The sequence below is a fragment of the Arachis ipaensis genome, chromosome B2 (genome assembly GCF_059453495.1).
Source record: "Arachis ipaensis isolate K30076 ecotype BB chromosome B2, ASM5945349v1, whole genome shotgun sequence".
Lineage (NCBI taxonomy): Eukaryota > Viridiplantae > Streptophyta > Magnoliopsida > Fabales > Fabaceae > Arachis > Arachis ipaensis.
In genome coordinates this window covers 17,010,163-17,154,341 of record NC_142437.1, presented here as the reverse complement: position 1 = coordinate 17,154,341, position 144,179 = coordinate 17,010,163, and the positions used below count along the sequence as shown (strand labels likewise).

The 144,179-nt window shown below is 35.4% G+C and overlaps 8 protein-coding genes, 4 long non-coding RNA genes, 2 other non-coding genes and 1 pseudogene across 22 annotated transcripts; 9 read left to right on the top strand and 6 right to left on the bottom strand.

Annotated features, from left to right (window-relative positions):
• Window positions 1-5,882: 5,882 nt before the first annotated feature.
• LOC148573152 (small nucleolar RNA R71) lies at window positions 5,883-5,990 on the bottom strand. Its single transcript, XR_015905540.1, has one exon. It is a non-coding gene; the product is annotated as a small nucleolar RNA R71 (small nucleolar RNA).
• Window positions 5,991-15,023: 9,033 nt separating this feature from the next.
• LOC148573151 (uncharacterized) lies at window positions 15,024-15,725 on the top strand. Its single transcript, XM_088504407.1, has one exon. The coding sequence runs from the start codon at window positions 15,024-15,026 to the stop codon at window positions 15,723-15,725; it is 702 nt and encodes a 233-aa protein (XP_088360533.1).
• Window positions 15,726-23,126: 7,401 nt separating this feature from the next.
• Window positions 23,127-25,461, top strand: LOC107625061 (uncharacterized). The gene is made up of 3 exons (XR_015904851.1): window positions 23,127-23,442; window positions 23,547-23,616; window positions 25,095-25,461. It is a non-coding gene; the product is annotated as an uncharacterized LOC107625061 (long non-coding RNA).
• Window positions 25,462-39,778: 14,317 nt separating this feature from the next.
• LOC107625308 (uncharacterized) lies at window positions 39,779-42,146 on the top strand. Its single transcript, XR_015904794.1, has 3 exons — window positions 39,779-40,124; window positions 40,229-40,298; window positions 41,777-42,146. It is a non-coding gene; the product is annotated as an uncharacterized LOC107625308 (long non-coding RNA).
• A 13,730-nt stretch (window positions 42,147-55,876) lies between these two features.
• On the top strand, window positions 55,877-58,551 carry LOC148573150 (uncharacterized). Its single transcript, XR_015904783.1, has 3 exons — window positions 55,877-56,228; window positions 56,332-56,401; window positions 57,867-58,551. It is a non-coding gene; the product is annotated as an uncharacterized LOC148573150 (long non-coding RNA).
• Window positions 57,238-57,937, bottom strand: LOC107628234 (uncharacterized). Its single transcript, XM_016331001.3, has 3 exons — window positions 57,854-57,937; window positions 57,623-57,769; window positions 57,238-57,549 (listed from the first exon to the last, which is right to left on the bottom strand). The coding sequence occupies exons 1-3, from the start codon at window positions 57,926-57,928 to the stop codon at window positions 57,403-57,405; spliced, it is 369 nt and encodes a 122-aa protein (XP_016186487.1). The 5' UTR covers window positions 57,929-57,937; the 3' UTR covers window positions 57,238-57,402.
• A 6,280-nt stretch (window positions 58,552-64,831) lies between the features above and the next one.
• LOC148573149 (uncharacterized) lies at window positions 64,832-67,117 on the top strand. The gene is made up of 3 exons (XR_015904739.1): window positions 64,832-65,121; window positions 65,227-65,296; window positions 66,775-67,117. It is a non-coding gene; the product is annotated as an uncharacterized LOC148573149 (long non-coding RNA).
• Window positions 67,118-72,257: 5,140 nt separating this feature from the next.
• LOC107625065 (Alpha-L RNA-binding motif/Ribosomal protein S4 family protein) lies at window positions 72,258-75,229 on the top strand. Its single transcript, XM_016327614.3, has 5 exons — window positions 72,258-72,470; window positions 73,639-73,783; window positions 73,886-73,993; window positions 74,433-74,507; window positions 74,775-75,229. Exons 2-5 carry the CDS (start codon window positions 73,650-73,652, stop codon window positions 75,004-75,006), a joined length of 549 nt encoding a protein of 182 aa, XP_016183100.1. The 5' UTR covers window positions 72,258-72,470; window positions 73,639-73,649; the 3' UTR covers window positions 75,007-75,229.
• Window positions 75,230-75,806: 577 nt separating this feature from the next.
• Window positions 75,807-80,145, bottom strand: LOC107625064 (1-aminocyclopropane-1-carboxylate oxidase homolog 1). Its single transcript, XM_016327613.3, has 3 exons — window positions 79,500-80,145; window positions 77,233-77,554; window positions 75,807-76,263 (listed from the first exon to the last, which is right to left on the bottom strand). The coding sequence occupies exons 1-3, from the start codon at window positions 80,033-80,035 to the stop codon at window positions 76,012-76,014; spliced, it is 1,110 nt and encodes a 369-aa protein (XP_016183099.1). The 5' UTR covers window positions 80,036-80,145; the 3' UTR covers window positions 75,807-76,011.
• A 5,593-nt stretch (window positions 80,146-85,738) lies between these two features.
• On the bottom strand, window positions 85,739-93,116 carry LOC107625062 (Pentatricopeptide repeat (PPR) superfamily protein). Of its 9 annotated transcripts, none has more exons than XM_088505430.1 (4): window positions 92,641-93,109; window positions 91,343-91,728; window positions 89,947-90,186; window positions 85,739-88,111 (listed from the first exon to the last, which is right to left on the bottom strand). In XM_088505430.1, exon 4 carries the CDS (start codon window positions 87,917-87,919, stop codon window positions 85,946-85,948), a length of 1,974 nt encoding a protein of 657 aa, XP_088361556.1. In that variant the 5' UTR covers window positions 87,920-88,111; window positions 89,947-90,186; window positions 91,343-91,728; window positions 92,641-93,109; the 3' UTR covers window positions 85,739-85,945. The 9 variants fall into 9 exon arrangements, with proteins under 9 accessions (XP_088361556.1, XP_016183091.1, XP_088361559.1 ...); XM_016327605.3 differs by having other exon boundaries at window positions 91,343-91,658; window positions 92,645-93,086; XM_088505433.1 differs by having other exon boundaries at window positions 91,343-91,540; window positions 92,645-93,086.
• A 4,849-nt stretch (window positions 93,117-97,965) lies between these two features.
• On the bottom strand, window positions 97,966-98,652 carry LOC148573148 (uncharacterized). Its single transcript, XM_088505690.1, has one exon. It carries the CDS (start codon window positions 98,650-98,652, stop codon window positions 97,966-97,968), a length of 687 nt encoding a protein of 228 aa, XP_088361816.1.
• A 2,197-nt stretch (window positions 98,653-100,849) lies between these two features.
• Window positions 100,850-106,709, bottom strand: LOC107626976 (F-box/LRR-repeat protein 13-like). Its single transcript, XM_088505689.1, has 2 exons — window positions 106,661-106,709; window positions 100,850-101,439 (listed from the first exon to the last, which is right to left on the bottom strand). The coding sequence occupies exons 1-2, from the start codon at window positions 106,707-106,709 to the stop codon at window positions 100,850-100,852; spliced, it is 639 nt and encodes a 212-aa protein (XP_088361815.1).
• Window positions 106,710-107,056: 347 nt separating this feature from the next.
• On the top strand, window positions 107,057-107,984 carry LOC148573147 (uncharacterized). The gene is made up of 2 exons (XM_088505688.1): window positions 107,057-107,141; window positions 107,242-107,984. The coding sequence occupies exons 1-2, from the start codon at window positions 107,057-107,059 to the stop codon at window positions 107,982-107,984; spliced, it is 828 nt and encodes a 275-aa protein (XP_088361814.1).
• Window positions 107,985-125,123: 17,139 nt separating this feature from the next.
• On the top strand, window positions 125,124-132,643 carry LOC148573146 (uncharacterized; annotated as a pseudogene).
• Window positions 132,644-139,326: 6,683 nt separating this feature from the next.
• Window positions 139,327-139,434, top strand: LOC148573145 (small nucleolar RNA R71). The gene has a single exon (XR_015906408.1). It is a non-coding gene; the product is annotated as a small nucleolar RNA R71 (small nucleolar RNA).
• Window positions 139,435-144,179: the final 4,745 nt, after the last annotated feature.

Genomic DNA, 144,179 nt, shown 5'->3' with positions numbered 1-144,179 from the left:
TGGCCTGTGATAAACCCATATTTTATTATATATTTTATGCTTAGTTTGAGTGATTTATTCAATTCTTCACCCAATTATTCATATTAATTGCATGGTTTTACTTTTCCTTCCTTATTATGTGATGTATGTAAAAAACATGTTTCCTATGCTTTAAAATTAATTATTTTAATTACCTTTATTTCCATTCGATGCCGTGATTAGTGTGTTGAGTAGTTTCAGATCTTCTAAGGCAGGAATGACTCAAAGGATGGAAAGAAAACATACAAAAATGGAAGGAAAGCACAAAATGGAGTTTTTGGAAAAATTGGCATCCACGCGATCGCATGGACGACGCGGCCGCATGCCAAGCGCGAAGAAGCAGCGACGCGGCCGCATGACTGACGCGACCGCGTGACAAGGAAAACTCCGAATGACGCGACCGCGTGACCCACGCGGACGCGTGACAGAGGCCACGCACCAGAAATTGCAAAAAACACTCATAGCGATTTCTGAGGCCCTTTTTGGCCCAAATCCAAGTCCAGAAGGCATAGACCAGAGGTTATGAAGTGGAGGAATGCATCCATTCAAAGGGAGTCGCCACTTTTAGTTAGTCTTCATGATTTAGATTTAGTTTAGAGAGAGGTTCTCTCCTCTCTCTCCTCTCTTTAGGATTAGGATTTAGAATTAGAATTTTATTCGCTTTCAGGATTATCTCTTTATCAGGTTCAATATTCCCTTTTATTTACTTTTGCAATTTGATTTATGAATTCTTCCATGTTATAGATTACTCTTTTGAATTAATGTTATTTGAGGTATTTCAGTTTAATATTGCTTTATTTTATTTACATTATTGTTATTCCCATCTGAAGAAATTTTTATTCCAGTAGATTTACTTTTCTCCTTTTGGTCTTGGTTAAGAAATCAGTAACTCAGGAGTTATCAAACTCAAATATGATTGATAATTGTTATCTTTGTTAATTAAATTGAACTTCAATAATCTCAATCTTTTCTTAGGAAATAAATAGGATTCGAAGATCAAACCAATTAATCCCTTGACCTTCCTTTATCATAGTAAAGGTTAACAAAGTGGAATTAAGATTCAATTCTCATCATCATTGATAAGGATAACTAGGATAGGACCTCCAATTTCTCATACCTTGCCAAAAGTTTATTTACAGTCATTTATTTATTTTACTTGCCATTTAAATTGCTTGTTCTTCATTTACTTTATTTTCTAATTAAACCACTCGCTCCTCATTCTCAAAACCCCGATTTACAATCTCCATTACCAATAATAAGAACATACTTTCCTGCAGTTCCTTGAGAAGACGACCCGAGATTTGAATACTTTGGTTATCAATTTATTTAGGGGTTTGTTACTTGTGACAACCAAAACGTTTGTAAGACATGTTGATTGCTTGGTTTAGTAACTATACTTACAACGAGAGTTTATTATGACCTCTAAACCATCAATCTTCGGCTCTTTCAAAATGGCGCCGTTGCCGGGGAACTGCAATCGTGTGCCTTATTATTGGTTATTGTAAATATTTTTCTTTTACTTGTTTATTTGTCTTTATTTTCCCCTTTTTATTTTTATTAGCTACTATGAATTCTCACCCCTTTCGCTTTGAGTTTGGTTCTAATGTTATTGAAAGGAATGGAAGTTATAACAGGAACATGCATCAAGGTCAGAACAATCAAAGATGGATGGAGCCAAGAGGATCTGATCAACCCTTTAGACAACAACACCCTCCAAGATATCATGGACAAGGACCATTCTACAATGCATACCAAGCCAATAGACATGGTGGACAGCCTTGTAATCACCAACAAGCCCTACCATGTGCTTATAGACCATCCTCTCAACATAACTTCGAACCACCACACTCACAAGCTCCTTTTCACCATTCACCACCGTATGATCCTCATCTACCCCAATTCCAGTCCAATTACTCCCAAACATCACCACTTCCCCATGTACCATATCCAAATCTATCACCCCGAGAATCAGAGGTTCGCCTCAAGGAAACAGTAGATCAACTTCGAACAACCTTTTATCAACTGGAGCAAGCAGTAAGTCTATTATCTTCTAGACGTTCGAACATTCAAGGACCTCCCACAGCCCCATGTGGACAATCTAACGAAGAGCGTAGCATGAAGGAGATACTAGAAACTCCAGTGGACAAGACAGAGCATGGCTTCGTCTTGGAACAAGTAGAGGAAGCTGTCATTATTAAAGAAGAAGAGTTGGTTGAAGACTTAGGAGACGCTGAACTTCCATGGGAATCCAGAGTTGTGAAAAATTTTTTCAAGGACGTTACAATTGATGCTACGGAGGACAGTGCCCAACCCCCATGTAATGAACTTGCATCCGCAAGTGAATTCTCTGAGATCGAAGAATCTTTCCCGAGTGAATACGAAGATGATACGGAGGTAGATTTCTCTCAACCTCCAGTCTATGACTTAAGTGATGAGGAAGATATAGATGGCTTTGATCAGGACATGGATACATGATGAGCGGATAATTTATACGCTTTTTGGCATTGTTTTTAGTATGTTTTTAGTATATTTTAATTAGTTTTTATTATGTTTTTATTAGTTTTAAATAAAAATCACTCTTCTGGACTTTACTATGAGTTTGTGTGTTTTTCTGTGATTTCAGGTATTTTCTAGGTGAAATTGAGGGACCTGAGCAAAAATCTGATTCAGAGGCTGAAAAAGGACTGCAGATGCTGTTGGATTCTGACCTCTCTGCACTCAAAGTGGATTTTCTGGAGTTGCAGAAGCCCAATTGGCGCGCTCTTAATTGCGTTGGAAAGTAGACATCCTGGGCTTTCCAGCAATATATAATAGTCCATACTTTTCCCGAGATTTGATGGCCCAAACAGGCATTCCAAGTCAGCTCAAGAATTCTAGCGTTTAACTCCAAAACTGGCACAAAAGCTGGAGTTAAACGCCCAAACTGGCACAAAAGCTGGCGTTTAACTCCAGGAAAAGTCTCTACACATGAAAGCTTCAATGCTCAGCCCAAGCACACACCAAGTGGACCCGGAAGAAGATTTCTGCATTAATTACTGATTTCTGTAACCCTAGGCTACTAGTTTTCTATAAATAGGACCTTTTGCTATTGTATTTTGACAGACACACACAACTTTCATATACTTTCATAGATCTTTTCACATTTGGGGGCTGGCCTCACGGCCATGCCTGAACCTTGTTCTTATGTATTTTCAACGGTGGAGTTTCTACACACCATAGATTAAGGTGTGGAGCTCTGCTGTTCTTCATGAATTAATACGAAGTACTATTGTTTTTCTATTCAACTCAAGTCTATTTCTTCTCCAAGATATTCATTTGTCTTCAACTTGATGAATGTGATGATCCGTGACACTCATCATCATTCTCACCTATGAACATGTGCCTAACAACCACCTCTGTTCTACTAGCAATGGCTTGAATGCGTATCTCTTGGGTTTCTAATCTCAGATTGGAACCTTCGTGGTATAGGCTAGAATTATTGGCGGCCATTTCTGAGATCCGGAAAGTCTAAACCTTGTCTGTGGTATTCCGAGTAGGATCTGGGTAGGGATGACTGTGACGAGCTTCAAACTCGCGATTGTGGGGCGTGTGACAGACGCAAAAGGATCAATGGATCCTATTCCAACATGATCGAGAACCGACAGCTGATTAGCCGATGTTGTGACAGAGCATCAGGACCATTTTCACTGAGAGGACGAGATGTAGCCATTGACAACGGTGATGCCCAACATAAAGCTTGCCATGAAAAGGAGTATGAATGATTGGAAGAAGGCAATAGGAAAGCAGAGGTTCAAGGGGAACAAAGCATCCTCATACGCTTATCTGAAATCCACCAATGAATTACATAAGTATCTCTATCTTTATTTTATGTTTTATTCATCTTTTAATTATCAATCCTCCATCACCAATAGAATCTGCCTGACTGAGATTTACAAGATGACCATAGCTTGCTTCAAGCCGACAATCTCCGTGGGATCGACCCTTACTCACGTAAGGTTTATTACTTGGACGACCCAGTGCACTTGCTGGTTAGTTATGCGGAATTGTGACAAAGTGTGATTCACATTTTAGAGCTCCAAGTCCTTTGGCGCCATTGTTGATGATCACAATTTCGTGCGCCATAAAAACCAAAAATATTTTATGTTTCTTGTTTGAGTCTATTGTCTAATTTTAAGTTTGGTGTCAATTGCATGTTTCTGTTCTTCTTGCATTTTTCGAATTCATGCATGTTCTTCATTAATCTTCAAGTTGTTCTTGATGATTTCATTGCTCTGATCTTTAAATTCTCTTGTTTTGTGTGTTTTGTTGTTTCTTACATGCATTTTTAAATTGTTATAGTCCTTAGTATACAAACTTCTATGTTTGGTGTCTTGCATTCATTGTTTATTTGATCTTAGTTGCATTTTTTACTGATTCCCATCATCAAAAATGCAAAAATATTCGTTAAAACTATGTCTTTTCAAGTCAATAATACAGAGAATTGAAGATTCAGAACATTCAGCAGAGGAATCAAACAGAAAAAGCTGGGCATTTAAAACGCCCAGTGAAGAAGGAAAACTGGCGTTTAACGCCCAAAAAGGTAGAGTTTTGGGCGTTAAACGCCAGGATGACACTAGAGGGAAGATTTTGTTTTTAATTCACATTTTTTTCAAGTTTTCATAATTTTTCAAAATCAAATCTTTTTCAAATCATATCTTTTCAATCATATCTCTTTCAAAATCAATTTCTTTCCATTTTATATTTATTTTTACTATTTTCAAAAATCCTTGCTATAATTAAAGATTTACTTCAAAATTTTCAAGTTGTTACTTGCCTATTAAGAAATGATCAAACTTTAAATTTTAAAATCATATCTTTTAATTTCTTGATAGTCAAGTAATCAACTTTAATTTTAAAAATTTTTCTTTTTCTAAATTGATTTTCAATCATATCTTTTCAAACATATCTTTTCAATCACATCTTTTTCAAAATTAATTTTTTCAATCATATCTTTTTCTAATTTCAAAATCTTTTTCAAAAATCACTTTATTTCTTTCCCAATCTTAGTTTTCGAAAATCTCAATCAAATTTTCAAATTTCTTTTTAATTATTTCAAAATCTTTTACTTTAATTTTCGAAAATTCTTCCTCTCTTCTCACATCCTTCTATTTAAGGGACTAACACTCCTCCTCAAGGTGCAATTCGAACCCTATTTCTTTAATAAGTTCGAATTCTCTCATCTCTACCCCCCTTCTTCTATTCTTCTTTTCCTCCGACACCTCAAAGAATCTCTATACTGTGATATAGAGGATTCCATACTTTCTTGTTCTCTTTTCTTTCATATGAGCAGGAGCAAAGATAAAAGCATTCTTGTTGAAGCTGATCCTGAACCTGAAAGGACCTTGAAGAGAAAGCTAAGAGAAGCTAAAGAACAATTCTCTTTAGAGAGCCTAACAGAACTCTTCAAAGAAGAAGAAACCATGGCAGCCGAAAACAACAACAATGCCAACAATGCAAGGAAGGTGCTTGGTGACTTTACTGCACCTACTCCTGATTTCTATGGGAGAAGCATCTCAATCCCTGCCATTGGAGCAAACAACTTTAAGCTTAAGCCTCAATTAGTTTCTCTAATGCAACAGAATTGCAAGTTTCATGGACTTCCATTGGAAGATCCTCATCAGTTCTTAGCTGAGTTCTTGCAAATCTGTGACACTGTCAAGACCAATGGGGTTGACCCTGAAGTCTACAGACTTATGCTTTTTTCTTTTGCTGTAAGAGACAGAGCTAGGACATGGTTGCATTCACAACCTAAAGAAAGCCTGAAATCTTGGGAAAAGCTAGTCAACGCCTTCTTGGAAAAGTTCTTTCCACCTCAAAAATTGAGCAAGCTTAGAGTGAAAGTCCAAACCTTTAGACAGAAGGATGGTGAGTCCCTCTATGAAGCTTGAGAGAGATACAAGCAATTGATCAGAAGGTGCCCTTCTGACATGCTTTCAGAATGGAGCATCATAGGAATCTTCTATGATGGTCTGTCTGAACTATCCAAGATGTCATTGGATAGCTCTGCTGGAGGATCTCTTCATCTGAAGAAGACACCTACAGAAGCTCAAGAACTCATTGAAATGGTTGCAAATAACCAATTCATGTACACCTCTGAAAGGAATCCTGTGAATAATGGGTCAACTCAGAAGAAAGAAGTTCTTGAGATTGATACTCTGAATGCCATAAAATATTAACCCAACAAGTTAATATGATTTCTCAGAGTCTGTCTGGAATGCAAGCAGCAACAGGAAGTACTAAGGAAGCTTCCTCTGAAGAAGAAGCTTATGACCCTGAAAACCCAGCAATGGAAGAGGTGAATTACATGGGAGAATCCTATGGAAACACCTATAATCTTTCATGGAGAAATCATCCAAATCTCTCATGGAAGGATCAACAGAGACCTCAATAAGGTTTCAACAACAACAATGGTGGAAGAAACAGGTTTAACAATAGCAAGCCTTTTCCATCATCTTATCAGCAGCAGACAAAGAATTCTAAGCAAAATCCCTCTGACTTAACAACCATTGTCTCTGATCTAATCAAAACCACTCAAAGTTTCATGACTGAAACAAGGTCCTCCATCAGAAATTTGGAGGCACAATTGGGTCAGCTGAGTAAGAAAATTACTGAACTCCCTCCTAGCGCTCTCCCAAGCAATACAGAAGAGAATCCAAAAAGAGAGTGCAAGGCCATAACCCCATCTCACATGGCTGAACATGGAGAGGAGGAAGAGGCAGTGATTCCCACTGAGGAAGACCTCAATGGACGCCCACTAACCTCCATGGAGTTCCCTAATGAGGAACCATGGGAATCTGAGGCTCATTCTGAGACCATAGAGATTCCATTGAATTTACTTCTGCCTTTCATAAGCTCTGATGAGTATTCTTCCTCTGAAGAGGATGAAGATATTACTGAAGAGCAAGTTGCTAAGTACCTTGGAGCAATCATGAAGCTAAATGCCAGGTTGTTTGGTAATGAGACTTGGGAGAATGAACCTCCATTGCTCATCAAAAAACTGGATGACTTGACTAGGCAGAGATTACCTCAAAAGAGACAGGACACTGGAAAGATCTCAATCCCTTGTACCATAGGCACCATGACCTTTGAAGAGGCTCTGTGTGACCTAGGGTCAAGCATAAACCTTATGCCTCTCTCTGTAATGGAGAAGCTAGGGATCATTGAGGTACAAGCTGCAAGAATCTCACTAGAGATGGCAGACAATTTAAAGAAACAGGCTTATGGACTTGTAGAGGATGTCTTGGTAAAGGTTGAAGACCATTACATCCCTGATGATTTCATAGTCCTAGAAACTGGGAAGTGTATGGATGAATCCATCATCCTTGGCAGACCCTTCCTAGCCACAGCAAAGGCTGTGATTGATGTTGACAGAGGAGAATTGATCACTCAAGTGAATGAAGACTCCCTTATGTTTAAAGCTCAAGGATATCCCTCTGTAACCATGGAGAGGAAGCATGAAGAGCTTCTCTCAATACAGAGACAAACCGAGCCCCCACAGTCAAACTCTAAGTTTGGTGTTAGGAGGCCACAACCAAACTTTAATTTTGGTGTTGAACCCCCACATTCAAACTCTAAGTTTGGTGTTGGGAGGTTCCAACATTGCTCTGAACATCTGTGAGGCTCCATGAGAGCCACTGTCAAGCTATTGACATTAAAGAAGCGCTTGTTGGGAGGCAACCCAATTTTTACTTATCTATGTTAAATTTCTATTTTCTATTGTTATTTTATGTTTTCTGTAGGTTGATGATCATGTGAAGTCACAAAAATAATTGAAAAAGCAAAAACAAAGTGAAAAACAGAATGAAAAATAGAACACCCTGGAGGAGACAGTTACTGGCGTTTAAACGCCAGTAAAGGTAGCAGAATGGGCGTTTAACGCCCAGTCTGGCACCATTCTGGGTGTTTAACGCCAGAAAAGGGCACCAGACTGGCGTTTAACGCCAGAAATGGGCAGCAGCCTGGCGTTTAACGCCAGGATTGGCAGAAAAGGGCGTTTTACACGCCACTTGGTGCAGGGATGAGATATCCTTGACACCTCAGGATCTGTGGACCCTACAGGACCCCTACCTACCCCACCACTCTCTCTCTTCTTCACTCATTCTCTTCACCACTCACATCCATCCTTCATAAAACCCCACCTACCTCACCATCCAAATTCAAACCACTTTCTCTCCCAAACCCACCCTCTATAGCCGAACCATACACCCCCCTCTCACCCCTATATAAACCCATCTTCACTCCTTCATTTTCACACAACCTAAACAACACTTCTCCCCCCTTAGCCGAATCACAAAGCCCACTCCATCTCCTCTATTTCTTCTTCTTCTACTCTCTTCTTTCTTATTTTGCTCGAGGACGAGCAACCTTCTAAGTTTGGTGTGGTAAAAGCTAAAGCTTTTTGTTTTTCCATAACCATTTATGGCACCAAAGGTCGGAGAAACCTCTAGAAAGAGGAAAGGGAAGGCAAAAGCTTCCACCTCCGAGTCATGGGAGATGGAGAAATTCCTCTCAAGGGTGCATCAAGATTACTTCTATGAAGTTGTGGCCAAGAAGAAAGTGATCCCCGAGGTCCCTTTCAAACTCAAAAAGAATGAGTATCCAGAGATCCGACATGAGATCCGAAGAAGAGGTTGGGAAGTTCTCACCAACCCTATTCAACAAGTCGGAATCTTAATGGTTCAAGAGTTCTATGCCAATGCATGGATCACCAAGAACCATGATCAAAGTGTGAACCCGGACCCTAAGAATTGGCTTACAATGGTCCGAGGGAAATACTTGGATTTTAGTCCGGAAAATGTAAGGTTGCATTCAACTTGCCCATGATGAAAGGAGATGCACACCCCTACACTAGAAGAGTCAACTTTGATCAAAGGTTGGACCAAGTCCTCATGGACATATGTGAAGAGGGCGCTCAATGGAAGAGATATTCAAGAAGGAAGCCGGTTCAACTAAGAAGGCATGACCTCAAACCCGTGGCTAGGGGATGGTTGGAGTTCATCTAACGCTCAATCATTCCCACTAGCAACCGATCCGAAGCTACTATAGACCGGGCTATCATGATACATAGCATCATGATTGGAGAGGAAGTGGAAGTTCATGAGGTTATATCCCAAGAACTCTACATGTTTCCTATGCTTTAAAATTAATTATTTTAATTACCTTTATTTCTATTCGATTCCGTGATTAGTGTGTTGAGTAGTTTCAGATCTTCTAAGGCAGGAATGACTCAAAGGATGGAAAGGAAACATACAAAAATGGAAGGAAAGCACAAAACGGAGTTTTTGGAAAAATTGGCATCCACGCGATCGCATGGACGACGCGGCCGCATGCCAAGCGCGAAGAAGCAGCGATGCGGCCGCATGACTGACACGACCACGTGACAAGGAAAACTCCGAATGACGCGACCGCGTGACCCACGCGGACGCGTGACAGAGGCCACGCACCAGAAATTACAGAAAACGCTCATAGCAATTTCTGAGGCCCTTTTTGGCCCAAATCCAAGTCCAGAAGGCATAGACCAGAGGTTATGAAGTGGAGGAATGCATCCATTCAAAGGGAGTCTCCGCTTTTAGTTAATCTTCATGATTTAGATTTAGTTTAGAGAGAGGTTCTCTCCTCTCTCTCCTCTCTTTAGGATTAGGATTTAGAATTAGGATTTTATTCGCTTTCAGGATTATCTCTTTATCAGGTTCAATATTCCCTTTTATTTACTTTTGCAATTTGATTTATGAATTCTTCCATGTTACAGATTACTCTTTTGAATTAATGTTATTTGAGGTATTTCAGTTTAATCTTGCTTTATTTTATTTACATTATTGTTATTCCCATCTGAAGACATTTTTATTCCAGTAGATTTACTTTTCTCCTTTTGGTCTTGGTTAAGAAATCAGTAACTCAGGAGTTATCAAACTCAAACATGATTGATAATTGTTATCTTTGTTAATTAAATTGAACTTCAATAATCCCAATCTTTTCTTAGGAAATAAATAGGATTCGAAGATCAAACCAATTAATCCCTTGACCTTCCTTTATCTTAGTAAAGGTTAACAAAGTGGAATTAAGATTCAATTCTCATCATCATTGATAAGGATAACTAGGATAGGACCTCCAATTTCTCATACCTTGCCAAAAGTTTATTTAATGTCATTTATTTATTTTACTTGCCATTTAAATTGCTTGTTCTTCATTTACTTTATTTGCTAATTAAACCACTCGCTCCTCATTCTCAAAACCCCGATTTACAATCTCCATAACCAATAATAAGAACATACCTCCCTGCAGTTCCTTGAGAAGATGACCCGAGGTTTGAATACTTCGGTTATCAATTTATTTAGGGGTTTGTTACTTGTGACAACCAAAACGTTTGTAAGACAGGTTGATTGCTTGGTTTAGTAACTATACTTATAACGAGAGTTTATTATGACCTCTAAACCATCAATCTTCGGCTCTTTCAGCCTGCCACTATAGACGGTTTAGTAAGACCCGTGTTATTTTGTGTTGAATTATTTTCCCTTGTCATATATTTACTATTACCTTGTCTTTGAACCATTTACCTATACTATTCATCTATTGTTTGTCGTTTCCTTTTTGCGTTGAGCATTACTAGTTGAATGGTTAAACGATGAAATGGTATGCCGGGACTGATCACCCTGGAAACCACCAAAGAAAAGAACGTCACCATGCGCGGTTACTAAAATAATAAAAGCCACGATCTGGCTTCACCAATTACCAGCAAAACGGTAAGCAAATGTAAACAAATAGCCGACTACGACCAGAACGGTAAAGAGGATATAAAGTAAAAGGATTACCGACGAAGCGAGAAAAGAAGAAGTTCGTTACATGCCGACCAAACGGTAAACGTATTTGTTAAAACTACGAAAGTTCTAAATCCACAAAAGTTTACAGTCTACAAAGCTAAAAGATATAAGTTACTTCTTCGGCATGTCAACAATCTTGCCATCCCTAATAGTTTTGAAAACGCCAACAGCCAAGGTATCAAAATCGGGAGCCAGTAGCTTCACTTGAGCCTTGAGGGCCTCCTCGGTCATCAGGATGGCACTCTTGCCTTGCTTCACGATGTCTTTATACTTCTTCTTAAACTCAGCAGCTTCACCCTGAGCCTTGGCCGACGAGAGTGCCTCATCGCGTTCCTTCTCCAGCACAGCCACCCGACCTTAAGCAGTATTAAGCTGACTTTCCAGGGTAAGCTCTCGCTCAGTAAGACGTGCCACCGAAGCGTCAGCCGCCTGGACCTTTTCCTTAGCAGTTCTGACTTCCTCCTCAGCAACCTTGACTTTCTCCTCGGCCGTCTTGGCAGCAACGAGTTGCTCCCGAAGCAGCTTCACCTCATCCCTGTACCTGGCATTAGCTTTGACAGAGGAGTCAAGCTTCACTTTCAAGGACCGCGTTCCCGCCAGAGCGGATTCCACCTTTCTCGCTATCGAGGCTCCTCGAAGCAAAGTGCGGTACATCCATCTCGCTTGTGAAGCAAGATCCCCACCATAGAAGAAGTCCTCCGTGCCGGGAAGCAGCTGGGAATCAATAAAGTTTTCGGCATCAAAGTTCTTCTCCATAACGGTGAGAACCCCCTCCGGACTGGAAGATGGCCTTTTCTTCCTTGGATTGTCAACCAGCACCTCAATTTCAGGACTAGAATACGACTTCCTTTTCCTCGGATTGTCACCCTCCTCCTCAGCCCCCGGATCCCCCTCTGGTCGGGGTCCCGAACCAGCCCCCGCCTCCTGCTGAGGACCCGAAGCGGCGCTGGTTCTGGGCCCCTCCCCTGGGTAGGCTGGGACTGGACATCAGGCTCAATGATGTCGTCAGCCGGCACTTCCTGGGCAGGGGTAGCGGAATCGTCATCACTGCATCAGCCAAGAAAGTGTTGAACAAAGCATCAAGTCCTGTTACCTCGGCTGACACTGACACTGCAACAAGATACGAAAACATGGTAGTCGTCAAATCGGCAGATAAATAAAAACAAGGGTAAACACAGAAAATCACCAGACGGCTACTCACATATATAATTCCTAGCCATGTCCCGATCACCCATAAGGAGATGGGGGTTAACAAGATTCTTCCCAAAAACAGCCAACAATACGTCGGCAACCCTCTTATTCTCCGGAGATAATCCTTTATACGTTATTTTGGTAAAGGCATTGGCCCCGCCCCAAAACTCCAATAAGTCGGTATGCGACGATCCCCTTCTAACGTCAACCAAAAGGGGTGCCGACCTTCCGCCGGATGAACTTTAAAATACTTATCCTTAAAACCATGATAAGAATCTTCAAATACGCCGAAGATTCTCCGGCCTTGGGCCGCCCGGAAGGACATGAAGCCCTTTTTAGCTTTCCCCTCTTTCGAAGGATTTGTTAGAGTGAAAAGAAAAAGAAATACTTCAACGGAGACCGGCAGCTCAAGATACTCGCACACCATCTTGAAACAGCGGATTGAGGCCCAACTGTTCGGATGCAATTGGGACGGCGCCACATCACAACGATTAAGTAGCGCCATTTGAAAAGGGAAGAAGGGAAGGCGAACTCCTAGGCGAGTGAACATGGCCTTATACAACCACATCCAATCAGGGACCTGGGGAGCATATAGATTCAGTTGGAATATTCGTTCGTTGTCGGTAGGAACGAAAGCCGCATAATTAGACTCCTTGTCAATTCCTTCACAAAGGTAATAGGCCCGTTGAAACTCGTCAAGTTCCTCTAGGGACATTTGATTAGGGGTTTCCTTCACATCTGAAGTCACCCATGCATAGCGGTCATAGGGCGCCGGTCTCACGACCCTCATGATGGGACGCTAGGCCATACCTACAGTGGGGACACCACCCAATATCAGTCTAAGAGGCCGGGAAGCCGATACTACTACCATAAAACAATAACTCCCCTATTCAACTACTACAATAAAACAGGGTATAAATCGACAGCTAAGACCAAGGCCAGGAAAACAAAATCCTAAAATGGTAACCCCCTACAGTATCTACCTAATGTTAAAATGCCAACAAACATGCAATTCATATCAAGAGTACAATGCACATGCAAAGGCCAGAATTACTAACAACAAAGATAAACAACGCTATATCAAAACCAGGGAAAGAAACAAGATAGTGATGATGATCGAAGGGAATCGAAGAATTGAGAAAGGTCTGGGCAAAGCAGAGGCTCGCAACAAAGATGTTTGAAAGAAAGGGAAGAAAGCAAATGAGACACAATGGCAGTGCAACAAAACTAAGGCAAAACCAAATGGAAAATTGAAAAAGAAACCAACTCTGGAAAGCGCGAAGGGTAGGGGCAGAATAGTCTTTTCCTGCGGGTTTTGAATCATCCATTAAGAGCATTAAATGCTCGGTGCGAAGAACGAGACGACGAAAAAAGCTCCCCAGTAGCGAACAAGCCCACACGCACGCAGAAGGCGCGTCCTTACCACGAACAACCAACTAGGCAACTACACGCGAAGGAGAAAGCAGAACACGCCACCAACGGCACTCACGACCATAGCTGGCGCGTTGGGGGCACTGTTACGGCCCAGCCCAGCTGGCACTTTGGCTGACCCGTCTAGTCTGTGACCCAGACACGCACCCCTGCTACCAGCTGCATGACAGCTGTGGGGAAGGAAACTTCCAGGAAGGAGGCCTCCCTGTATGGGGCCTGCCCTACTGACAGGATATATAAGGGGAGGGTCCTACCCCTCCCCCAAGGTACTTCATCATATCACTTACTCCCATACCACCTGCACATTTTCTGACTTGAGCGTCGGAGTGTCCTTGCAGGTGGCACCCCCTCACCTTACAAAGAGCCCGGGAAGTCGGCTGCCCCCGCCTTTCACGCCCCAGACCCAGATTGAGGCTAGCACCCATCTTTACACCCAGCAAACACCTTCGAACCGTCCGGTAACCGACCAACCGAACAATTTCAATTTAAAAAAACAAATAAAATGATAAAATTGGTTTAATAATCCAATTCCCTAATAAGCTTGATGAGTTTATACTTTAGACTGTTCCCCCTCGCGCATCCCCAAGAATCTATGCATAGATTTCACATTCATTTATCATTCAAATCACTCAATGGGGGCTATCCATACCCGAGAATTTATACGTGCCCGATCACCCTTACAACGTAGGGTCAACAGAGTATCGAGTTTCAACTTGGAATACGTGGTGGCAAGCTACGGTTCTTACCCAGGGAAACTCGTATCTCAGATATTATCATTCATAAGTCATTTCATTTTCATAATCATTATATAATCATTTATCAAAGCCATGGCATCATACCTCATTTAACATTCTCATTTCCTTCATATAACTCATCAATTTACCTCTTACTTCATTCCCAAGTTACCCCAAATTCCTATCTTCTACTATTTACTAAGCCTACTAGTAGAATCTAGGGTTAATAGGGCAAAAATAGGGGTTTAAGGTTTCAAATTCATGTTTGGAATAGAAAAACACAGGTGCTGTAAAACAGGGTGTGTGCGTTGTGTGCGCACAACTTAAAAAAAAAAGCAAAACGTGTGCGTGCGTGCACACACATCACTTGGTGTGCATGCGCCCCACCTGTGCTAACGCCACCAACAGAAGGCCTAACCTTGTGGGTGCGTGCGCATAAGGGCGTGCGTACGCACAGGTATATTTTTGCTTCTGTTGGGTGCGCGCGCACAGCTGTGTGCGTGGGCACACATCAGAAAATCTGGTTCTGCTCCAACATTCAAAATTTTAGTTTTTCGCACCAAATTTTCGGCGTCCATATGGTATCAGAGTAGTTCGTTCCTATAGAGCCTGAGGGACGAACTGACTATGCTTCTAGGCATACTCTGGGTGTCTATACATGTTATTTAGGGTATCTAACTGATATATGTGGCATGAATGCTCATGAGCATGCATCTGAGACTTTGAAATACTAGACTTGAGATATTGAGGCTGATCACCTTGATATCACTTGTTTGGTATGAACAGGAACCAAATGGCGTCTCGTGGGTGCGATTGTGAGTGCAATCGAGGTCGAGGACGGAGGGTTAATGAGGTAACCATACCGGTAGATAGTTTGACCGATATCGTGACCGCAATGATGAGTGTTGTTGCTGCCATTGGTGTTGTTGCTGCTGCGACCATCCGAGTGATGGATGGGATGGAACCACAAGCTGGAACTGGCAACGATGGTGATAATAAATATGAAGGTAGATATAATGTTCCGAATACAGGGGTACCAGTGGGTTATCCGGAGCATGTTAACACGGGTCAGGCAATGGGAGAAAGCTCAAGGAGGACTGAGGTAGCAAGGAATAATCGTCGGGAACCCTTCACAAAGAAAAAGGGACATATTACACCTAGGAGCCAAAATTTCAAAAGAAAATCATTTGTCGCTTTACATTCCCAGCGCCGGAACAATGACCAAAGGAATGGCAACCGTCCGGATCCGAATTCAGAAGGGCAAACTAGTACCCAACCGGATGACTTAAGGTACCCAAGATGCAAGAAGTACCATCCAAGCAGACCATGCAGGGCCGGATTAGGCGTATGTTACAAGTGCGGAAAGCCAGGGCATATAGCTCGAGATTGTCCACACAGGAAACGCCGGGATGCAGCTGAATCTGATTCTCAGACCCGAGGTAACCATGAACTAGCAGTTGAGTTTTTAGCTACCTTGCATATCATTAATATGTAATATCCATTGGTGAAGCAGTTGAGTTTTTGAATTCTCATGAACACCGTTTGTGTTACTCGTTTATCCCTTTGAACATAACATTTCTTGGAGAAAATCAACTTGTATTGGATTTTGCGTCGCGCATAATTCTTAGATGCAATTATTAGAGTGTCAATCCTTTAAGGCAAGACTATTGAAACATGAAAATGAACCAGCGACATTACTAGGAAATTTAAAACCTTAATCCTTGCCGATCGTATCGCTCGTGACTAAATAGATGCAATGAGGTGCACCATGTGACTGAAATACCAGAATATGATGGAAGCCTTCGAGCCATGGAAAGAAGATTGATCCCTCTGCCAATACTCGTATCGCTTAGGCCTAATGAACCATTTAGGGAATGAATACAATGTATTATTGGAGGACTTAAGATGCGTGCTGATGCAACACCGTGAGGTTATGGTAGATGCCCTAAGCAAAAAGTTTCTAAGAGATTCTTGGACGATAAATCCAAAAGGAGAAAATGTTAGATGAGTTAAAGTTCTAAGTTGAAAGAGTGAGAGTGCGGTTGGAAGTGTCAGTCTAAATCTATTGCTATGTTACAACGTGGCATCGATGAAGTAAGGGACGCGTAACGAGACAATAAGGAGCCGCCAAAGATGTCAAAGTCTGGTAAACAAAAGGGAATTAAGAAGAGATTTATATGTCCAATACCGAAATAAAGATCGTAGAGTCAAGGGCTGAGGGAGCACAAAAATGGTGATAAGGAGCTACTAAGAGTATTGAAGCTTGTTGAATCAAGAAGATACCAAGAGAGAGTTGTGTGTCGAAATCGGAAGTTGAAATGAGAAGCCGTTGTCCGAAGCTTACAAAGAGAAGATTTTCGAAGTTACCTTGAGATTTCTAAAACGTATCACGAACCCAAAAGATATTTTGAGCAGCCAGAAGTGAAGAACGAAATGATAATCTATGTGATTACATGTTCGACGCATGAGAAAGAAAAGAAAGACCACTAGAAGCCGTGCAAAATGCTACAACCATCGAAAGGTCTACATTAAAGGTAAAAGAGAATAGCCATCGATTTCATAATAGGTTGCCGAGGTCTAGGACAAAGGGTGATATTGTTAGGGAATCGTGGACCAAGTGACCAAGTCCATTTTGCCTATCGGAGCAAACTACTTAGTGGGGATATCAACGAGACAATACATCAGGGAGAAGGTGAGACTTCACAGTACGCTAAACACCTTTGAATTAATCGAAAACTGGAGCATCGAACATCTTAGTTCCTGAATTTGATAGCCGAGACAACGAAGAAAAAGTTACACAAATAAATGAGTTAAAGCTCATTTTCTTCTCTAAGAACACAACAAAAGTAGCGCCAGACGCAGGGAGAAGAAGAAAAGGGTACGAAACCCTTATTTCAATTTTTAAACGCCGTAACTTCTCCGTTCGAACTCCGATCGCTGCATCGTTTGCGGCCACGCGTCCAGCGCGTCAAGCTCTACATTTCTGTTAGATCAATTTTACCAGTAAGCTCCAATTCCATCTTAGATTTTCTACCCCCTTTTCTATTCTTGAAATTGAACCCTTATAGTGAAACTTTGCCAATTTGGTGTTCTTGGTTCATTTTAGCTTGCGGAGCTTATTGGGTTTGAGTTGCTATGCGTATGGGTGCGGTAAGGATCACCTAAACCCAAATCTAATTTTGGTTTTATTATGTAGAATCTGAAATTTAAGTGTACATGTGTATTAGGTGTGAATTAAGTTTATATATAAGCATTGGAATTGAAAAGTAAGCATTTGGAAGCTTGGTGGTGATCAAAGCTGAGATTGTGGCTAGTTTCTTTGAGTTTGAGGGGATGTGTTGTGACTTGGATGGCTACCTTGGATTAAATATAGTGATCGGCCAAGGTATGGTTTAGGTTTCGCGCGTTTAATATGTAAGGTTGTGTGAAAACTTAGGCTAGAGAACTATAGGATAAGTTGAAAAGGGTTTTATGCATTAAATGGTTAGTTTTGTGATGTTAATGGTAGATTGATGATTAGGCTTGTTTTGGAATTAATGGTCATGAGATGAATAGAGTTAATGAGAATGTGTTATTGGAACTAATAATGGTGAATTGATGATGTTGTTGGTATATGTCCATGAGATTTTGTGGTTATGACTTGTTGATTTGGTTAATGATGATTTATGGGTTGTTATTAAAGAATTAAAAAAGTAAATTAATGAAATTTTAAAGTTGTAGCTTTTAGTTGAAATGGTAAATATTGGGATTATTGTATGAATTTTATGGAATGGTATGAGCAATGATATGCTAGTGGTTCGTGATAATGAAATGAGGCTTGATATGTTGTAAATGTGCAGGTTTTGTGGGTAGGAAATGTGAATTTGGTAAAAATGGGGTTTGGTATATTTTGGTAAAAAGTGGTTTTGATGAACTTTGGAAGTCTATAGCTTGCTCCTCAAAGGCAAAGAACACCGCCAGAAAGAAAAAAAAAACAAATTGGCTATAAAGTAATTCTAATAGAGAAATAAAAAACCTATGCTTTTGATACCGTGTTAGAATCAAGAGATTAATCTAAAGAGGATGTTTTTGTGTATTATTCGGTGTTTTGCCAAAGATACAATGTACAATGATATATATATAGGTGCTAAAAGAATCAAAGCAGTAAAAGTGTAATATCCTATAATAAATATACAGATGTGCGAAATAAATATAAATGATGTTAATGGATCTTAATTGATCCTAATTATACTCTAACAACGTGCAATCCACACTCCACAGCCATGGAAGCAGAACACTTATTAACTAATGTACTCAACTACTCATTAAGTTAGCAATGACTATGAATTCGGATCTTTAATATTCAGTCTTTGGCTATGGCTATATATATAGGGTAGACGTATGTATCTCGTTTCGTCTCATCTCATCTCATCTCATCTGGAAGTTTTCAATTGAAATTTGATTGATTTTTTTTCTAAAGTAAAAAAATATTCATTAAAATAGCAAAATGAATACAATAAGTTGTTCGGTCCTATCTTGGACACCAAAAGCCAGATTTAGAGTTTGGGATTTTCCAAAATATCCTTATGACTAAAGAAAGAGATTAATAAAACAATTGAGGAGAAAAAAGAAAATAGAAAAGAGAAGAGAGAAGGGAGAAGTCATGCTAAGTCCTCGTTCTTGTCTAGAACTCCTGTAACAACTCCATAGCTTGTTCAAAAATTTTTTGAGGAGAAATAATTTTGCTCACAAAGATCTTCAAGATTCTGTCTCTCCAGTTCATCTAGCACAAAACTGCCACGAGCACCGAATTCTTCATCTCCTGTGTCGTTTGGTTCGACTGATTTACTACATGCGACCACCACTTTTCGAACGGCTGAGTTCTCAATGCTTGGCCCAAATGGCTAACCGGTAAAAGCTGCCATGCTTGGTTTGCGAGATGGCACTGGATTAAGCAGTGAGTGACTGATTCTCCATCTTTCTCACACCTAGGGCAGACATTGGGGATGCTCTGGAACCTTTCATTCAGTCTTCCCCTCACAGCAAGTCTATTATGACAAGCCTTCTAAATGAACATTTTTATTTTTGGGATGCCTCGTAAGTTTCAGAAGGTTTTCCATATCTTCTTTTCTCTGCATGCTTCAGGTATTGTTCCATAGGTGAGTGAAAAAAGTGGTACGCAATTTTGTAACCCGTGGATACTGAGTATGTCCTTGATTTTACGCTGGACCAAGTTAGTCTATCATTCATTTCTTCAATTTCTGTCTGTAATATTCTAGTTGTAATATCTGGAACAAAGTTTGTTGTTATTGTATGTTCATCCCATTGTCTGTTGTTGTTAATGAGTTGGTTAACCCATTCTAGTTGAGCATTAAAGATCTGATTTTGCATTGTAGCAATAGGAAATGAGTTTTTTATCCAAGGGTCTTCAAGAATTCGCACTGAGTTCCCCAACTAATTTTTCATAGCAGTTCTTTCTCCAAAACCTTCCTCCCTTCAAGTAGAATCCTCCGTGTCCAAGATGGATTGTGACCAGTCTCAACTGTCAAGAAAGTAGAATACCTGAAATATCTTTCTTTGTAAAGTTTATTGACTAGTGAATCTGATTTAGTGGCTATTCTTCATCTTTGTTTAGCTAGCATGGTCAGATTGAAAGCTTTTAGATTCTTGATTCTCAAGCCTCCTTGAGTTTTCTCTCAACTGATAGTATCCCATTTAATCTATCACTCTTTTCTTTCCAAATTTTTTTGCCCCACCAGAAGTTTATTATCTTCTTTTGTACTTTCTCTAATAAGAAATCAAGTAATCTAAAACAACTCAAAGTATAAAGTAGAACAGTTATTACTACTGCCTTGACAAATACTTCTTTTCTGTTTACTGACAGAAATTGAAATTTGATTGATTGCTAAATAAAATCTTAAATTTGATATTTAAGTTGTTAAAAATATGATTTCATTTTAATGTTTTGATGAGATTTGATTGTTTTGTCTTTGAAATTTTGTTTACTAAATCAATTTTGATTATTTGAGTGTACTTTTAAAGATTTTGAGATTGATAGGGCAAATCTTTAAAAAAATTAAAATTAAATATAAAATATATTTAAAATTTACATAATCTTTCTACAAAGCGGTTACATAATATTTCTTTTCTTGATAATTGACATAATCATATCATTGACGCATGTTCACAAGGACGTATTCAACCTTCTCTTGATCCTTTTCACTATATTAAATTGACTATGGTCTAAGAATCTAAGAAACTTGGCATAAAAAATTCCTAATAAAAAAAATAAAAATTTAGTTTCCATCTTTTTATACTATACAGTATAGCGATAATAAAGCTTAAATGTAAAATAAAAACAAAATTTTAAATATTTTTTTATAAAATAAAGGTTAAATAATTTATTTGAAACTATTTTATTAATAAATATTTTAAACTTTATCTCTTTCTAATTGCAAATAATAAAAAAATAAGAACATTTATCAATTTATACCAAGTATTAAATTATAAAGAAGGAGTATATAAAACGAATCTAATAAAATTTAGATGACAAAAAATAAATGTAAAAGTTATATTTTGAAAGAAACAAAAATAAAGTTTCTTTATCTCTTAAATATGGATTGAGTACGTTTTGGATACATTTAGATAAATATTTAACAAAAGTAAAGTTTTGTTTTGCACAAAAATATGTTTTGGAAAAAATTTGCTTTATAATTTTTAAAATTAATGAATATTAATTTAAAAGTAGAAAAAAATTGAGTATAAATTATATTGTTAAAATATGCTTATATTGTTATTTCTTATAAACTTCTTTTTATACCCAAATCCGGCCTATTTGAAAGTCCGACAAGTTCACGAGCCTATTTAAAAAGCCTATTTGAAAAGTCTATTCGTAAATATAACTCAAAACTATAAATTTAAAAAATTTAAATTGATATTAAATACATTTTAGAATTTATAATTCAAATTTTGTAAAGCATAATTCATTTATATATCAATCGTTAGTCACATATTATAATCATACTTATAATTTATAATCAAAAATAATTTTTTTAAATAAAATAAAATTACAATCTTAACTAATATTGACTATTAAGTATTTTGATTTTATTTTATATGAATAAATAGTTGAATGTCAAAACTAAAAATACTTTATTTTTACTAAAAATATTATCACAAACAATACCTATAAATTTCGTAAATTTTTTCCTTTAAAACCTATGATCTCGCAATTTGTCTATGTCTCCGCATTCAGTGTCGGTCTTCCACGCTTGCTCTAACAACAAAGTACAACAAAGTAATATAAGAGAAGTAACTCCTCTTTCCTTTGTAATTTGTACCGTAACTGTTCAACGTTGACAACATTATTACCGTTTTTTCAAAGACAATGAATTTTATTAGAAAAATTAGTATTTTTTTTTTGAAATAAAATAAAAAATTATTAATAGACAATGAATTTTATTAGAGAAATTAGTATTTTTTTTTTGAAATAAAATAAAAAAATTATTAATTTTTAATCATATCATCGTCTCCAAAAATGTATATAGATCTCTAAACAGTATATAGGAGTACACATAAATATTCAAAGAATAAGCATGGCTTCTTCAATGATTTTTTTTAAGGAAAAGTATAGGGTACCAACATATTATCTGCCAACTTATTGTCAACAATAATTAATTATTATATTTTAAATACATATATAAAGAGATACATCTAGAAAATATATCTATAAAGACACTTCTATTAAACACAACCATAAAAAAGATATTTTTATTAGACACATCCACGAAGACACTTCCATGAAACACAGTTATAAATAAGAGTTGGCAGAAGTTGGCAGATATGCTGTTGGTAACGTAGCGGAACCGTATTTTTAATTATAAATTTAAAAAAACAAGCCATATTTAACAATGGCAACCATTATCATCGTCTCTAAAAATACACAAATACACAGGAATAAGCCATATTTAATAAGGATATTTTTAATTATATATTAAAAAAATAACTATGTTTCAAAAATAAAATACGACTTATTTCTGTCTACTCTTGTGTACTCTGGAGATGATGATAATGGTTACCATTGTTAACTTTTCAAACTCAATCTGATATATTTGAAGTGAAGTTTACCAGAGTAAGGCGAACTTGTCTAACCAAATGCAAAAAGAAAATCATATTTCAAAAATTAAAATTTAAAAATCGTATTTAAAAAAATAATAATTTTTTTTATTTTATTTTAATGAAGAAACCAAAAACTAATGGGTCCACAATGGACTACAAGTAAAAAGATATTTTGGATTATGCAAATAGAAAAGTAAAACAACAATTGGAAACCGAAAAAAAAAAAACAAAGGTAAAGTAAGTTTATACGAGAGTTTCACTCTTCATGTAAGAGACATCTCTCCTAGGAATGGTAAAAATTCCCAGCGGAGCGGGAATAGTTTGTACCTAATCTCTTTTAATATTGACTACATTTTTACAATTTTTTTTGTTTAATTATTTTGTTAGTATCTATAGTTTTGCAAAATTTTTAATTAGGTTTCTATACTTATTTTCTTTTTAATTGGGTTCTTGTACCAAATTTTTTTTTAATTAAATCCCTCTTAACAGTAATTGACTTAATTTTATAGGGATTCAATTAAAACAAATTAGTACAAAAATTTATATAAAAAATGTAAAAATTTAATTAAAAAAATAATATAAAAACTCAACTAAAAAAAATACAGAATCATAATTAAAAATTTTGATATGAAACAATAGAGTAATTAAATATTTTTTTTTTCAAAGACAATGAATTTCAGTAGAGAAACTACTTGCTCCACAATAAACTCCAAACAAAAGGGTACTTTGGACTATGGCAATAGAAAAGTAGAACAACAATTGAAGAATGAAGAAAAGCAAAGGTAAAGTAAGTTCATATGAGAGTTTCACGCTTCATGTAAGAGACATCTCTCCTCAGTCATGCGGCAAGCTTCTTCAGCTATTTCCACCGGTAATCGTCGATGATTCTCAAAGACAGCAGCATTCCTTGCTCTCCAGATGCACCAGACAAGGTTCGCAGCAAGCTCCTTCTTCCTTCGAGATTCAAAGACTCCATTAAAAATAACCACCATCTCCATGGCTCCATAGCTTGATTCAGTAGCGGAAGTCCTACAAGATCCCATGCTTCAACCACGCTTTCACATCCCCACAGGCAATGGTGTACCGATTCCTCCATAGCATCACAAATCAGACAGGTAGGGTTTATGTTTTGAAATCTTGAATTAAGATTTTCCTTGATCGGGATCCCTTCATGTAAAGTCTTTCACAAAATATTCTTAACTTTGGGGGTATTTTTCAGGTTCCAAAACTGGAACACTACTTCATATCCCGAAGCCACCGAATATTCTCCAGATTTCTCCTTTTACCAGGTAATTTTATCTTCACCTTGTTGTATAGGAGTTTCTAGTATTGCTCCGGAAGTCCCCAGAGTTGAATCCAAACAGGGACAAGAGAGAATTCCTCTTCTATGATCTGTTATGTGCTCTGTTATGCCCAAATAGAACCTTAATTTTCTTATGTGTGATTAAACGTTGATACTAAGAATGAACTAATTAACATTCTGGAGCCCTAATTTTTTTCTGGTTTGCTTGTCATTTGAGCCTAATTAAAAGATAGGGTATGGGTGGAGGAAGGCCTTAGTTTGCTTCTGTTATGCTTGCAATTTAGGTTCACTGATCTATCTTCATTAAGCACAATGTATAAGTGCCATGCATATGATAGCTTGCAGTTCTTGATTTTTCATTTGATCATTTTCGGATCTTGAACATACCACGTTTCAAATGCCTAACAGCTTGTAATATGTTCACTGTGTAAAACGATTTGTGCATTTTTATAGGCTATTTTTCTTAAAATTGCTTGTATATTTGGTGTTGCAAGATTTGCCATTATAGGTAGAAGATGATGATAGGTGTAATCCATTATATAGAACAAGCAATTGAAGGAGTTCTATTAGAACCTTAGATTTTATTGTTGTAGGCAAAATCATTATAAAAAAAAATAATGTCCATTGGAAAATAATATAATTTACCATCGGCTACTGTTGAGGGGTAGTCATTGAAGTTTTTCCTGATTTGGACCGTGAAAAATTGTTGGTCCAGACTACAGCGTATGATGGTTGTATAAACTCAGTTACATCATAAAATTTCATTCTTTTTTTCAAATTTCCCGGTTAATTAAGTCTGTTGTAGCATGCAATGTTGTTACGTTTAACAATTAAGGATGGTTTACAGTGGAAATTAACCATGTGTCTATATCTATCTTGAATGATTTGAAATAAATTGAAACAAATTAGTTAAAAGAACAAATATGAATTCTTCTACTGTTTTATTTAACTCACAGAATCAGTTAAGTTGTACATCTTTCAGAGAATTTAATTCATAACAAATGTTTCAAAACAATGCAAACCATCAAACTGTGGTGCCACACTTGGTTTCCTGCTGGCCTTGGTTTGTTCTTCCACTACTCTTGTTGTAGATATTGTTTCTTGATTAGATGCTGAAATCTCTCTTGCAAGTTTCTGCGTTCATAGAAACCTTATGTTACTTTTTGGAATTATATAACACTTTATATGAACAAAAATAAATACATATCTTTTTCTTTTACCTTGTTCATAACAAATGTTTCAAAACAATGCAAACCATCAAACTGTGGTGCCACACTTGGTTCTCTAATGGCCTTGGTTTGTTCTTCCACCACTCTTGTTGTAGATATTGTTTCCTGATTAGATGCTGAAATTCTTCTTGCATGTTCCTGCGTTCATAGAAACTTTGATGTTACTTTTTGGAATTATATAACATTTTATATGAATATAAATAATAGATATCTTTTTCTTACCTTCGCATTATAGAAGAAGAATCCAACTCCGGCAGCTACAGCAGGGAGAGATGCATAAATCTTTCGCATGGCCATTGGTGTAACGATAGATTGATAGGAGAGAATTAAGAGCCTTGTGATGACTATATATATATATATATATGAGTCCAGAGAAAATATTAAGAAGATCAGATACTTTGTTAATGATGGGAATTTGGGAAGCAAACAGTGGTTTATAAAGGGACGGAACGGGTAAAAAAAAGAGAAAGCATAGTGTTTTATCTTATCTTATTTTAATTTAATCCATGGGGTAAGGAATTAAATTTAAAAGTGCTGAAAGATTTGTTCCATTTTATGCATATTGTGATACATTAGTAATATACGTTATTTTTATTTTTTAAGTTTAAATTTTCTAAATTTAAAAGTATTGTTTTTAATCAACTTTTTTTTTTAAATTAATGATGCGTACGAAATAGAGTAAAAACTCTTATCTTTCTTGAAATATATCTAAGAAATTTTTAAATAGTTATTATTTTTATAAATCCATTCTGTAGATCAAATTTTAAATTATGATTTTTAAAAATAATTTAGATAGAATTTAAAATGCTATATATTTAATCAAATTATTCATAGATAATATTTTTTATCTGATAGTGATAAAAATATTTTATTCTTATACTCTTAAATATAATTTAATGATAGTATAAATCTTTTTGTTGCTGATTTGAAGATAAAATTAATTTTAGTCCAATAAAATCAAAGTCAAAATTAAGTTAAAATGAAAAAATAATTTGTATCAAAGCAATTAATTTATCCATATCTATTTAACTTTTTCTTTATTTTATCTATCAGTATTTTAAAGTGAATCCGAAATCTCTTTTTAAAGGGTAAACATGATTAAGGTTAACTAAAAAAAATCCAACTTGACTTTTGATTAACTAGAAATTTGAATTAAGTTAATAACCCAAGATAACTTTAGACAATAAAAGCAACTATTAAAAAATTATAAAATTAATAAACAGATCATAAAAATAAAAATCGTTCTAAAAAATATTTATTTTTTATGTAAAAACTGATTTTTCATTTAAAAATTAGTTTTCTATTTAAAAATAGTTTTTACCTTTAAAATGGGTTTTTTACCCTTTAAAACCAAATTTTCCCTTTAAAATTAATTTTATACAAAATTAATTTTAATTTATAAATTACTTTTTGGATAATTTAAAAGGGGAAAAAACTAGAAAACCAATTAATAATTTTCTAGAGAGTTAATAATCAAAATAATCCTTAAAAGATACTTCGCTCGATTTTCATTTTCATCTCCGAAAGAATAAATTAATCAAATTCGTTCTCGAAAAAAAAACCGACCTAATTATGTTTGTCCTTCCATTATTTTTCTTACTGATGGCGTTAACAAAAAATTGACGTGGCATGTTAAGTTACATTTTAACACATAAAACAACATCGTTTTTTTTTTTTGGGCTATCCCAACAAAGGTCTAAATCCGACCCACCAAAACTTTAGAAACCCCACCCATTAGCCATCTTTCTTCCTTGATGATTCTCTTGCTCAACACTGAAACTCCATAGCCACCAACTCTTGCTTGGATAACCATAGATGTCGTTCTTCCTTAAAACTCCATAACTACTGTAGTACCATCCCGCTGACCTTCATCACCACAGCGCTCAATATTCCATTCTGATGCTTGCTCTTCCCATCGCCGGATACTGTGCCGCACTCCGCACCATCTATTCAGATGCTTACTCTTCCCATCGCAGGTGGCTAGGCGGTTTCTTCAGTTCTCCTAGAGATCTGCAACTCTCTCACCAAGTTCCGCTAATTTCTTTCCCTTGTCTTCAAGAACGGCTTATACCACTAGCACTTGTTCTGCATCCTTGACAGCATCTCCGAAGCCTCATATGCCTTTGATACTGTCGACGACCACGATAAGGTCGATATACTTTACCACACCACGCTCAAAGAATATATAAGAAATTCTTCTCTGCCTGAAGCTTTGGAATTTCACCATAGGATAAGGTCTGATGGGTTAAGCATGATGCATATAAGATGTTTGATAGAATGTCTCATAGAAAATTTTACCATAGAAGAAGATGACGGAAGGATTAACGGAAGAGATGACGAAAGGGCTATATATGCGACCAGATTTATTATCTTTCAGGGACGAATTTGATTAGGTTTAATTACTCTGTTGGTCCCTATAGTTTCGTGAAATTTTCAATTAGGTCCCTATACTTTTTTCTTTTTAATTGGGTGCCTGCACTAATTTTTTTTTTTCAATTAAGTCCCTATTAGTATTAGTAGTAATTGGCTTAATTTTATAGGGACCCAACTAAAAAAAAAAAAGAATTGGTATAGGGACCTAAATAAAAGAAAAAAAAAAGTGTAGGGACCCAATTAAAAAAAAAGTTAGTGCAAGGATTCAATTAAAAGGAAAAAAAGTATAGGGACCTAATTGAAAATTTCGCGAAACTATAGGGACCAACAGAGTAATTAAACCATTTGATTATTTTATTCTTTCGAGGACGAAAATAGATATCGATGTATTTTTCAAGAACGATTTTGACTATTAACTCTTTTCTAAAAGATAAATCTAAATCATGTGCCCACCTAAGAAGCAATAATAGTTTAGTTCATAAACCTCAAAAACTAAGCACTAGATACAACATCCCTTTAGAAATGCACTCAATTCAAACGGATACTTTTGGCTCCAAAAATGTTAAATCCTAAAACGTTTAAAAAATAACTTTCTCACTTTATTGTCACAAGTACAAAATATGTCTACTATTTTTATAAAATAAAAGGTACCTATATTAAAAATTCAACCTGTAATGAAGGAAGAATGATTTTCAAAGTCACTTTGACAAAATGTAAACAAAGCAAGCGTGGAAGTATGGAACATTAAGAAATAGCAGAATGTTGAATTGCTACAAAACTTCTCATATCTATTTTTCTTATATTTATTCTTTTTTCTTTGTAAAGTTCTCTCTTCTACCTCAAACGAGTATTTAAAATGTATTTAGTTTATACTTTGAATTTATTTTACACTAGATTTAATTATAAATATCAGATAGTTTCAATATTTATTATATTCTAGAACTAGAATGTCAAAAATTATAAAGTGTTTTTAATTTGAACACAATACTAACATCTTTTTAAATTCATTTATTAGTAATTTTTAGGCTTGAAAATATTGTAAAAAAAAACTATCTAAAATTATTAGGTTAGTGTTTTGATTTAGTTTGGTCTCTCTTAAGTCTTCATAATGTTTATAAAAATAGTATATATAAATTTTTTAGACTCGTGTCTGACTCAATCTGAATTATTCTTAGACTTAAAAAAGTGTATGTTAAGAATATTTAAAATTCTTAGTTTTAATTTTTAAGTATTGAATCTGAATCAAGTTTAGTTGTAAAAAAGTGAGGTTGTAGAAGGTTTAGAGAGGGGAGGGGGATTGAATCTATGACTTTCTTTTACTTTAATGAAATAACCCTTTTAAAATAAACTTTCAGTCTGAATCTGTTTGAACTCAACAGCGAAAAATTTATGAGATAATTTATTTTTGTCTCATGAATATCAGAAAACAGAATAGAGCAGGGAAGAGAGAAGTTGACACCATCATGTATCATGGTTCAGTTGCCTTGTGCAATGCAACCCGCATCTAGTCTCCACCACAACAGTGGCGGAATTTCCACTATAGTTAAAGTATTACATACACCAATTCTACAGGATTGACACAATCATTTCTCTCTCAAGTTCTAACCTAACTTGACTTGGTTATTCTAATACCCAACTATTTACTCTTAGTGCTCACCCAACTAAGAAAGGGGTACCTCACTGGTACAAAATACAAGACACAAAATCAACCTAAAGAAATCTGAAATCTCTTTAGGCTTTTCACTCATGTGTATCTCTCTACCTCTTTTCACTCTTAGACTTTTTCAATGACTCTCTCATTCAGCCTTTTACCTCAAGAAATTACAGAAAGATAAACATTAAAAAGAAAATTACAATCTGTAAAACATGAAGGAGATTGATGCTTCAACAGCTTCTTTGTTATGTGATAAACCAGATTTGCTTGCCTCTGATTGAGTTCCTCATTCGGGCAAAATGCTCCTTTGACTAGGAAGCACTGTCCAAGTTGATGAACTTCTTCAGAGAACTCTTCTTAGAACATAAACCTCAAAAACACTGGTTATCTCTCCTTCGCTTCTGAATGATGAAAAATCTTCTTTTGTATCTCCTTGCATGTTGCTGAGTTGCTCTCTCCTAGGTCAACCCTCGAGCTGTGTGCTTCACCAACTCACCTTTTTCACTTTCTTCTATTTTTCCTCAAATTAGGAACTATGGTTCTGACCTTCTTTCTTGACCGAAAGCCTCATGACAGCAAGAAAGAAAATGTTTTCAATGATAAACCCAGATTTTAGCCATTGAAACACTACTTGATCCCCAAGACACACTTTTGACCGTAGATACACAGCAGTGTTGAACAGAGATCATCTTTTCTATGTATCCCATTTTGGACTGGCAGAGAGTTGGAAAGAGGAGAAGAAAGCAATATGCATGCAAGAGGAAATATGTTACCTTTGACCTCTGCCTTAGCTTGATTTGGTTTGATTTGGTTGATTAGACCTCAACCTTTCTTGCTTAACCTTCTCTTTTTTTCTTCTTTGGTGACTAGCTTAGGAACTAAGCTCTCTCTCACTTCTCTGATTTATGACCAAGAGGGAAAAAGGTGAACGTTACTTTTGGTGAAAACAAATTGGAGGGATTTGCCTGATATCGGGCTTGGATCAGTTCTTTTCATTCAGCCCATTGAACCTTTGCTTTGATTTCTTTGGGCTTCCTTTGTTTGTACAGCCCATCAACATTGGTTTTATTTTCATCTTATTGGGCTGCTGCAACAATGAGTTTTGGCCTGCATCACTCAACCAAAATAATCAAAACTAATTGGGTAATTAGCCCAATAATCTAATATTTGTCATCATCATTTATGTTAGTTAATTTCTTAACTCAATAAAAAATTTAATGCAATAATATCTAATAATTCTTGTATCAAAGATAATCTAAATCATCTTAACTTGTTAGTATTGTGTCAATTAATATAATAAATTCTAATAAGTTTTCTATAATTTAATTAATTAACTTATCAGAACAATTTTTTTTTAAATACTTTTGTATTTCTTACGTATTAGTTAAGAATTTATTTGGTTTATAATATGAAAAATTCTACAATGTTAAAGGAAGATTCTTTCATCACCTACTGAACTTATGTATCAAGTTGAGAAGTTCTATATGTGTATCATGCTATATAAAAGTCATCTGAATCTTGCTCAATAACTCTCAATAGTTGCAAAAAGTACTAATATTAAATAATTTTTAATATTGTTGTCATATTTTTTTGGTATCTAGCCCGTGGTTTAGGATAGACAATTGTTGGACGTGGGCTTATGATAAGCTACGTAAAAAGTAAAAAAATACCAGAGTGAGCGGAGAAATAAAATTTTCATGAGGTATATAAAAAGATCTAAGGTAAAAAGAAAAAAGGCTTACATTCACTTAGCACCAATATGGTTGATATTCACCATACAACTAAGGTCCATTCTGTCCAATGTACGTGACATCCATTTTGAGGTGTTTAAATATTTTAGTGTGCTATACGCAAGGTAAAGAAAATCGAGATTTTACGTAAAATCGAAAAAGCAAATTAAGTATGTAAAACGTAAAATTTTAACAAGATTTAAATCGTAAAATCGTTACCCCTAGTAAAAATTTCATAAAATTGATTGACTCATTTAAAATTGTAATATCGGTAGATTTTAAGAATTAAATCGAGATTCTAGCTACTATGACTATACGTATATAGTTGAATGGAATAAGCAATGATATTGGTAGTCTTCTAATTAGCCTCCTTCGCGCATCACTTCCCCTGATTCTCTCTCTCTCTCTCTCGGATGCGTCTTCTCCTTTAGCAGGACGAAACCAATCGGCGACAACAACCCCGACAATCTATTCCTATAAAGTTTATTTTGGCCTCTTATTAGTGATTGAATAGTTCATGCTTATGCCTGTTGATCAAAATTCCGAGCTCCAGATCTTATGTTGTAAATAACTGTTATATTTTGTTAGGAGATATTGCTGATTGCTATAGATATATAATAACATGAATATTTTTCATTAACTGATTAGTTGCATAACTGCATATTTTTTGCTATAGATTTTTATTAGTCTCTCAACTTTTGATCTCTTCTGACAACAGATGCAGGCATTATATAGAATTGGGAAAGATGAGTGTCCTTCTATGCCTGATTCTCTTTCAAAGGGTGCCAGAGAAAGGCTTATGATTCGGTAGGAATTTTATGTGATTGCTAATATTTATCATGGGTGACATGGCTAGTCTCAATAGGATAATGTATATATGGGTTGAATGGTAGACTTTTTTTAGTGTGAAATGCTGATTGACGGTGTAGCTGTTTTTTAATGCAACATGTATGCTTATGCCTCAATCTTCATGGTGATGAGGAGGAGGATCAAAAGCATGATGATATTGATTCCATGGATGAAGATGATGAAGCTACTCAAGAAGATTCTGTTGAACGGTAGTGGAGAATAGGGTGTAACAGATAAGTCTTGTGATTTTGTCTCCTAAATATTTAATTAGATGTTGTTAGGTATATATAAAAATTAGTGTCAATGGTGAGAACAAAGAAAAAAAACTACTAAGTCTACAAAGTTCTATTTAGTATTTGGAAGTGGTTTTGTAGCTGAGGATGCAGTTGCAAAAATGAAGAAGAGGAGATCGATGGAGTTCTTAGATGGAAATGAAAGAAATACATTATTTGTTATGTTAAATAAAATATTTTTCATTTTTTTCTCACTCAATTTTCTTGTTCTTCTCCTATTTTCACTTCTGATTTTCAATATAACGATTAATCAAAATATCAAGGAATACGCTCTAATAATGATAGGATTTGAGGAAAAAAATTGTTTGAGTGTGATGATTGAATCCAATTGTCTTAGTAAACTTGTAATCTACAACTAATTTTGATGTTTGAACGATTAACATAAACCATTGTAATAAATACCTCTAGTTAAATTTGCTAGTTTGTATTTGACAATTTCAATCACATTTGCATCAAGAATATTATTGTATCGGTTAATAGATTTCTCGTAATCCCTATTAGTGGAAATTTCTTATGATTTTGCACCTGAATAAGTTTAACGTACGCCTCACAAATATAAATAAGACTAAAATACGCCTTACAAATATAAGTAAGGGGATTTAAGAAAAAAAACCCTTTGTGCCTTGAAAGATTATTTATCATACTAGTTCAAATCTTGAATATATGAAAATATAAAAATAGAATGCAAACAAATAAAAAATAAATTTTTTTTAAAAATAAATTAATTGTATAAAATAAAATATAATTCACAAGACATAATATTTATATGACATTGTTGCTGAAATAATAAATAAAAATGACATTACTTCATCATAAAAATATGAGTTTTTTTAAACTAAGATATATATATATATAGTGCATAGAAATACAGAAAAATTGTAAAAGCCACAAAGCAAAAAATATCTATTTAAGAAGTCATTGAAAAATAACTAAAGAAGTACATCCACTAAACCTAACAAATAAATACTCAATAACCAAAGTATTGTAATTTATCTAGATTACTACTATTATCTTTACATCTCATGGTTTGTGTGCATATTTTAAAACTCATTGGCCGACGCTATAATTCATGAATTCTTCTGGTTGATCAAACTCCTGAGTAAATGCACAGCAGTTATCATGCGAATATCGTGATCCTCATGCTGCAACTTATTTATTATAAATTAGTACAAAAAATAGGGATTAAATATTAAAGATTTGTTTTGGCTGCTCACCTTATTATTATCCGTTGGTTTAAACTCAAAAGTCATATCCATCCACTTCATTACTCAAGTTTCAACCTGAACTACATTGAGGTATATCTTCTGGCCTTTTAATTTTGTAGTCATGAAATTGTTTATTATGCTCTTGAATGCCATCATCCTTGTAAAAGTTCGACTTGATGATTTGCTCCAGTACGTTTGCCTGATTTCAATTAACTAGTTAAAGATTAAAAACAAAATATCAGCAAATAAGCTTAAAAATAAAAAATTTGGCCTTACTAGTGTATTGATAACACGTACATGATAGTGAATTCTGTCATCATTAAAATGGGTGTCCAAGTGATAGATTGTGCGATCGTCAACCAAGATTACCATTAGATACTAGTGGTCACCCTCTTGAATAGGAACATATATCTAGACCATAAAATTTGCCCGTGAGTTATGTATGTTGATAAGGAAAAACTATATTCAACAAAGGATATCCTAAAAAAATCTTACAAACTTTAAATCAGCAGTAAGTTGCATAAATTTATAAATATAGTGTTGCTGTTGCATCTTCTGCTTTAAATGTATCTTGCTGAAGACATCCACCTAAAAACATTAATGCATTCATATAACTGTCAGTACATGATAAAGCATGATTCTTTATCAGCATTACATTTATAACTTATAATCAGTAAAATTATCTTGTTAGGTGTTATAGAACATACCACAAATTTCGGTGGAAGTTGTCATGTTGTCTTGAAACTTATATCAGATTGCTCATCAGTGCATCTCAATGCCACTAATTCAAGAATCTAAACCATAATTCAAATATATTACTAGATTGTGCGAAAAATCAAATGTAAATTAATTAATAGATGATTTGTGTACATTATTAGTAATGGGTCTGTCAGGTACGAAATGATCAAAGTTTGATCTAGTAGCTCTGATTGTGTCTATTACCACAAGTTCTTCACTGTATCAATTAAAAACCAAAACACATTAGATAGGTCCTCATTGATCGACAACACGGATAATATCAAATTAACTTACGATGAATCTAGTGAGGCTGAAAATGCATATGCACATGCCTTTTCTGATCTTCCAAAAGACGCATGGTTGGAGTTGGCATAAATTTACACTTCATTGACTACAAGGTTTAACACAAAAGTATTAGCAATACTCATTGTAGACTAGATGGTTAATTAGCACTACTCATAACAAACTAGATAATTAAAGATTGGTGCCTAAGAGGTAATTACGTTGGTAATGGAAAAGAAATAAACAGGTCTTCTATAGTCTTTTGTGGGTTGTCTCAGTGCATAAGACGCCTTGGATTTATTGAATGATTTGGGCTCAATCTTTGGCTTTCTAACTTCGCCTGGGAGAGTGAACGGTAATTTTTTCTGTGTCCCCATAATAGTCTTACCCTAAGAAAAAAATAGGTCAATAAACACTTATTATCATATTAGGAATATACTAATAAATATGATGTATGAATTTTACTGCACATACATATACCTTTGATATATTTTTCTTTTTCGTTGCAGCTCTTACAGTTGGGGATACTGGTTTGTCCATATTGATTTTGATGTTGAGTGCATCATCGTGAGTGAAAGACCTCTTATCCAGCTCAATAATATCATCTTCATCATCCGATATAGCAGTATGAATATCAATATCCAAATTCTTAGCCTTTAATTTATTTGGGAATGGACGTGTCTTTTGCGAAGAAAATTTGGTTGGAGTCTCGAAATCATTGTTTAGATTCAGTTGTGTCATCATTGTCTCAATGCGGCTTACAGATTTAAGTATTTTATCAATTTTTTCGTCCCAAGCCATGTTTGCAACTCTCATTTACTGCAAAAATTTTAGGTAAAATAACTACTCTATATAAATGTAAAAATACAAAAAGAGTGATGGTTGTTCTGATAAGATTGTCAATGAAAAAAAAAACAAAAATTTCTCTAATCACAACTAATAGGAAAAAAATGTTTATAATATATAAAATGTATTACATAATATAAATTGCATTACTATTTGCCAACTTAAATTACCTACATGCTAAGAAAGACCTCTTCCACTTTAATAGACAATTCTTCACTTTTATTTAGATCCTTGTTTTGAATAACATCGTCATTGATAACTAGGTTATCCTGTAGAAAGAAAACATAAAAGATAAATTACTCATAATAAATTCTACTAAAAAATAAAAACCCATTACGTCTTACCTTAGCATTGGGAACTATAGTTCCAATTTGATCAACTAGATCAATTGTGATAAGATCACAGTCTGTAGCCAGTGACATATTCTGTGTATTACATGCATCATTGGACACTAAATCTTCATTAAGAGGAATATCCATGATTGTTATCAATTGAAGAATAAAAAATAAGTAAATTTAGTTGAATGGCAAATATTTAAAATAATTTGCTAAAGTATAAAAAATTAGTCGGTGTGAGCACATATATATACACCTAATAAAGATAGTTAAATTTCAATTCTTATTTTTTTAAATTTTTAAACTAAGTGAATAATTCTAAAAATTTTCATGTTATCTTATCTTTTAGTTAAAATCAAATACAAATTGAATTTTATCTTGATTTTTATTTTAAAATTTAACAAAGCGAGTTTTATTAATTTATATGATTATATCTTATCTATAATTAATTTTTAAGTCAATAAATACTCAAATAATAATAATAATAATAATAATAATAATAATAATAATAATAATAATAATAATAATAATAATAATATTGGACGGATCAGCAATAGTTAAATAAAAACAGGAACAAACGATTCTATTAATATTATCATGAAAAACATGAAGAATCTAGTTGAATAGTACTGTACGTGTTCAAGCACTTACCAATCGATTGAAACAATAATTGAGAATACTTCAATCGATTACATTAACAAAACAATCAATTGAATCAATAATTGAGTATACTTCAATCGATTTTACTAACAAAACAATCGATTGAATGGATACACAAGAGGATTGCAAGCATTCTTCAATTGATTGGTTTCCTAATTCAATCAATTGAATGCATATCAATTGATTTTAAGAACAACTGAAACAATTTCAAACCCTGAAACAGATTTTCTTCATTCTTTGACACATTTTCTTCATGGTCCATGCTTTGAGATTATGCCCCTTAGGTTTATGATGCCTAGATTAGTGTATAGAAGATCAATTGCTTCTCCTTGACGATTGATAGCTTCAGTTTGCCTGTCTTGACGCTGCCTCATCTCAGCAAATTGTCCCTCAATGTATAATCTTATGCTTCGCAATTCATCCATCAAATCTCGCATTGTTGGCGAAGGAGGCGGTGGTGGTGAGAATTCCTGGGGTTGTGCTTGCACCTCAGAGTCTTGTGGTTGTCCTTAGACCTAAGGTTCTTGGGCATCTGGATCTCTTCCCATCTGTCTTAGAGTGTTGTCATCAATCTTGGCTACATTACTCAAGACGATACTTTTCTCTTCACTCAAGTCAATTCCAAGCCATTTGAAAATCTTGGTCCATTGGCAAGCATATCCTAAACCAACACTTGATTTTCCTCTCTTCATTTCAAGCATATGATAAACCATAAAATAAGGCCAGTTTATCTCCTTTCTCGTCACCATAGCCCAAAGCACTAGAATATCTTTATTAAACAAGATTCCATGATTATGTTTTCTTGGAATCAACATGTATGAAAATAAATACATCAATATACGCTGCTCATTACCCAAACCACTGCAACTTATATTACCTCTAGCATTCATATGTGGATCCTCATACTGCAGACTCTACAAACCAACCAATCTATTATATTTACCCCATTCCTCATCTGCAGCAATACATCCAGTAAATTTTGTCCCGTGATAAACTAAATTTCATTGTTCATCTAATTGTTCTAAAGTAACTCTATAATGTCGTGACCCTAAATCAAACTCAATCAGCAGCATTACTTCCTCACCCTTTTCATCAGTTTCAGGAACAACATAATTTAAAGTACTATAAACAGTCCTAACTAAGTGGGGATAATAATCATCCTTATTTTGTACAAAATCAGTCAAGTACTATGTTTGCAAAGCATTCCAGACCAAATTATAGTGTCTATCATGAATGAAATACCTGGGAGGAACAATTGCCCTTGACTCGAACTTCTCCACATAGTTGTTCAATGCCCTCGGAGATGGCAGCCACCTTGCCATGTAATGGGATGAGTGCAGAACTTTCACCCTCAACCCTAGCTCTTTTGCCGTTTTTAGTTCTGGTCATTTTGTGGATATTGGTTCAGTGGGTTTTGTAGGGATTTGGATGAGGATTAATAATATGTATTTATTTTGGAGTGGATGTTGGTGAGATTGGAGAAGAAGAAGAGAGAAATTTTCTGGATTTAGAGAGAGAAGAGAGGTTATGCAGAAATGGTGTTGTTATGTTTAAAAAGGGGAGGGAGGCTGAATACGCATGGTTACCAGGCTTAATATAGAGCGCATTTCAAAATTCAATCGATTAAATGCAGAAAAAAAACTTATTTACGTCATATTTCAATCGATTGAATGCTCATACCAATTGATTGAATTGGAATATACCATTAGTCACGTACAAACTTCAATCGATTGTATTATCATACCAATCGATTAAACTTTCATATATCATTCTAATAGCGTAAGTCAATCGATTGGGTAACATAACCAATCGATTGAATTAACTAAAGTCAGATTGATTTTTGGGCAAACCATACCGCCTTGCAACTTTCAATCGATTGTTTTGTGGTAACCTAAATTCCAATCGATTGATTTTCTAAGAAACACGATTTCACAACCTTCTACGGATGTAACGAATCAAAGATAAAATTTTAATCGATTGGGATTGCTAAAAAGTTATTACGATCAATGGAAGATCTAATTCGTTATTGTTTTTGTTTTGGAGACCACTTCGATAAAGACATTAAAAATGTCTTTCTTTAAAAACGTTTACATGTGTCATGATATTATTGGACATCTTTATTAAATCGGTCAATAATTTAGTTTTTAATAAACCAGAACAAAATTGATTTATTATAGCAACAATAATAAACTCAATTGTACGCACTATAATTATTAGACCTGATTTGATCCGACAGATTTACACAATCTAAACCGAATCATGTTTAAATTTTTTTATAAAAAGACAAATATATCCCTGATTTTTGTTTTTAAAAAAAAAAAAAACAAAAAAACCATGATCCAGCGGGTTATGTAAATTGGTCGGTTTGACCGGATCTGATAACAATTGGGTTTATTGTTATTATTATAAAAAATCAGTTTTATTCTAGTTTGTTAAGAAATTAAAAAATAATCGGTTCATTAATACGCCCAATAATAATGTGACACATAAGTATCTTTGCAAAAAGACGTTTTATGCATCTTTATGGGAGAATCCTCCTTTTGTTTTTGACTATTAATAAATATAATAGATGAATGATAAATAATAATTTATAAAATAAAAAATAAATTTTATAATTAAATAATATATGAGGAATTAATTTATAATTAAAATAAGATAAAAATTATTTAGCAGTTATTAAAAAACTTAACAAATTTATTTTATTATGGAACCATTTAATTGTCTAAATGTTTTGGGACCATCGAATTCTTTGTCCTGTGACCTCGCAATTTTTCATGTCTCTGAATTCCGCATCTTCCACGCTTGCTCCAACGACAAAGTAACATAAGAGAAGCAACTCCTCTTTCCTTTATAGTTTGTATCGTAATTCCCTTCAATGTTGACAACATTTTTACAGTTTTTTTTAATTATTCTGTTGGTCTCTATAGTTTTGCAAAATTTTTTAATTAGGTCCCTATACTTATTTTTTTTAATTGGGTTCCTATACCAATTTTTTTTTAATTAGGTCCTTCGTAACAGTAATTGGCTTAATTTTATAGGGATCCAATTAAAAAAAAATTAGTGCAGAGACCTAAATAAAAAAAAGTGTACTTTGGAGATGATGATAATGGTTACTATTGTAAACTTTTTTAACTCAATCTGATATATTTAAAGTGAAATTCACCGGAGTAAGACAAACTCTATAATTTTTATAGAATTCGCTCGGTACGGCAAACTTGTCCAACCAAATGCAAAAAGAAAATTATATTTAAAAAATTAAAATTTAAAAATCGTATTTAAAAAAATAATAATTTTTTTATTTTATTTTAATGAAAAAACCAAAAACTAGTTGGTCCACAATGGACTACAAGCAAAAGGTATTTTGGACTATGTAAATAGAAAAGTAAAACAACAATTGGAAATCGAAGAAAAGCAAAGGTAAAGTAAGTTCAAATGAGAGTTTCACCTTTCATGTAAGAGACACTTCTCTTCGGATGGCAAAAATTTCCAGCGGGACAGGAATAGTTTGTACCTAATCCCCTTTAATGTGGACAACATTTTTACAGTTTTTTTTGTTTAATTATTCTGTTGGTCTATATAGTTTTGTAAAATTTTTAATTAAGTTTCTATACTTATTTTCTTTTTAATTAGGTCTATATACTAATTTTTTTTAATTAAGTCCCTCTTAACAGTAATTTACTTAATTTTATAGGGATCCAATTAAAAAAAATTAGTACAAAGACTTAAATAAAAAATATATAAAAACTCAATTAAAAAAAATAATGTAAAAACTCAACTAAAAAAAAGTAGAATAACATAATTAAAAATTTTGATATGAAACAATAGAGTAATTAAATTTTTTTTTTTCAAAGACAATGAATTTCATCAGAGAAACTACTTGCTCCACAATAAACTCCAAGCAAAAGGGTACTTTGGACTATGGCAATAGAAAAGTAGAACAACAATTGAAGAATGAAGAAAAGCAAAGGTAAAGTAAGTTCATATGAGAGTTTCACGCTTCATGTAAGAGACATCTCTCCTCAGTCATGCGGCAAGCTTCTTCAGCTATTTCCACCGGTAATCGTCGATGATTCTCAAAGACAGCAGCATTCCTTGCTCTCCAGATGCACCAGACAAGGTTCGCAGCAAGCTCCTTCTTCCTTCGAGATTCAAAGACTCCATTAAAAATAACCACCATCTCCATGGCTCCATAGCTTGATTCAGTAGCGGAAGTCCTACAAGATCCCATGCTTCAACCACGCTTTCACATCCCCACAGGCAATGGTGTACCGATTCCTCCATAGCATCACAAATCAGACAGGTAGGGTTTATGTTTTGAAATCTTGAATTAAGATTTTCCTTGATCGGGATCCCTTCATGTAAAGTCTTTCACAAAATATTCTTAACTTTGGGGGTATTTTTCAGGTTCCAAAACTGGAACACTACTTCATATCCCGAAGCCACCGAATATTCTCCAGATTTCTCCTTTTACCAGGTAATTTTATCTTCACCTTGTTGTATAGGAGTTTCTAGTATTGCTCCGGAAGTCCCCAGAGTTGAATCCAAACAGGGACAAGAGAGAATTCCTCTTCTATGATCTGTTATGTGCTCTGTTATGCCCAAATAGAACCTTAATTTTCTTATGTGTGATTAAACGTTGATACTAAGAATGAACTAATTAACATTCTGGAGCCCTAATTTTTTTCTGGTTTGCTTGTCATTTGAGCCTAATTAAAAGATAGGGTATGGGTGGAGGAAGGCCTTAGTTTGCTTCTGTTATGCTTGCAATTTAGGTTCACTGATCTATCTTCATTAAGCACAATGTATAAGTGCCATGCATATGATAGCTTGCAGTTCTTGATTTTTCATTTGATCATTTTCGGATCTTGAACATACCACGTTTCAAATGCCTAACAGCTTGTAATATGTTCACTGTGTAAAACGATTTGTGCATTTTTATAGGCTATTTTTCTTAAAATTGCTTGTATATTTGGTGTTGCAAGATTTGCCATTATAGGTAGAAGATGATGATAGGTGTAATCCATTATATAGAACAAGCAATTGAAGGAGTTCTATTAGAACCTTAGATTTTATTGTTGTAGGCAAAATCATTATAAAAAAAAATAATGTCCATTGGAAAATAATATAATTTACCATCGGCTACTGTTGAGGGGTAGTCATTGAAGTTTTTCCTGATTTGGACCGTGAAAAATTGTTGGTCCAGACTACAGCGTATGATGGTTGTATAAACTCAGTTACATCATAAAATTTCATTCTTTTTTTCAAATTTCCCGGTTAATTAAGTCTGTTGTAGCATGCAATGTTGTTACGTTTAACAATTAAGGATGGTTTACAGTGGAAATTAACCATGTGTCTATATCTATCTTGAATGATTTGAAATAAATTGAAACAAATTAGTTAAAAGAACAAATATGAATTCTTCTACTGTTTTATTTAACTCACAGAATCAGTTAAGTTGTACATCTTTCAGAGAATTTAATTCATAACAAATGTTTCAAAACAATGCAAACCATCAAACTGTGGTGCCACACTTGGTTTCCTACTGGCCTTGGTTTGTTCTTCCACTACTCTTGTTGTAGATATTGTTTCTTGATTAGATGCTGAAATCTCTCTTGCAAGTTTCTGCGTTCATAGAAACCTTATGTTACTTTTTGGAATTATATAACACTTTATATGAACAAAAATAAATACATATCTTTTTCTTTTACCTTGTTCATAACAAATGTTTCAAAACAATGCAAACCATCAAACTGTGGTGCCACACTTGGTTCTCTAATGGCCTTGGTTTGTTCTTCCACCACTCTTGTTGTAGATATTGTTTCCTGATTAGATGCTGAAATTCTTCTTGCATGTTCCTGCGTTCATAGAAACTTTGATGTTACTTTTTGGAATTATATAACATTTTATATGAATATAAATAATAGATATCTTTTTCTTACCTTCGCATTATAGAAGAAGAATCCAACTCCGGCAGCTACAGCAGGGAGAGATGCATAAATCTTTCGCATGGCCATTGGTGTAACGATAGATTGATAGGAAAGAATAAGAGCCTTGTGATCACTATATATATATATATGAGTCCAGAGAAAATATAAAGAAGATCAGATACTTTGTTAATGATGGGAATTTGGGAAGCAAACAATGGTTTATAAAGGGACGGAACGGGTAAAAAAAAGAGAAAGCATAGTGTTTTATCTTATCTTATTTTAATTTAATCCATGGGGTAAGGAATTAAATTTAAAAGTGCTGAAAGATTTGTTCCGTTTTATGCATATTGTGATACATTAGTAATAATGTAATATACGTTATTTTTATTTTTCAAGTTTAAATTTTCTAAATTTAAAAGTATCGTTTTTAATCAACTTTTTTTTTTTTAAATTAATGATGCGTACGAAATAGAGTAAAAACTCTTATCTTTCTTGAAATATATCTAAGAAATTTTTAAATAGTTATTATTTTATAAATCCATTCTGTAGATCAAATTTTAAATTATGATTTTTAAAAATAGTTTAGATAGAATTTAAAATGCTATATATTTAATCAAAATATTCATAGATAATATTTTTTATCTGATAGTGATAAAAATATTTTATTCTTATACTCTTAAATATAATTTAATGATAGTATAAATCTTTTTGTTGCTGATTTGAAGATAAAATTAATTTTGGTCCAATAAAATCAAAGTCAAAATTAAGTTAAAATGAAAAAATAATTTGTTTCAAATCTAATCGAAAGCAATTAATTTATCCATATCTATTTAACTTTTTCTTAATTTTATCTATCAGTATTTTAAAGTGAATCCGAAATCTCTTTTTAAAGGGTAAACATGATTAAGGTTAACTAAAAAAAATAAAACTTGACTTTTGATTAACTAGAAATTTGAATTAAGTTAATAACTCAAGATAACTTTAAATAATAAAAGTAATTATTAAAAAATTATAAAATTAATAAACAGATCATAAAAATAAAAATCGATCTAAAAAATATTTATTTTTTATGTAAAAACTAATTTTTTATTTAAAAATTAGTTTTCTGTTTAAAAATAGTTTTTTTCCTTTAAAATGGGTTTTTTAAGCTGCATACAATGTAAAAAAATAATAGAGTGAGCGGAGAAATAAAATTTTCGTGAGGTATATAAAAAGATCTAGGGTAAAAAAAAAAAAGGCTTACATTAACTTAACACCAATATGGTTGATATTCACCATACAACTAAGGTTCATTCTGTGTGACATCCATTTTGAGGTGTTTAAATATTTTAGTGTGCTATACGCAAGGTAAAGAAAATCGAGATTTTACGTAAAATTGAAAAAGCAAATTAAGTACGTAAAACGTAAAATTTTAACAAGATTTAAATCGTAAAATCGTTACCCTTAATAAAAATTTCATAAAATCGATCGACTCATTTAAAATCGTAATATCGGAAGATTTTAAGAATTAAATCGAGATTCTAGCTACTATAATTATACATATATAGTTGAATGGAATTAGGGGTGGAAACAGGTCAGGTCAGGCCAGACTTTGCTCTTAACAGGTCTGGCCTGTCATGTAGTCAATTGGCCTGAGTCTGGCCTTGGCTTTTTTTTTAAGTACTAAGCCTAGCCTGTTATTCAACCTGCCCTGACTTGAAGCCTGCTAAAAGGCCTGATAATTTTTTTTTTACAAAAATAAAAATACTATTTTAAAAAATTATTTTTTAATAAACATATTTATATTTAATATGTCATATTTAATATTTATAAAAAATTTTAAAGTATTTAAAATGTACAAAATTATTTATAATTAAATATAATAAATTTAAAATATCTCATAATTTTATTAATAATAAAAAAATTTATTTATATATGTAATTATGTATTAACAGGTCCAGGCAAGCCTGAGAAGCCAATAAGGCTAATTAGTGAGCCTGAACCTGGCCTATTAACATAATAAGGTTTTTATAAAAGTCTGAACCTGTGCCTATTTTATAACAGGCCAGACCAAGCACAGGCCAGGCTACAGGCCCTGGCAGGCCGCCTAGCCTTTTTTTCACCCTTAAATGGAATATTCAATGATATTGGTAGTCTTCCGATTAGCCTCCTTTGCGCATCACTTCCCCTCTCTCTCAGCCTCCTTTGCGCATCACTTCCCCTAGTTCTCTCTCTCTCTCTCTCGAACGCATCTTCTCCTTTAGCAGCGACAAAACGACGACAACCCCGAGTAGAAACGGCGACCGCTTGGCAGCTTGAGGCGACAACAACAACACACAACTTCCCTCCTCTCGCACGCGTCACAACGGGACAACTCATCTGTGGCAACGACTTCCTCTGGTGAGCACGAATCGACGACGATGGCGGACCCTCTCCCTTTGGCGCTGTTCTCTGTCTCAACGTCTCTCTCCTCTTTGTGAACGGCAACGGCAACGACGTGGAGCATAGCGGCAGCGGTGCGACCGCGACGACTGGCGCAGCTCCCTCTCCTCGTGCGATACTCTCTTCTTTGCATGGGGGTGGGCATGTTACGCTGAAGGGGGGTGAAACAGGGGTGAGGGTGTAGCTGAAGCAAGAGGTTTAAGGTTAGAGTTTCTCAATTTGGGAATTTAGGGTTAGGGTTAGGTTTTTGTAAAGAAATATGGATAGAATGTGAAGTTGACCCATAATGTATAATGATTTTTGTTTTAGATTGAAAATTTTACATGAAATATTTGTGTTAATGAAACTCATGTGATAAAATTAATTTGTTATGGGAACTAGGTTTGTTAAATTTATGAAACAAACTTGTGTAAAAGATTAATTTTTTATAATTATATGATTTTAGTAGTATTAATTTGGATTAGATTGTATGGTTGCCTAATACTTCGATTTAGGATATGAATTTTAGTGATTAGGGATAATTTTGTAAGTTTATGATCAATGATTTAATGAATAGTTATTTGGGTTTAGAATTTTGGTCTTAGCTAAAGCCTCTGTCGATATCAAGTAAAAAAATTTGTTAAAATTATGCAATAATTAAAATAAAAAGCGAATTGATCGATTTAATTCGTTAATTCATATGAATGGAGTTAATTTTATGTTTTTGACTCATTTCAAAATATGGATTAATCATTTTTTTCAATTTGTGTTTGCTGCTAGTGATGAGTTGGTTCAAATCTGCCTTACCTATTTATTTGACAGCTATTATATATATAGCTATAGATATCTTAACAAATAAAGAAAATTAAAAATGCTTGAAACAAAATTTAATTATTTTCTTTTTCTTAACGTAAATTCTTTGAAGTTTGAGAGAAATAAAAAATAAATATTAATGTTCCATATAGCTATGGATAATGTACATCTTCAACCTTCAATCAAATTTTAAATTTTGGGTAAAGTATTAAATTGGTCCCTTATATTTGAGTCTAATCTTGTTATAGTTTTTAAGATTTAAAGTATCCTATTTGAATCCAAAAAAGATTCATTTAATTCAATGTAGTCCTGCCGTAAAGTCAATGTTAAATAATTAAGGAAATTTAGTTTTTAGATATAGAAAACTTATATAATCAAACTCTTCGATTGCCAAGGGAAGTTTCCTGCGATAGAGGTTACGATTACCTTGTCGTCGTTGCCACTAGCGAACTTTCCGGCAAAGAGTGAGTTCTTGAAGATACTTTTCATATGCTTAAACTAAGGCCAGTGACTTGCGTTGATGCATTCATTGCTGATCTTGTGCCTTGCGAGTTTGCATTTCTTCTTTAGGAAAAGACATTAAGGTCTGGTGAAACAGTGACATTAATTAATTAACATTGACTTTATGGTAGAACTATATTAAAATTAAATAAAAAATTTTTGAATTCAAATAGGACACTTTAAATTTTAGAAACCAAAACAAAATTAAATCCAAACGTAAGAGACTAATTTAATACTTTACCATTAAATTTTTTACTCTATCCGTAAGACAAGGTAAGTACTTGCGATTTTACTCTATAAAATTATTATTATATATACAGCCATAACCATTGAGTAAACAAAACAAAAAATTTGAACAGTTTCTTCACATCAACTTTACTTTTTTAATTAACAATAAAAAAAACTTTATGCCTATATATTATCTTTCTATTCGACATAATTCATCTCTAAAAAATTATTTTTATGGTTTATAATAATAAAAAAATATTATTCCTTAATCACTTTTATATCAATTTTCATTGTCCAATCAATTGATCTAACATAATAAATCTATCGCAAAACCAACCTCTAAGTCACATATTATTAAGTTTTCTTTTTCTTTTTTTGTATACTACGGTTAACATGAACTTTTTAGTTTTTTGTAGAGGTGAAAATAAGTTCAAGTTTACTATTAAGATTATAATATAGTTAGTTGATTTAAATTTGACCTACAATTTAGTATATATATTAAGAATTAAATCTGATTTTGTTATTAAATTTAGTCTTATTTAAAATCTGATAAAAGATATGATATTTTTTATTGAAAAATTATTTTATACGATATACCAAATTCAATATTTACAATATACAAAAATATTTAAATAAAATATAAAAAATTAAAAAATTTAACAATTTTTTAATTATAAAAAATTATTCATATTTTTATTTATATTTTAATATGTTTATATACTAACTTGATAGATCTATTAAACTTATTTATAAATTTGGGTCTAACTAATGTATTAATAAATTTAAATTTTAAAAAAACATGAAACTGAATTTAGTCTGTAACAAACTAGATCAGATAAAGTTATATACAGACCAGATTAAATTTCTTAGAGGTTGCTTTGCTTATTTTCAATCCCTAATTTCTCTATATAAGCTACAATATTAATTGAAATCCACCATTGAGAAGACAGAAAAATTTAAATACTTACAAGAATTTTTTTTTTCAATTTCTATAACAACTAAGTCATTAGATCAAATTGTTTCTCACATATGCAAATTCATAAAGGACATAATAAAAATGTCTGGATATAATTGATGTTCTATGTAAGAATCTAACAAATTGGTATGAATCTTTGTGTCACCAGGTATAAAAAGGATAAAGATTATGATGAGAGAATGTGAAAAGAAAGATGTCGCTATTTAGTTCTTTTCAACTTTAAAGGAAAATAAATTAGCACTCATCACTATTAATTTGTTTAAAGAATTAGAGTTCAGTATTATTCTATAGATTTTATTGTTTATTTATTTTTTATTTTTATTTTTCAGTTTTGAATGCTCATTGTACCATTGGTATGTCAATAAAAACTGATGTATTAGATAATTGACAGATTTACATGATCACAATGCATAATCAACATTATCCATTGATACAAATATAGTTAAATTAGTTATTAATAATAATATATAATTTATATGTTTATGAATGTACAAGATATGAATAATTATTAACAAAAGTAATTTGTACTGTCTTATACATCATCTCCTATTTGAATAATTATTTAAAAGAAAAGTTAATGTATCTAATTAATATGGTTGAATTCTTTTTTTTCTTATAAAAATTTAATTAAAAGTTAGGATCAAATTATCTTTTACAGAAGACTAAACTATGTAAGTCACCAAAAAAAAACTAAACTATGTTTATCTTACTCTTTTTTTTTTGTTAAGTACTGAAATCGTCCCTAACATCTTGGGTCAAAATCAAAATTGTCCCCATTTTTTTTCGTTATTAAAATCATCTTCAACGTTCAAAAACGCTTTAAAATCATCCTTTTTACCAATTTTATTTTTTATTACTAAACTATCCCCTCATTAAAAAAATTATAAAATAAAATAAATATAAATTAAATTAAAAAGAAAGGAAAGAAAGGGATAGATCAGAGAAGGGGGTGGGGAGAGAAAGAAAGGGAGGGGGAGCAAAAGGGGGCGGGGGTGGACGGGGGAGGGAAGGGACCGCCGCACCACCGCACCGTCGCCCGCCGCCTTGCCGCCTTGCCGCACCGCACCACCACCACCTTCCTCTTCTTCTTCTTCTTCTTCTTCTTCTTCTTCTTCTTCTCTCCTCGCCGCCGCCACCGGTCTTCATTACCGCCGCCGCTCTGCTCCTCGGGGAAATGGGGAAGGAAATGCGAAGGGAGAAGAGGGGGGAGGGGGGTTTCGGAGAAGAGGGGGAAGGGAAAGGGTCCTCGCCGCCGCCACCGCTGCACCGCCGCCTGTGATCCGCCACTGTTTTTCTTCTTCTTTTCTTCTTCTTCTTCTGTGAACTAGATTTTTGTTGTAGAATTTCTGAATTTTTTGTGAATTGTTGCTGAGTTTTGATTATTGCTTATTGCCGAGTTTTGATTATTGCTTATTGCTGAGTTTTGCTGAGTTTTGATTATTGTTGTTGCTGAATTTGTTGATTATTGTTGCTAAGTTTTGATTATTCTGATTTTTTGAGTTCTGATTTTTTGAGTTATGATTTTCTGAGGTGGGAGTGGTGGTGGGTTCTGGGGGAGGGGGTTACGGGAGTGGGGTGAGGGAGTTACGGGAGAGTGAGGGGAGTGGACTGAAGGGAGTGGGCTGAGGGAGTGAAGGGAGTCGAGAGTGGGGTGATGGGTGAGGGATGTTACGGGAGGGGGAGGGATGAGGGTTGAGGGTTGAGGGGTGGGGGTGAGGGAATGGGCTGAAGGGGTTACGGGAGGGTGAGTGAGGGAATTACGGGAGGGGGGAGGGGTGAGGGTTGAGGGGTGGGGGGTGAGGGAGTGGGCTGAGGGGGGAGGCGGGAGGGAGTGAAGGAGGAGGGAAGGTTGAGGGGTGTTTTGGGGGAGGGGGGGTGTTTTAATTTTTTAATATTATTTTTTAATTATTTTTAATAATAATGAAGGGTAATATGGTAAAAAAAAATTGAAGTGGAAAAGGACGATTTTATAACGTTTTGTAACGTTGAGGATGATTGTAATAACAAAAAAAGGTCGGGGACGATTTTAATTTTCACCCCAGATCTTAGGAATGATTTCAGTACTTAATCCATTTTTTTTCATGTATGTGACTTTTATTATATTCTAGAATAGTTCTTTAACAAATTTAATATCCTATCAAATTAAAGTAAAAGATAAATAATTATGTATATAGTTTTTGTTAAATTGTGAGAGAAGTTATTAATTATTTATCATCCAAGTTTCAAATAAATAAATAAATAAGCACTGCTTTCATCAGGATTCTCGTTAACATTTTGCCATTTTGGACATATATGAAAAATAGGATAATAGAAGATGATTAATTTAATTCAAACTTGAATTTAATTTCTTTAAATGATACTTTCCAAAAATTATCTTTATATATTAATAACTTAATATTTTATATTAAAAATTATATTATCGAAAAAATCGATAGATCTTTTTTTTAGATTGGAAAGATATACAGTTTAAAATATTTATTAATATATATTTTTAAAAGATATTTAACCTTTATTTTATATAGAATTTATTTAAGTTTTTGTTTTTTTCACATTTAAACTTTATTATCATTATATTATATAGTATAAAAAGATAAAAACTAAATTTTTATCTTTAATTTTTATTATTATTAAAAATTTTTGGCATCAAGTTTCTTGAACTTTTGGGCTATAATTTCTTTTTTTTTTTTTTTTTGAAGTTTGAAAGAAATAAAATTTAATATCAATCATAAATGTGAATGACCAACTATAACATCAGCCATTCCGCAACGCAGAAGCAACATTATAAAATAATTCATACTAAAAATTACATGCATAATTTATGATAAATACAGTGACATGACATGATACAAAATACACAGATACATAAAACACAAATTTAATTTAATTTAATTTAAAACTTATGTTTGTACTTTCTTCTTTTTCTTTTTATTAAAAGTTGGATTGATTACTTAATTCATGATAGTTGATTATTGGAAATTTATACAAAATAGTTTTTTATTGATATACTAATAAACTATAAAATTAATGTTTAAAAAAAGAGGAAAAGAAAACATAGAGCACTGCAAAAATATTATAAACTAAAACGAAAATAGAAAATCGATTCATCTCCCATTCATGCATCAACATCTTGACTCTGCTGCTGGCTCTAATAATCATCCTGTATTGGCGTTTAATTCTCTCCAACAGATTCACAATTGCTATCTTGATCATCAAGAATGTCTATGGTAACGCTAAGGTTTACACGAATCCGCCACACTCTATAGTTGTCCCAATCGAATTCAGACTTGTCGACGATCCCCCTTGCGAACTTGCATATTTGATGAAGAATTCGGTCTAATACCACTCTTGGTACGGTATTTGAGAAAAAGGTTTCTCGCAACTTGAAATTTTCGCAGTCATCGAGATAACTATGCAGCCAGTTCAAAGGAATAAAAAAGGTCCTGATGACAATAATCAAAGTGGACAAAGAAGAACAAAACTCATCAGGCATATAGGTTTCGTATTCGGTATTTTTGGTAGGTTTTAGAGATTGTTGGGTACTGCAAATTATGACGTGGAAGCTATCAAGAAGTGCTTCCTCTTTAGAAGGTGTTTTGTGTATTATTCTGTGTGTTGCCAAAGATACCATGTACAATGGTATATATAGGTGCTAGAAGAATCAAAGTAATAAAAGCGTAATATCCTACACTAAATATATAGATATGCTAAATAAATATAAATGATGCTAACTAATCTTAATTGATCCTAATTATACTCTAACACCCCCTCAAACTCAAGTGGGAGTTATAGATACCATCTTGAATTTGGATACTAGACTCCAAAAACGAGTAGGATGATGAGCCTTCATGAAGATATCATCAGTCTGATCCAGAGTTCTAATAGCTATGAGACAAACAACACCAATAAGGAGACGTTGCCGTACAAGGTGACAATCAATCTCAAAGTGTTTGGTGCATTCATGAAAAATATCATTATGGGTAATCTGAATAGCACTGCGGTTGTCACAAAAAAATATTAGTTGGGGACGACTGGGGAGTATCCAAGTCTTGGAGAAGCCAATGAATTGAGACAACCTCAGAAGTGGAGTCAGCGAGAGCACGATATTCAGCTTCGGTGCTTGATCAAGCAGTGAATGTTTGCTTCTCGGTTTACCATGAAATGAGAAAGTCACCAAGAAACAAACAATAACCAGTAGTAGAACGACGATTAGTAGGATTACCAGCCCAATCAGCATCTGAGTACGTTTGAAGGGTTAAAGATGCATAGGCAGAAAAATGAAGGTAATGAAATAAAGTGCATTTTCTGTAGCGAAAAATGCAAAGAATTGTCGCATAGTGAGTAGTATGAGGAGCCGACATGAACTGGATGAGAATATGAACTGGATAAGCAATGTCTAGTTATGTGGCAGTCAAGTAGCCGAGATCTCCAACTAACTATCGATAAAGAGTAGGATTATCCAAAACCATGCTATCCATAGGAGTAAACTGAACATTAAGCTCAAGAGGAGAAGACTCAGTGTGACTATTTGTAATTCTGACTCGAGCAAGAAGATCCGAAGCATACTTAGATTGAGAGAGATAGATACCATCATCTGCGGATAAGACTGCAAGGCCAAGAAAATAATTGAGGGAACTAAGATCTTTCATCTCAAAAGCGTAGTGAATTGATACTTTAAGATAAGAGATTCCATCAACATCATCTTCAGTAATGATCATGTCATCAACATACAAAAGTAGAAGAACAACCCCACATTCACTTTTACGAATAAAGAGAGCATTCTCATGAGAACTGCAAGTTATACCGAGATTGCATATAGTGGTGTTGAACTTGTCAAACCATTCACGAGGAGCTTGCTTAATACCATAAAGTGTCTTACAAAGGAGATAAATTTTGCTAGAGGGATAAGGATATCCCGGGATGGTTTCATATAGACCTTCTTTTTCAAATTCCCATTAAAAAATACATTCTTTACATCCATCTAACTGAGAGATCATTTTTTAACCGCATCAATGGCAAGGAGAGCGCGAACAAATATGAGACAAGTAACAGGAGCAAAAGTCTCTTCATAATCAATACCATACTCTTGCGTACATCATTGAGAAACTAATCGTGCCTTATAAAAGTCAATAGAACCATCAAAGCGAGTCTTGATCTTGTATACCCATCTACTACCCACAACTTCTTGATAAAAAAGAAGATCAACCAAGTCCTAAGTGTGTGCTTTTTCAAGTGCTTGAATTTCTTTCTGCATTGCTTGCTGCCAATTTGGATTTGAGGAGGCTTCTCGAAATGACTTAGATTTATAGTGATGAATAATAGTAGAAAAAATGATAATCAAGAAGATGAGGAGGTTGATTTCTTACCCAAGAAGAACGAGTGGAGGGCGGAAGGATGACAATAGGAGCAGGAGCATCATCCAATCTGGAATTATCGGGAGATGGAGAAGGCAGGAGAGTAGGAGGCTCGATAGGTTGACTTGAGATAAAACCTATAGTATCATCACTTGGAAAAAGATCAACATCAGAGTTAGTGAAAAATGTTGACTAAGTAGAAAGAATGAATTTAAAAGAGGAGAAACTAGAGAACATGTGATGCTCTTAGAATATAACATGACGAGATATATGAATACCTCGAGAGATAGAATCCCAATAACAATAACTCTTGTGTTCAGTGCCATAACCAAGAAAACAGCTCGACTGAGCCCGAGGTTTAAATTTATTATGTTCATGAGGTTGGAGAAGGATAAAACAGATACAACTAAAAACATGAAGAGAGCTGTAATCTGGAGAAGTATGATAAAGACACTCAAAGAGAGTAGTGTTACCAAAGACAGAAGAAGGGAATCTATTGATAATATGAACATCAATGATAATAGCTTCACCCCAAGTATGCTCAGACATGAAGAAGAAATAAGCATTGCACGAACAGAGTTAAGAATGTGATGGTATTTGCGTTCAACTCTTCCATTTCGTTGAGAGGTACCAGAGTCAAGAAATAAGTATTGCATGAACTGTATGAGACGTGTTCGGTTGCGATAATCTTCATATGCCTTAACATTGGTGGAATATTTAAGAATAGTCTCATAAGAGGTCAATTGATCCCGAATAATTTTTATCTGAGCAAGAAAATAAAAAATCGCTTGTCCACATTCTTGCTTAAGGCTATAAAGCTCCTTAGTAGTTGGTACTGATGGGAGAGGTCAGAAATAGTATAACGTTTTGCCAATTGATCCCATATCTCTTTAACAGTTTCAAAATGGTCAAACTGTAAATGAATGCCTGGAGTAGAAGTATTGCAAAACTAAGTGATAATTTGATGATTTTTACTATTCCAATCTTTCAATTTCTCATAAACTTTTTCTCAACATTCTTCTTGGATTTTGAGGTCCCATCTTTTGATTTTTTTAGCCACAGTTAGTTTAACAGGACAAACAACATCACCAGTCACATAAGGCCATAATTTATGTCTTTTAAGAAATTCTCTCATAACTTTAACCCAGTGAGCATAGTTAGAGCTATTAAGGATAACAAGAATAGGCTAAAAAATATCTATTTTTTCATAATAGCAGGAACCAAGAAAAAAAAAGAAGAGAAAAACTGTAAAATCAGGGTTGAATCGAAAAAACCTCACCAAAAAATTTTAAGAAGGGTCTCACTATATACCACATCGGCAGACACATCAGAAGCCACGTCAGCGATGAAGGACACATGGCAACATTTGAATGGAGGAGGAAAAACAAAACAGTGCTGACTCAGCGGGGCCGACACGCGGGTCAACAAATAGGCCAGTTTGGATCAACACGCGGATCCAGATGCAGGTTGGATGTGGATATGTTGAATGCGCAGGTTGCGACACATGAAGACTTCTACGCCATTGATCTGGCATTGAATCCGACGATGTTGGATGCATCTGGAGAGGAGAAGAAAAGGGCAGCGGCAGGGACTTGCAACGGTGCATCTGGAGGTTTTTGGCGACAAGGTTGGGTTCATTGGACTCGTGACGGCGAGCCGAAAATAGTAGAAAAGGCGGTGACCAAAGTATCGAGAAAGGATAAAAAATCAAGGGCAAAAAATACCGCCAGAAAGAAAAAAACAAAACAGCTATAAAGTAATTTTCATAGAGAAAAAAAAAATCTATGCTATTGATACCATGTTAGAATCAAGAGAGTAATCTAAAGAAGGTATTTTTGTGTATTATTCAGTGTGTTGCCAAAGATACAATGTACAATGATATATATATATAGGTGCTAGTGGAATCAAAACAGTAAAAGATTAATATCCTATAATAAATAAACAAATATGCTAAATAAATATAAATAATTTGAATGGATCTTAATTGATCCTAATTATACTCTAACAATGTGCACCCTACACTCCACAGCCGTAGAAGCAAGACACTTATTAACTAATGTACTCAACTATGCATTAGGTTAGCAATGGCTATGAAAAAACTGCTTCGGATCTTTAATATTCAGTCTTTGGATACGGCTTTATATATATAGAGAGTAGATGTATATATTCTCGTCTCGTCTCATCTCATCTGGAAGTCTCAATTGAAATTTGATTGATTTTTTTGTCTAAGGTAGAAAAATATTCATTAAAATAGCAAAATGAATACAATAAATTGTTGGGTCCTATCTTGGACATCAAAAGCCAGATTTAGAGTTGGGGGGTTTTCCAAAATATCTTTATGACTAAGGAAAGAGATTAATAAAACAATTGAGGAGAAAAAAAAATGAAAAAAGAAGAGAAAAGGAAAAAGTCACGCTAAGTCCTCATTCTTGTTAGGATGAGTACTATTATTTTTTTTGTAACGAGTACAACTAAATTTTAATAACAATTATTAAATTAAATATTGTTAGGATGAATATTATAAAAATTTGTAATATACTCGTTACTAACCTATCACATAATAAAAAATTTTAAACTTTATAAAATGTAATTTTTTTCATAGACTCGTATTATTGAAGTAATTGAATTCGATTTTGCATTAGCTTCATATAGATATAATTGTTGATATATTAAAATAATTGCATGGATTAGATTTATGCTATAGAATTCACGTTCAACTAATATTTATAATTTTTTTATATTTTTGTAGTATATTTTTTATATTATATAGTATTTTTTAAATATTTTTGACAAATATTTCACTAATATTTTTTCTAATATTTTTGGCAAATATTCCATAATTCAAATCAGCAAGCTTCGAATTACTATGAGTTAATATACCGGGTACTAGTTCGAATCAGTGTAATTCGAACTAGTATGTGAGTTTGTATGTGTAATTCGAATTAGGATGATTCGAATTAGTGTTTTGATGCGTGCGTGTAATTCGAATCAGTATTGTGAATATGTAGTTTGAATTAGACTAATTCAAACTATATAAAAATTTGCTCTTGGTGAATCCTGTAGGCCTGTAACGTTTTTTTTTTTTTGTTGAATCATGTAAATTTATTCAATGCATGATTTATATGGGTAATTTGTCCTCTCTTTCTAGTCACAAATAATAAAAAAAAAATAAGAACATCTATCAATTTATACAAAGTATTAAATTGCAAAACAGGAGTATATAAAGCGAATCTAATAAAAATTAAATGACAAAAGATGAATGTAGAAGTAACATTTTGACCAAAACAAAAACAAAAACAAAATCTTTTTACCTCTTAAGTATGGGTTAAGTACATTTTAGATACATGTAGATAAATATTTAATAAAATCAAAGTTTTGGTTTATACAAAAACATGTTTTGAAAAAAATTTTGCTTTATAATTTTTAAAATTAATGAATATTAATTTAAAAGTAGAAAAAAATTGAATATAAATTATATTATTAAAATCTGTTTATATTATTATTTTTCATAAGCTTTTTTTTGTACCCAAATCTAACCTATTTAAAAGTTAGACAAATTTACAAACCAACGTGAAAAGTCTATTCGTGATATAACTCAAAATTATAAATTTAAAAAATTTAAATTAATATTAAATACATTCTAAAATTTAGAATTTAAATTTTGTAAAACATAATTCATTTATATATCAATCGCAAGTCATATATTATAATCACAATTATAATCCATAATTCATTCTGGGAATTTTTTTTTTCCAAAGAATGAATTTCATTAGAGAAACTAGTTGGTCCATAATGGACTATAAGCAAAAGGATATTTTGGACTATGGCAATAGAAAAGTAAAACAACAATTGGAAATTGAAGAAAAGTAAAGGTAAAGTTGATATGACATATGAGAGTTTCACGCTTCATGTAAGAGACGTATCTCCTCAGTCATGCGGCAAGCTTCTTCAGCTATTTCCACCGGTAATCGTCGATGATTCTCAAAGACAGCAGCATTCCTTGCTCTCCAGATGCACCAGACAAGGTTCGCAGCAAGCTCCTTCTTCCTTCGAGATTCAAAGACTCCATTAAAAATAACCACCATCTCCATGGCTCCATAGCTTGATTCAGTAGCGGAAGTCCTACAAGATCCCATGCTTCAACCACGCTTTCACATCCCCACAGGCAATGGTGTACCGATTCCTCCATAGCATCACAAATCAGACAGGTAGGGTTTATGTTTTGAAATCTTGAATTAAGATTTCCTTCATCGGGATCCCTTCATGTAAAGTCTTTCACAAAATATTCTTAACTTTGGGGGTATTTTTCAGGTTCCAAAACTGGAACACTACTTCATATCCCGAAGCCACCGAATATTCTCCAGATTTCTCCTTTTACCAGGTAATTTTATCTTCACCTTGTTGTATAGGAGTTTCTAGTATTGCTCCGGAAGTCCCCAGAGTTGAATCCAAACAGGGACAAGAGAGAATTCCTCTTCTATGATCTGTTATGTGCTCTGTTATGCCCAAATAGAACCTTAATTTTCTTATGTGTGATTAAACGTTGATACTAAGAATGAACTAATTAACATTCTGGAGCCCTATTTTTTTTCTGGTTTGCTTGTCATTTGAGCCTAATTAAAAGATAGGGTATGGGTGGAGGAAGGCCTTAGTTTGCTTCTGTTATGCTTGCAATTTAGGTTCACTGATCTATCTTCATTAAGCACAATGTATAAGTGCCATGCATATGATAGCTTGCAGTTCTTGATTTTTCATTTGATCATTTTCGAATCTTGAACATACCACGTTTCAAATGCCTAACAGCTTGTAATATGTGCACTGTGTAAAACGATTTGTGCATTTTTATAGGCTATTTTTCTTAAAATTGCTTGCATATTTGGTGTTGCAAGATTTGCCATTATAGGTAGAAGATGATGATAGGTGTAATCCATTATATAGAACAAGCAATTGAAGGAGTTCTATTAGAACCTTAGATTTTATTGTTGTAGGCAAAATCATTATAAAAAAAAATAATGTCCATTGGAAAATAATATAATTTACCATCGGCTACTGTTGAGGGGTAGTCATTGAAGTTTTTCTTGATTTGGACCGTGAAAAATTGTTGGTCCAGATTACAGAGTATGATGGTTGTATAAACTCAGTTACATCATAAAATTTCATTCTTTTTTTCAAATTTCCCGGTTAATTAAGTCTGTTGTAGCATGCAATGTTGTTACGTTTAACAATTAAGGATGGTTTACAGTGGAAATTAACCATGTGTCTATATCTATCTTGAATGATTTGAAATAAATTGAAACAAATTAGTTAAAAGAACAAATATGAATTCTTCTACTGTTTTATTTAACTCACAGAATCAGTTAAGTTGTACATCTTTCAGAGAATTTAATTCATAACAAATGTTTCAAAACAATGCAAACCATCAAACTGTGGTGCCACACTTGGTTTCCTACTGGCATTGGTTTGTTCTTCCACTACACTTGTTGTAGATATTGTTTTTTGATTAGATGCTGAAATCCCTCTTGCAAGTTTCTGCGTTCATAGAAATCTTAGAATTATATAACACTTTATATAACAAAAATAAATACATCTCTTTTTCTTTTACCTTGTTCATAACAAATGTTTCAAAACAATGCAAACCATCAAACTGTGGTGCCACACTTGGTTTTCTAATGGCCTTGGTTTGTTCTTCCACCACTCTTGTTGTAGATATTGTTTCTTGATTAGATGCTGAAATTCTTCTTGCATGTTCCTGCGTTCATAGAAACTTTGGTGTTACGTTTTGGAATTATATAACATTTTATATGAACATAAATAATAGATATCTTTTTCTTACCTTCGCATTATAGAAGAAGAATCCAACTCCGGCAGCTACAGCAGGGAGAGATGCATAAATCTTTCGCATGGCCATTGGTGTAACGATAGATTGATAAGAAAGAATAAGAGCCTTGTGATGACTGTATAGTATATATATATATATGAGTCGAGAGAGAATATTAAGAAGATCAGATACTTTGCTAGTGATGGTAAGCAATCAATGGTTTATAAAGGGGCCTAACGAGTAAAAAAAGAAAGAAAAGGAGTTAATCCAATCAAAACAGTCTAATAGATTTGTTCCAAAAACAAATAAAAGATTTGATCTGTTTTATTCATATTGTAATACTTTAGTATTATAGGTTATTTTTACTTTTAAGTTTAAATTTTCTGAATTTAAAAACATTTTTTCAAATCAACTTTTTTTTTTTCAAAATTAATGATATGTCAAAATATGAACGAAATAGAGTAAATTTTTTTATCTTTTTTATAATATATCTAAGAAAGTTTTAAATAGTTATTATTTTTATAAATCAATTCTGTAAACCAAAATTTAAATTATGATTTTAAAAAACAGTTCAGTTAAAATCTAAAATGAGATATTTTTAATCAAAATATTCATAGATAATATCTTTTATTTGATAGTGGTAAAAATATTTTATTCCTATACTCTTAAATATAATTTAATAATAGTATAAATCTTTTTGTTGTTGTGTTAAAGATAACATCAATTCTTTTTTGTGACTAAATATAACATTAATTTTAGTCCAACAAAATCAAGGTCAAAATTAATTTGTATCAAATCTAATCAAGAGCAACTAATTTATCTATATCTATTTAACTTTTCCTTAATTTTATCTACCGCTATTTTAAAGTAAATCCGAAATCTTTTTAAATCGTAAACATGGTTAAGAAAAAAAAACATCAAACCTGACTTTTGTTTAACTAGAAATTTGAATTAAGGTATTAAACCAAACTAATTTTAAATAATAAAATTAATTATTAACAAGTTACAAAACTAATAAACCGATCATAAAAATAAAATTCAATTTAAAAAATAATTAATTTTTTTAATTAAACCAAACTGATTTAAATAGTTTTTTCCTTTAAAAAAGGTTCTTTACCTTTAAAACCGATTTTTCCTTTAAAAATTAATGAGTATCTATCTAAATAGGTCTCTCAGTAATTTTGCATAGAACGTTTTTGTTTTCAAAAAATTTTTTATTACGTTGAAGTCTAAGGCATATAAGTTTCTATTTTAATATGATCTATTATTTTCAGTTGGACAAATAGGTCTTAAAAAATGTGATAAAATGACCTATATATCTTATTTTTGTAAAGTTCAGGGACTTAAACGTAATAAAATTTTTTTGGAGACAAAAACCTTTGATTTAAAATTTCCAAGAGACCTATTTAGATATATATTTAAAATTAATTTTTGACGGTTTAAAGAAGAAAAAATCTAAAAAATTGTCTAGTGGTTTTTTAAAAAGTAAATCTAAGTCATGTGTCTACCTAAGAAGCAATGATAGTTTAGTTCATAGACATGAGAAGTTAAGTGCAAGATACAACAATCCCTTATATCATGACATGAATACATCACTACAAAAAATAGCATACTATAAACGGATTTATAGATAGATTTAGCATGAAATAAAATCTGTTGAAAATATTTATCTATAATAAATAATTTTTTAGTAGTGCATGTTTAAGTTGGTTAGTTGTTAGTTCGATATAAAAAGCTAGTGCAGTTAGTTAGAACGGCTGCTCTTGTGTAATTACTAATTATATAAGACAAGCATGTAATGCAGAAAATGAGGATGAATGAATCATAATCTTCATCTTCTCCAATTTTCTCTTCCCCTCATTCATATTTCCAATTACATTAATAACTTCTTCATTTGTTCTTCCCTCTTTGTTTTATCTCCTTCACTTTCTTCTCTAAATTCTTTATCCTTCACTCTTGGACACACTCAACAAAGATTGATGAGAGCTTGATTCTCTCTAACCATGCAGTTTTCACATGGTACGGTGGGCGTAGAAGAGAAATTGTGGCTCCAATCAATGAAACGAAGGTGAAAGATCTGAATTTAAAATCAAACTAGATTCATGGATTGCCTTCCCTTTCTTGCTTGCTTTTCAATTTGAAGCTATTATTACTAATTTTTTTAATCACTTCTTGAATCCATATCAATTTCTCAATTGACGATGGACACTAATAAATCAAATCATGCAGCTCCTATGGGTGCACAATCAATTGCAATTTTTTTTAATCAAATTTAAGCAATTCAAGCTCATGTAGCTAGAATCACTATAAATTCAATGCAAGATCCAGTAAGTCTCTATTTCATTTATTCAAGTGAAAGTCCAAGTAATCCTCTCATTCTAATTACGCTGAATGCAAGTAATTATAGTTCATGGAGTAGAGTTCTGCTTTTGGCTTTGAAATCAAAGAACAGTTGAAGTTTATTGATGGATCTACTGTGAAACCAAATGAACTTGATCCACTGTTTGAAATTTGGAAAAGGTGTAACACTTATAATTACAAAATTTATCCACTTTTAATTTACATCATAAAATTTCACTCTTTTTTTTTTAAATTTTCCTGTTAATTAAGTCTTTTGTGGAATCTATGTTGTTACGTTTTTTTTTTTGTGACTATGTTGTTACGTTTAAGAATTAAGAATGGTTTACAATGGAAATTAATCATGTGTTTAGGCTTGATTTAGTAAAAGTTTTTTGGAGATGTAATAAAAAACACAAATATTTAATTTTGTGTTTAGTAAATAAAAAAGACGATGTATTTGTGCCTGCAACTTTTAAAAGTTATAGGTGCTTCCACTTAAAGGTGGAATTTTTTAAAATTGGCTTGTACTTATCAAAGTTAAAAAATTTAATATAACTCTATATAATAATAAATATCCACAACTACTCTTATTAATTATTAACACTAAATTTCGTTTATTTCTCCTCACACACATTAGTTTTCTTATAAATTTTTAATTTCTCAACCCAACCTTCATAAATTTCACATCTTACACCAAGTATAAACTTCTTCTATTTGTATTCTTTTTGTGCCTCTTTTTCTTGAAAAAACCAAAAATACTAAAAAAAAATTAAATACAAGAAGATTGATATGTTGCTTTTTCATGCTTGAACTAATGGGGATAAGGATTTGATCTTCTTTCAGAATTATAAGTTTAATCTTAAAATACAAGGCAAAGATTAGGTTAGGGTTGAACCAATAATAATATCGAAACGATCACATTTTGCAATTGAAAAATTGTTTATTGTTTCTCATGATTTTTTTCCTTGCAAGTGATGTTAATTAATTTATTGTATTGCTTCCCTTATAATAAATATATTTGGTTCCTATGCTGTTATTGACCTACTAAAATAGAGTAATATTTTATGTTTATTAGTCTTGTTAAATGATAATAGTCCATTATTTAATAATACACAACAAGTATTTAGACATTCTTGACATAAAAATTCATAATTCCCTGTTTTTAATTTTTAAATTCTTGTATGAGTTTATGGAATAAGTTTTCAATATTTATATTATATGAAATTGTAAAGTTTGAAAAAAATAATTATTTTTTATTATAGATATATCTATTATGGTCTTTTTATTTTTAAAAGATGTTTTACTAAACATAATTGTGGTGTTTGTATTTATTAAAAATTATTTTTATTTTAATTTTACTAAAAGTAGGTGTTGTAACTTTTAAAAAGTTGTCTTTTAAAAGACAGTTTTCATAAACTATTTTAGAAAAGTAAAAACTTTACTAAACCAAATCTATATCTATCATAAATGCCTTGAAATAAATTGACACAAATTATTTAAAAGAACAAATATGAATTCTTCTACTATTTTATCTGTCTCATAGAATCAGTTCAGTTGTACATCTTTCAAAGAATTTAATTCATAACAAATGTTTCAAAACAATGCAAACCATCAAACTGTGGTGCCACACTTGGTTTCCTACTGGCCTTGGTTTGTTCTTCCACTACTCTTGTTGTAGATATTGTTTCTTGATTAGATGCTGAAATCTCTCTTGCAAGTTTCTGCGTTCATAGAAACCTTATGTTACTTTTTGGAATTATATAACACTTTATATGAACAAAAATAAATACATATCTTTTTCTTTTACCTTGTTCATAACAAATGTTTCAAAACAATGCAAACCATCAAACTGTGGTGCCACACTTGGTTCTCTAATGGCCTTGGTTTGTTCTTCCACCACTCTTGTTGTAGATATTGTTTCCTGATTAGATGCTGAAATTCTTCTTGCATGTTCCTGCGTTCATAGAAACTTTGATGTTACTTTTTGGAATTATATAACATTTTATATGAATATAAATAATAGATATCTTTTTCTTACCTTCGCATTATAGAAGAAGAATCCAACTCCGGCAGCTACGGCAGGGAGAGATGCATAAATCTTTCGCATGGCCATTGGTGTAACGATAGATTGATAGGAAAGAATAAGAGCCTTGTAATGACTATATATATATATATATATGAGTCCAGAGAAAATATTAAGAAGATCAGATACTTTGTTAATGATGGGAATTTGGGAAGCAAACAATGGTTTATAATGGGACGGAACGGGTAAAAAAAAGAGAAAGCATAGTGTTTTATCTTATCTTATTTTAATTTAATCCATGGGGTAAGGAATTAAATTTAAAAGTGCTGAAAGATTTGTTCCATTTTATGCATATTGTGATACATTAGTAATATACGTTATTTTTATTTTTTAAGTTTAAATTTTCTAAATTTAAAAGTATTGTTTTTAATCAACTTTTTTTTTTTAAATTAATGATGCGTACGAAATAGAGTAAAAACTCTTATCTTGAAATATATCTAAGAAATTTTTAAATAGTTATTATTTTTATAAATCCATTCTGTAGATCAAATTTTAAATTATGATTTTTAAAAATAGTTTAGATAGAATTTAAAATGCTATATATTTAATCAAAATATTCATAGATAATATTTTTTATCTGATAGTGATAAAAATATTTTATTCTTATACTCTTAAATATAATTTAGCCAATGAGTAATAGCTCAAATGGCATAGTCTCCCCATACTCAATTAAGAGGTTGCGGGTTCGAGTCTCCTATCTTTGGAAAAAAAAGTCAATGAGTAATAGCTCAAATGGCATAGTCTCTCCATACTCAATTAAGAGGTTGCGAGTTCGAGTCTCCTATCTTTGGTAAAAAAAAATATATATAATTTAATGATAGTATAAAAAAGACAAATATATCCCTGACTTTTGTTTTTAAAAAAAAAAAAACAAAAAAACCATAATCCAGTGGGTTATGTAAATTGGTCGGTTTGACCGGATCTGATAACAATTGGGTTTATTGTTATTATTATAAAAAATCAGTTTTATTCTAGTTTGTTAAGAAATTAAAAAATAACCGGTTCATTAATACGCCCAATAATAATGTGACACATAAGTGTCTTTGCAAAAAGACGTTTTATGCATTTTTATGGGAGAATCTTCCTTTTGTTTTTGACTATTAATAAATATAATAGATGAATGATAAATAATAATTTATAAAATAAAAAATAAATTTTATAATTAAATAATATATGAGGGATTAATTTATAATTAACATTAGATAAAAATTATTTAGCAGTTATTAAAAAACTTAACAAATTTATTTTATTATGGAACCATTTAATTGTCTAAATGTTTTGGGACCATCGAATTCTTTGTCCTATGACCTCGCAATTTGTCCATGTATCTGCATTCCACATCTTCCACGCTTGCTCCAACGACAAAGTAACATAAGAGAAGCAACTCCTCTTTCCTTTATAGTTTGTACCGTAATTCCCTTCAATGTTGACAACATTTTTACAGTTTTTTTTTTAATTATTCTGTTGGTCCCTATAGTTTTGCAAAATTTTTTAATTAGGTCCCTATACTTATTTTTTTTAATTGGGTTCCTATACCAATTTTTTTTTAATTAGGTCCTTCGTAACAGTAATTGGCTTAATTTTATAGGGATCCAATTAAAAAAAATTAGTGCAGAGACCTAAATAAAAAAAAAAAGTGTACTCTGGAGATGATGATAATGGTTACTATTGTTAACTTTTTTAACTCAATCTGATATATTTGAAGTGAAATTCACCGAAGTAAGGCAAACTCTATGATTTTTATAGAGTTCGCTCGGTACGGCGAACTTGCCCAACCAAATGAAAAAAGAAAATTATATTTAAAAAATTAAAATTTAAAAATTGTATTTAAAAAAATAATAATTTTTTTATTTTATTTTAATGAAAAAACCAAAAACTAGTTGGTCCACAATGGACTACAAGCAAAAGGTATTTTGGACTATAAAAATAGAAAAGTAAAACAACAATTGGAAATCAAAGAAAAGCAAAGGTAACGTAAATTCAAATGAGAGTTTCACCTTTCATGTAAGAGACATCTCTCCTCGGATGGCAAAAATTTCCAGCGGGGCAGGAATAGTTTGTACCTAATCCCCTTCAATGTTGACAACATTTTTACAGTTTTTTTTGTTTAATTATTCTATTGGTCTCTATAGTTTTGTAAAATTTTTAATTAGGTTTCTATACTTATTTTCTTTTTAGTTGAGTTTTTATACCAATTTTTTTTAATTAAGTCCCTCTTAACAGTAATTAGCTTAATTTTATAGGGATCCAATTAAAAAAAAAATTAGTACAAAGACCTAAATAAAAAAAAAGTATAAAAACTCAATTAAAGAAAATAGTATAAAAACACAACTAAAAAAAAGTACAATAACATAATTAAAAATTTTGATATGAAACAATAGAGTAATTAAATATTTTTTTTTTCAAAGACAATGAATTTCATTAGAGAAACTACTTGCTCCACAATAAACTCCAAGCAAAAGGGTATTTTAGACTATGGCAATAGAAAAGTAAAACAACAATTGGAAATTGAAGAAAAGTAAAGGTAAAGTTGATATGACATATGAGAGTTTCACGCTTCATGTAAGAGACGTATCTCCTCAGTCATGCGGCAAGCTTCTTCAGCTATTTCCACCGGTAATCGTCGATGATTCTCAAAGACAGCAGCATTCCTTGCTCTCCAGATGCACCAGACAAGGTTCGCAGCAAGCTCCTTCTTCCTTCGAGATTCAAAGACTCCATTAAAAATAACCACCATCTCCATGGCTCCATAGCTTGATTCAGTAGCGGAAGTCCTACAAGATCCCATGCTTCAACCACGCTTTCACATCCCCACAGGCAATGGTGTACCGATTCCTCCATAGCATCACAAATCAGACAGGTAGGGTTTATGTTTTTGAAATCTTGAATTAAGATTTTCCTTCATCGGGATCCCTTCATGTAAAGTCTTTCACAAAATATTCTTAACTTTGGGGGTATTTTTCAGGTTCCAAAACTGGAACACTACTTCATATCCTGAAGCCACCGAATATTCTCCAGATTTCTCCTTTTACCAGGTAATTTTATCTTCACCTTGTTGTATAGGAGTTTCTAGTATTGCTCCGGAAGTCCCCAGAGTTGAATCCAAACAGGGACAAGAGAGAATTCCTCTTCTATGATCTGTTATGTGCTCTGTTATGCCCAAATAGAACCTTAATTTTCTTATGTGTGATTAAACGTTGATACTAAGAATGAACTAATTAACATTCTGGAGCCCTAATTTTTTTCTGGTTTGCTTGTCATTTGAGCCTAATTAAAATATAGGGTATGGGTGGAGGAAGGCCTTAGTTTGCTTCTGTTATGCTTGCAATTTAGGTTCACTGATCTATCTTCATTAAGAACAATGTAGAAGTGCCATGCATATGATAGCTTGCAGTTCTTGATTTTTCATTTGATCATTTTCGGATCTTGAACATACCACGTTTCAAATGCCTAACAGCTTGTAATATGTGCACTGTGTAAAACGATTTGTGCATTTTTATAGGCTATTTTTCTTAAAATTGCTTGTATATTTGGTGTTGCAAGATTTGCCATTATAGGTAGAAGATGATGATAGGTGTAATCCATTATATAGAACAAGCAATTGAAGGAGTTCTATTAGAACCTTAGATTTTATTGTTGTAGGCAAAATCATTATAAAAAAAAATAATGTCCATTGGAAAATAATATAATTTACCATCGGCTACTGTTGAGGGGTAGTCATTGAAGTTTTTCCTGATTTGGACCGTGAAAAATTGTTGGTCCAGACTACAGAGTATGATGGTTGTATAAACTCAGTTACATCATAAAATTTCATTCTTTTTTTCAAATTTCCCGGTTAATTAAGTCTGTTGTAGCATGCAATGTTGTTACGTTTAACAATTAAGGATGGTTTACAGTGGAAATTAACCATGTGTCTATATCTATCTTGAATGATTTGAAATAAATTGAAACAAATTAGTTAAAAGAACAAATATGAATTCTTCTACTGTTTTATTTAACTCACAGAATCAGTTAAGTTGTACATCTTTCAGAGAATTTAATTCATAACAAATGTTTCAAAACAATGCAAACCATCAAACTGTGGTGCCACACTTGGTTTCCTACTGGCCTTGGTTTGTTCTTCCACTACTCTTGTTGTAGATATTGTTTCTTGATTAGATGCTGAAATCTCTCTTGCAAGTTTCTGCGTTCATAGAAACCTTATGTTACTTTTTGGAATTATATAACACTTTATATGAACAAAAATAAATACATATCTTTTTCTTTTACCTTGTTCATAACAAATGTTTCAAAACAATGCAAACCATCAAACTGTGGTGCCACACTTGGTTCTCTAATGGCCTTGGTTTGTTCTTCCACCACTCTTGTTGTAGATATTGTTTCCTGATTAGATGCTGAAATTCTTCTTGCATGTTCCTGCGTTCATAGAAACTTTGATGTTACTTTTTGGAATTATATAACATTTTATATGAATATAAATAATAGATATCTTTTTCTTACCTTCGCATTATAGAAGAAGAATCCAACTCCGGCAGCTACGGCAGGGAGAGATGCATAAATCTTTCGCATGGCCATTGGTGTAACGATAGATTGATAGGAAAGAATAAGAGCCTTGTGAAGACTATATATATATATATATGAGTCCAGAGAAAATATTACGAAGATCAGATACTTTGTTAATGATGGGAATTTGGGAAGCAAACAATGGTTTATAAAGGGACGGAACGGGTAAAAAAAAGAGAAAGCATAGTGTTTTATCTTATCTTATTTTAATTTAATTCAATCAAAACAGTCTAATATATTATACTGGTTGTGGAAAGGAATTAAATTTAAAAGTGTTCCAAAAACAAATAAAAGATTTGTTCTGTTTTATTGATATTGTAATACATTAGTAATATAGGTTATTTTTATTTTTAAGTTTAAATTTTCTGAATTTAAAAACATTTTTTCAAATCAACTTTTTTTTATCAAAATTTATGATATGTCAAAATACGAACGAAATAGAGTAATTTTTTTTATCTTTTTTATAATATATCTAAGAAATTTTTAAATAGTTATTATTTTTATAAATCAATTCTGAAAAGTATAAATTTAAATTATGATTTTAAAAAACAGTTCAGTTAAAATCTAAAATGATATATATTTAATCAAAATATTCGTAGATAATATTTTTTATTTGATAGTGGTAAAAAAATTTTATTCTTATACTCTTAAATATAATTTAATAATAGTATAAATCTTTTTGTCGTTTTGTTAAAGATAATATCATTCTTTTTTACTAAAGATAACATTAATTTTAGTCCAACAAAATCAAAGTCAAAATTAAGTTAAAATGGAAAATTAATTTGTATCAAATCTAATCAAAAGCAACTAATTTATCTATATCAATTTAACTTTTCCTTAATTGTATCTACCGTTATTTTAAAGTAAATCCAAAATCTCTTTTTAAACCATAAACATGGTTAAGGAAAAAAAAATCAAACCTGACTTTTGATTAACTAGAAATTTGAATTAAGATATTAAACCAAATTAATCTTAAATAATAAAATTAATTATTAACAAGTTACAAAACTAATAAACCGATCATAAAAATAAAATTTAATTTAAAAAATAATTAATTTTTTTAATTAAATTAAACTGATTTTAAATAGCTTTTTCCTTTAAAACGGGTTCTTTACCTTTGAAACTGATTTTTCCTTTAAAAATTAATTAGTATCTATCTAAATAGATTTCTCAGTAATTTTGCATCGAATATTTTTGTTTTCAAAAAAATTTTATTACGTATTTTTGAACTTTACGTAAATAAGACATATAAGTTTTCTATCTTAGCATGATCCATTATTTTTAATTAGACAAATAGGTCTTCAAAAATGTGACAGAATGACCTATATATCTTATTTTTTGTAAAATTTAGTGATCTAAACGTAATAAAATTTTTTTGGAGACGAAAACGTTCGATGTAAAATTTCCAAGGGACCTATTTAGATATATACTCATGTTCATACCTGACCCAACACTAAGGCTCAAGTCTAAATAAAAGGCCTAATCCAAGGATTAGCCTTCACTCGACATCGACCTCCTCACAAGATATTAGCTCCAACACAGACTTGCTTTAAGGAAGTCGAGATCGAAAGATCAGCTGGCAGATAACCCTTATTCAAATAAGTAACTGCCCCTAAAATCTCTCAACCCACTTCCAGGAGTCATATCTCAACTTCCCTAAGATAAAGAGACGGTTATCCACCTAAAAAGGTGGAAGTAGGGCTGTCAAATGGGCCAGCCCAGCCCATTTAAGCCCACTTTGTTTGCAGGCCTAAATTTTATAGCCCAGACCGTTTATGGCCAGTCCAACGGGTTAAATGGGCTGGCCCGTTTATTTGTTGAAATTTTTTTTTTGAAATATTTTTGAAAAAAAAAAAAAACTAAAAAAGTCCAATTTTGAGGAGAAAAACTGGTGTATATATTTGGACAAAAAAATTCTGTTTAACACAAATAAAATTAAAGTTCTAGTAAACAAATAAATACATTTGATTTGAGTAATTATTATGCTCTAAATTTGTTCTTTTAACTCAAAATAGAACCACATTCACATCCAATTAGTGATTCCATATTTCTAATTCTAATATTCTAATTAAAGTGGTATTTATAATTCTCCTCATATAGTTAACAGAGTATTATAAACCAACATAGCAACATTATAATTCTACCAACAAGCCACACAAAGGTGAAAATAAAGTATTTAACAGATTACACGACATGCAAATATTTTACAAAAACAGCAAGCAATGTAATCCCCAAAATCTTTTATCCAATCCACCAAATTAGTCAACACCTGCAATAGAAAGAAAAATAAATAATCAAATAAAAGTTAGTGACTTAGTGGCAGAAAAAGAATTTCAATAGAATTGAATTAAAAAATGCATGGTTTGAAACAATTAGACAATACTAATAAAATACCGGACATCATATTAATTGAATCCACTTTATCTTTATAATGTTCTTTGTCACTTTCATTTTGACACTCAAATTCGACATCTACAATTTAAAGTTAGTTAGTACTTAGTAGAAAACTAAATAAATACAATATACAAGTCATTCATTATTTATTGCCAATAGAAATTAACAAAATAAATTTAAAAAGTGAATTACCATCATCTTCAAATCCATGTATCCAATTACGAGCACAACTAAGAGCTTGCACATTTATCCAAAATAGAATTTCTATACTTATTTAGGACATGTCCACTAATGGAAAAGGCCGATTTTGAAACTACCGTAGTTATTGAAATACTAAGCACATCACAAGTCATGGAAGCTAAATCAGAAAAGCGATGGGTTTGAGACCTCCAATATTGCAAGACATTTATTTTAGAGTTTATATCAAGAGTTGATTCTTCCAAATAGATATCTAAAGAAGACTTTTTTTGTGAAGCATTAGTTTAAAAATTTATATTTCTCAACTCCTACAATATTAAAAAAAAATAATAAAACAATTAAGAAAGTAACATATTGACAGAAACATATAAAAGAAAATTATATTAACATAATGCACAACAGAAATAAAACTTACATCAGACACATCAAATGAAAGTGAATCATCTTCTCTAGAAGTTGGAATTCTTATTTGACCACCATAAGCATTAGAAGAGGCATTATGTGACAAAGTTTCTGAATATGCTTCAAACAACAAATACAGCTTTTTCTTGATGGTGGTCAATTTCTCATTAGCAGTACATGGATCCACTTTATTCAAACAATATTCCAAAACATGAAATTTCATTCGAGGATCGAGAATAGCTCGAGAAAATTATGGAATAATCGCACCAATACTTATCAAATTTGGCTTTCATTGGTTGCACCATTTTTCTTATGACCTCATCCTCACTAATGGAGTATTCTATAAGCAAACACTCAATTTTCCAAATCTGCATAAAATATAAATTTGAAGTAGAAATAAGAGTGACCAGACATCAAGGTAGTAATTTTATAAAATGGATTCAGAAATTTACAGATTTCTCTTCCTCTTTTCCACTCTTCTTTCGACGGAAAATCTTTAAAATTGTTATTCTTCAAAGAGAGTCTAACAAAACCACGCTCACATCTCAAAGCACTCTCCAACATCAAGAAAGTAGAATTCCATCTAGTAGGCACATCTAAGTTCACTCTAATGTCAGAAATTTTAAGTGACTTAAGAACATCTCTAAATTGGATAGCTCGTGCCTCCGATGCTCTCACATACTTGATACTCTCTCTGATATTATGAAAAGTAGAACTAGCAACCTTCAACCCATCTTGAACTATCAAGTTTAAGATATGAGCACAACACCTCACATGGAAAAAGTCCTCATTACACAATAACCCATCACTTAAAAGGAGGTTTCGCTTGAGTAAAGTTTGCATGCTATCATTAGATGAAGTATTGTCTAAGGTTATTGAAAATATTTTTTTCTCTATTCTCCATTCAGATAACAACTCAAGCACTTTATTTGCTAATTGATGTTCCGTATGCTCTGGGTTGTTCTTGTTTGTTCTGGGTTGATTAACTGTTACTGGCTTGTTCTTATTTATTCTGGATTGATTTACTGGCTTGTTCTTGTTTGTTCTTGGTTGATTAACTGGCTTGTTCTTGTTTGTTCTGGGTTGATCAACTGTTACTGGCTTACTGATTGATGATAAATTGATACCGATAAATTGTTACTGGTTTGTTCGTGCTTTTATTTTTTTCTGTTGTTAAATTTTGTTAAAGTTTTTTTATGATAAATTTTGTTCTCATTGCCTGAATAGTTGTAATTTAAGTTGATGCTTAATACTCTTATTGTATCACATAGCTCACTACTAGTGCCTGTTGTTCGTGTTTGTTTTTTAGTTCAGAAATTATCAAATTATATTGATTATTGAATGGCTCTCTGCTCATTAGTGCTATGCTGTGTTGTACTTTGATTTGTGTCTTCTTCGCTGTTATGTTGTATTTTTTTGGCTCTCTGCTGTTTACATTAAGTCAATTAAAACTATGCTTTTGGGCTTAATTGTGCTTAGATTGTTAAGTTAATTAGTTAATTCAGCATATGTTCCGTGGTGCTGTTGTTGTGCTGATGTTTTGTGATTTGTGATTTCTTTGCGTAGTGATGTGTTGTTGGAAACTGAATTGCTGCTGTTTTGTGTGTTTGTGTTTGTTTTACTGTTTTGTGATTTAATTATGCTTAGATGGTGACTGTCTTCATGATTATTTATTTCAGTTATGTAGGATTTTGTGATTTCTTTGCATAGTGATGTGCTGCTAGAGATTGAATTGCTGCTGTTTTGTGACTTAATTATGCCTAGATGGTAACTGTCTTCATAATTTATTGATTTCAGTTATGTAGGATTGTGTTTTTTTGTATAGTGATGTGCTACTGAAAACTGGATTGCTGTTGTTTTGTGTTTGTGTTTTGCTGTTTTTGTGACTTAGTTATACTTACATGGTGACGATCTTCGTGATGTATTGATTTTAGCTATACAGTATTTTGTGATTTCTTTGCGTAGTGATGTGCTGTTGGAGACTGAATTGCTGCTATTTTGTTTGTGTATTTCAATTTTGAATTTGTACTTGACGATGGTTGATGACATCTGTGTAGTGTTTTAAATTTAAAAGACATCTTAAGATTTATATTAGATTAAAATTATGTTTTAAGATATTTATTTACAAGTTATTTATTATTTTATTATAACATTTTTTTTAGTTAGACCACAATTGAATCGATTGGACCAATAAATCAATAATTAGAGTGGTTCAATATTTGGTTCGGTTTTCAGAACTTTGGATTGAAATTAAACCACTCTCCGAACTGTTGTTTAAGCATCAGACGCGAAAAGAATCTATCTGACTTATCCGGGTTTTAGAAAAAAATTTGGCGACCCGGCCGGTTTTCATAACCCGGACCGGGTCAGGCTTAATTTGTCTAAAAAACATTTGAAAACCACGTCGTTTTCTATTAAAGGAAAGCCAAAACCCTAATCGGCTGAGCGAACGTCTCCTTCCTCTTCCTTCTCGCACCAACGAGGCCACCCCTCAGTGTCTCAGTCTCGTCACTCTCTCATCTCTCTCACTGTCGCTCTCGCACTCAACATCTCTCGTCTCCGGTCTCTCTCACTGCCTCCAATCTCGCACTCAAGCTCGTCGCTGTCGTCTTCTTGCTTCGAGCCTCGCCTCAGCAGCTGGTCCCCGATTTGGTGAGTTCCAACAAACTCACATGTTCTTTCTGGCTCAATTTTGTTGCTGTAATTCATCTCTACACCTTGATTTTGTTGCTCAAAGTTGAGTTTGTTGCTGAAAATCATCACCGAGTTGAATTTGTTACTGGTTATCATCACTGAAGCTTGAATATGATGTTGTCACTTAGCTATTTTTTTTTTTTTTTTTGTATCTGTGAATCATCTTTTGAGCTAATTCTTTTGTTGCTGAAAATTATCATAGTTGAATTTGTTGTTGAAAATGTGATTCATTCTCTCTGCAACTCAGAATAAAATTGTTAAGTTAAATTGTTGTTCCCATGCCCTCTGTTTGTTTGTTTGTTTTTTTTTTTTTCTAGAATTTTAAAAATGTCTTCATCACAACTCAGTTGCTATTACGAATTATTCTTGGTATTGATTTGTGAAAAATACACAAATGTAGATATAGATGCAAATCAAAATGAAGGAAATGTTGGTCAAGCTTCAAATTTGTCCTATGAAGATATAGATGCCGACTTTGAGATCACTCTTTGAATCTGATTTATTGATTGTGTTATTTTTTGCTCTCTCTTTTGTTCATTTAAATTGAGAAAGTATTTTGTACTAGTGACTAGTTTATTATCTTTTTTTGCATCATTAATTATGTTTAAAAATTGATACTTGATTGCTTGCTTTCCTTGAAATTGCTTGCTTTACTTGATTACTCAATAAAACGATTTGTGCATTTTTATAGGCTATTTCCCTTGAAATTGCTTGCTTTCCTTTGATCAGCTGTTGCACTAAATTTGGACCTTAACCACATAATTCAAAATTGTCATAATTTTATGAAGGAAATTGTCAAAGTGTTATAGTTGTGGCTTGATTTTCACTTGGTATAGTTGTGGCCTATAAATGATAAAGTTTCATCGGGTCAGGCCGGTTAGGGTTCAAAAATAGACCTGTGGATATTTAAGGCTGTTGGGCTAGAATAAATTCGGTTTCACCCAGGACATGGCACCCCTACATGGTGCCAAGTGAGGTTCCAATTTTCTCTTCATCGTTTCCAAGTGTGGACAAGAATCTAATTTGTTTACTACTGTTAATATTTGCAATTTACTTGATATTGTATATTATTAGTATTATCTTTTGTTTTATTTGATATGTGTCTATGTGACTGTAATGATGACAGCGTGATAAATAATGAGGAAGCTAAGGTTTCATGAGAAGAAGCTACTGAAGAAGGTTAACTTCTTGGAATGGAAGAGAGAAGGTGGTCGCAGAGAGAACCAAGTTATGCAGCGTTACCATCTTACTGGACGCGATGATTACAAAAAGTATTAACTAACTATTATTGTGCACATTCGAATTATATGTTATGTCGTATATCATATCATAAGAATCTAACACGTTTTATGCAATTCTGGAAATATGAATAGATATTCGAGCATATGCGGCATGATTCAGAAGTTGGTAAATATATTGAAGCAAATGGACCCCAAGGACCCTTTCCGTGTCGACATGACTGATAAGCTCTTGGAAAAGCTGTAAGTAAATTCATTCGTGGAAGACTAAATGATTAATCCCCTTCGATTTCTTGATTTCAGGTTTTGTACATATGCTCTGACTAATGACTATCGTGTTTTTTCATTTTGAAATAGTTATAAACTTCAATTTCGTTCTAAAATTCATCTAGTTTATTCTTGGTTTTTGCAATTTCCTTTGAATTGGACTTATTTAGATGGAAATTATAAATGAATTATGAGATCATATATTGTTGAAATTGGTGTTTGAATAACCCTTCATTCTCCTAATGGCCAGGGTTTTCCTATATTTTTTACAAGTTTGTGTAAATTATTTGAGATTTTAATTTAAACCAAGAACATGTATGCCTTACATTTTTCAAAGATTGTCACAATTTAGGGTCACTTTCCTTTTTGTCTGTTCTAATCTTTCCTTAATTTCCCCCTCTTGTTTTGATAACAGTTACAACTGTGGTGTGATTCCAACCAGGCAAAGCATCACATTATGTGAACGTATAACTGTGTCATCCTTCTGCAGGTAAGAAAACTACGCTGCATTTGTTACTTAAGATGAAAAATTTAATTATTGATTTTATTTGTTAGCACTTCGAACATAAGGTTCTGACTAGATAGCGAGTGAAACATGTGACATGTATTTGTTAACACTCGAAATTATGTGTTAGCCTGATAAACTTGCTACTGTTTCATACACCTAATGCTGTCATGGCATCGAGAATTCCTAGTTGCATTTATATATGCTACTATAAATGAAAAATTGAGTATAAAATTTTCCGATTTTGGGCAGACGCAGGCTTGCAACTGTTTTGGTGCGACTAAAATTCGCAGAATATCTGAAAGAAGCTGTGACATACATTGAGCAGGGGCATATACGAGTTGGTCCGGAGACAGTTACGGATCCAGCTTTCCATGTGACTAGAAATATGGAAGACTTCATTACATGGGTGGATTCGTCGAAGATCAAGAGAAAGGTGCTGCAGTACAACGATAAGTTGGATGACTATGATTTAATGAATTAAGTATATAGTTTTGATAGAGTCAAATACACAATGGGTTTTTGTTCTTGATTCTAGTTTGAGCAGGCATTCTTTTCCCTTTAATGTCTTAAATGCTATATAGAAACCCAGAGAAATCTTGACCATCATACTAGGAATTTAGTAAATGATTGTGACATTAGTATACTGCTATATTTCGAATATGTATTTTCATTTTCTGCAATCAGTAGATGGTTATCTTTCATAATACTTCGATGCTCTCAATTCTCAAATGATAGCGTTACATGCTTGCAATAATTTTACCTTTATATTAATAACTGTTCAATTGTAATTTAATAACCTTAAAGACAAATGTTAGTGTTTGAATGCTATCTACAAATATTCTATAAATATTGTCATCTCAGGTTCAATTCATGCTAGAAATTTTACAGGTTATAGGATGTGGTTTCCTAACGATTCTTTATATTACAAGTTATTTGCTGTAGTTTCCAGACCAAATAATAATAATAATAATAATAATAATAATAATAATAATAATAATTATTATTATTATTATTATTATTATTATTATACATCAAAATTAATTTTATAGAAGTTGGACCAAACATAACTTTTTGTCTCATTAGATAAGATCATTTGTTTAGATCAAATGATACACCAAATTGTTCTTAACACTACTAGCATAAGACAACAAAAATTAATCCATTGTGGATCTAAGTTCTATTTAAGGATTTGTACAAAATGGTATTCAAATTCTCACACTTAAGAAGCGAACAAGTGAATTAACCACTATAGAAAAACAAATATACTCTTAAAAAGACTTGTTGACAACATGACATTATAACATCATAATATTTATTTTTTTGTCAAGATGGATTAAATAACTCTCAATCTTAGCCATTACAAACTCACACATATTTAGGTGCGGCATATTAAGAGGTACCATATATTGTAACAAAACCAAAATCTCAGATGCAACATCATAACATTATCACCATTTTTTCCATAGTTAATGATGAACATTAATTTTTACACCCTAAAATAAGGGAGTGCCTTATTGCCATCTAACCCTTTGGACCTATAATAACCGAGATATTCATTTGAAGAGGTCTTCTTGTATTTAGATGGGCTTTGATTGGATGTGAAAGCCTCTATAGGCCCATATTGTTTGTTTCTATGTGTAGCACTTGGATAAATATGACATGCTGCTGAGGCCCTAGGCCCAATTCTTCTAGCCAGCACTCTGTGCTCAACACTCTTGAACTTGTCATTAGTGATAAGCTGCCAAAAAATGTAAAATAGAATAAGTTTCTTTATGGTATGTACGGATGTACCAACAAAAAAAATATACCTTTATGGCATTGCTAATGCTAGATTCTTAACCATTTAACTCACTCAGAAGACCTCTCTATTCATTTAAAAAAAAAAGTAATGTATACTTAGAATGGTCATATCACGTATTCAATTTAAAGGTCTTTGATAACTGGTTTTTCTTTTTTTTTTTTTTTGTGTGTCTATTTGATTACTTTGGTTAAGTGAAATAAAAGATAGGAGTTTCATGTTACTAAAAATTATTTGACTTGAACAATTTTAAGTTGTTTAAATAACATTTCTCTATATATAATGCTAGAAATTTAGGAAAAACAAAAATAATTGGCAAATAAAATAAAATGAAAATAATTTAGGATCTATTTTTTTTGGAAGGAATAACGACAATAAGAAATAAAAATTGAAAATAGAATTTTATTTTTATTTTTATTTTTTCACAAAGTCCTCCAAAAATAAAACCAAATAGGCCTTTATTATTATTCATTTCACACATTTAATAATAAATCCTTGTTAACTGTCCTTAAGAGTAATTTCCCAATTCTAAATATGACAATAGAGCACCCATTCTTTATGAAAAAACAAAAAGAAATTATAATAATTTCATATATTTCGATTTCATTAGACGAACTAGTCCTATATTAGATTGTTCTTCTATATAGAGGGACTAATCTAAAAAAAAAAAAAAAAAAAATTAGAAACCGTTATGTTATTACTTATTGTTATATAGAGACAATAACTGATTTGTTTAGTTTAACTTAACCAAAATTTGTCATGAGAATTAATATGGCTAATAAAAAATGTTAGAGACTGATTTGATAATTAAAATTTATTATAATCTAAATTGTCCGACAAAAATCTTTTTTTGAGATTAATTTGGGATATTAGGTACATTTATTTGTAGCACAAGAAAAAATGATGTACCTGCATAAAGTCACCAATATTTGCAACCAATGCTCCATGAATGGGGGTTATATCAACCCATTGGTCTTGGTGAAGAACTTGGAGGCCACCTATGAAATCTTGAAGGAGAATTGTTAGGGAAGATGGATCTGAATGCTTGCTAGTTCCTATTGTGAGTTCTGGTTCTGGACATGGTGGATAGTAATGGCACACCATTGTTTCACTTTTCATGCACTCTATGCTTGAAAGATAGTCTCTCCTTAACCCTAATGCTTCTGAGAGTAATTCTGATAAATTCTCCCTTAATTTGCTAACATGTTCCATGTATTTGCTCACTACATTCCTATAAGAAAAAGAAAATTAAAATGATATTTATTCACAAAAAATTTACCATAATATTAGGGTGGCAAAAAAAAAAAAAACAGTCAGAATTTGTCTTTTTTAGCATTCATTAATTATCATAACAATTAATAAATGCTAAATAAGACATGTTATGACTGTTTTTAACTGATTTTCTTTGGTTACCAAGTATTTTCGAAAATTTATTAGTCCATGGATGATACTAATTATAATCTAAAAACAAAAATGAGAAGAAAAATTATTTAGAAATTAACTTTTAGATAATATTAGCAAATTTTTTTAATTATAAAAATTCTTATTTTTTTGAGAATTTAAAATTTAAGTTTTATAATTTAGGATGTAGGATTAAGAGTTATGATTTATGATTTAAAATTTAAAATAAATAAAATAACTTTAAAAAATTAGTTAATGTTGGTTGAAAAAATTAACTCCCTAATATTACTTAAATGAGAATTAAGGTATTAAAATATTAGAATTATATCAAAATTTAGGGACAATAAAATAAGTGTATTAACATATTGAATGATAGTTTGATGTAAAAAGAAACCCCTTCGTTTTATAGTTTTCGTCTTTTAAGGTTACACATGAACTAGGATTAAAAAAAGATTGTGTATAATATATAATATGTTTTCTTTCAGTCATTAGGGCACTTTTTCAACTAAATTTAAAAGGAAAAAAAAAATTACTCTAACTTTCTTTGAGGTTACACGATATGATTTTATTATTATACATGACATCCATTGCCCATTGCTTTGAAATACCATTATATTAACTTTTCATAAGATTCAAAAAGTACTACACATTTGATATCTTGATTTTTCTTAAGAAAAAAGAAATTAACGTGATACCAACCTCTCTTATAAGCATACTACGCATTTTAATAATTTTTATAGCCACCTATATATAATTATATATCTTTATTGAGGAAGTATTGGGAGCCAATGGAATAGTATAGGAATGTTCGATTCAGTAGGATATCAGATGTTTATTATCCCTATTATTTGGATGATTATTCTGGATAGTATGATTATATTGTGTTTGAGAAATTAGTAGTATTTTATCCTAAATGTTCATTTTTTAATTCATATTGGGCCAAATAAATAGCCCATTATACACATTGTACAAATACTCCATTAGCTCTCTAGCAGGGCTCATCTTTATTATATGATACAAGAACACAAAACCAACTATAGTTAAGTAGTTAGAGATTGTGTACAAGATTCATAATCTAAACATATTGTATTCAACTCTCCACAAGTTATATTTTGGAATTATTATTAGCACTCCATGTAGTTTAACTAAAGTTGACCAAATTCCTTAAAAGAAATCAAGGTAAACATGACAAATAAAAGTTTACTAAATGCAATGAAGAGTATTAATATGTTTAAAAAAAATGAGTGGAGTGTTTTTTAAAAATTAACTTGTTATTATTAAAAGTAAAATATTATAAATTCTAAATCTAAACCATTGATATAAAATATAAGAGTTTATTTATCTTATGGCCACATGTTAAGTTTACAAATTAAAAAAGTTTTCATTGAAAATATATAAAATTTAAGCTTTTAATGCATTTGTTTTATCGATAATATTAGGGAGGCAAAAAAAAGTTAGAATTTATTTTATTTAGCATTCATTAATTATTTTAAGTAAATTCTGATTGTTTTTTACTATTTTTTTTTCTATTACTAAATATTTTCGTTATTTTACATTCGTTAAATGAAAACAGTTAAAACTTTTTACTAACAGTAAGCTTATCATGTATTCTCAGGGCATATGTTAGCTAAACCCAAAATATAATAAGTGAAGATATAGATTTGTTTAATTAACAAGAAATGCAACACCTTTTTACTTAATAAAAAATGTTTAAAAAATAAACCAAATATAATACCACATGAGCTTAAGATCAAATAAATATAAATAAAGAGTACCTGCATATTAGAGGATAGTCCTGAGGCTTAAGAGGACCATCTTGAAAATCAAAAGCAATGGTATCCCTCCAATTTGCTGCTTTAGAAACAAAGAGATCACCATTGCAATAAAACCTCACCTTCACCTTATGATCCCTTGAATACCACTCTTTCTTGACCTCACTAGGTTGCTCATGGAATTCTCTTATCACATTCAACAATTCATCCATCACACTAATTGGGACCCCATGATTCACCATTTGGAAAAAACCCCACTTTGATGATGCTTCTTTTATCTCACTCACTATGTTAGACCTTCTAATTATCCCATCATCATTATCATCATCATAGCCTTTAAGATCTATCACAGGAACATTGAGGCATAATGATGATGATGATGATGGGTTTTGTAGAGTCTCTTCTAAATGTATGAGGAATCTTGGCACTTTCATTACACCAGAATCTAATAGACCTTTGACACCAAGTTTGGTATCATCAAATTTCTTTATTTCCTTAGCTCTATCATATTGAACATCATCATCATCAAAGGAAGACATAGTTTTTTTTTTTTTTTTTTATTATTGGGAGATAATTACTAGTAAGTGTAGTAAGGTTGTTACTTGATACAAATTTGAAACTTTGGTGGCCATTAAATAGAGAATGACACAAGATGCCAAACATCGAATGTAGTCAAGGTAAAAAGAAAAAACAAATAGTACTAACAATATAAATATTTAAATGGCAAATCAGATGCTTTTATTATATATATATATTAAAAAATAATGAGGCTTATCATTAAGAATTAGATGCACTAGTAAATTTGTTGCACAAATAATAGGCCAAGTTCTTTGGAATTTAAAGGGCTTCAATTCTTAATTGGGAGAAAGTTATTTTTTTTATCTCATAGCAATTGTACGAATATTTTTAAAGATTAAAAGAAAAAAGAATTTGGCTCTAAACTATTAGATTAACCTCTTCTTTTTATTTTTTTAATTGCTAAAAAAAATTGTCAAAGACTAACTTATTCAAAGAATTTTATATAAATAACTTACTCTATTAGTTAAAATTTGAATTATAATTTATCATGTTTTAATCGTTCATTATTATAATACTATATTAGAATTAAAATTGAATAGACCTAACTCAATTCAAAAAACTAACTCATAAAATAAAAAATACTTCATATTTATAAATTATCTAAATACCTTATCCTTTAACGATGTAGAACTTGTAATAGCATTAGCTAAAGTTTCTAACTGATAAAAGCTTAAATTAATCTTAATACATAGGCAAGTTTTGAGCTTCATGTTTTTTTTTTTCCATGAAAAAATTCACTTTAAATTTTAAAATTATTAATAACTAAAAGAAATGATTGACAAAAGAGTTCAATTTTAGAGAACTAATTTTTTTCGGTTAACATGAACTAAGTTTTCTCACTTGTTTATGTTGATGTGTATTATGTTTTTTTATTATTATAATTTCGGATGTGTCTTGTCTTGTGCCTTTTGTAGTTTTAATGTCTTGTATTTGAGCCTCCTCACTTTTTATCAGGATTTGAAGTTTGAACTATCAAAAAAAAGATGAACTAATTTTTTTAACTCTAAATTTTAGATTTAAATTTTAAACTCTAAATCTTAAATTTCGAAGTTTAAATTCTAATTCCAAATCCTAAACTCTCTAAAAAATAAAAGTAAAAAAAAAAAATTTACAATAAAAAAATTAGCTAGTATTAGCTATTTAAAAGTTGATTTCCTATACTACTTAAAAAAAAATCCTAACTGATATGTTTTTTATTAGAAAGAAATCCAACATTATTCTTTTGACGACTACCTAATATTGTTTAGGAAAATTTTCAAGTATATCGTTATACACTTATACCGATATTTCAGTAATTTTTAACCGTTGATCTTAATTATAAAAAATATATATAATATATATAATTAAGATTAACGGTTAAAAATCACCGATATGACGGTACACTTGAAAATCTTCCTATTGTTTAAACAAGATTACGTGTGAATGTTTGATTCAATAAAAGCTGCAAAGAAAGGCGAATACGATGGGATACCCACTTTTGTTCTGTCTCCAACCATGACAATCATTGGACTTTGCCACAGTTTTTGAATTGAATGAATTGAATAACAATAACCTTAGAATCAATGTCTTTTTCCTAAGATTGTATGGAGATGCTTTTTAAAGATGTTTCCAGTTTTTAGTCTAGTACTATCCAAAATTGCTGCAAATGGTATTCACTTCTTAAAAATAATGGCAAAATAATGCTATCCCTTCATCAATTTATTCGAATTTTCAAAATGTCTTGTCATATATTGCTACAATAATTAACAAATGTTGATGGGAATAACTCAAATTCATTGTTTACGTACACATGTGAATGAACAAATTGACCATGACTCATTTGATGTTGGAAGGATAATAATGGAGAGATCCAAAATTTAGACAAATCTCTTTGTTTTATCTTTTCTTTTCTTTTTTTTAGTTTAATTACTCTATTAATTCCTATAGTTTTATTAAATTTGTAATTAAGTCTTATATTTTTTTCTTTCAATTGGATCCCTATGTTGCTTTTAATTTTATAATTAGGTTCTTTTCGTATCAAAACCGTTAAAATTAACAGAATATTCCTCCCAAAAAATATGTGATCAAAGATCTAATTAAGTTTTTAATTATGAATACCTTCATTTTACGGAAAAATATTCTGTTAACTTTAATATTTGTTATATTGACAAACAGTTAATTACTAAATTAAAACAATATAGAAACTCAATTGAAAAGAAAAAAATATATAAGGATCTAATTGTAAATTTAGTAAAAACTATAAAAGAATAATTAAATCTTCTTTTTAATATAAAAAGTGACAAACGATTCAACCGTCCATAATGTTTTGCTCCAAGAATGTCTCTGCAACAAGGAAAGAGGTTTTTACTGGGGTATCCTCTATCAGATTTGTCCAGGACTTGGGCAAGTATCTTGGAGTTACCCTTAGCCATTCTAGGGTGACTCGTTCAGCTTTCCATGGTGTCCTGGATAAGATTCGGAGTAGGCTAGCAAGCTGGAAAGGAAGTTTACTCAATCGGGCTGGTAGACTTTACTTGGTTAATTCTGTTGTCGCTGCTATTCCCACGTACCAGATGCAGGTCTCTATTTTTCCCAAAGAAATCATTAGTAAATTGGAGTCTATGATGAGGAATTTTCTTTGGAAAGGACAAGTTGATGGAAGAGGATTGAATCTTGTTAGTTGGAAGGTACTGGTTACTCCAAAAAAATATGGAGGTTTAGGGATTAGAGATCCTTATTGTGTAAATATTGCTCTTCTTGGGAAGCTAGTTTGGACTTTCTTCCAGCAGCCAAACAAGCTATGGGTCCAATTGTTGGATGCCAAATATCGATATCTCTATATGACTGTTTTAGTTATTCTAAGAACAAGGACTCTCCTATTTGGAGGTGTCTTTGCAAGGCTTGGGAAGTGTTGAAGGATGGGTTTGCTTGGTGTATTGGAGATTTGAACCAAAATTTTTGGTTTTCTAGCTGGAGGAAAGAAGGACGGTTATCTAATGAGATCGATTATGTTCACATTTCTGATTCGAATCTCCGGATACAGGATATTTGGTCGGTTGGTAGGTGGCATTTGGATACTCTTTATTCTCCTTTATCTCAAAATCTGAAAGATAATATTCTTTCTTACAATCCAGATGAACAAGCAGGTCCGGAAGTGGGTTGGTATTGGAGTGGGTCTGCTGCCAAAGTCTATAACTCTCGCAATGGTTACTTGTGGTTGTGTAAGCAGCTGTTTGGTTGGGAGGAGCGGGAGAATTGGCTTTGGCTTTGGCGCCAGCTTGTTCCGGAAAAGCATAAATTTTTGGCTTGGTTGTGTCTTAAGGAGGCTCTTCCTACTGCAAGTTTTCGCTTTAGAAGAGGGATGTCGTCATCGGATAAGTGTCCAAGATGTCTTTCTAGCCAGGAATCGGTTTTACATTATATTCGGGATTGTCCCAAAGCTCAGCTTGTCTGGCATAGGTTGGATATTTCTTGTCATCCTTTGGATTTGAAGAACTGGTTCTTGTATCATAGCAGAGAGCATCCGTTCAAGTTCTTTTCGGGACTTTGGTGGATATGGCGAGCAAGGAATAATGACATCTTTAATCCCGATGAAACTTGGCCTCCGGAAAAAGTGATTTGTCTGGCATTAACTTCAGAAAAGGAGCTTAGGAATATCTTTGAATTACAACGTATGTCCCTTCCCTCTACTCTAAATGGTTTTTGGAACCCCCCATCTATTGGTACTTTTAAGATTAATTGTGATGCTAGTTATTTTGGTTCGGGTGATAGTGTTGGTTTTGCTTGTGTTATTAGAGATTGTAATGGGAGCTGTCAAATGGGGTGTTTGGGAATGATTGAGAGTAATAGTATTCTTCAAGGAGAATTGTTTGCTATTTGGAGAGGATATCTCTTAGCTTGGGATGTGGGTCAACGAGATGTTATTTGTGAGACGGATTGTGTGGAAGCATTTAATCTTGTTACTCAAGATGGTTTTGGGTTTATTGATCCACTGGTGCTCAAAATAAGAGATATCATGCATTGGAATTGGCGGGTTGACTTTCGTTTGATTATGAGAGATGCAAACACGGTGGCAGATACTATGGCAAAGATGGCGATGAAGTTACAACTTTCGCATGTGGAGCTTCTTTCACCTTGGGAGAAGTTTAAGAGTAGTCTTAAACGGGACTGTCCCTCTATTTAGGCAGTTCCTTATTTTGTTTGTTTTGTTTTTCTTTGTTTAATTTATTTCAGTCACCAAAAAAACCGTCCATAATGTTTGGACTATTAAATTGTTCTAGTAAAAAAACATATTTTTTAACTATTTTAATAATTGCCAAATAGTCTTTATTTAATTTAATTACAAATTAATCTTTTCTATATTATTTAATTATAAAATTTATCCTCTATTTTATAAATTATTATTTTATTATTCATCTATCATATTTATTAACAATTAAAAACAAAAACAACAATAAAATAGATCTTTCATTAATCGTAACCTTCATAAATATATTGCTAAAAACTCATTGATTTACATTGCAAAAATATTTATGGAGATCACGATTAATAAAAAATTTATTTTATTTTTATTTTTGATTCTAATTATTAAGAAACATGATAGATGAATAATAGAATAATAATTTACAAAATAAAAAATAAATTTTATAATTAAATAATATATAAAAAATTAATTTATAATTAAAATTAAATAAAAACTATTTAACAATCATTAAAAAATTTAAAAAATATGTTTTATTATTGGGATTATTTAATAATCCAACCGTCGAATCCTTTGCCATAAAAAGTATAGATACGTTTGATGCAAATGAATAAACAGATGAGTATATGATTTTGATCTCTAGCTCTTTGAGAATGAGGGTTAACCTTGGATCTTTAGGGATACATAAGCTTGAATCCTTTACAATCAGAAAATGTGTAAAATGATAAAGGGATAAGTAAATAAGTAATCATCTTTTTTAATTATTTCAGTGAAACCCATCTATAACGGAGGTTATTTATCTAGGGATAGTAAATCAACGATAATGACTTTTTTCCTCCAAGCATATTTTCCAATAATTTATCTTTTTTCCTTTTATGGAAATAACAAACCATGATTAAGGGTGCATTTGGTTTCGATTATTTTAAAAAAAAGCTGTTGCAATTTGAATATTTATATAGTTGAAGGAAAAAAGGAAAAGAAAAGTTGAAAACTGAATTTAATCGGAAACTAATCTTTTTTATTTTTTTTAAAAAGTTGAAAACCTATTTTTGGTTATTTTTACAAAATTTGTACAAATGTGAAACTGATCTTTGTAGTAAGTTAAACAAAAGAAGAGAAAAAATAAACAAACACACACACACATCTTGTGAAAAGAATAGAACGTTTAATATGTTATTCTTTTATTGAAACTTTTCTTTCACAATGATTGTACAAAATTTGATTAATTATATCAAGCACAATTAAAGTTACTAACGTGAATCATGCATGGCAGCATATTATGAGGAACGGGCATTTCAAAAGTTTTGCAGGATTTTTTTGGGGTGACTAAAAGTTTTGGAGGATTAGATGCTCACAAAATATACTATTATATTTTTAATCTATAATTATATACTAAAATGAAATGATTGGGACAGATAATTTGGTGTCAAAATTAAATTGAAAAAACTTTTCAAGTTCATAAAAATTATTACTACGTCAAAAATAACTAACACCATAATAATATTGCCATATAAACAATATATAGATAAGCATCTATATATCTATATATTAGTATAATTATGTTTATGTATCTCTCATAATTAAATTATGAATTTGGCTGAGACATTGTTAAGAATTGCCCTGGGGCATTCATGGCTAAAAAATTGGCTAAGTGGGAGGGGTACAATCCTAGATTAGGACAATACTATTACTAGGTTTCAAGCATGGTTTGGTCCAATAACTCATCATCTAGTACCATAGTTTTCTGCAATCCTTGGATCACATACTTACAAGTTAGGCTGTTCGGAACATACCCAACTTTGAGCAGCCTATCCTGAAGCTCCATCAACTCGGCCACATTACCATCCTCGCAAAAGACTTTGACAACTGCGTTGTAGCTTTCGGTATCATAAACTTGAAACTCCTTAGCAAATAAGTTCAGCAACAAAACAGCTTGTTCGACATTTTGTTCTTTGCAATAGCCATTTACAAACACTCTGCATATTTCTAGATCAGGGAGAATACCAGAACAAACCATTTCCTCCAACAAACCTTCAGCTTCCGTAGTCTTGTTTGCCTCGCACAAGCAGCGTATAATAGCTCCATAGGCACTGAGATTAAGACTCATGCCCTTCTTTGCCATCTCAGATTTCAATACGATTGCCTCTTCCACGTTATTGAATTTACATAGAGACACCACAACTTCATTATAGGTACTCACTTTAGGTGTATAGCCACCATCCTCGGATACCCTCTGCAGAAGACTTCTAGCTGCAAATGGTTTACGTTCTTTACACAATGCAACTAGAAGATAATCGTGTAAATCTTCAGGAATCTTAACTCTAAATCTCTTAAGCTCCACAACCAAATTCAAGGCAGATGCCAACTTTCCATCCTTTACATATCCTTTAATGACAAGCCGACAAGAGATGTTGTCGGGACAAATCCCTTTTCCTATCATTTCGTGCAATAGCAATCTACACATTTGTGTCTTTCCTTCTCTGCAATAACCACCTATGAGAGTGTTATATGAAATAATGTCTGGATCTATCCCACTATGAACCATCTGATGGAAAAGTTGATGAGCCTTCTTGACCTTCCCTTCCTTACAAAGGCCATTCATCAAGGCCGTAAACGAAATCAAGTTAGGCATCACGCCTCTAATGTGCATGATCTTATAGAGATAAAATGCATCCTCCAACCTTCTTTTCCTACAATAACTATTAAGCAGTGTATTATATGTCACCAAATCAGGTTCAAATCCTTCTTCCTCCATTTTATCCAGGAACCCATTCACCTTATCCGAATCACCATCTTTGCACAAAACATGGGTCAAAATATTGAAAGTATAACCATTCCCATGTATCCCAAGTCTTCCCATCTCTTCATATACTTCCCAACAATAACCATCATAGTTAAACTTAGACAAACCACTAAGTAAACAATTGCAAGCAGTTACACTAGGCACAAAACAAGCCTCAACATTCTTCCGAAAAGTTTCTAAACCCTTCTCAATCATACCAACCTTAACATAGGCCTTGATAAGCATATCAAAGATCACTGGATTCCAATTACAATTTTCAGCACACACAGCCAAATTCTGATGAATGTCTTCATTTGGGGCAAAACTCTGAACCTCAACCAATTGTATCAATTCAGACAACAAATTCATAGACTCAGAGAATATTCCAGACCATGCTAGTATGTGAATAACTATGCAATAGTTCTGAACAGTGTGTATAATACCCAAATCATGCTTAACCCAATTGAAAAAGGTGAGAGCTGAAGAGTAATCTGATTGGGACCTAAGTAAGATCCTTGAGATCTGATTGGCACCCAATTTGGGGAGAATAGCTCTGATATCATTCTGAAGAAGTGAAAGGTTGGGACTTTTTTGCTTCAAGGTTGAAGAGATGAGGTTGACTATTTTGTTAGGGTTTTGGGTATGAGGAAGGAGATGGTAGAAGGGACTAAAAATTGGTTTACAATGAGAGACATGATCAGGGGCTAGAGGAGGAGGAGGCAGAGGAGAAGAAGAAGAAGAAGAAGAAGATGATGATGATGATGATAATGATGATAATGATGATGTTGATAAAATTGAAATTTTTGAGAAAGGTGAAATTTTGGAGGTTGATAGTGAAAGAATGAACTCATTGGAAGAATAGGATGAAAGTCTACGAACCATGGGTAGCACACAAGCAGATATTAAATCTGAATCTCTGGAATATGAAAGCCGAATTGAGAATTCACTTGAAATGTAAAGGCATCAAACTTTGGCCTGAGTTCTTTTGTCATAGGCCCCCATACTCCATATCATTGAATTTATGGATCGGAACACACAATGAACAAGAATCTTCACTTGTCATTACAGCATAACCTGGAGAATAATAAAGAAAAGAACACCTCTCAAATAGATTACAAAATGGATAATAAAACAAAATTGTCAAACAGAAAAATTTTAATCTTTCTAGTCCCTAAATGACTGTAAACACTAAACAATAAAGAAAAACAACTAACATCATCAATTTTTCCAAATCTGCAACGAATTGTCCTAAATCCTTAAAACAAGCACCATTGAAAGTATCACAAATAATTCATGAATGAAGGTGTTCACACATAAGAATTCAAGGTAAATCAAGTATCATAAGGGAGTGCCTTCAGAATTTGTTAAATAACCACCAAATGCAAAGACATCTTTAGAAGCAACATATTCAGCACAAAGCAACCTTGTGTTATTACAGATTTATTAACTCAAGGGCTTAACACTATGTCCATCAGGCTACAAAACATAAAGTTTAGCATCCTCAAGAAAGATCCCATAACCAAGAATAACTCAACTCCCAAAGAGATGGCCCCACGATAGCATATCAAAAGGCTAGTTTTTGTAACCACCCGTGCTCTACCCAGGAAAGCCAATAACTTGAGAGCAACACTCAGAAAACAAAAATCTTTACCACAAAGATTGGAAGATAAGTAGTCCACGTTACAAAATCAAAATATTATACATTAATAGAAGGTACTAAAACTGGATTTTTACCTTTTTATTATCCAATTTAAAGGGGCCACAATTCATACTTATAATTAACTCTCCAGCAAGCCAGCATGTCATACATTAATATTTTTACTAGCTCACCTATAAGCAACCTCAGTCTTGTTTATTTGATCTCTCTGCCACTCACATGAATTTTCTTCACTGCACTGCACTGCACAAATAGTGCACAACTCACTTCACTTTTCACTCTCTGTACTTCACACACAAAAATTGAGAGCACACCTCCACAAATGATAGCACTAGTATTACTACTTATTATCTTCATAAGTTGGTGCTTGATATACATTGTGTTGCTTGATTTTACACAGCATAAGAACAAATAGTTGAATAAGGATGACTCTAATCAACTAAGTATTTATTTCCTTGTTATTTCAGACAATCTGAATATCAGAAAGGCTATTTGATCTATGGCTCTAGCTTAAGTCAACCCAAAGAATCCTCCATTTGGATTTAAATACTTGAATAAAGATGACTCTAATCAGCTAAGTGTTGTATGCTTAACATGAGAAACACCACATGTAATATTATGCAAGCATTATGAGGCACTACAATTTTGGTGGAATGGTAATTAAGATCGGAAGGTGAGTATTCATTGTTGTCACTAGTTACATTGAGAGAAAACAAGTCATCATAGTTTACAGATACAATAAGGAAACAACAAGAGGAAACAAAGTAAAGGACATGACTTGCTTTTACAATTTCTTAGTCTAATCTAACACTTCTATGTTCCTACACATGATGAGAATTACTATAACACTAGTCTTTTCTAGTGACTAGCCACACTTCTAGATAAAGAGAGCCATAGACAACAGAAGCAGAGTTCAATCATAGTGGAGAGTGAAAATTCTCCTCATAACTTCCCTGACTCAAATCAACCAACTCTAGTTCGAAAAGCAAGGAAATAATAAATAATTGTGTAATGCAATCACAAACCATGACGACCACAAGCATACTTTTGCAATGCATAGAGCAGAACATGTTTGATGAAATTCCACAAATAAGAAATAGCAGAGAGAACAAAAGCAGAGCACAATCAATCTTAATACTAACATCATAAGAATCAATTAGTTTAGAACAAAAACAATATATAAGATGAAAAGAACAACAATCTTTGATGAAGAACAAGGAAGGAGCACGAACAATGAGAAAGGGGGATGGACCTGCGAGAGGACGGCGGCAACGGCAGCAGCTTTGTGAGAGGGAGAGATAGACAACGCAAGGAACCTGTGATCCTGATCAGTGGCTTCGTGAAAGCAAGAGAGAGAGACCATGCGGCGGACCAGCGAGCCTGCTCGGCAGTGGCCTCGAGATGAGGAGGAACGTGGCTGAGGAGGGACTAAAGAACCTCTTAAACTCTCTGATTGAAGAACCATATTCTCATTTGTTTTTAATTGAAACACCTATTTTCTCAAAAATTAATTAAGAATGGATAAAAAAGTCAAAATGTTATTCGTACACTAAAAACAGCTACCAATGTATTTGTATATAAATACATGTAGTTTAATTTATTTTCAATGTGTATTTGTATTTCAACATGTATTTTATACTATGGCTGATTTTGGTGTACACGTAGCATAATCGTAAAAAAGTGGTGTAATTCACATTTATTGTATCATGGTGTGTTAGGCATATTCGTAAGAACTAAACCGTTAATCAACCCGATTATACGACTAGGTCACTTGTTCAACTGATAGGTTACTGGTTGATCCGGTTAATCCAGTCACAATTAAATATAAATATAAAATTACAAAAAATAAGCTTAAAATTCAAAATTCAAAAGCATGCCTCACAACCATATTAATAACAAACAAGTATCAATTCTTAAACATAACTAATGATGTAAAAATAAAAAATAAACTACTCACTAGTATAAAATACTTTCTTAATTTAAATGAAGAGAGCAAAACATAACACAATAAGTAAATGAAGTCCAAGGAGTGATCTCAAAATCGGCATCTATATCTTTATCGGACAAATTTGGAGCTTGACCAACATTGCCTTCATTTTGATTTGCATCTATATCTTCCGTAGCATTGTTACCAACTAATTAAAAACTAAATTCAACTAATTATACCAAATCAATATTGCCTATGTAAGAATCAACTCAATCAATACTAAAAATCAAATCTATTCTTCTGGAAAAAAATTCAGCTCATTGATCATTTTCAACAACACATTGAACTATGATAATTTTCAGCAACAAAATTTAGCTCCCAAGATGATTTACAACGGCAAAAAATTTAGCTAAGTGATCATTTCAACAAGGCTGCAACAAATTCAAGGTTCAGTGATCCTCAGCAACAAATTCAACTTAGAAATGATTTTCATCAACCAAAAAACTATCCCGGTGATATTTTCAGCAACAAATTCAACCTACAACAACAAATTCAGCAGCAAATTCAACTTACAACAACAAATTCAACAATTCCTAGTTCATTCATGATTACAGCAATATTTACATCAACAACAAAGCAAATTAATTGAGTTTAGCAATTCAGCAACATCTCAAAATAAAGGGAGAAGGAAAATATGGAAAAGAGATCACAGGGGACTTACTAACAGTCCACGGCGACGACGATGAACAGAAACCAGAAGACGGCGAGCAGAAACCAGAAGACGACCCCACAGAAGGCATGAAGCAAGCTACGACCCCAGGAGTTGCCTCTGCCGCCTGCGACGAGAAGCCTAGGGAGAAGACTTGAGTGAGACGACGAGGAAGGCCGCGAGACGAACGAGAGACGCCGGCAAGTGTGACTGAGACGAAACTCGAGTGAGATTGAGAGAGAGACTAGTGGGATGGGCAGTGAGAGAGAAGAGAGAAGTTTGAGTCTAGGGAGACGTTCCGAGGGTGTTAGGGGGTGTTAGCAAGGTTCTGAAAACCGGACCGGTTATCGAACTGCTTTAGTTATTGGTTCATTAATTTATTGGTCTAACTGGTTCAACTAAAAAAATCGTTTTATAATAAAATAATAAATATATTATAAATGAATACCTCAAATATGATTATAGTCAAATATAAACCTTAAAATGTCTTCTAAATTTAAAACACTACATCAATCAAAATCTAGTATAACTTTAATCTCATCAATTATTAACAATTTATCATTCATTAGTCATTATATCACTATTAAACTCATTAAAAAAATCACAAAAAACAAAAGAAATTTATTGAATTAACCAAACCAATAACAAATATTCGTTCATCTACTTATTTAGTTAATTGAGTTATTTCAATTCATCTATTTCTTCATTAAAAACAAATATGACAAATTTATTTCTTCTCTAACAAAAGAATGATCATGATGAACAAATAAAAGCTCCACAAACTTTTAACAAAATTTTTAATATAATTTTAATAAAGATTAACAAGATTTTCAGCCAATCACAATTTTAGCAAAATCTCAGCATAATTTTAACAAAAGTTAATAACCTTTTTTCCAAAAATTAACCAAAAAAAGCATTCAATGATTCAATAACACCAAGAATACAGAGTTCAGAACAAACTAGATATAGAAGGGAATCATAGCTAATCATTCAATGATTCAAGTTATGGAAGGGAAAGCTCTAAGATGGTTCAATCATCGCTAACTACATATGCTTTCAATCTTGCCAGAATCAAGCAACAATTCAGCAATCACCAACCACAATTTCACATACAAAATCAGCAACAACAGAAATTAAATGATTACAAATTAGTAATTACAATGAAGCAGCAACACAAATTCGGTAACAGCAAAACCAACTGCATCAACTAAAAAACTTCATGCCAAATTTCAAAAATCAGAACTGCAGTGGAAGAAGTAATAGAACTGCACATTGAAAGTTTAGACCTAAGAAATTCAATTGAGCAAAACTCACTGGATCTGTTGTCGCATGGCGGAGCAAAGCAATGGCACCAAGGTCGGTGCCTCGGTGAATGGCAACAAGGACGGAGGTGCGAAGAACGGTGGTGGCGCGATGAACGAGGGTGGCGCTAGTGGTTCTTCGGGTGTGCTCCACCGCGACGCGAACAAGCACGGCGGCGCTGTCGTGACAAAAAAAAGAGACAACGCGAGCACTGAGAACTGACCTGCACCGAGCAGACGACGGCGACGGCGATCAGAGAGCAGAGTGGCAGACGAAGACGAACGCGACAAAAGGAAGACGAAGACGACGACGGTGAGACGAAGACGAAGACGAAGGCTACCACGACGAAGCTGGTCGACGAAGACAATGGCGGTGGTGGAGGCTAAGGTTACCGTTTGAGCCTTTGGAGTTTAGAGGCTAGGGTTGCTTTCTGATTCAGGAAGGAAGGGGCAGGGGTCACGCGAAGAGACGAGAGTGGATGTCTGAACTCTGAAGGGAGCTTTTCCTTCGAACCGGCCGGTTCCGATTCCAATTCGACCGGCCGGTTCCCAGCCGGTTCAAAAGTTCTCTGCCAGTTTTTATCAGAACGGTTTCTACATGTAAATCGAACCGTTATAATTTCCAATTCATGGTTGAACCGGTCCGACCGACCAATCCGATCCAATTTTCAAAATCATGGGTGTTAGTGTACGTTTGAATTGGGGTTTATGAAACTGGAGTTTTTTTTTTTAAAGATAGATATTATTTTATTATTATAAAATAAGAATGTTTCCATTAGGAACTACAAAAGAAGTTGGGTATTCCCAATTATCACCAAATGTGATTGGAAGACAAATAGCTTAAGAAAGAGTAAAGTAAGAATAAAGAGAAATTATTAGCATTCATCAGGTATGGCTATTGAGTTCACGTACTAGACTGCTGGCTTCTTGCACTATCTTCGGCACTAGGCTTATTAGCTTCTCAAAAACACACATATTCCTCGCTTTCCAAGTACTCCAACACAGCGCCGCAATAAAGAGGATCTTTTGTCTACCTTCGATTTGAGCCGCTGCCCAAGATAAAGCTCGTTGCCACCAATTGATGAAGGTCTCCTCTTCTCTTTGCCATAAGTCAGGGTTATTAAGCTTAGACTCCAGATTATTGAAGACAGAGGGCATTGGAACAAGGCATGAGAAATTGATTCATCTTTCAGCATGCATCTTGGACAAGTGGCGGGGTGGATAAAAAACGGCTATGGATTTGTTGCAAAATCGGAAGCTTTTCATGAAGACTCTTCCATAAAAGAATCTTAATTTTATGAGGTAATTTCAATTCCCAAAGGCTATTCTATACTATGTTGTTCTGTATGTTCTGAGGCATCAATGAAGTAGGAGAATGAAAGAACCCATAAGCAACTTTGTATCCTGATCCAACTTCGTATATACCAGATTTTGTCCCGCACCAATTAACTTCATCCTCCTCCTCTGTTGGTTTGATGGAAAAAAATTTATTGCATATATCAACTGGAAAAATTGACTCAATCAGGTTTATGTTCCAGCTTCTATCAGGATTTAGTAGCGCATTAACATAATACACTTGCAGATTCGGTGGGATTGTCATTGCAGCTTGAGGGACATTAAAGGGCAATGATGGTGGGAGCCAGGGATCATGGAAGATGCGGACATTAGCACCAGAGCCTATTTTCTATAACAAGCCTTTCTCAATCACCTTGCGGCCTTCAAGAACACTTCTCCAGCCCCACAACGGTATGCTTCTTATCTCTGCATGTAAGAAATCTGTATATCTGAAATATTTAGCTTTGAACATTCTTGACAGTGTAGAATTAGGGTATTTCATTAAACGCTAATATTGCTTGTCCAATAAGGCCAAATTTTGTGCCCTTAGATCTTTGATCCCCAACCCTCCATCTTTCTTCGGTCTCGTCATTGTATCCCATTTAATCCAAACCATTCTTCGTTCTGTGCCTTTTTGACCCACCAAAATTGCGAGAGCATGCTATGAATCTCAGTTAACAGCGTGTCAGGGAGATTGAAACAAGAGAGTGTATAAATAGGAATCGCTTCCCCTACCGCTCTCAATAGCGTGTGCCTGCCACCTGAGGACAATAAACTTCTTTTCCAACCCATAATCCTCTTCTGAACTTTATCCTTGATAGCTCCAAAGGTTGCTTTCTTTGATTTCTGAATTATGGAGGGCAGCCCCAAGTATTTGTCTTGGGCTCCGATATGTTCAATATTTAGTGTCTGCGCAATTGCTAGTCTTGTGTTCTGAGGTGTGTTGTGATTGAAAAAGATGGCCGACTTGTTCAAATTGACTTTTTGCCCATTGAAACTCTCGTAGATCTCTAGCAATTCCAAAATGCTTTAGCTTGTATTAGGTGAGCCCTTGCAAAAAAGGATTGAATCATCAGCAAACAAAAGGTGATTAACTGTTTAACATCTCCGATTAACTTTAACTCCTTGAATTAACCTGTTTTGCTCTGCCTTGTGTAGCAAGAAGGAAAGCCCTTCCACACAAAAAAGAAATAGATATGGAGATAAGGGGTCACCCTGTCGAATGCCCTTATTTGGCCTAAAGTAGCCAAAAGGTTGCCCTTCCACAACAATAGAGTAAGAAACAGTCGTTACCAATTCCTTAGTCCAGTTAATCCATTTAGCATCAAAGCCTAGCTTTTCCATGATGTACCATAAGAAGTGTCATTCAATCCTATCATAAGCCTTGCTCATATCTAGTTTAATAGCTGGTGCACGAATTGTGAATCACACTTTTCACAACGCGTACCACTAACCAGCAAGTGCACTGGGTCGTCCAAGTAATACCTTACGTGAGTAAGGGTCGAATCCCACGGAGATTGTTGGTTTGAAGCAATCTATGGTTATCTTGTAAATCTTAGTCAGGAAGTCAATTATGTTTATCAGTTGAATTGCGAATAACCAAGAGAGCATAAATTAAAGGTTACTTGTTGTGCAGTAATGGAGAATATGTTGGAGTTTTGGAGATGCTTTGTCTTCTGAATCTCTGCTTTCCTCTGTCTTCTGATTCACGCACGCACGTCCTCCTATGGCAAGCTGTGTGTTGGTGGACCACCGTTGTCAATGGCTACCTTCCATCCTTCCAGTGAAAACTACGCTCACGCGCTCTGTCACAGCACGGCTAATCACCGGTTGGTTCTCGATCCGGTTGGAATAGGATTTACTATCCTTTTGCGTCTGTCACTAACGCCCAGCCTTCAGGAGTTTGAAGCTCGTCACAGTCATTCAATCCTTGAATCCTACTCGGAATACCACAGACAAGGTTTAGACTTTCCGGATTCTCATGAATGCCGCCATCAATTCTAGCTTATACCACGGAGATTCTGATTAAGGAATCTAAGAGATACTCATTCAATCGGATATAGAACGGAGGTGGTTGTCAGGCACACGTTCGTGGTTTGAGGAAGGTGATGAATGTCACAGATCATCACCTTCATCACAGTTAAGCGCGAATGAACATCTTAGATAGGAACAAGCGTGTTTGAATGGAAAACAGAAATACTTGCATTAATTCATCGAGACACAGCAGAGCTCCTCACCCCCAACAATGGGGTTTAGAGACTCATGCCGTCAGAGAATACAAAGTTTAGATCTGAAATGTCATGAGATACAAAATAGGTCTCTAAAAGTTGTTTAAATACTAAACTAGTAGCCTAGGTTTACAAAAATTGGATAAACTATGATGGATGATGCAGAGATCCACTTCTGGGGCCCACTTGGTGTGTGCTGGGGCCCACTTGGTGTGTGCTGGGGCTGAGACTTAAGCAATTCACGTGCAGAGGCCATTTGTGGAGTTGAACGCCAGTTTGGGCGTTCAACTCCAGCTTTTGATCCTTTTCTGGCGCTGGACGCCAGAATTGGGCAGAGGACTGGCGTTGAACGCCAGTTTACGTCGTCTATTCTTGTGCAAAGTATGGACTATTATATATTGCTGGAAAGCCCTGGATGTCTACTTTCCAACGCAATTGGAAGCACGCCATTTCGAGTTCTGTAGCTCCAGAAAATCCACTTTGAGTGCAGGGAGGTCAGAATCCAACAACATCAGCAGTCCTTTTTCAGCCTGAATCAGATTTTTGCTCAGCTCCTTCAATTTCAGCCAGAAAAATACCTGAAATTACAGAAAAACACACAACTCATAGTAAAGTCCAGAAATATGAATTTTTCCTAAAAACTAATAGAAATGGACTAAAAACTAACTAAAACATACTCAAAACTATATGAAATTAACCCCAAAAAGCGTATAAAATATCCGCTCATCAATAGCCATCTCATGATCTGCTCCACTTCTCTTATTTTTCAAATAGTGCATACATTCATGGGCAATTAGAATATTATCTGAAATAAGTCTACCTTTGAGAAAAGCACTCTGATTTAGGCTTATGATTTTATTCATAATACCTTGTAGTCGGTGCACCATAACTTTAGAAATAATTTTATACATAACTGAGGACAAACTAATCGGTCGTACCTGAGTCATGTCACTGGCATCTGGCACCTTTGGAATCAAACAAATTTGAGTATAGTTGAAGCTTTTTAGAATTCTACCGCTATGAAAGAAACTTCGCACTGCCTTAAAAACGTCACCTCCAACTATATCCCAGAAAAAGTGAAAAAACTTAGCTGTAAACCCGTCATCACCAGGAGCACTCTGAGCATGAACACTGAACATAGCTCTTTTGACCTCGTCCATAGTTACCGGCCTTTGGAGCCTACGGTTCATGGAAGCTGTAACCTTAGGCTCCAAATCCTCCAAATATGGATTCGGATCAACCGAACAAGAAGAAGTAAAAATATCGTAGAAGTAGTCTTCAGCTACCTTTGTAATATCCTCCGGTTTCGATGCAATCTCATTGTTCCTCCCAACTAATCTCCAAATTCTGTTCCTTCGCACCCTTGATTGAAATTTCTGGTGAAAGAATCTGGTTTTTTGATCTCCTTCTTTTAGCCATTTGACTCTAGATTTTTCTCTCCAATAGCTCTCTTCTTTCATATATGCTAGCTCCAACTTCTCTTCCAATCTGGTAATCTCCTCTCCCCCATTGATTCCAGCCACCCGCAGCTCCTCTAGGCTAGCTTGAAGGTCCTCAATTTCTTTTCAAGAGTTTGCTTTGTGAGTTATCTGCCATTGAACTAATCTATATCTACATTCTTTCAACTTTTGGGCCAAGGAGAACATAACCGAGCCTATTACTTCCATTTTTCACACTTCGCTGACAATTCTTTTGACATCATTTTCTCCATACCAATATTCCTGGTATTTAAAATACCTTTTACTATGCCAGGATTGAGGTTCAGTTTCCATCAAGATAGGAGCATGATCCGAGCCTGATTCTGTGAGCTTGTGTACCACTCATTCGGAAACTTCAGCTTCCATCCCATCCCTACTAAATAGAGTTCAAGCCTCTCCTTCACCAAATCCTCTCTTTGTCTTCGGTTTGTCCACGTGAAAGGCCGCCCCACCATTCCAATATCCACTAATTTGTTGCTATCAATAAAATTAATGAATGTTGCAATGGTAGTTGCTGATTTTTGGTCTCCACCCTCCTTTTTCGCCTGACTTATTATAGCATTAAAATTTCCCGCTATTACCACTTTTTCTTCCAGTTGTTGACTCATTGTTGTAAGCTCCTCAAACTGTAAGGCTCGAATTTGTTCCGAACAGCTCAAATGGACACCAATGAACATCCATACCCCATTGTTTCCAAACTCCTTAACTTCAGCTGCTACAAAGAATTCCCCGCTGTTTATAATTTGAACATTGATGCTGTCCTTCCAAGCTAGCGCAAGTCCTCCTGCGATTCCTGACGGGTTAACAATATGCCAGCTTTCATAGCTGCATGCTCGGAATTTTGCTTCCACCTGTCGAGATTGGTTCTTTGTTTCACTTATGAACACAATCTCGGGGGAGTGGGATTTACATATCCCTTTTAGGGTGTGAATTGTCAGGGGTCTCCCCAAACCTCGACAATTCCAAACTATAGTTCTCATGGCGCCTTGGGTGCCATTTGTAGGCTGGCACCCTTCACCCCCTGTTCAACTGTATTTTCATCCTCTGTTCTTGCTTTCTTTTGTAGATCCTTCAACTATACCACTCATCATCCTTTTTTTGGATCCAACTTTAGTATCCAACCCTCCAGTACCTTGTCTTGCTAATTTTTTCCACTTCCTGCCTTCCTCTGTTGTGAGACATTGCCCAATAGTGAATTGCATAGGTTGTCCTTCATCCTCCTTGGCATTGGACTGACCAGCTATGATAATCTCCATGCATTCTATTCTAGAGTTGGCTGATTGAGGTGACTCAGGTGCTGCCTTGTTGCCAGCGTTTTGTGGTTTCAAACTTTGTTCCTCCTCTTGCATTGACATCCCTGCAAATTCCTCCAATAAGCAGTTTAAGACCGGCTTTTTCTTACGTTGAGTAGCCTTATTTTGATTCTGGGCTGAGTTGTTGAATGTTCTTTCTCTTTCAGAGTTAATTCGTATTCCCACTTGGCTGGCTTTAACCCATTTGCCAATGTCATCCTCTTTTATCCTATCACTCTCTGTGTCCTTCAGCAGATCATGGCAGTTTTTCACCTCGTACTCCAATTTTGCGTAGTAGGTACAAAACTTTCCAAGTCTCTCATAGCGCAATGCCACCTCTACCTCCTTTTTATTAGGTCTTGCAACAATTAACTGATCCCTCACTTTCTTGGTAGCTTCAATATTGATCTTGGCCTTTACAATCCTAATTTCTCTGCCTCTCATCTGAAATTTACCTACCTCCAACACTGTGCCCAGCCTCTCTCCCAATTTACGTCCAACTTCGAGGGTTTTAAACGATTCTGGCAAACCCCAAAATTGAACCCAAACTGGAAAATTGGAAACAATCTCTTCATCACTGTTCTGATCTTCCTTCCATCTCTTGACATGGAGCACGTAATCCTTAAATAGCCATGGAGTACCATGTTCAACATGCAAGACATCCACCTCTTTATTAAAAAAGAATTGGAAATAATTGTCCCCTTTGTCACTCACGCTAAATCCCTCCGGATTTTCCCATATAGCCTTTAAAGCATTCCCCATGGTTCCAACTGAGAAGGTTTTGAAAGCAAAGAGTCTACCATACAGACTATTGGAGCAAGCGTTAATACATTCTGATATGTCTGCCTCTTCCAGCAGAATCACATTCCTACCTCCTTTTCGGTTGTCTTCCTCGGTCTGATCTTCATCCCTCCTTGCCTCAGCCATGCAGATTACGTAGATTATCTTTGTCAAACTAGTAGTCAGAGATTTGTGTTGAAATTTAATTGACGTTGACAGTGCAGTCTTGACGGCAGCAAAGACTCTATTAAAAACCATAACAGAGCACTAGAAAATCCTAACAGAGCACTTGTCCTCTGAAATTAATGAGTGTGATTTTGTAAAATTGATTTTGAGTAGAAGTGAGTTTGTGCCAATATGATTTATATTTGGTAATTCTAAATTAAAATTAATTTTTATAAAATGAATTGTTTGGATAATATTAGTTAAAATTACTTTTAGATATATAATTACTAAAAAATACATGATATTAAATTATAGTATTTTTTAAGTATATTTAATTTTTTTATACCTTTCTAGTATTTTTTATATAATTTTTTAATACTTTTAGTATTTTATTTTAGTATGTTATAATTTTTTACTATTATTGTTATTTATGATTAATTTTTTGTTTAATTTGTTCTACCTAATGAAATCAATAAATCATATTATAAAAAAATAACAATAATGAATATAATATACAAAAACTACACTTATAAAAATGTACAATGTCAAACAAAATTTAACAAAAAAAAGAGAACTCATATAAAAAATAATAAGAACTCCATAAATAAAATAATAGAGGTAAATACCAAATATTCTGGCGCTGATAAAATGGTACCTAACTTTTGTTATTGACAAAATAGTCCCTAAAAAATTTTAAAATTTGACAAATATGTCCCCAAGTTCGCCGGAGCAAATCTCCGACAAACACAATGCTGACATGGCCATGGTGACTTGGCAAACCACCCCAAACCCTAATCCCTCCTCCCTCTCGAACACACACTCCTCCTCCCTCTCCCTTCCCATCACGACCCCCTTCCCTCCCTCTACCCAACGGACACTCCCCCTTCCCTTTCCCTTCCCATCACAGCTCCTCTCTAACGCACTCCCCTCTTCTCTCTCCTCAACGCACTCCCCCTCTCCCTCCCCAATGGTTCCCTCTGTCACTGGCGCTATTGTCACTAGCGCAGAACGTGAAATGCTGAAGATGCAGGCTCGTCAACGCCGTTAAGTTCAACGATTTTGGAAAAAACGTATTTCCGTAGATATAACCCCTAGGGCAAATAAAGAGCTTCAAAGACGTCAACTTCTTGCACGAGAAAATTTCCTGAGGAATGTGAACGATATCACATTTCACCGAGCTACCTAAGTTGTGAATCTTATGCGAGATCGCAAAATTGGAAATTCTTTTGAGGATGTGAGGCTCAATACAACAATGGCACTCAAAATCGAGGTTGAGGATGGCGGAGAAGGTGTGACGACGGGTGGCAAGGGTGGAGACAAATTTCGTGAAGGTTTTGAAGGTCCAGAAGTGGAAAGAGTGAAGAGTGAGGGTTGGGAAAAGCTTCCAGAGATTCCTCCAGCAACGCGAGAGGACGCAGGTTTGGACGGCGTGTTTGGCGTTCACGAAGGAGAGCACGTGGAGGAGGATGCAATTGGGTAAGTCGCTAAGTCTGTCTTTCAGATTGCGTTTCAGTGTGCTTTGGTCTTTTGCTATTGGGAAAAAATGGCATATCGTATTCTAAAGAAGACATTGGTGTCGATTTTTCAAGTGGAGGGAGATCGGGGATGGGGTGGGGGACTGCTATACTGCTATGGCTGGCTATTGTTATTACAGCAAATCACCAATAAAACAAGAACTGGAACAGCAAATCGGTAGGGAGAGGGGAGAACCGTTTTTGGTGTGTGAGAGATTAAGGGGGAACCGTTGGGGAGGGAGAGGAGGGGAGTGAGTTAGAGAGGGAAGGGTGGGGACTGCGTTGGGGAGGGAAGGGTTAGGGTTGGAGGGGGTTTGCCAAGTCACCAAACCACGGTGGTCACGTCAATATTGTGCTCGCGCAGAGATGTGCTCCGGCGAGCTCGGGGTTATGCTTGTCAAAGTTTAAAATCTTTCAAGAATTATTTTGTCAATAACAAAAGTCAGGTACCATTTTGTCAGCGTCAAAATCTTTTAGGTACCGATTTGGTATTTACCTCTAAAATAATAAGATATATGAAAGAACTGAACACAAAAGCTACAACTTTTTACTTCTTGTAAGCGTGAGTTTGAGTACAAAATCACATCTATGTTCACAAGAAAAGAAAGTTGCCAAACAAAAATGGAAGTGTTCAAGAAATTCAAAACGTGTTTTTGATGTTTTAAATACTAAATCAAACACACCCTTAGAGTTTCATATTTAAAAAATAAAAAAAATAAAAAACATGACCCGGTGCGAATTGTATAAAATGGCTGGGTCACCGAAATCCAGTGGGAGCACGAGTAGCTCAACTTGACCAAAGGATCAAGTTAGCGAATTTTCGGTCAAACTGAACAAATCGAGTTAGGTTTGATAACAATGGTGTTAAGTAAAAATATTGATCTAATCTTTGATATATCTGCAAAATTCAGGCTATAATTGGCAAAAAGAAATAGAATAAAAAAAATAACATGTAAAATGTAATTTAAACTATTTTTCTTTTACTGTTTTTTGCCTCAAATAGATCAAAATGCAGCTTGCTTTTTGCAACATTTAGACAAAAAGAAATTTGCATTTTACAAGTGTGCAAAAACGTGCTTGTATGATATGTATGAGTTAGGAGATTAAATTTGGCCTTTATATAACCCACTCCATCCGTATTTTGTGCCAAAAAAAAAAAAGTGATAAAGAGAAGCATGAAGCTTATTGAGATAGAGAGGAGAGTTTTGTTATATTAGTAGTGAAAGAGAGAGTTTTTGTTCGGTAATTTTTTTGTCTAAATTTAATTTTATTAAAATAGTTCATGATTTTAGTTTAACTGACAAACATATTATTGGACATATGTACAATTCTTAATGTGTAAGTATTTGTCTATTTTATTCGTAAATATTTTTATTTGTTTATTATTATTATTCTAGTTATTATTATTATTATTATTATTATTATTATACTGTTATTGTGTTATTATTAATATATTATTATTATATAATTAATATATTATTACATTGTTATTATGAGGGAAGTTACAACTATATTATTATATATGGGTATTATTTTTATTATTATATTATTAATATTATTCCGTGATTATCACTATTATGTTATGATTATTATTATTATTATTCTACTACATGTTATTAGAATTTTATTGTCCAAAAAATTTAATCCACTAAAAACTTACAACGAAATCACTACAGTCATACTAGTAACAACTAGGTTCATTTACGTCTTGCGAATAAGTAAAGTGAAAGGACACTCTACATTGTTGTTTATTGTAGAGGAATGATAGAGGTCCAAAACTCACACCTTTTACCTTTTGTTTGGTAAAGTCACTATTACCCTAGATGACGAGCTGCATATTTTTGGTCTGCCGATTAATGGGAATCCCATGACGAGCAGACCAAACAGCAGTCATTCATTCTTGGTAGAAAAATGCATGACAATTTTTGGCAGGCAACCGATCTGCATGATCACACATTGGGGAAGGTAAACCTAGCATGGGTTCAGCAATGTAAAGATACCGAACTATTTGACACCCACGAATCTATCGAGCGATATGTCTGGTGTCACATATTCTGCTTACTCGAAACTGTGGTGTTTACCAACAAATCGACTAATTCGGTTAAGTCGAAGTTTTTGCCTCTACTTCGACAATTCCATCAGATTCGTAGTTATAATTGGGGGAACTTGTCTAACACACCTATACAGGTCCTTGTGCCATGCATTGCAATATAGCTATTGGTGCGGAATTTAAAGTCCACAAACTAACCGGCAAGTGCACTGGGTCATACTAAGTAGTACCTCAGGTGAATGAGGATCGATCCCACAAAAATTGATGGATCAAGCAACAATGGTTAAGTGATTGGCTTAGTCAGACAAACAGAAAATGGTGTTTGAAGGTTCAAAAGCATTAACAGTAAATCAGAGAATCAGAAAGCAAACAGTAAACAAGTTGTGAAATATATATGAGAAAACAGTTAAGGCTTCAAAGATATGTATTTTCCTGATTGACTTTTCTTACTAACTATTTTAATCATGCAAGATTCCATTCATGGCAAACTATATGTGACTAAACCCTAATTCCTTAGACCTTTTTAGTCTCCTCTAACCTTCATCAATCACCAATTCCTTGGTCACTTAATTCCAATTAGAGGGTAAAGTTCAATTCTAGTTATATGCCACAAAAACCCTAATTACCCAAATATAAGAGGATTATATGTCACGTATCCCGTTAAGTCCAGATAATCAGAAATTTAGGAGAAATTATTTTCAAGCTGTTGTTCAAGTAAAGAGCTTTTCCAAGTTATACAAGAACTCAATTAGAACAAGGGTCATACTGCCGTTCCACCCAAATTCATAAGATAAAGAACGAAAATAATTCTTGAATCATAAATCAGTACATGAATTAAAATAGAAAAGTAATATTATCAATTCATACAATAGACAAAGCTCCTAACCTTCACAGTGGAGGTTTAGTTGCTCATGGTTCAGAGAGAAAACTAGGATTCTGTAAAACTGTAAATTGCGGAATGAGATAGAAGAGAAGAGAGGAGCCCGAAGGGTTGATTCTTTTCCCTTTTATATCTAATCCTAATTAATGTAAAAATATATTTCCTAAAACTAAATAATATCTTTTTCTAATTATAAATAAAATAAAATTTAATCAAAATTTGCAAAGCCTTCACGTGTAGTGCATCCTGGGACGAGTGGGGACCATTGGCTTCATTAAGGGTGGCGCCAAACATGGAAGAATCCAAGTTTGGTGTGCACCAGGCAGAGAATTCCTTGGGCTTTCCTTGAGTTGGCGCCAAACTTGGAGTAACCCAAGTTTGGCGTGGAGTGGTGCGTAGCTGTTCCGAGGGTTACCTGAAACTGAAGGTCGATCTCGGACGAGATCTTCTGTGCTGGTCGGTGATGAGGCGTACGATTTGTGGATGGTGGCTGGAGCTGCCGTATCCGACTTGTTGGACTTGTTGATGATGCTGATCCTTCGTCACCGGAGGGTGGAGGTACCTGCAAGGGACTCTGATGCTTAAGTTAGCAAGGGTATTAAACAGGTTTTTAGTAGAATCAGAGTATGAGTTATACCTGGGTGCTCCAGTGTATTTATAATGTTTGTAGAGTGATCTTTCTGGGGATAAGATAGTTATCTTATCTTATCTTTGAGTGAAGTCATCTTATCTTCAAGGGAACCACCCTTATCTCTATAGGCTTGGGCTGCCTTTGGATTTGGGTCGTGTTCCTCTGTTTGGGCCCTTTTTGGGCTTTCTCGGTGATTTGGTCGAGCTCTTTGAGAAGAGGTCGGATAATCCTGACCTGAAGAGGTCGGTCGACTTGTCACTAAACATCCCGGGTCGGACAGCTCGACCCAGGGTATGAACAGTGCCCCTGCTTTAGCGTGGTCTTCCTTTTGAGGTCGAGTCCCTAGTTTCAGGACTTCAATCCTTCTCTGTAGAAGTCGAGTTCGAGCATTGTCGATTTCTTTTGTAGAGATTCCTCTGAATGCGGAACATTTTTATTTTTTCCTTATCCTCTTGAAAGCACGCGTCCCTTTGCTTTGGGAACGTGCGAGGGTTTAATAACCCATTAATTAATTCTTTAATGCTCCGTTTCTTTTGCCTCCTACTTTCATTTTGAATTTTCACGAAAAAGGGTTTTCTCTTCTTGTTGTAACTTCCTCTTTTCTCTTTTCTTCTTTCGTTTTGTTTGTACCTCATTTGTTCTTCTGCCCCCAATTTCTTTACGTCTTCGTGCTCTCCTTGCTGGTGTTTGTTGGTGTAGGCTCGCTGTTCATTTCCACTTTCGCTGTCTCCTTACTTTACAGGTTGGTCCTTATTTCTTCTTCGTACTTTACTTTATGCTTGAAAAGTTTTGATCTTGCTTGGTTTTAGAAAGCTTGAATCTTTTCTGTGTTGGTCGTGCATCTGATTATTACTGCAATGTGTGCTCTGGGAGTTTCTTTGATTTTGAATGATCCTTTTTGCCTTTGATGTTTTTTAGGGTTTCTGCACGCCATTATTGTTTCTGGTTTGTACCTTTTGATTTTTATGAACTGCATGTTTTTACTAAGGCTTCTGCTTGATTCTTGAAAAGGGTTGCGCCTTTGTTGATTTCGCCATGTTGGTAGTTTTCTTTACTAATAAACTTGTAGAAGGTAACGTTTTTCTGATGGCTTGCTTTGATTTTCTTCTCGTGTCGTTGCTTATTTGGAAGGGGATTATTTTTCTTCGCTGAGAGTTTTGTTGGGGTGTAGCCTTGTAGACTTTTTTCTGAGTCCTTACTCTGTCCCTGCCTCCAAAGGATGCCCCTGGACCTTGTTGTGCGTCTTGGGATTTTCCTTTTACTATTTGTATTGTTCTGAGTCATGTTTGTCCGAGCTGATTTCTTTTTGTCCAAGCTGTTTAGGTTGGTAATCCATTTTCTTTTTCTGGCTGTAGGACTAGTTGACCATGTCTTCTCGTAAAAATATTGTCGAGACGTCTTCCAAGGTTCCTGAGGGTATGTCTGACTGGCTGGACTCCCTCGTCCTGCTATGTATTTCTGTAGTTAACTCTAAATTATGTGTGGAGCTTAGAAAATATCATCGAATCTGTAGTAGTAGAGATCAAGAGAACAACTATGAATTGGTAGCACCTGATTCTGACGAAAGGGTTTGCTTCCCTGTTCCAACCCAGGGGGAGCGTCCTTTCTTTTATGTGTACGACTTCTTTTTTAGCCAAATGAACATCACCCTTCCTTTCACCCCTTTTGAGACCGACCTATTGTGGTCGTGTAACGTAGCTCCATCTCAGCTTCATCTGAACTCATGGGGATTTATCAAAATTTTTCAATTTCTTTGTCAAGAATTTCATGTTAAACCTTCTCAAACCCTCTTTCTGTACCTCTTTGTGTTGACCAAGCCTGGGACTACCAAAAAGAAAGCTTCTTGGATTTCTTTCAGGTCTGCCCAAGGACACAAAGTTTTTTCCATGTATGATGAGTCTTTTAGGAATTTTAAGAATTACTTTTTTAAGGTCCGAGCTGTTGAAGGAGCTCGACCTTTCTTTTTGGATGAGAATGGCGAGCCCAACTTTCCTTTAGAGTGGCAAAGGAACATAGTGGTGTCTAGGTACACCTGGGAGATGTTGGACGAAATTGAGCAAGCTTTTGTAACTATGTTGGAAGAGAACTGGGGGCAGCCTCCCCATCTTGATACTAAGAAATTTTTAGGAAATCCTTTACTTCTCCGAGCTGAACTGGGTACGGGTCGACTTCCTTGATATTTGTTGTATTTGCTTTATTCTTTTAAGCTCTCTCCTTTTTATTCCAGTTTATAACTTGGTTTTTTGTGTATTTTCAGAGATGATTAAAAACAATGAATCTATGAAGGCCTTTAAGAAGGCGAGAAAAGCTACAGCAGTGCAGCACATCTCGGGTAAGGTTGCTGGGGAAAGGTCTTCCCAGATTCCTCCCAAGAAGCCTATTTTGAATACTGTTGGGCCGAGGAAGATGATTCCTACGCCTCAGGTCCGTTTAGTTGATCCCCCCCAGACTTCCACTGCTACCTCTTCTCCCTCTGCCGGCCTTCTTCCTAAAAGACAAAGGACTTTTGAGCCCTTCAATCTTGATGCCCCTGATTTTGATGCCGTTGGGTTTGTCGATCAGCAGATTGCTTCTTATGGTGTTATTCCTACTGACGATGTCTCTCTTCTTCGTCACTTGGATTTCATTACTCGGAGCAGCATCAAAATGGCACATATGGGAGCAGCTTTGTATCGAACTGCCCAGGATCTTCCTATCCATGCGACGAAGGCCTTTATGGAGGAGGTCAAATCAGAGTTCGACCAGATGAAGGGTTTGAAGGAGGAGCTCGAGGTGAAAGTGGTCAAATTGGAGAAAGAGTTGGATGGTGAGAAGACTCGGGCTATTGCCTTGGTGGCTTCTGCCAAGTTGCTTGAAGATATGGCGTTGAAGCATAAGGAGAGCTATGTCACGACTTATAGGGAGATGATGGGTCTTAGGGAAGATTTAGAGTCTGCCCGAGCTGACTATGCCGAGCTCCAGGGTCATCTCGTAGGTAGTGTAAATGCTGCTCGTAGGTAGTGTAAATGCTGCTTATGAAAATTTAAAGGATCAAGTTTGAGTTCCTGCGCCCGAGCTTGACCTTACTCTTTTCAGCTTGGACAACATTGTAAAAGATGGTAAGATTGTCCCAGATGACCTTGATGATGATGATGATGTCGACCCTCCCCCTATGCCTTCTGCCAAAGTCTCCGTTGCCCTACCTCCTTCAACTCTGGCAACTGAAGTCGGCCAATCTGAGTCTGATCCCGATGTCCAGATCCTGAACCGGGATGATGGGACGGTAGATGCGGTACCGCTTCAGACTCGTCCTCCTTCACCTCGGGATACAGCTAATGGGAAATCCTTGGATCCTCTCTAATTATTTCTGATGCATTTGTGTATAGCCCGACCTGTGGGCTTTGAACTCTTTTTGTAATTTGTGGTCTTGACTTCTGGATATTTTGGTTGCTTTTCTGTTAGCAACTTTATTTTTAGAAAAAACAAAGTAGTTTTTTAGGCTCTTGGGGTCAACTTCAGGTGGCCTCTTGAGTCTTATTATTATAACAACTTTGTTTCTTTTTGTGATATGCTTGTCTACACCTTTCTGACACCTTCTGGAATCTTGAGAGTGTTGGAGCCCTGTTGTCCAATCTCTTTTGATTGTCTTTTGTGTTTTATTTTCTATTTTAGTTGAGGCTAGCTTTGTGCAACTAGTCTTCTTTGCCTTCTTTGATATGGTGCCTGTCTTTTTTGATTTTCTTGAGGTCATGGCTTTTTGGGTCCGACTTGGGTCCCTTATGGCGCCTGCCTTCTGGCTTCTTTAACTTGATCATGTTTTTGAAGTTGTTTCTAGTAATCTATTTTGCTTGGACCTTGGCGGGTCTCTTTCTCTAGATTATAGCCTTTGGTTTGGGCTGACTTCATCATGTTGATTTCTTCTAAGTTATTTCTAGTAATCCATTTTTCTTGGACCTTAGTCAGGTCTCTTTTATGGATTACTTTTTATAACTTTTTGGTTTTTGGGCCGACTTCATCACGTCGGTCCCTTCTAAGTTATTTCTAGTAATTCATTTTTCTTGGACCTTGGTCAGGTCTCTTTTATGGATTACTTTTTATAACTTTTTGGTTTGGGCCGACTTCATCACGTCGGTCCCTTCTAAGTTATTTTTAGTAATCCTCTTTTCTAGGGCTGGCCAGGCCTCTTTCCAGGGATTTACTTTTTATAACTTTGGTTATTATGGTCGACTGGTCCGACTTCTTTACGTCGGCCTGTCTTTAAGTTATTTTTAGCAACCCATTTTATTAAGACCTTGTCAGGTCCTTTCTATGGATCACTTCGATAACTTCTTGCATTATTCTATTTTTGTCGCCTTTTCATCTTTGCCGATTTTGTAGAAATTGGGTTTGATCCCCGTTTGGTCGACCTTTTGATGAATTTGGTTTTCATCTTCGTTCTTTATCGTGATCGAGCAGTGAATTTGATTTTCACTTTCTGCCGATCTGTAGCTTTATAATCGGGCGATGAATTTTTTTGCGTTTCAGATTAATGCGTCTTGATAAGAGGATTTGTAGAAAATCTAAAAACTTTATTCAAAATAAAGGAAATGCAAATATATACATGTGGGCATTTTATCCCTCTAAGTCAGGTAGTTCATGGATCTTGGCTCGGTGCCTTGTTAAAAAACCTTTTTCGGGAAAAAGAGTGCACCTCATCCTAAAATCTTTATTACCTCCTAACTGTAATACCTTCTTAAGTTGCAGGCGTGCCATGACCTTGGAAGCTCTCGCCCTTCGAGTTCGGTCAGCTTGTAGTATCCCTTTCTGAGCACTTCTACGACTCGATAGGGTCTTTTCCAGTTTGCTGCCAGCTTTCTTTCTCCAGGTCGACTTGTTTCGAGATCATTTCGGATTAAGACGAGATTGTTCTCGGAAAAACCTCGCTGTACTACTTTTCGATATATTTTGAGGCCATCCGACGTTTTAACGCCTCTTCTTTAATCCGAGCTCTTTCTCGAATTTCTGGAAGTAGGTCGAGTTCCTCCTTTTGAAGTAGGGAATTGGCCTCTTCATTGTAGTGGATTACTCTGGGTGATCCTTCTTCGACCTCCACTGGGATCATTGCCTCCATTCCGTAAGCTAATCGAAAAGGTGATTCCTTTGTGGTGGAGTGTGGAGTTGTCCGATATGCCCATAGGACTTGTGGGAGCTCTTCAGCCCAGGCTCCCTTTGCATCCTGTAATCTCCATTTTAGCCCGGCTAATATAACTTTATTGGCAGCTTCTACCTGTCCATTAGCCTGGGGATGTTCTACGGATGTAAATTGGTGCTTTATTTTCAAGTCGGCCACTAATTTTTTGAAGCATGCGTCTGTGAATTGAGTGCCATTATCTGTGGTGATGGAGTATAGGACCCCAAACCTTGTGACAATGTTTCTATATAGGAATTTTCGACTTCTTTGAGCAGTGGCATTGGCTAGGGGCTCTGCCTCAATCCATTTTGTAAAATAATCTACCCCGACGATGAGGAACTTGACCTGTCTTTATCCCTGAGGGAACGGCCCCAGGAGGTCGAGTCCCCATTTTGCAAATGGCCAGGGTGAGATTACACTGATGAGCTCCTCTGGTGGGGCGATATGAAAATTAGCATGCTTCTGACATGGTAAACATGTCTTTACGAATTCCATTGCTTCTTTTTGCAAAGTTGGCCAATAAAATCCGGCCCGGAGTACTTTTTTGGTGAGGGCTTGTGCTCCAAGATGGTTGCCACAGATGCCGCTGTGTACTTCTTCTAAAACTTCTTTTGTGTTGGAAGTCGGCACACATTTTAACAGTGGTGTTGAAACCCTTTTTTTGTATAGAGTATTATTTATGATGGTATAGTATTGTGCTTTCCATTTTAACCTCTTTGCCTCCTTCTTGTCTGTAGGGAGTGTTTCTGTTTTGAGGTAATTAATTATGGGAGTCATCCATCCTTGATCCAGACCTGTTATGGTTAGGACCTTTTCTTCTTCCGAGATTGACGGGTTTCGCAGCATCTCTTGGATGAGGCTTCTATTGTTGCCCCCTGGTTTTGTTCATACCCTGGGTCGAGCTGTCCGACCCGAGATGTTCGATGATAAAGCGACCGACCTATTTAGGTCAGGCTATCCGACCTCTTCTTAAAGAGGTCGGCCAAATCAATAGGAAAGCCCAGTAAAGGGCCCAAATAGAGGAACACGACCCACATCCAAAGGCAATCCAAGCCTATAGAGATAAAGGCGGTTCCCTTAAAGATAAGCTGACTTCAGTCAAGATAAGATAAGATAAGACAAGATAACTAACTTATCTTATCAGAAAGGTCAGTCCACACTACTATAAATACACTGGAGCACCCAGGTATAACTCATACTCTGATTCTACAATAAACCTGCTTAATACCCGTGCTAACTAAAGCATCAGAGTCTGTTGCAGGTACCCCCCACCCTCCGGTGACCAAGGATCAGAAGTGCAGCCAGTCCAACAAGTCGGACACAACAGCTCCGGCTGCCACCAGCCAGCCAGACACGTCATCTCCGACCAGCACAGAAGATCTCATCCGAGATCGGCCTACAGTTTCAGGTAACCCTCGAAACATTGGCGCCGTTGCCGGGGACCCTGGAAGTCATCCCAACACCATGGCGGACGGCCATGACAATGACCACGATTCAGATCTGGAAAATAGAATACCGCACAAAAACGTGGACACTACGCTAAAGGATACTCCGGAATCCAACGGGGACAAAAACTCATCAAATCCAGGGGTAATAGAAGCACTTCAAGATCGCTTAAGGCAACTTGAAAAAGAAACCCAACAACAACGAGAGGTCGGGAAGGATCTATAAAGAGAGGTACGGCGGCGTCGAGAATTGGAAAATAAACTACTGCAATTAGAAGCCGATCTCAAATCAAAAGCTCCTCGGACCACTCCTAAGGAAAATTCACACAAAGAACAAGATCCATTCACCAGGGAAATCATGAAAACCGAAATTCTAAAAGACTTCAAACTCCCGGATATGATTTTGTATGATGGTACCACAGATCCCAACCATCATCTCAGAAGCAGAATGTACCTCACCGACGCCTCAGATGCCGTTTGTTGCAAAGCTTTTCCAACAACTCTCACGAAGACAGCAATCAGATGGTTCGACAACCTACCTCCAAAGTCCATCTCAAACTTTGACGACCTGGCCAAAAAATTCCTAGCCAGATTCTCCATCCAGAAAGATAAGGCCAAGCACACCCCCAGTTTACTAGGGATCAAGCAAGGAGATTGGGAGAGCCTCCGCAACTACATAGAAAGATTCAACAAAACATGCATGGACATACAAAGCTTGCCAACAGAGGCCGCCATCATAGGACTCATCAATGGCCTACGAGAAGGACCTTTTAGCCAATCCATATCAAAGACGTACCCTACCTCCTTAGACGAAGTGCAGGAGCGAGCAGAAAAATACATCAACATGGAAGAAAATGCTCGGTTGGGAGAAACCTCAAAATTCGGGGTCCCCTGCCGAGATAAAGACAAAGAATCCAAAAGTAAAGAAGATCGACAAGGAGAGAAAATAAAAAAATACCACAATTACACCCCTCTCAGGGCATCCCTAGTCGACGTATACAAAGAAGTCTGCCATACGGAGAAAATACCCCCAGCTCGGCCACTCAAAGGCAAAAGAGGAGGAGGAAACCGGAATGAATATTGCGAATATCATCGAGTGTGAGGGCACTCCACCAACGATTGCTTCGATATAAAGAACATCATAGAAAAATTGGTGAGAGAAGGAAAACTAGATCAGTTTCTAGCCACCCGAGATGACGACCAAAGAAAGAGACGAAGGGACGAAGATAGCGGAGGAACCGCGCAATCACCTCGTACACCAGAAAGACACGTCCACATGATACACGGCGGATTCGCAGGGGGAGGAATCTCCAAATTATCTCGCAAAAGATATCTCAAAGAAGTATATCATGTCGAGGGGAAGGAAGAATCACCCGACATCCCTGCAATCACATTCACTAAAGAGGACGCATCCGGTATCATCTCGGGACACGACGACCCCATGGTCATCACCATCATACTGGCAAACGCCAATCTGCACCGCACATTAATAGACCAAGGGAGCTCCGCCGACATCTTATTCAAAACTGCCTTCGACAAGCTTGGCCTAGAAGACAAGGAGCTTAGGGCATATCTGAACAGTCTGTTCGGACTGGGAGATACCCCGGTACAACCACTGGGATACGTGTCACTACATACAACCTTCGGAAAAGGAAACCAATCCAGAACACTCAAGATAGACTACATTGTGGTCAACGTGAGTTCAGCCTACAATGCCCTAATAGGTCGGACAACACTAAATCAACTCGGCGCAATAGTCTCAACTCCACATCTATGCATGAAATTCCCAACTACAGAGGGGATAGCCACAATAAAAGCAGATCAAAAGATGGCACGCCGCTGTTATAACGAAAGTCTAAACCTCAGAGGCAGAGGAGAAGAGTTCCATACAATTGAGCTGGGTGGAGTCCAGAGACGAGAAGAACTCCGCCCACAACCCGAAGGTGAAATAGAGAAAGTTCAGATCGGAGACACCTCGGACAAAACGACTAATATTGGCACGATCCTGAAAGGAGATGAAAAGGAATTACTATTACAGTTCTTGCGAGATAATGTCGATCTTTTTGCATGAAAAGCTGCAGACATGCCAGGCATAAACCCCAAGCTAATGTGTCACAAATTGGCGCTCTACCTAGGATCTCGGCTGGTACAGCAGAGACGAAGAAAACTTGGGCCAGAGCGATCCCAAGCTGTGGAAGAACAGGTACAAGCACTACTGTAGGCAGGATTCATAAGAGAAGTCAAGTACCCACTATAGCTAGCTAACGTCGTCTTGGTGAAAAAATCAAATGGGAAGTGGCGAATGTGCACCGACTACACCGACCTCAACAAAGCCTGCCCAAAAGATCCTTACCCACTCCCAAGTATCGACGCTCTGGTAGATGCTTCCTCCGGATATAGATACCTCTCGTTCATGGATGCATATTCCGGATACAACCAAATCCCCATGTATCCACCAGATCAAGAAAAGACCTCATTTTTGACGCCAAAAGCAAATTACTGCTACATTGTGATGCCTTTTGGTCTCAAAAATGCGGGAGCTACTTATCAAAGGCTAATTAATCCTACAATGTTATTGCGAGAAGACATGAGGCCAACTAATCCTACAATAGGAAAGAAGATTGGGTTACTAAAAAATATCTCGGGCAAAGGGCGAAACAACTCGACCAATAAGATACGGAAGAACAAACAGAAAAGGAAAACCCCAAGACTCAAACCAAAGTCTTGGGGCATCCTTTGGAGGCAGTAACAAAGCAAGGTTTCTGGAAAAATCTACAGCTTACGTCTCGGCTTCCCCCAAACAAGAAAAGAAGATTTTCAAACAGCAAGCATAAAAGTTTAAAAAGTCATCAACACCACTATCTTTTTACAGTCTATCAGCAAAAAAGCTTCGACAACATCAAACACGCCAAATAGAAACCATCAAAGGCGCAACCTTTTTCAGAATCAGACAAAAAAGCAATCTTCAAACAAAGCGAGGGAAAGATGCAGATTTTCTGGGAATTGGTATCAGATAGAAACAACAGAACATGCAAAAATCCCTAAAAAGCATCAAGCAACAGGAAAGGCAAAAAGGATCATGCAGAAGATGAAGAAACTCCTAGAACACACATTTCAACAACAATTAGGCGCGACAAAACAGAAAGATCCAAACTTTCTTTAAAGCAAAATCAAAACCTCATCACAAAGCCAAAACAACGAAAAGAAAAAGAAAATACGAACGGAACTAACCTAGAAAGGGAAGAAGCTTCAAGGGAAAAAGGAGACGTGAAAATGAAAGCTGCCCAGAAAAATTGCCTAGCGACGCCGCAACGCAAGAAAAGCAGAAATGTGAGCGAAAGACAGAGAGCGAGAGAACAAAGGAAGAAATTGCAAAAAGAGCGAAGAAGAGAAACCGTTTCTGGGTTTTCAAAAATCAAAATAAAGAGCCAAAGGAAAACAGGGCAATTAATACTAATTAATGAAAGTATTAAACCCTCACACGTTCCCAAAGCGCTGATATAAAAGTGCGCGCTTTTAGAGGAAAACGTTCTACATTCAAAAGTCGCTACAAAGGAATCGACGAAATGCTTGAGTTCGGCTTCATTAGGGAAGGACCGAAGTCAAAGACTCGCCCCAAAAACAAAAGAAGACTGAGCTCAAGCAGGGGCACTGTTCATACCCTGGGTCGAACTGTCCGACCCGAGATGTTCGATGATAAAGCGACCGACCTATTTAGGTCAGGCTATCCGACCTCTTCTCAAAGAGGTCGGCCAAATCAACAGGAAAGCCCAATAAAGGGCCCAAATAGAGGAACACGACCCACATCCAAAGGCAATCCAAGCCTATAGAGATAAAGGCGGTTCCCTTAAAGATAAGCTGACTTCACTCAAGATAAGATAAGATAAGACAAGATAACTAACTTATCTTATCAGAAAGGTCAGCCCACACTACTATAAATACACTGGAGCACCCAGGTATAACTCATACTCTGATTCTACAATAAACCTGCTTAATACCCGTGCTAACTTAAGCATCGGAGTCTCTTGCAGGTACCCCCCACCCTCCGGTGACCAAGGATCAGAAGTGCAGCCAGTCCAACAAGTCGAACACAATAGCTCCGACCGCCACCAGCCATTCGGACACGTCATCTCCGACCAGCACAGAAGATCTCATCCGAGATCGGCCTACAGTTTCAGGTAACCCTCGGAACAGGTTTGGTGCTGGCTAGTTTTGAGAGTGCATCAGCTCAAGCATTTTGTTCCCGGGGTATGTGGCGGACCTCATATTCCCCAAGTTGTCTGAGTTGTTCCCTGGTTTTATCCAAGTACTTTTTCATGGTGGGATCCTTGGCTTGGTAGTTCCCTGTTATTTGTGAGGTGACTACTTGTGAGTCACTGAAGATGATAAGCTTTTGAGCTCCAACCTCCTTGGCCAGCTTCAAACCAGCTAGTAGTGCCTCATATTCAGCCTGGTTGTTTGAAGCAGGGAACCCAAATTTGAGGGAGAGTTCGATTTGGGTTCCCTGATCGCTTTTTATTATCACGCCCACACCACTTCTGGTTTTGTTTGAGGAACCATCTACGTAGAGATTCCATTCTGTTGGGATTTCTGGGGTGTCCGTAAACTCTGCAATGAAGTCGGCCAGATACTGTGATTTGATGACTGTCCGAGCTTCATACTGAAGGTCAAATTCAGACAACTCGACTGCCCATTGCAAGATTCTTTCTGCTAAATCTGTTTTCTGCAGAATGCCTTTTATGGGCTGATTGGTCTGAACCCTGATGATGTGGGCTTGGAAATATGGGCAAAGTCGTCGAGATGTTAGTATGAGAGCGTAAGCGAATTTTTCTATCTTTTGATAGTGCAGTTCGGACCCTTGTAATGCTTTGCTGATGAAGTATATAGGTAGTTGTCCACTATCGTCATCTCGGACCAGTGCTGAGGCTATTGCCCGATTTTCTACTGTGAGGTACAATACAAGTGGTTCCCCTTCCCGAGGTCGAGTTAGAATAGATGGTCGTCCCAGGAACCTTTTGAAATCTTGGAAGGCTTGCTCGCACTCTGTTGTCCATTCAAACCTCTTTCCCTTCCTTAGAGTGGCGTAGAAGGGGAGAGATCTTATTGCCGATCCAGCTAGAAATCTGGACAAAGCTGCCAATCTTTCATTGAGTTGTTGTACCTCTTTAATGCTGGTTGGACTCTTCATGTTGAGAATAGCCTGGCATTTATCCAAATTTGCCTCAATTCCTCTTTGTGTGAGCAAAAAACCCAAGAATTTGCCAGCTTCTACTGCGAAGGTACATTTTGCATGGTTAAGTCGCATACCATGCCTTCTTATAGTGTCAAATACTTGGGTGAGGTCGGACGGTAACGACTCTTCACTTTGTATTTTTATTAACATGTCGTCCACGTAGACTTCCATGATTTTCCCGATGTGGTTTGCGAAGACCTTATTCATTAATCTTTGATAAGTGGCTCCTGCGTTTTTGAGTCCGAATGGCATGACGATGTAGCAGTAGTTTACTTTTGGGGTTAAAAATGAGGTTTTTTCTTGGTCAGGTGGGTACATTGGGATTTGATTGTATCCCGAATAGGCGTCCATAAACGAGAGGTATTTGTATCCGGAGGAGGCATCCACCAGGGCATCGATACTTGGGAGTAGATAAGGGTCTTTTAGGCAGGCTTTGTTGAGATCAGTGCAGTCGGTGCACATCCGCCACTTCCCATTTGATTTTTTCACCAGGACGACATTAGCTAGCCATAGTGGGTACTTAACTTCTCTTATGAATCCTGCCTCCAGTAGAGCTTGTACCTGCTCTTCCACAGCTTGGGATCGTTCTGGTCTGAGTTTTCTACGTCTCTGCTGTACTAGCCGAGATCCTGGGAAAACTGCCAACTTGTGGCACATTAACTTGGGGTCTATGCCCGGCATGTCTGCGGCCTTCCATGCAAAGAGGTCGACATTGTTTCTTAAGAACTGTATGAGTGACTCATTTGCGTCTCCTTTTAGGATTGTGCTGATATTAGTTGTTTTGTCTGGGACATCTCCGATCTGGACTTTTTTGATTTTGCCTTCAGGTTGTGGACGAAGTTCTTCCTGCTCTCGAACTCCTCTGAGTTCGATGGTGTGGAATTCTTCTCCTCTGCCTCTAAGGTTTAGACTTTCGTTGTAACAGCGGCGTGCCATCTTCTGGTCTGCTTTTATCGTAGCTATTCCTTCTGTGGTTGGGAACTTTATGCATAGGTGTGGAGTTGAGACTACTGCGCTGAGCTGATTTAACGTTGTCCGACCTATTAGGGTATTGTAGGCTGAACTCACGTCGACCACGATGTAGTCTATATTGAGTGTCCTTGACCGGTTTCCTTTTCCAAAGGTTGTGTGCAGTGAGATGTATCCAAGTGGTTGGATTGGAGTGTCTCCCAGCCCAAATAGGCTGTTTGGATATGCTCTGAGTTCTTTTTCTTTCAAGCCGAGTTTGTCGAAGGCGGTTTTGAATAAGATATCAGCCGAGCTTCCCTGGTCTACCAGTGTGCGGTGGAGATTAGCGTTGGCCAATATGATAGTGATGACCATGGGATCGTCATGCCCCGAGATGATACCAGCTGCATCCTCTTTAGTGAAAGTGATAGTGGGGATGTCGGGTGCTTCTTCTCCTCTCTCAACATGATATACCGCTTTAAGATGTCTTTTTTGAGATGATTTAGAGATTCCTCCTCCCGCAAATCCTCTGTGTATTATGTGGACATGTCTTTCTGGTGTACGAGGTGGTCGTTCAGTTCGTCCGACATCTTCGTCCCTTCTTCTTTTTCTTGGTTCGTCTGCTCGGCTGGCTAAATATCGATATAGTTTTCCTTCTCTTACCAGTTTTTCTATGACATTTTTTAAGTCGAAACATTCGTTGGTGGAATGTCCATAGATTCGATGGTATTCACAGTATTCAGTCTGATTTCCTCCTCCTCTCTTGCTTTTAAGTGGGCGAGCTGGAGGTATCTTTTCAGTATGGCATACTTCTCGATAGACATCTACAAGAGACACCCAAAGAGGGGTGGAATTGTGGTATTTCTTGATCTTTTCTCCATGCTGATCTTCTTTTTTCTTGGACTCTTTGTCCTTATCCCGGGAGGAGTAGAAGAATCCTGATTTTGAGGTCTCTCCTAGTCGAGAGTTTTCCTCCATGTTGATGTATTTCTCTGCTCGTTCTTGCACTTCATTTAGGGATGTGGGATGTTTTTTCGATATTAAGTGACTAAAAGGTCCCTCTCGTAAGCCGTTGATGAGGCCCATAATGGCGGCTTCAGTTGGTAGACTTTGTATGTCCAGACATGCTTTGTTGAATCTTTCTATGTAGCTGCGAAGACTTTCTCGATCTCCTTGCTTGATTCTTAATAGACTTGGGGCATGTTTAGTTTTGTCCTTTTGGATGGAGAATCTGGCTAGAAACTTTTTGGCTAAATCGTCGAAGCTTGAGATGGACCTAGGGGGCAGGTTGTCGAACCATCTAATTGTTGTCTTTGTTAAAATAGTCAGGAAGGCTTTGCAACAGACTGCATCTGAGGCGTCAGTGAGATACATTCGACTTCTGAAATTACTGAGATGATGGCTGGGATCTGCTGTGCCATCGTATAGAGTCATGTTGGGAGGCTTGAAGTCCTTTGGGATTTTGGTCTTCATGATCTCTTTGGTGAATGGGTCTTGGTCCTTACGAGAGCTATCTTCGTGGCTGGATCGAGTAGTTTTGGCCTTGAGATCGGCTTCGAGTTTTAGGAGCTTGTCCTCTAACTCGCGGCGTCGCCTAGCTTCCCTTCGTAGGTCTCTTTCGGCTTTCCGTTGATACTCGACCTCTTTTTCGAGTTGTTTTAGGCAATTCTGAAGTGCCTCCATGGCTCCCTTGTTTGGTGAATTTTTATCTTTGTTAGGTTGAGAAGTATCGTCTATTGTGACCTCCGTATTCTTATGTGGTGTTCTGTTTTCCAAATCAGAGTTATGGTCGTTGTCGAGGTTGTCCACCATGATGATGGGATGACTTCCAGATTCCCTGGCAACGGCGCCAATGTTCCGAGGGTTACCTGAAACTGAAGGTCGATCTCGGACGAGATCTTCTGTGCTGGTCGGCGATGAGGCGTCCGATTTGTGGATGGTGGCTAGAGCCGCCGTATCCGACTTGTTAGAATTGTTGATGATGCTGATCCTTCGTCATCGGAGGGTGGGGGTACCTGCAAGGGACTTCGATGCTTAAGTTAGCAAGGGTATTAAGCAGGTTTTTAGTAGAATCAGAGTATGAGTTTTACCTGGGTGCTCCAGTATATTTATAATGTTTGTAGAGTGATCTTTCTGGGGATAAGATAGTTATCTTATCTTATCTTTGAGTGAAGTCATCTTATCTTCAAGGGAACCGTCCTTATCTCTATAGGCTTGGGCTGCCTTTGAATTTTGGTCATGTTCCTCTGTTTGGGCCCTTTTTGGGCTTTCTTGGTGATTTGGATGAGCTCTTTGAGAAGAGGTCAGATAATCCTGACCTGAAGAGGTCGGTCGACTTGTCACTAAACATCCCGGGTCGGACAGCTCAACCCAGGGTATAAACAGTAGCCTTTCTTTGGAGTTCTTGTGTTGGCGCCGAACTTGAGTAAACTCAAGTTCGGCGTGGGGATAGCAGCACGATTTCCCTTGGGGCTCCTTGAGGTGGCGCCAAACTTGAGTATCTCAAGTTTGGCGTGAATGTGGCAGCCATGCTTTCTGATCTCTCCCTGCTTGGTCTTTGGCTCCAACTCTATCAAATTCGTCTAAAATGCTACCTGAAATAAACAGAATTACACACAACTCAAAGTAGCATTCATAGTGACTAAAATATATCAAATCTTAATTAAACTTAGCAATTCAAGTGTAAATTCACTAGGAAAAGATAGAGAAGATGCTCACGCATCAGCTATAAGGAAATGGATGGCCTCTTTATACTGTTGTTTGTTTGGGCATGAGAGCATATGTTGTGGATAGCACCTGTTTTCCGCGATCAGCTTCTAATTGTTGGCATACCAGTTGGTCAACAGTAATAGTTATATTTTCATGTGTGATTTCATCCTTTTATATATTCTGAAAATTGATTATAACCAATGTAAACTGATTTAGGTGGAGTCATTGACGCCGATTAAGAAATTATGTGTGAAGGTCTACGATGCAATTTAGGCAACACCTAGATGACATAGGTATGAACAACGTACGTGTTAACAATTTCTTTTAATATTATTTATGTTTGATAATTTAACTGATTGTTGTCATATTTATTATTGTGCAGTTTATATGGCGATCATACGTAGGACTTAATGTTTCTAAGGACCTATAATTACAGTTGTGGATGTGCTCTACAAAGTACCCATTGGTGTCGTTCGAGTGTATCGAATGACACTCAACAGAACGAGTGAGACGCCAATTCGGGCTTTCACAACCTCCACTAAATGATCCATTCAACTTTAGGCGGTTGACCGGAATGCAATGCCATGATTGGATGGAAAGAACAGTTATTCGGTTGATACATGGAACAATCAACACTACCTTCAACTTCAAATAGGAGATGAAACTAACGACTTTTATCCTTCTCCAATGTACCATGATTGGTACACACGACAGTATGCGCAATTACCTAAGGTTATCAGGGAGAGTTCCACATGCAGACCCCAAGATGAATCAATCACAACCCTTGTTGCCGCCACGTGGACAATAACAATTTCCACTTCTTGAGCAACATCAATTTTCGGTTTATCCACCTCTCCCACCACAACATGAGTACCCTATTTTACTGCAACCAACACCTTAGCAACATCAATTTTTCTTTTACCCACCACAACAACCGCTTCAACAACCACACTTCACTATCTTTGAATGATATCCACCACCACTGCAACCCAAGTCACAGATTAACCCTTATTATTAACCACAACAACTAGTACTAACCATCTGTTGGCTAGAGATCCGTCAATACTTGAGCCAGTGCCTTTGTGATGGACCCACTAAAATAGAGCCACCATTTGCATAAGGTCGACCCACCGTGTACGTTTGACCCACCGTGTACAACATTGTTTGATTTGAATGAGTGTGCGCAGCTAGAAGAGGAGTTTGGAGAAGATGATATCCAACATAATAATGGGAAGAGTAGTCAACCAATTGGCCAGGACATTAGTGTTTCTGGGATTTACGACAGTGGTGGAGCGAGCCCTAGGATATAAGCGCTTCTAGGATTTATGAGGGTGGTAGAGCAAGTGATCAAAATATAAGTAATTCTGAGATTTGTAAGGATGGTAGAGTGAGTAGCTAGGATATGAGTGCTTTTGAGCGTTATCCATATTTTCTCCAAACAGATACTGCTCCACCGAAGAAATACACTCCATCTCTGATTGTGAAGATGTTGAAAAAAAGGAAGAAGTTTGTGGGGGAACAAATTGGGAAAGAAATAGATTGGTGGAGTTTCTTATTAGCATTTAGTCCTTTATGTGTTGTAGTTTGTTCTTATTTTTTTTTACATGTACTTATTTTTCTTTTTCTATTTATTTTTGGCTATGTCTGATATTTATTTTTCTTTTACATATTTTTTTATTTATTGTTGTTATGTCTTGTATCTTTTTCTTTTATACTGTAACAGTCATTTTCTACTTTTTTGCTAAGAATATTTAGCACAAACAAAAATAAATACATGAAAGATTGTACATGAATAAATATATAAAAGATTGAAAAAAACATAAGTCAATACATAAAAGATTGCACATGCATAAATACATAAAAATGTTACATTAAAAAGTGGAAAAGACATTAGTAACCCTCTTGATCTCCACCAGAACTCGGACCAGCGTACTGATAACATCGACTACAACTATGACCCTCTCAATACATAGAGATACCGACAAGGAGTGCGCATATCCTATGAATCCATTTCATTCAAGTAGCGGGTTGACTTTGGTCATCCTTTAGCCATTCGCCTCAATGTCTAATTGACGATGACCTTTGGACTTTCATATCTTGGCCACATACATAGGTCACCCATTGGTACAAATTCTCCTCTATAAACCTTGCAAAATTTAGACATCTTTTATACGTCATTTACATATACTTGTCAGTTAAGATGCTAGTTGGTGCAATATCCAAGCACGTGGTGACACGAAAGTCTCACGACCTAGAAATGACCACAATCACAAACCCGTTGCACAAGATTAATAGTATATATCGAACCATCACGTATTTCACGAATCTCAAACACCTCGTTGCGCTTGTCGAACTGGTTGACAACTATGTTTTCTACACATAAAAAATTTACTTCAACTGATCGAATGACAAACTCTGAATAAGTGAATTCATTGAAACACGCTCGTGAGTAGGGGTGGCAACATGTACCCTACCCGCGGGTACCCAACCCGACCCAATCTGGTCAGGTAGGGTTGTCAACCCAATCCGCAACGGGTAGGGTAGGGTACAGGTAGGATTCTCATGCGGGTCGGGTAAGGTGCAGGTTGAGCCTCAACCCTACCCGACCAACCTGCACCCTATATGTATATATGTTATATATTTATATAAAAATATGTTTCAAGTAGATGTTGCACTAAAGACCTCTCACTAAATGCAAAAGATCCTTAGCCACTAGGAAAAGATCATTAATTGATAATTTAATATTTTTTTTTACATAAAAGTCAGTTCTATTTTAAATTATCATCAAGTTATATAATAATATTACATATTTTTGGTAACCCGCGGGTTAAGAATGGGTAGGGTTAGGGTTAGGATATTCTCAACCCGCGTGTAGGGTTAGGGTTGGATCCAAACCCTACCCTACCCTACCCATTGCCACCCTTACTCGTGAGCCTCAACTCTAACTAAACAATTCGTTTAGACGATAAAAGTATCTCTAACTATGGCAGTCACAGGAAGGTTGCACGCACCCTTAAGGATAGAATTTATGCACTCTACCATATTCGTCATCATATGACCCCAACGATGACCTTCGTCAAATGGCAATACCCAATTCTCAACACCAATCTTATTGCACCATTGAATATATTCCTCACCCTGCACTCTAAGCCTTTGGTAGTTTTTGTTGTACTTCTCTTCCGACCTAGAATAACTTGTAAAACAAACCATATTATCATGAGCAAACACCACAAATTCACCATCAATAGGACTATAACAACAACTTCAAATAACTATGTTAACCACAAAATTATGCAAGTATGGAGCCTTGAATCTCCTTAAGAAGTTGGATCCAATGTGCATGATGCAATACATGTGTTATGCTCTTGGCGATGCCCATGCGCCGTTACTACGAGCTACTACTGCCTTGATGGAGTCATGACAGTCAGAAATAATACTCACACTATCTCGAGTAACAACATATATTCGCAAATTACTAAGGAAGAAGTCCCACGCATCTGTTGTCTCACCTTCTACGATGGCAAAAGCAATCGGCACATTTTGTTTCTATCTTGTGCAACTGCCACCAAAAGCGTACCTTTATATTTTTTGTAAAGGTGTGTGTCGTCAACTTGCACTAATGGCTTGCAGTGCATAATGTTGTAATATATGGATAGAAACTCCAAAATACCTGTTGGAGAACTCTTATACCATTCACCTCATCACTCTCACGATAAACAGGCAGAATTTTTATTTGAACACGTGATCTTGGCATCTTGGCACACATTGCTTTGTACCACACTAGAAGATTCTGGTAAGAAACTTCCCAATCACCGAAGATTTTTGCGACAGACTTTTACTTTTCTAACCAGGCCTTACGATAACTTACAGGATATTTGAACCAAGATTGAACTTCTGTAATAATAGATTTTGTAAGACCCAGAACTTTTGAAAAAGGGCTATTATCAGCTAATTTCAAATTCAGTATTTTTGTAGCTTTAATTTCAGAGATTCTTTATTAAAGAGAATTAAGGCGAGTTTTGATTTATTGAATTTGAGATAAGTTATGATTATTATCCAATTTTACAATTATTGGATTATTTTCTATATTTAAAATTATAAAGTTGACAGTTACGAAATGATAAGGATTTTATATGATTTGAATTAAATAATTAATATTTTAAATATAATACTTCTATTTTGAAAAAATGAAGAAATTAAGTGTATTATTTCTAATTTTTAGATTTGGGAATTTTATTGAAAATAATTGGTAAGATTGATGAGCAAATAGTATTTTTCCATATACAATTAGTGTTGGATTTACATTGGGTTTCAATTACTATATTATTCTCAATTTTATGTGAAATTACCATAATGCCATTAACCCTAATTTTCAAAATGAAACCCTTCCCTAACTTAACTCCTTCAGCCGCTGAGTTCCCTTTCTCCTTCACAAGTTCAACACACGCAGTTTCCTTTGTTATCCCTGAAAGAAAGAAGCAAAGAAAATGAAAGGGGGAATGAGGGAAAAGGAGATCCGAAGGAAGAAAGAGCACCGGGAAAGCAGCAGCTCGCCGGCCAGCCGCGTTCTGCCACCACGTCTAGCTCGCCGCTGATCGCGCTCCCGTTTGCGCCATCGCTAGGGAGAACAGAACTGAGAAGAGGTTGGCTCGCGAATGTGGGTGGTCGCGGGCTCGAAGTCGCCGCGCCTTCATCACCACCACGTCCACGCCGTGCTGCCGCCACTGCTAGGGTTTGCCGCCGCCACCTTATCACTGCCAGCAGGCACAGAGGGAGAGAGAAATCGGAGTTTTGCACAGCAGGGAGAGCGGGAGAATGCGACAAGGAAAGCCATCTCCGCCTGTGTCACCATCGCCGGACCTCCTTGCCGTCGCCGAACCTCCTTGCCGTCGCCACAGAAGCTGCTTCGTCAGTGCTGTTGGAGGCACGAATGGGAGAAGAACGCACACGAGGGAGCTTACAAAGAGGGTGATGTGCGATGGTGGTAGGTTATTCCGCCGCCCTTGCTGCCGTCAGAAGCTGTCGCCACGGCCGCCGGCCTCCTAGCCGTCGCTGTGGTTGGAGTGCGCTGTGTACGGTCGCCGGAAAAGTCGTTGTGGCTGCTGAAACCACCGCCAAAGCTTCGGGCTGAGCTTCTGCCACTTGAGACCTTGCTGCCGTCGCCGGAAAAGTATGCCGATAAGGGTTTTATTTGAGGTTTCTGCCTTTTTGGATTTTGAGAAGGTTTTAACGCTGCGCAATTTTTATAGTTGATCCACCGGAGCTTCTGGCTGCCGCCAGAACTGTTGTCGGGCCTGTTTGAAATCGCAGCTGTTTCGTTTCACTAGTTCAGTAAGTATTTATGTTCGGAAAGCCTCGCGTTAGTATTCTGTTGTGTTCGGTTAATGAATATGAGTTTTGATAACGTGGGGTTGAGTCCTGATTATTGTATGTTGCGATTAGTGTTGCTATGGTTATTGCGAACGTGACTGGGAGCTAAGGTTTTGGTCGCCATCAGTTCGGGTTGAAGCGGAAAGGACTCTGAGACGTTGGGTTATGGAATTGCGTTTTGAGGTAGGGCGCTTTCCGAAAACTGTATTTTGTATATTGGAATTATTACATATGGGTACTGATGTGAGGATGTGTATTTGGTGATTGTATCAGTCCTATGTATTATTTGGTTGTTTTGTATGATTATGGGTGTTTGTTTGACTCGACTGTTGTGTGGCTTTGTGAAACGAAATGCTTTTGAAATTGATTCTTTTAAAGCTTTGAGATCGAGTTGAATCCGTTGGAAATTGATTTGAATTGAATGGGTTTTCTTGAGAATGTGTAAAATAGAATACACTCTTGATTTCAGCCTGGCTGGCTTTAAATGATCTGGTTTTTGATAAATGATTGTTGCTGAACCGTTTCTTTAAAGCTTTAGAAATGAGTTTATTCGGCTGATAATGATTTGATATTGAAACGGTTTTCTTGAAATATGGAATTGAGATGACTGTTGGATTTTGGCTTGCCTTGGACTGATTTTGAAATTTGGGCTGTTGAAAAGGATTGTGAAACGGTTTAGTTGGGACCCGAACCGGGTGGCAAAGTCCAAGTTTTAGGGGAGATGCTGCCGGAATTTCTATAAAATCCGAGTCTTTATTAAAATGTTGTTTGGAAAAATGATGAGTTAAAGACTTCTACTATTTTATTTGAATTATCAAGAAAAAGGATGATTCATGCTTTTGAAATGGATTATTAAAAAGGAAATTGTGATTTAGTCTTGCTTCGTAAGAAAGGCATTGTATCTCTTTCAGGAGAAAGTTATTTAGGTGAAACTTATGTTTTAAAGTTGTTTTAAATGTGATAAGGGCAATGCCTTTGAATTTGACTTGGGGGTTTCAATTAAAGAAGTTTTAATGATTTTGAAAGGACCTGAATGTCTATTGACAAGTTTCATTTTGAAATGTTTTGAGAAAGGTTTTAAGTATTCTTTGAATTCTGAATTCTTGCAAGACTAAAACAATTTTGAACAGTTGAAACGCTTTAGAATTTATCATGGGGGTTAAAGCTGGTTTTGCCTAAGTAAAGGAAACGGCTTTGAAAGAAGTAAATGATTACGTGACTCGGTTTGGCTTAGATCCTATTTTATTACTCAAATCGGAAAGCCAAGGTTTTAATGATTTTAAATGAATTTGGCAAAATGAGTTATGCTATTCTCCCTTAAGGACTTGGGACCTTGCCGAGAAACTTTGTTATAAAATTCCATTGTTGGATGGATGATTTTGAATGTTTCAAAATGAATCTTTAACTTGCCATGATTATGGGAGTTGTGGAAAGAGGATGCCGAGAGTGGCATTATTTTTAAAAGGGGAACTTACTTTGAGTAAAAGTGGCTTATGAGCCTGAGATGAATTGAGAAATGAGATCTTTAAAGCCGAGGCTGAAAAGAGTTGAAACTTGATTTCAAAGTGAATGAATTGAGAAAAGTGATTTATGGCTTGAATGCCGATTTATGAATTTGATGATGTTGAATGGTGGAGGTGCTGTTCTGTTATGAGCCGGAATGGCTGTGTATGATATTGATTTATGGCTGATTGCCGAATGAGTTATGAGCCGTATGGCTGATTATGAATTATGAATTTAAGCCGGATGGCTGAGATGGATGTTGATCCATGGCTGGGACTAAATGAATATATGCTTGAGATACCTGGGTTGTAGCAAGGATTGTGGTTCGTCTCACTTGCTCCAAGTCATAGATTGTGATGCCTGGGTAGTAGCGGTAGTAGTGGTGATTCCACTCGCTTCAGGTTGAGCTTTTAAACACCCGCCTGGGTAGTAGCCACAGTAGTGGTTATTCCACTGGCTCTGGGTTGAGCGGGTAGTAGCAATGGGGTTGTAGCTCAAACCTACTTGCTCCGCGATGGGTGTTTCTGTCCATGGTTAGCTACCAGGACGTGTCGGGTTGGCTATATAACCGACAGATGATATCATCATCCACTAGGGACAGGCATGCATCATATGCATCTATGTGACATTGTTTGGGTGTGCATATTGTACTTGGTTTGCCTATGTGATTAACTGCTAATTGTTCTACTTGCTGTAACTGTTTGTTTGTGCTTGAACCTTCCTACTTGTGTTTGCGACTGAGATTCTGTTGGATTGTGGTGATTGGTTGATGGTTGGATTGCTTGGGCCTAGGGCCGTGGTTGAAATGAGATGGACCGATGGTTGGTTTTGGTTTTGTGTGTTTTCGGTTTGGAAAGATATGAAAGGCTATTTTGGTTCAGTATAGATAAACATTTTTGAAAGGCTTTTGAGTATTTGAGAATTGAATGGTTCCTCTTTCAGAAAAGATTTTCGACTTTACTTTTATTGAAAACCGTTGTTTTTGAAAAGAGGCATAAGACGGTTATTAATCACTGGTACGGTTTATCTTCACGTATCCTATTATAGTAATTCCCAAAAACCCTCTACTGAGAACCCTTTCGAGGATGATGTTCTCACCCCCCGTACATTTTTCTCCTTTCGGGATATGGGCGTAGAAGTCACGAAGAGTTTATTTAGTTATTGTTGAGATACTCTGTATTGTTTTAGTTATGGTTTATTGAACCCTCGCCTTTATCTTGATATATTTTGTAAGAGGGATAGGAATTGTATTGGTTATTGCTTGTAATATTATTTATATATATTTATGTATATATATGGATGTACTCTTTATGAGTTGTTGTAAGTTGTATGGTATTTATGGATGTACGTTATCGAACGAAAGTATTTTTGGGAGCGGTATTACGGTTTAAAGTTTTAAACAGGCTCATATTTTAGTATTAAATAGTATAAGTGTCGTCGTAATGTCCGAGCTATCAGAGTCGCGCAGCCGGAAGCGTGAGCTTTGGTAGTTAGGGTGTTACATTATGGTATCAGATCGGTCTTTCCTGTAGAGCCTGAGGAATGGACCGACTATGCTTCGATTGCATATTCTGAGCATTTGTCATGTATTAGGTCTTGTCGAATGACAAGGATTAGAGCTTTATGCACATGACGGTCTATTGAGTAACGCTGTTAGTCTTGCATTGCATAATTTCTGATATTAAGTTTGGCCGGCTTAATACTAGTGAATTATGTATATGAAAGCACTGATGGGTTATCATAAATGTTATACGAGTTTTGAGTAAAGCGAATCGCGGGTTTTGGGAATGTTGGAAACTATTTCTCGAGGCTATTCAGTTGTGTGTATTGAATTCTGTTCGAGTCGACCTGTTCTTTCGTATCCTAAAGATCCTTGTTGATTTAAGTATTTAAGTGTATATGCTGGTTTAAGATCCTTGTTGCATCTATCTTCCTCTGTTTGAGTTCTTCTTGATTCAAGTATTCTTTGATATAGCCTTGAACTTGTCTTAATGTGCTGTGACTTTTAACTCCGGGTTCCGAGTTCAATCTTAGAGAACTTGTTGATTCAGTTTTCCTCTTATTTGACAGTGATTACAGCTAATTTTGAGATTTTTATAAAAATTACTTTTGACTAGATGTACACTTATCTATATGTGAAACTTTGAAGATTTCTTATACAGTTTAACAACTATTTATTTCTAATACCTCACCTGTACTTTTACTGGTTTGCGGAACTGCATTTACTTCAAATACAATTTGACTTTCTAGTAATCTTACTATAGTTCCAATGCACATCTTCATTTGATTATGTATTTGGAGTATTTTTCAAAATTCTGGAAAGAAAGGAGATTTCTCGCTTTTATCCCGGTTGAGTTTCATTTGATAAACTTTACTTAATTCATTTTGATTTGAGTCTGATTTAGCATACTACATGGTTTATGCCATTGTTGTTCTTTTGAAAATGTTGGACTCATAGCTTTCTTCTTATGAACGGACTCGTTCCTTCTTAAGCTTTTCACCTCTATGAATGTCATACGTGACTCTGTTTTTAACTAATCTTTTACATCTTGTGAACATTACCATTGATCTTGGTTTGTCCTCTCTTGTGAATCTCATCCTTACGTGAGTCAGTTTGATTCATTTCAAGTTAGTGCATTATTTATTCTCTCATTATCTCTACAAGAGTTTTTAGTAAAAAATTTATCCTTGAGAAATTACAAATGATTGAGTTGTCTTTTCCTATGACTTTTGTATTCTTTTGGATCAATTGAAAGCTTGTTTGATGACTCATGCCTAGTGAATCTTGTTTGAACTACTTTGATTTAAGATCCTTTCTTGTATGGCTTGACTCTTTTTCAAGTACATCCTAATATCCTTGAATATCCTTTTGAAATGGTGATTTCAAGTATACTTTTGGAGTCTTGTTTTGAACTTTTAAGGAAGTTTTGAATTCTCTTTTAAAAAAAAAAATCTAAACGAAATTTATTTTCTGTTGCTTGGTTGAGATTGAAACCATTGTTCGATTTTGACAAAGTTGATTTAAAATTTGGCATGCGCTATTTTAAATGAAGTTTCGAATAGCTTCGTTGTTTAATGGAAACTTGTCCGTTTGTAATGCACCACTTGTTTCCTTTACCAATTTATAAGCAAACTTTTACCTCGGATTTTCTCTTCCAAGTAGAGTTTAACTTTCTCTTTCGTACTTGCTATAAATGTTATACACGCTTGTTTGAATATGAAATTTTGAGAATTTTGAACAAGCATTTGATTACTTCTGAGTTTCTATGAACTGCTTTTGGTTAGGTTGTGCACTTAACTATCCTTCTAAAATATTTGAGGAAATATTTTAGCACTTGGCCAAACTTGTGTGCATTTTGTTTTTTTAAAACTCTACATGATCTACTTCAACATGAAATTGTATTGAAGTAAAGCCACATTTATGCTTTTGCTACTCTCTTGAGGAATGTTTGTTGCTCAACTTTTCTTCTAGACTGCAAAGTGGTTTTCTTTGCAAGTTTTTGACTCTTTCATGAACAATGTATTCGAAGGTATTTGTAATTGTGCTCTTGAGTTCTGTGAGCTTTGCCTTGGGTTTGAGATATTCTCTCCTGTAAACCTCATACTTCTTCGACTCAGCTTGAATTTGTTCAAACTAATGCGCTGATTTTCTTCTTGTTGATCCTATTGAATTTCTTTGATCCAAGGGTTATCTTTGAAGTTGTCAATTGAATTGTGTCTAGCAAACTTCATTGCTTGAGCATCCTTGTTTATCTGGAATTGGATACACTGTCTCGAATCTACGAGTATTACCCTTGACAATTGTCTCTCCGTTCTAAATCTTGTATCCTTCTGAGTAGACTCGAGAATTGTTTTGATATCACATGCAACTTGTAGACGTAGTAACGCGATGCGTTAGTTCTTTAAGACGTGATATGTGTATACGGAAGTTGAAGCGGTAGGTGTGCAACGTTATGAGTTGTGGGTGTTTTGTTCCTTGCGAACGAATTTGTGGTTGTCAGGCTTATGATCGAATATGGGGATTGTTAAGTGATTGATGAAGTTGAGAAGTTGAAGCTTTAAGGTTGGTACGAGATTAGTGTGAGGGTATTAAGCACGTCGTTGTAACCTCATCATGTTTTATAGCCTTCGATGCCTTGCCTTACTATCACATGTTTGACCCATGCCATCTTTTGCATTGAGCTTACCTTGTAATGTTTGCTTTGCAATCACACTTCTACCCTTGCATCCTTATGCATATGACAATCAAAGCATTTGAGAAATCGTATGTATATTTATATTTTGAGATATTTTTGCTTCTTCCTTAAATGTGTTCAAGGGTGGACTGTTATGAAATTTCTTTCATTTTGTATCAATTTTCGAGGACGAAAATTTTTATAAGGTGGGTAGAATGTAAGACCCAGAACTTTTGAAAAAGGGCTATTATCAGCTAATTTCAAATTCAGTATTTTTGTAGCTTTAATTTCAGAGATTTTTTAAAGCGAGTTTTGATTTATTGAATTTGAGATAAGTTATGATTATTATCCAATTTTACAATTATTGGATTATTTTCTATATTTAAAATTATAAAGTTGATAGTTACGAAATGATAAGAATTTTATATGATTTGAATTAAATAATTAATATTTTAAATATAATACTGCTATTTTGAAAAAATGAAGAAATTAAGTGTATTATTTCTAATTTTTAGATTTGGGAATTTTATTGAAAATAATTGGTAAGATTGATGAGCAAATAGTATTTTTCCATATACAATTAGTGTTGGATTTACATTGGGTTTCAATTACTATATTATTCTCAATTTTATGTGAAATTACCATAATGCCCTTAACCCTAATTTTCAAAATGAAACCCTTCCCTAACTTAACACCTTCAGCCGCTGAGTTCCCTTTCTCCTTCACAAGTTCAACACACGCAGTTTCCTTTGTTATCCTTGAAAGAAAGTAGCAAAGAAAACGAAAGGGGGAATGAGGGAAAAGGAGATCCGAAGGAAGAAAGAGCACCGGGAAAGCAGCAGCTCGCCGGTCAGCCGCGTTCTGCCACCACGTCTAGCTCGCCGCCGATCGCACTCCTGTTTGCGCCGTCGCTAGGGAGAACAGAACTGAGAAGGGGTTGGCTCGCGAATGTGGGTGGTCGCGGGCTCGAAGCCGCCGCGCCTTCATCACCACCGCGTCTACGCCGTGCCGCCGCCACTGCTAGGGTTTGCCGCCGCCACCTTATCATTGCCAGCAGGCACAGAGGGAGAGAGAAATCGGAGTTTTGCACAGTAGGGAGAGAGGGAGAGTGGTGCACGAAATTGTGATCTCTGGTAATGGCTCCAAAAACTTGGTGCTCTAATCTCAATTCATAATTTGTCACAACTTCGATACAACTAACCAGCAAGTGCACTGGGTCGTCCAAGTAATAAACCTTACGTGAGTAAGGGTCGATCCCACGGAGATTGTCGGCTTGAAGCAAGCTATGGTCACCTTGTAAATCTCAGTCAGGCGGATATAAAATAGTTATGGAGTTTTCGAAAATAAATAATAAAAGAAGGATAGAAATACTTATGTAAATCATTGGTGAGAATTTCAGATAAGCGCATAGAGATGCTTTCGTTCCTCTGAACCTCTGCTTTCCTGCTGCCTTCATCCAATCAATCCTACTCCTTTCCATGGCTGGCTTTTTGTAAGGATGTCACCGTTGTCAATGGCTACTTTTAATCCTCTCGGGAAAATGGTCCAAATACTCTGTCACAGCACGGCTAATCGTCTGGAGGCATCACCCTTGTCGATGGCTGCATCCTATTCCTCTCTGTGAAAATGGTCCGATGCGCTGTCACTGCATGGCTAATCATCTTGGAGGTTCTCGATCATACTGGAATAGAATTTACTATCCTTTTGCGTCTGTCACTACGCCCAGCACTCGCGAGTTTGAAGTTCGTCACAGTCATTCAATCCCAGAGTCCTACTCGAAATACCACAGATAAGGTTTAGACTTTCCGGACTCTCATGAATGCCGCCATTAATCTAGCTTACACCACGAAGATTCTGATTAGGAGATCCAAGAGATAATCATTCAATCAAAGGTAGAACGGAAGTGGTTGTCAGGCATGCGTTCATAGGGAATGATGATGACTGTCACGTTCATCACATTCAGGTTGAAGTGCGAATGAATATCTTAGAAGCGGAATAAGTTGAATTGAATAGAAAAACAGTAGTACTTTGCATTAATCTTTGAGGAACAGCAGAGCTCCACACCTTAATCTATGGAGTGTAGAAACTCTACCGTTTGAAAATACATAAGTGAAAGGTCCAGGCATGGCCGAATGGCCAGCCCCTCTGATCTAAGAACCAGGCATCCAAAGATGATCAAAGGATCAAAAGATAATCCAAAGATGTCTAATACAATAGTAAAAGGTCCTATTTATAATAAACTAGCTACTAAGGTTTACAGAAGTAAGTAATTGATGCATAAATCCACTTCCGGGGCCCAATTGGTGTGTGCTTGGGCTGAGCTTGAAGTCTACACGTGGAGAGGTCATTCTTGGAGTTGAACGCCAGCTTTTGTGCCATTTTGGGCGTTGAACTCCACTTTGCAACTTGTTTCTGGCGCTGGACGCCAGAATTGGGCAGAGATCTGGCGTTGAACGCCAGTTTGCGTCATCTAAACTTGGGCAAAGTATGGACTATTATATATTGCTGGAAAGCCCTGGATGTCTACTTTCCAACGCGGTTGAGAGCACGCCATTTGGAGTTCTGTAGCTCCAGAAAATCCAATTTTAGTGCAGGGAGGTCAGAATCCAACAGCATCAGCAGTCCTTCTTCAACCTCTGAATCTGATTTTTGCTCAAGTCCCTCAATTTCAGCCAGAAAATACCTGAAATCACAGAAAAACACACAAACTCATAGTAAAGTCCAGAAATGTGAATTTAACATAAAAACTAATGAAAACATCCCTAAAAGTAACTAGATTCTACTAAAAACAATGCCAAAAAACGTATAAATTATCCGCTCATCACAACACCAAACTTAAATTGTTGCTTGTCCCCAAGCAACTGAAAATCAAATAGGATAAAAAGAAGAGAATATACTGTAAATTCCAAACTATCAATGAAACATAGCTCCAATTAGATGAGCGGGACTTGTAGCTTTTTGCCTCTTGAATAGTTTTGGCATCTCACTTTATCCATTGAGGTTCAGAATGATTGGCATCTATAGGAACTCAGAGTTCAGATAGTGTTATTGATTCTCCTAGTTTAGTATGATGATTCTTGAACACAGCTATTTTATGAGTCTTGGCCGTGGCCCTAAGCACTTTGTTTTCCAGTATTACCACCGGATACATAAATGCCACAGACACATAATTGGGTGAACCTTTTCAGATTGTGACTCAGCTTTGCTAAAGTCCCCAATTAGAGGTGTCCAGGGTTCTTAAGCACACTCTTTTTTTTTTTGCTTTGGACCTTGACTTTAACCGCTCAGTCTCAAGTTTTCACTTGACACCTTCACGCCACAAGCACATGATTAGGGACAGCTTGGTTTAGCCGCTTAGACCAGGATTTTATTCCTTTAGGCCCTCCTATCCACTGATGCTCAAAGCCTTGGGATCCTTTTTATTTGCCCTTGCCTTTTGGTTTTAAGGGTTATTGGCTTTTTGCTCTTGCCTCTTGGTTTTAAGAGCTTTTGGCTTTTTCTGCTTGCTTTTTCTTTTTTTCTTTCTATTTTTTTCGCCTATTTTTTTTTCTGCAAGCTTTGTTCTTTGCTACTTTTTCTTGCTTCAAGAATTATTTTTATGATTTTTCAGATTATCAAATAACATGTCTCCTAGTCATCATTCTTTCAAGAGCCAACATATTTAAAATTCTTAAACAACAACTTCAAAAGACATATGCACTTTTCAAGCATTCATTCAGAAAACAAGAAGCATTGTCACCACGTCAATATAATTAAGCTAAGTTCAAGGATAAATTCAAAACTCATGTACTTCTTGTTCTTTTGAATTAAAACATTTTTCATTTAAGAGGGGTGATGGATTCATAGGACATTCATAACTTTAAGACATAGTTACTAACTACTAATGATCATGTAATGAAGACACAAACATAGATAAGCACATAACATAGAAAATGAAAAACAGAAGAAATAAGAACAAGGAATGAATCCACCTTAGTGATGGTGGCGTTTCCTTCTTGAGGAACCAATGATGTCCTTGAGCTCTTCTATGTCTCTTCCTTGTCTTTGTTGCTCCTCCCTCATTGCTTTTTGATCTTTTCTAATTTCATGAAGGATGATGGAGTGCTCTTGATGTTCCACCCTTAATTGTCCCATGTTGGAACTTAATTCTCCTAGGGAGGTGTTGATTTGCTCTCAATAGTTTTGTGGAGGAAAATGCATTTGAGGCATCTCCGGGGTCTCATGGTGATGAGCTTCATACGCCTCTTGAGCTCCATGAATGGGCTCTCTTGCTTGCTCCATCTTTTTCTTAGTGATGGGCTTCTCTTCCTCAATGTGAATGTCTCCTTCTATGAAAGCTCCAGCTGAGTAACATATATGGCAAATAAGATGAGGAAAAGCTAGCCTTGCCCCAGGAGAGGGCTTTTCGGCTATTTTTGTAGAGTTCAAGGGAGATGACTTCATGAACTTCTACTTCTTCTCCAATCATGATGCTATGGATCATGATGGCCCAATCCAAAGTAACTTCAGATCGGTTGCTAGTGGGGATGATGGAGCGTTGGATGAACTCCAACCATCCTCTAGCCACAGGCTTGAGGTCCAATCTTCTTAGTTGAACCGGCTTGCCTTTGGAGTCAATCTTCCATTGAGCTCCTTCCACACATATATCCATAAGGACTTGGTCCAACCTTTGATTAAAGTTGACCCTTCTAGTGTAGGGCCGTTCATCTCCTTGCATCATGGGCAAGTTAAATGCCAACCTCACATTTTCCGGACTAAAATCTAAGTAATTCCCTCGAACCATTGTAATATAATTCTTTGGATTCGGGTTCTTACTTTGATCATGGTTCTTAGTGATCCATGCATTGACATAGAACTCTTGAACCATTAAGATGCCGACTTGTTGGATGGGGTTTGTTAGAACTTCCCAACCTCTTCTTTGGATTTCATGTCGGATCTCCGGATACTCATTTCTCTTGAGCTTGAAAGGGACCTCGGGGATCACCTTCTTCTTGGCCACAACATCATAGAAGTGGTCTTCATAGACTTTAGAGATGAACCTTTCCATCTCCCATGACTCGGAGGTGGAAGCTTTTGTCTTCCCTTTCCCTTTTCTAGAGGATTCTCCGGTCTTAGGTGCCATCAATGGTAATGGAAAAATAAAAAAGCTTATGCTTTTACCACACCAAACTTAGAATATTGCTCGCCCTCGAGCAAGAAAAGAAAGAATTAGATGAAGAAGAAGAAGAAAATATGGAGAAGAGGGGGGAGGTGTGTTTCGGCCAAGAAGGGAAAGAGAGGGTTGTGTTGTGTGAAAATGAAGAAGAATGGAAGGCTTTATATAGGGAAGGGAGGGGGTTAAGGTTCGGCCATATGGGTGGGTTTGGGTGGGAAATTGATTTTGAATTTTGAAGGTAGGTGGAGTTTATTGGGTAGGTTTATGGGGAAGAGTGGGTGGATGTGAGTGGTGAAGGGTTAATAGGGAAGAGGGATGGAGGTGATAGGTGAAGGGTTTTGGGGAAGAGTGTTTATTGGGAATAGAGGATGATTGAGAAGAGAGAAGAGAGTGAGTGAAGGTAGGTGGGGATCCTGTGGGGTCCACAGATCCTGAGATGATCCTGTGGGGTCCACAGGTCCTGAGGTGTTCAAGGATTTACAACCTTGCACCAAATTAGGCATGTAAAATGCCCTTGCACACAACTCTGGGCGTTCAGCGCCAGGTTGGTGCCCATTTTGGTCGTTCAACGCCCATTTGTTGCCCATTTCTGGCGTTGAACGCCAGAACCATGCTTGTTCTGGGCGTTCAGCGCCAGCTCTTCTCCAGGGTGCAATTCTGGCGTTCAGCGCCCAGATGCTACCCATTTTGGGCATTCAGCGCCCAGATACTGCCCATTTTGGGCGTTCAGCGCCAGAACCATGCTCTGTTCTGGCGTTGAACGCCAGACAGGTGCTTCCTCCAGGGTGTGATTTTTCTTCCGCTGTTTTTGATTCTGTTTCTAAATTTTTCATTTATTTTGTGACTCCACATGATCATGAACCTAAGAAAACATGAAAAACAAAAATTAGATAAATAAACATTGGGTTGCCTCCCAACAAGCGCTTCTTTAATGTCAATAGCTTGACAGTGGGCTCTCATGGAGCCTCACAGATGTGCAGAGCTTTGTTGAGACCTCCCAACACCAAACTTAGAGTTTGGATATGGGGGTTTGACACCAAACTTAGAGTTTGGTTGTGGCCTCCCAACACCAAACTTAGAGTTTGACTGTGGGGGCTTTGGTTGACTCTGCTTTGAGAGAAGCTTTTTCTGCTTCCTCTCCATGGATGCAGAGAGAGATCCTTGAGTTGTAAATACAAGGTTGTCCTTATTTAATTGAAGGATCAATTCTCCTCTGTCCACATCAATCACAGCTCTTGCTGTGGCTAGGAAAGGCCTTCCTAGGATGATGGATTCATCCTCTTCCTTTCCAGTGTCTAGGACTATGAAATCAGCAGGGATGTAAAGGCCTTCAACCTTTACTAACACGTCCTCTACTTGTCCATAAGCCTATTTTCTTGAATTGTCTGCCATCTCTAATGAGATTTTAGCAGCTTGCACCCCATAGATTCCCAGTTTCTCTATTACAGAGAGGAGCATGAGGTTTATCCCTGAACCAAGGTCACACAGAGCCTTTTCAAAGAGCATGGTGCCTATGGTACAAGGTATTATGAACTTTCCAGGATCCTGTTTCTTCTGAGGCAATGTCAGTTGATCCAGATCACTTAGTTCATTGGTGAACAAGGGAGGTTCATCTTCCCAAGTCTCAATACCAAATAATTTGGCATTCAACTTCATGATTGCACCAAGGAACTTGGCAGCTTGCTCTTCAGTGACATCCTCATTCTCTTTAGAAGAGGAATACTCATCAGAGCTCATGAAGGGCATAAGGAGGTTCAATGGAATCTCTATGGTCTCTAGATGAGCCTCAGATTCCTTTGGTTTCTTAGAGAGAAACTCCTTATTGATCATTGGACGTCCCAGGAAGTCTTCCTCACTGGGATTCACGTCCTCCTCTCCCTCTTTGGGTTCGGCCATTTTGGTAATATCAATGGCCTTGCACTCTCTCTTTGGATTTTCTTCTGTATTACTTGGGAGAGTACTGGGAGGGATTTCAGTGATCTTCTTACTCAGCTGGCCCACTTGTGCCTCCAAATTTCTAATGGAGGACCTTGTTTCATTCATGAAACTCACAGTGGCCTTAGATAGATCAGAGACTAAGTTTGCTAAGCTAGATGGATTCTGCTCAGAATTCTCTGTCTGTTGCTGAGTGGATGATGGAAAAGGTTTACTATTGTTAAACCTATTTCTTCCACCATTATTAAAGCCTTGTTGAGGCTTTTGATCCTTCCATGAGAAATTTGGATGATTTCTCCATGATGAGTTATAGGTGTTTCCATAAGGTTCACCTAAGTAATTCACCTCTGCTATTGCAGGGTTCTCAGGATCGTAAGCTTCTTCTTCAGAAGATGCCTCTTGAGTACTGTTGGATGCAGCTTGCATTCCATTCAGACTCTGAGAAATCATATTGACTTGCTGAGTCAATATTTTGTTCTGAGCCAATATGGCATTCAGAGTATCAATTTCAAGAACTCCCTTCTTCATAGGCGTCCCATTATTCACAGGATTCCTCTCAGAAGTGTACATGAACTGGTTATTAGCAACCATGTCAATGAGTTCTTGAGCTTCTGCAGGCGTTTTCTTTAGGTGAATGGATCCATCTGCAGAAGTATCCAATGACATCTTTGATAGCTCAGATAAACCATCATAGAATATATCCAGGATGGTCCATTCTGAAAGCATGTCAGAAGGACACTTTTTGGTCAGCTGCTTGTATCTTTCCCAAGCTTCATAGAGGGATTCACCTTCTTTCTGTCCGAAGGTTTGAACATCCACTCTAAGCTTGCTCAGCTTTTGAGGAGGAAAGAACTTGGCTAAGAAAGTCGTGACCAGCTTATCCCAAGAGTTCAGGATATCTTTAGGTTGAGAGTCCAACCACACTCTAGCTCTGTCTCTTACAGCAAAAGGGAAAAGTATGAGCTTGTAGACTTCAGGATCTACTCCATTAGTCTTAACAGTATCACAGATCTGCAAGAATTCAGTTAAGAACTGAAAAGGATCTTCAGATGGAAGTCCATGAAACTTGCAGTTCTGTTGCATCAAAGAAACTAGCTGAGGTTTCAGCTCAAAATTGTTTGCTCCAATGGTAGGGATGGAGATGCTTCTTCCATGTAAATTGGAATTTGGTGCAGTAAAGTCACCAAGCATTCTCCTTGCATTATTGTTGTTGGGTTCGGCTGCCATCTCCTTTACTTGTTCGAAATTTTCAATAAGGTTGTCTCTGGATTGTTGTAATTTAGCTTCTCTTAGTTTCCTCTTCAGAGTCCTTTTAGGTTCTTGATCAGCTTCAACAAGAATGCCTTTTTCTTTGTTCTTGCTCATAAGAAAGAGAAGAGAACAAGAAAAGAAGAGGAATCCTCTATGTCACAGTAAAGAGGTTCCTTATTGTTAGTAGAAAAAGAAAAGGAATAGGGGTGAAGAAGAATGAAGAATCCAAACACAATGGTAAGGATAGGAGCAGTGAATTGAAATGAGGAGATGTTAGTAGATAAATAAATAAATAGAATAAGATGGGAGAGGGAGAAATTTCGAAAATAATTTTTGAAAAAGAGTTAGTGATTTTCGAAAATAGTTTTTGAAAAAGGTTAGTAATTTTCGAAAATTAAAATCCAAAATTAAAATAATTAGTTAATTAAAAAGAAGTTTTGAAAAAGAGAGGGAGATATTGTCGAAAATTAGAGAGAGAGAGAGTTAGTTAGGTAGTTTTGAAAAAGGTAAGAAACAAACAAAAAGTTAGTTAGTTAGTTGAAACAAATTTTGAAAATCAATTTTGAAAAGATAAGAAGATAAGAAGTTAGAAAAGATATTTTGAAATCAAATTTTTGAAAAAGGTAAGATAAGAAGATATTTTTTTGAAAATATATGATTGAAATTAGTTTTGAAAAAGATTTGATTTTTTAAAATCACAATTAATGACTTGATTCACAAGAAATCACAAGATATGATTCTAGAACTTAAAGTTTGAATCTTTCTTAACAAGTAAGTAACAAACTTGAAATTTTTGAATCAAAATATTAATTGATGATGTTATTTTCGAAAATTATGTGATAAAGATAAGAAAAATATTTTTGAAAAATATTTTTATAAAAAATAACTAAGAAAAATGAAAAAGATTTGATTTTTGAAAAAGATTTTTGAAAAAGATGAGATTTTTAAATTGAAAATTTGATTTGACTCATAAAAAAAAAACAAGATTTTTAAAAATTTTTGAAAAAGTCAAATCTAATTTTCGAAATTTTAAGAGAGAAAAAGGGAAATATATTTTTTGATTTTTGAATTTTTAATGATGAGAGAGAGAAACATGAAAATGATGCAATGCATGAGAATTTTAGATCAAAACATGTGATGCATGCAAGAATGCTATGAATGTCAAGATGAACACCAAGAACACTATGAAGATCATGATGAACATCAAGAACACATTTTTGAAAAAAATTTTAATGCAAAGAAAACATGCAAGACACCAAACTTAGAAATCTTTAATGCTTAGGCACTAAGAATTCAAAAATGCATATGAAAAACAAGAAAAAACACAAAACATGCAAATGCAAAGATCAAACAAGAAGACTTACCAAGAACAACTTGAAGATCATGAAGAACACTATGAATGCGTGATTTTTTTTTTTTTTTTTGAAAAATGCAAGATGAATATGCAATTGACACCACACTTATAACATGACACATGACTCAAACAAGAAACATGAAAAATATTTTTGATTTTTTTTTATGATTTTATGATTTTTTTTGTATTTTCTTTTAATTTTTTCGAAAATCATTTTGAAAAAGAAAAATAAGGATTCCAAAATTTTTTATATGAATTCCAGGAATCTTATGCTCTTTAGTCTAAAGCTCCAATCAAAGGGTCAGGCATGGCCTAATAGCCAGCCAAGCTTTAGTATGTAACTCAGACATGACACGCCTAACATGCCCTACAGCCAGCCAGGCTTCAACATGCTTCATGAAACACTAGAATTCATTTAAAAATTCTGAAGAAAAATATATTTTTTTTGAAAACATTTTTATTTTAAAAAATTTTTTTCGAAAACAAAGAAGAAAATTTTGAAAGATTTTTGAAAAATTTTTGAAAACTTTTTGAAAAGAAAACAAAAAGAAAGTTACCCAATCTGAGCAACAAGATGAGCCGTCAGTTATCCAAACTCGAACAATCCCCGGCAACGGCGCCAAAAACTTGGTGCGCGAAATTGTGATCTCTGGTAATGGCTCCAAAAACTTGGTGCTCTAATCTCAATTCATAATTTGTCACAACTTCGATACAACTAACCAGCAAGTGCACTGGGTCGTCCAAGTAATAAACCTTACGTGAGTAAGGGTCGATCCCACGGAGATTGTCGGCTTGAAGCAAGCTATGGTCACCTTGTAAATCTCAGTCAGGCGGATATAAAATAGTTATGGAGTTTTCGAAAATAAATAATAAAAGAAGGATAGAAATACTTATGTAAATCATTGGTGAGAATTTCAGATAAGCGCATAGAGATGCTTTCGTTCCTCTGAACCTCTGTTTTCCTGCTGCCTTCATCCAATCAATCCTACTCCTTTCCATGGCTGGATTTTTGTAAGGATGTCACCGTTGTCAATGGCTACTTTTAATCCTCTCGGGAAAATGGTCCAAATGCTCTGTCACAGCACGGCTAATCGTCTAGAGGCATCACCCTTGTCGATGACTGCATCCTATTCCTCTCTGTGAAAATGGTCCGATGCGCTGTCACTGCATGGCTAATCATCTTGGAGGTTCTCGATCATACTGGAATAGAATTTACTATCCTTTTGCATCTGTCACTACGCCCAGCACTCGCGAGTTTGAAGTTCGTCACAGTCATTCAATCCCAGAGTCCTACTCGAAATACCACAGACAAGGTTTAGACTTTCCGGACTCTCATGAATGCCGCCATCAATCTAGCTTACACCACGAAGATTCTGATTAGGAGATCCAAGAGATAATCATTCAATCGAAGGTAGAACGGAAGTGGTTGTCAGGCACGCGTTCATAGGGAATGATGATGATTGTCACGTTCATCACATTCAGGTTGAAGTGCGAATGAATATCTTAGAAGCGGAATAAGTTGAATTGAATAGAAAAATAGTAGTACTTTGCATTAAACTTTGAGGAACAGCAGAGCTCCACACCTTAATCTATGGAGTGTAGAAACTCTACCGTTTGAAAATACATAAGTGAAAGGTCCAGGCATGGCCGAATGGCCAGCCCCTCTGATCTAAGAACCAGGCGTCCAAGGATGATCAAAGGATCAAAAGATAATCCAAAGATGTCTAATACAATAGTAAAAGGTCCTATTTATAATAAACTAGCTACTAGGGTTTACAGAAGTAAGTAATTGATGCATAAATCCACTTCCGGGGCCCACTTGGTGTGTGCTTGGGCTGAGCTTGAAGTCTACACGTGGAGAGGTCATTCTTGGAGTTAAACGCCAGCTTTTGTGCCATTTTGGGCGTTGAACTCCACTTTGCAACTTGTTTCTGGCGCTGGACGCCAGAATTGGGCAGAGAGCTGGCGTTGAACGCCAGTTTGTGTCATCTAAACTTGGGCAAAGTATAGACTATTATATATTTCTGGAAAGTCCTAGATGTCTACTTTTCAACGCAACCAGAAGCGCGCCATTTTGAGTTCTGTAGCTCCAGAAAATCTATTTTGAGTGCAGGGAGGTCAGAATCCAACAGCATCAGCAGTCCTTCTTCAACCTCTGAATCTGATTTTTGCTCAAGTCCCTCAATTTCAGCCAGAAAATACCTGAAATCACAGAAAAACACACAAACTCATAGTAAAGTCCAGAAATGTGAATTTAACATAAAAACTAATGAAAACATCCCTAAAAGTAACTAGATTCTACTAAAAACATACTAAAAACAATGCCAAAAAGCGTATAAATTATCCGCTCATCAGAGAGCGCGACAAGGGAAGCCATCTCCGCCTGTGTCACCGTCGCCGGACATCCTTGCCGTCGCCGAACCTCCTTGCCGTCGCCACAGAAGCTGCCTCGTCGGTGCCGTTGGAGGCACGAATGGGAGAAGAACGCGCACGAGGGAGCTTACAGAGAGGGTGATGCGCGATGGTGGTAGGTTATTCCGCCGCCCTTGCTGCCGTCAAAAGCTGTCGCCACGGCCGCCGGCCTCCTAGCCGCCGCTGGTTAGAGTCCGCTGTGTACGGTCGCCGGAGAAGTCGTTGTGGCTGCTGAAAACACCGCCAAAGCTTCGGGCTAAGCTTCTGCCACTTGAGACCTTGCTGCCGTGCCGGAAAAGTATGCCGGTAAGGGTTTTATTTGAGGTTTCTGCCTTTTTGGATTTTGAGAAGGTTTTAACGCTGCGCAGTTTTTATAGTTGATCCACCGGAGCTTCTGGCCGCCGCCGGAACCGTTGCCGGGCCTGTTCAAAATCGCAGCTACTTCATTTCGCTAGTTCAGTAAGTATTTATGTTCGGAAAGCCTCGCGTTAGTATTCTGTTGTGTTCGGTTAATGAATATGAGTTTTGATAACATGGGGTTGAGTCCTGATTATTG

What these genes read in the sequence shown, in the direction of transcription:
- LOC107625064 (XM_016327613.3), bottom strand. Translation starts at nt 80,035, where the DNA reads ATGTCTTCCTTTGATGATGATGATGTTCAATATGATAGAGCTAAGGAA. An exon ending in GACTATCCTCTAATATGCAG is followed by an intron (nt 77,555 to 79,499) that starts GTACTCTTTATT and finishes TTTTTCTTATAG; the next exon opens with GAATGTAGTGAGCAAATACA. An exon ending in ATATTGGTGACTTTATGCAG is followed by an intron (nt 76,264 to 77,232) that starts GTACATCATTTT and finishes ATTTTTTGGCAG; the next exon opens with CTTATCACTAATGACAAGTT.
- LOC148573151 (XM_088504407.1), top strand. Translation starts at nt 15,024, where the DNA reads ATGGCGTCTCGTGGGTGCGATTGTGAGTGCAATCGAGGTCGAGGACGG.
- LOC107628234 (XM_016331001.3), bottom strand. Translation starts at nt 57,928, where the DNA reads ATGGCCATGCGAAAGATTTATGCATCTCTCCCTGCTGTAGCTGCCGGA. An exon ending in TCTTCTTCTATAATGCGAAG is followed by an intron (nt 57,770 to 57,853) that starts GTAAGAAAAAGA and finishes CTATGAACGCAG; the next exon opens with GAACATGCAAGAAGAATTTC. An exon ending in AAACATTTGTTATGAACAAG is followed by an intron (nt 57,550 to 57,622) that starts GTAAAAGAAAAA and finishes CTATGAACGCAG; the next exon opens with AAACTTGCAAGAGGGATTTC.
- LOC107625062 (XM_021115601.2), bottom strand. Translation starts at nt 87,919, where the DNA reads ATGGTTCGTAGACTTTCATCCTATTCTTCCAATGAGTTCATTCTTTCA.
- LOC107626976 (XM_088505689.1), bottom strand. Translation starts at nt 106,709, where the DNA reads ATGAGTTCAGATGAAGCTGAGATGGAGCTACGTTACACGACCACAATA. An exon ending in ACGTTACACGACCACAATAG is followed by an intron (nt 101,440 to 106,660) that starts GTCGGTCTCAAA and finishes TTTTCCCAATAG; the next exon opens with CAAAAGACCAAAGCACACTG.
- LOC107625065 (XM_016327614.3), top strand. Translation starts at nt 73,650, where the DNA reads ATGAGGAAGCTAAGGTTTCATGAGAAGAAGCTACTGAAGAAGGTTAAC. An exon ending in GGACGCGATGATTACAAAAA is followed by an intron (nt 73,784 to 73,885) that starts GTATTAACTAAC and finishes AAATATGAATAG; the next exon opens with ATATTCGAGCATATGCGGCA. An exon ending in GATAAGCTCTTGGAAAAGCT is followed by an intron (nt 73,994 to 74,432) that starts GTAAGTAAATTC and finishes TTTTGATAACAG; the next exon opens with TTACAACTGTGGTGTGATTC.
- LOC148573148 (XM_088505690.1), bottom strand. Translation starts at nt 98,652, where the DNA reads ATGAGAACTATAGTTTGGAATTGTCGAGGTTTGGGGAGACCCCTGACA.
- LOC148573147 (XM_088505688.1), top strand. Translation starts at nt 107,057, where the DNA reads ATGTTGGAAGAGAACTGGGGGCAGCCTCCCCATCTTGATACTAAGAAA. An exon ending in ACTTCTCCGAGCTGAACTGG is followed by an intron (nt 107,142 to 107,241) that starts GTACGGGTCGAC and finishes GTGTATTTTCAG; the next exon opens with AGATGATTAAAAACAATGAA.